The sequence below is a fragment of the Acartia tonsa genome, chromosome 4, assembly GCF_053477335.1.
Source record: "Acartia tonsa isolate MP-2025a chromosome 4, ASM5347733v1, whole genome shotgun sequence".
In the NCBI taxonomy this organism is placed as follows: domain Eukaryota; kingdom Metazoa; phylum Arthropoda; class Copepoda; order Calanoida; family Acartiidae; genus Acartia; species Acartia tonsa.
Genome location: NC_137263.1, coordinates 10,090,558 through 10,225,165, shown reverse-complemented (window position 1 = coordinate 10,225,165; position 134,608 = coordinate 10,090,558). Strand labels below are relative to the sequence as shown.

Here is a 134,608-nt window from a genome sequence, read left to right as displayed (position 1 = left end):
AAACTAAAAATTTAGAGGGGATAATTTTGCCTCACTAAAATTTTAGTGAGGCAAACTGATTTTAGTGGGGCAAAAGTTTTTTTAAGAATCACCTCTGTTCTTTTAATAAAGTTCCTAATATTGATAGTAATTTCTAGGTATTTTAACAAAATGTCATTTAAGCTTTATAATATATAGTATAAACATTTAGTTCTAGAGGCTTCGACCCAAACCTCTAGGGGCGTCACCCCAAGAAGTAGGTTAAGGGTCCTACATATCGGATTGACTTAAAACCAGGAACCAGAGATAAGACAATGACAATTAAATTAATGTATATCCCTCATGATGATACACAAAATTAATTTGGCAAATAGTACTTTGGATGTAATTATCAGCCTTATGTCCCCACCCTCCATGCTTAAAATATAAAAAATGGAGAGTTAGGTAAATTTTCATTTCTCTAGAAAAGAGATTGACCTACCCTTCTCCACAAATAGAAAAAAATCATCCAACGCCATTTCAGAAGCTTCCCTGTTCAGTTAAAACTAATTTAATTCTGTGAGATCTTTCAATACAGTCAGACAAACAAAAAGACAGACAGACATCCTACAGCTTTTACATAATAAAGAAAGGTAATATGTAAGTTAATAAGATTGTTTACCAATATGCTACGTATAAAACAAATATATTCGAGGTTTACTATTGCATGTATGTTGTATGTATATTAAACCAATTTTTATTAAGGTTATTTGTAAATACATGAATGAGCATAACAAGTGTATTTATAAAAGGTTCTAATTCTTCATTAAATGTTAAAGTTGAAGATGTAGCCTATCTCGCATTTATGTAGCTATATTAGTAAAAATGATTATATTATTTCATAAATAGCAAAATTATAAAGAAAACATATTTTTTGAGAGGCCACTCCCTAACCTAATTTAACAAAGATACCAATACAAAAAATTAAAGTAATAATTTTTGATATTATATATTATGTTTCATAAAAACCAGCTTTTTGCTTCCCAATTATTATTAAATCTGTCTGTTCTGGATCAAAATATTAAGAATGATTCATTTTGGTTTGAAGAGTTTATAAAAATAACACCAGAATCTTACAATTTTGTAAAAATAAAAGAGGTACAGCCGCTTGTTTGAAAAACAGTAAAAAAAAGTTTTGATGGTTGCACTTTTTGGTTATTCGAAAATCGTATAAATTTTTACTGCGTTATCATAAAATGTTTATTATTCTTGTTGTTGCTAGTAAATCCCCTAAAGAACAATAAAATGCAGGAAAAGAGTGTACTTTCATTTTATAAATTGTTACATAACCGAACACATATATACGATATGCAAAGACAAAGTTATGAGAGTATAAATTTTGTACCAAATTGAGGTTGGCAAGGGGACAGCAGCCGCCGCCGATTGTTTAGTAGCTGATTTTTTTTCCAAATTTCAAATTTTATTCAAGAGGCATTGCCCTTAGTTTCTAAGAACTCCGTTAACGATGGTGGAAAAAAAGACAGAAAAATAGCAATATATTCCATCCAAAGTCTTAAATTTAAAAGTAGAGTAGCCAAAAACTAACAATATTAGCCCAAAACTATGCAGTTAAAATTCATGTATAGTTTTTATTTATGAATTAATTGAATAAAAAACAATGCAATTAAAAGGGAGGGGATGTGGCAGCCAAAACTAAACTAAACTTTCAAGATTTCAAATGACAAATCTACAGCAGACAACCCTCGAGTTTTGTAAAGGATAAAATTGATGTCTGACCCTTCGTGGATAAATTCATATCTGCACAGAATAATAATCAGATTACAAAATTATGCAAAGGAGGCACTGGTGTGCACAGCGATTCACCCTAGGGGGGGAGGGATTGGGTAAAACCTAAGTAAATGAAAAAAACAAAAAGACAGTTATATCTAATATCGTGTATCAAAAGTGTTTGGACACCCCCACAGCTCCATCCGCAAGCATCTGATAGGGGCTACATAAGTCTATAAGGTCTAGCTATTTATCTTTCACTTTTAAAAGATCAGATTAAAATATTTTAATTAGCAATTTATAGTCACTTAATATGATTTTTCAAGACAGAATAAATATTGTATCTACTTGATGCCTGTAATATAGATTTCCTAGACCATTAGGTATAATATCAAATTAAGCGAAGCATCTCTATAATAAAGTCTAAAAATATAAGAATGATATTGAAATAATTATACATAGAAACAAAGGATAGATATAAGGAAAAGAGTGATAGAAAACAAAAAGATAAAGAGGCTGTTGCACTTTATTTCATGTAGTTTGGCTACTCTATAATTCAATTTATATAAACTTAGGAGAAATTTGACATTTTGATACAGTTTCAGCTCTTATTGAGGAAATTTTAATATTAATTCGTTCTAATATAGAAGCAAATTTTCATTAATTTTAAATTTCTTTAAAATAAAATCAAAATCCTATTGCTTCATGAGATGAAGGGATTAATATGTAAATTTTGAAACATCTTGTTACTACATATTTCTGCGATCTGTGAATTTGAAATATTTCCAATTAATCCGTCGCTACGCCATTTTGTCATCCTAATATGTGAATGTGCACTACGCGTAATACAAATATTATTATCATTTGCACTCACTATTACGAAAAGCGAAGCATTTATAATTCTAATGGTTTGTCCGTCCGTCTAGGTTAGTCTCTATTTAAACCTTTTGTAAGTATTAATTGGAAGGTCAATGCCAACATTTGAAAGCTGTTGGCTTTTTCATACCCCCCCCCCCCCTTCCAAACAATAAAACATATTCTCAAGATTAAAAGCGTTGTTACGCTGCACTTGTTATTGTTCGTTTGTTAATATATCTAATTTAAGTTAATATCGCCAGCATTGTTATTACACATGCATTTAATGAGTCAGCAAAATAACCAAATAAGCACATTACTTACTTTAATAAATTGTACATAATTAAGAGGAAAATAAAAAATTTCTTTACTTCTACCTATAAGCATGGAGGTTGTAGAGAAAAAAGAAAAGAATAAAAAATGTTTTTTTTAACCCTATAAAATTATTACGAGTTTTGAGTATTAAATGCTTTACTTAAGTCATAAATACGTTTAGATACATCAATACGTGCAACTAAACTTTTCTTTAAGACTTAATGTAGAAATAACATAGAACAGCCAACAGATTTTTTTTTGTTTTTCTAGTTTTAGAGTTAATTTTGTCTATACATAATAATATTTTTGTAATCAGTTAATAAGATTCTCTTTATACTTATACTAGACAATTTTGCAAAATGTTTACTTTTAATAAAAAACAATTAAAGAATGCTGATAATTTTTAATTAAGTAAATAGACATATAATACAATGTATTAGATACATTATAACCTAATTAATGGCTAATTAAACATCTTGTAGCACAATAACTGAGATGGATTATGATAAAATCCGGGTAAATTGGAGAATAACTCTTTATTGCCATTTTATTAGTGGAGCTACTTGATTACTTAAATATGCTAATCGACGATCAGTTAATACGCAATAAACTAAATAAATTGAAACACACTAATTGTCTAAGAATTAATTAGGCTAAAACTATCAACATTTCTGAGTATTATCTGATTTTTAGAAACAAAATAAGAGTTACGCATTTGTTCTGTCCAAGTTCAGTTTGTGATTCCATGATTTTGTGTTACAATTAATAATTATTATATTCATATGTATTGCTAAAGTTGAATAAAGGTTATATTATAATGTTATTTGACGCAAGTATTCAAATTAAAAAAAAAAAAACATATGGGAAGAATTTTAAAATTTCACTGAAAATTTTAGTTTCTTACGTCTACGGTGATTAAATTCTACAGTAAATATATCATTACTGCGCAGCTTGCGGTCAATGTTGTCCTTGGTGCAGTAACAGAAATACTTATTTTGAGTAAAAATTCCATTTAAATATATATGTGTTCACTTTCAATCTTGTTATTGTGTATAATTCTCAAATATCTTATTTTTCCTGTTTTGTTCAGTTTAGTCTTCTGTTTGAAAATATGCTGCGTTGAGACAAAATTGATATGATGATACGAGGAAAAACATGTTGTCCTGTGTATTTCTGCATGCATGTATATGCCTAGGTACAAAGAAATTGGTAAATTAATACACCAAAAAAAATACAAAAAAATTTGAAAAAAGAAGATTTTACTTTTTTTTGTTATTAGGAGTCAATGATTTTATGAAGATTTACCAGTCACAAGCTTATTCCTTATTGCAGATCCTAGCTTGGGACCACTCAGGGCCAATAAAAAAGGAACAAACAAAAATTATGAATTGTATATAGATTTAATACATTTTAGTATATTAGAGCAATCTAAATTTGTGGGTTAATTACCAATTTCTTTGGTCCTGACACACCTTCTTACATCCTGAGCTTTCTGTGGGCAGCATGTAACAATAAGAAAGCAACCTTTTTTTCACCTTTTCACTCGCATTCTCAAATTCTTGTTCACATCACATTTTATAACTGTTCACTGTTGTGTTCACCCATTCATTTGTGAACAATGCAATTATAAATATTTGAAAGATTTGTGAGGCGTGTAGCTCAATATTCACATTATATATGCTTCTGAAAAAAAAGAAATGATCAAAAAACAATAGATAACTGTTTCATCCAGAAGCGGCGCATCTCTTGCACGTACGTCCGTTGATTGTGTCTATATCAGCACAGTCATGGGTGACTTGTAGAGAAGCTTTACTACTGAATATTACGGGTATAGTAATATTTCATGGCAACGCCCCTTAAGGAGCGATTCTTCGTATTTCTAGCCCCTACGGGAGGCTCTAACCCAACCCAATACAACCTTACCTAAAATAAACTATCAAAAGCCATTTTGAAAATACGACGAATCGCCCATTTAGGGGTGTTGCCACGAAAGGGACAATACCCAAAATTACTAACAAACGAGAATGTAAATGTCCAAGAATTATTATTTTAATTCACAAATATATAATTACGTAGAAAAATCAATATTCCTCATAATTTTAAAAATGTATGTTATCATATGATACAAATTTCATATACAAAGTATCATGAAATTAATGGAAATCCATAGTCTACTTTTTGAACATTAAATCTAGGAAAAAAACAGCAAAATATCACAAATCAACCTAATTACCGCAAAAGATATTTGAATTATTGCTTTGCTGTAAGAAAGAAAAGTTGAACTGTCAGACCTTAAAATAATAATCTAGACAGCAACACTAAGTCCACTGCAGTGCCCAGCCAGACAAATAAAACATAACAAGCTCAAATTTAACATGGAAAAAATATTTTAAATAGAAATGTAAATTTTTTTTTTCCTGTCTAAAGGAAAATTTTAATGAGGTATTTAGAATTTTTCTATAATCTTAGGTTTTCTCATTTCGAATGTCTTATTAGCAAGTATAACACAGATTTTTTCATAATTATGGTTTGCCAATACGTCTGCAAATTTGTACATTCGTAATGGATAACTCTTACTATTTTTTCATACATGTTAGAATTGGTATGATGATTTCTGCAATAGTTAGGTACATTTTATCAAATCCATATGATTTTTGGTAAACTGGTTTTATCTATTTTTTGTGAACTTTAATTGAAAAATAACCCAAATTTTTGGAAGGTTTATAACTAAATACTGACAGTCGGGGGGTAGGCAATACATATTCTGTAGTATTTCTATTAGGTAGCTTCTATAGTTAAGTTTTTTATGTTTAGAAAAATCAAAATCAAATTGTGTATATTCTACGTAAAATAATAATTCTTTTGATATGATAAAACAGTAATGACAACAGCAATGAGAAGCGAAGCTAACCTATATAAAAGTTTTCAACATATAATCCTAAACATCTAATTAAACAGACAGACAGAACAGGCAGTCGGACAGACGGATTATAAAAAATAAGGTAAAGATAAGATGTTTTTGTACATTTATATCAATATATTGAAATGAACAGATAAGAAACTCCAACTAGAAATCCAGTTTTCACGATAACATATTTAATGGATGGACCAATTAAAACAATGAGTATAAACTTACGCTTCACTGGTCATTGGAATTATCACAAATTTATAAATGCCCATACGGAAAGAAGAATATCTAGAATTATATAGTAGCTCCGCTAATGACAAGACATAAAATAAATCATGTAAAGACAGGATGCAATGATATATAAATGATATATCTCAATAAAAACGGACAAATAGATATTTATCATTTATTCTAAAAATAACCAGAATTTGCTCTTTTTTCAACTACCTTTAACAGTTTCAAGTATATTTTTAAAATTATATTTAGCTACATTTGTTCTAAACAACTAATTACCACGTATCTTTGGTGTTTGTTGTACGATTTTAAAAAATATGGATAAAAGTATTAAAATTTGAATTTTTAATGATTTTTGTGTTTAAAGAGGAAAGGACAAGTAGCTTTAATCTTTCAAATATCTTTGGTGTTTTGGACTGCTTTTCACAATTTTTGTTGGAAATAGTATAAAATTAAATTTTAATGCCTTCTATGAGATTTTAGTCTCATTAATATATTCAAGAGCGTCACTACTTATGTATGTTGTCCTCTTTATTTATTGAAGAATTTTTAAAAACATGATTAACAAATTAATAAACTATCTAAAACATTTAAAAATCCAAACGCTAAGTAACTTATATTGTTTAAAATTGTAATAAACTTTGTATGTATATGCTTTCTCAAAAAGTACCTATCGAGCACTCTAATCCCCCCCCTCCCAATGAAATAAATTAAAATATTAGAGGAAGTTTGTATTTTTAATGTTTCCCCTTTGCCACCCATTAAAGTAATAAATAAACTAACAAATTGTAAAACTACCTCTTCCCCAACACAATTTTCAATTAATTAAAAAAATATGGAGGGGGGATTCAGTGCCTAACAAGGCACTTTGAGGGAAATTACCACTACATGCTGCTGCGCTATTTATATAATTATTATTTGGTAAAAAAGTGACAATCTTGATTCTTTATTCAGATATCTCTAAATATTATGTAATTATCATTCAAACTTATATTTATTTAAGCAGTAATAATTTTCAAATTTTAATTACAGTTAAGTGAAGGACAATTATCGAAGGACAAGAAAGAAGATAAATTGACTTTTACAAATATTTCTTTCAAATATTTGTCTTTAGTTTCAGGCTCGACAGTTGCAGTCGTACAGCTGCTAATGACTTAAAAATCAGCAGTTGGGCCTCATTATTTATAAATTTAAACAATCCTTAGCTGATTTTTAAATATCTCTAAAATTCGCTGTCGCAGAAAACCGTAAAAAAAATCCTCAGCTAACACAAAACATCACTTTCAATGGGCGGCTGCCGATCCCTGTTCAGTTTCTTTCCTTCAATATATCAATGCTAAATTCTTTTCAGCTTTATGCAATTTTGCTTTAATTGGCTTACAAAGCTAAGCGAAGTTGCTCTTAAACCTGCCAATCAAACACTACCTATATAACACAAAAAATATATATTTTTTATAAAGTTTTCTCAGTTTCTTTTTATCTGTCACAACTTGAATAGAAATCAAATATTTCACATGTGTATTGATAGAAAGTATACATTTTATTGTGTGTATACTCTACGAGATTATTTCCACAAATGTTTTTTGGGAATATAGGTGTATATTGTATAATATGTGTATATGAATATAATAATCATGTTTTAGAATATCTTATAGTATTAAAATTGTGTATAAAATGACAAAAATGTAGATGTTTAACTTTTATTATGAATTTAGCCAAAATTTTAAAATAAAATGCTTATTTTGGCTTGTTATTACTGCACTAATTCAAATTATAAAGTTGTTTGGTGTTTTTTTTTAAAAAGATCTGATCTCAGAAATTCTTAGTCCAATTGGTTTATGCTTTTTACGTAACTCTAATATACCTTCTAAGATGGTTTTAGTTAATTTCTGGCCCCAATAAAAAGCCATAGATGTTCTTACTAGTTATCTATAATACAAAGTAGAATGATGTCTGTCCGTCTGTCCCTTAAGATCTCGATAATCACTGAACCGATTGGATTCTACTGGGAATATATCTACTGATCCTGTGGTGGTTTTAGGCTATTTTCTTTGGGGGTGGGACACCCATAACCCCCCCCCCAAAAAAAAAAAAATTCAACCACCATTTTTTTAGGCAGTTATTTTAAAATAAATGGCAGCACCAGAAATACTTAATTTTTTAAAATTACCTCTTGGGTTAAAGCCCCTAGAGGCTAGGGGCGAAGCCGCTAGTATTGTATAGAGCAGTACGGTTTTTTATGTTTGAAGATTAAGATTTCAATAACTGCTGAACTGTTTGAGTTTCCCCTTTTTTGGGAAAGTTTTACATTTGTCCTGAGGTGGTTTTAGTCAATTTTAATTCAGAGCCCCTAGATGCTAGAAGCGCAACCGCTAATTTGTTTAAATTGACTAAATGCACCGAATTTTGCATCTTATTCTTATCTTTCTAAGACTTTCTAAGAAATAATTTGACAATGCAAATGACAAATAGTTATGCTGCAAAATATGTAATCACTCAAACATGTCAAAAGGTTTTTTTTTCTAAGCAAAGTTTTCTGAAATTAAGATATATATGTTCGTTCATAAAGGATAGCTTTTATCGTAAATTTGGTCTTGTGATATTCATCCTGAAATTCACATTGAAACATTACTGAAACGGTAAGGCTTAAATATTAAAACAAAGCACTAATTAATACAAACAAAATTAGGTGTTTTTCACAAAACATCAAGAGAAAAAAATTATTTTGATTATTAAAATGGATATTCCTATAACAATTTAGCAAATGCTACTGATGCTACATCTTATTTCTATGTCTTCTTATGTCTTTTTTAAGTTAGGCATCCCCAACGAAAATCAGAATTTTTGTAAATATCAAATTGATATTAATTTTCTTCAATATTCTCTTTCAATAAGCTATGTTACTCTTGCGTTGTTAATATACTTTAAGCTTCTCTATTTTTGGAAGTTTTGGATGATGAATACTTAATAATTGCAATTTAAACATGTGTAATATTTTATTTTATTTTCGTTATTAAAATGTATAATTGTAGGATTTTAAAAATATGGTTTTTTTAGCAAGTATTTGAACATAAATCATAAAAATTTGAAATAGAATTTTAAAGATAATTTATGAGCTTTTTCCAGTAAATATACCTAAACTAAACACGACTATTTTTAACCCCCTTCAAAAATGTATTTAGCTGTAAACTTTTATGATTCCTTATACTATTAAGCCTTTTTAATTAAACTATAGAAATCATAAATAGAACTGAATACATGGAAATTTATTTAATTTATAGACCTATATTTCCCAAATATAAATGTACATAAAAATATAAATGAGATAGTGCACTCATCTATGTGTTCCCAGCTTTACACAGAACCACTTGGCACCAAAACTCATTCCACCAATCAAAATATCTCCCCTCTACCAATAACTACCTTAAAACGTCCTTTTAATAAAGACATAAAACTGTAATCACCACTTGCAATCAATTTTTTTGGCACTAGAATTAACATAATAATAACGTTTTCCTTAGGGAAAGCAGCACAGTTTATTTTTTTCTTGTGAAGCTAGAATCTAAGATACTGGCATGACGTTACTTCAGCATATTTATTTGGGTTCACAACAAAATTTGAGCAAATACTATTCTTAGGTCCGGTTAATGTTTTAACCCAGGAAATAGAATGAGAGGGGAAGTGGGTTTTAGTTGCCTTCCACTGTCCGTCACAAACGCATATCTGCTCTCCTTTTTTAGCAAGAATAGAGAGAATGGGTGAATCATGGGAGGAGGCATAATTGGCCTAAAGGGGGACGGGGAGAAATAAGTAGGCATTGTGACACACAAACCCACCCAAACTTTCACATACACACACTCACAAGGGGGCGCAACCTCTCTGAGTCTCATATCCCGTCCTCAATGAAAGGGGTGGCCGGGCCCTGTAGAGGCATTACAGAACCAAGAATTGTAGAATTAATACATATAATATATATCATATATGTATGGATATATATATTTTATATTATGCCTTTATAACATTGTGAGCTCACTCACTCACTAACCGCTCCGTTTGGGTGTGTTCTCATACGGAATAGTCAAGGGCGAGTTATGGAAATGGGGCATTTTAGGAGGGGCGGGACTAGGGCAGCAAAATGAAGAGTATCTCAGGAAAGAAAGTGAGAGATAAAATAAGATAACATAATACAGCCTTCAAGGCATTGGGGTGCCAGAGATAGGGAAGAATATAATAAAACCTTGAGAGGGTGCATATTTGGGTGTGGGTGCTTGGTACGGGTGCACACATCCAGAGTCATTCAACTAGGATTACAAAGCCATACTGAGAACATGGTAAAGGTCAGGAGGGCATCATTACTCTTTTAAATATTAAACTTTAAAATGTTTATTTTTTGCATTTGACCGCCGGACAAAAATATGTTGCATTAAAGATTATTGTAAATTATTCAGTTAGACATTATCAAAACAATTAACGGATTTTGAAGAACACAGTAATAGTGTCTGACTGATTATGACGTAACAAAAAAAAATAGCCAATGAAGGGCCACCATAAATTTTACCATTAGTCAATAACGACCTCTCATTGGCTAATTTTTTTTGTTACGTCATAATCAGTCAGACACTAATACTGTGTTCGATTTTGAAAATTTTGAACGACATATATCTCATTTTTAAGGGTCAACTATAAAAATTAACAATGAGAAAAATTTAATTCTTATTTTATGTTAAGAATAAATAGGATATAAAAAGTAAAAACCCACCCCCCAAGAAAATAGTTATAAACCTTCCCGGGACCTATGAGGAGCCACCCTGTAAAGGAGAACCCGATCGGTTCAGCGGTTAGCGATATCCTTCGCTACAAACAAACAGACAAACAAACACACAAACAGACAGACATCGTTCTACTTTGTATTATGGATAGAAAAGCTACGATTTGGATAAATCAAGCTACGCAATTCATAAGCTTAATTTTTTATACGCAGGAATCATAATGGATAAGACAAAGAACATAGAGATGAATAAGGAAATACCTCTTTTGTAGATTAAACTAATTGGCTGAAAAGTTAAGACACCACTAATTTTAACCAACCAACCAATATTTCATAAAAGTACACAAAAAAGAAAACCATTATGCATGGCTTTCTGTTTACTTAGATATTAATTGCAATGATGATGGCCAAAGCTATAAGGTCAACAATTGGGAGAGCGTTTTTATAAAACATTTGTTGCAAGTGGTAGTTTGTCAATAGGATTTTTTTCTTCATAATTTTAGAATGGTTTGCAATAAGCCGCAGTGAAGCAGATTCTAAGCCATGATGAAAAAATTATCAAAAATAAAGAAAACTTTTGGCAAGATATACTTCCGGTTAAGGATAGAATTTCCTTTTTACAATTATGGTCAGTGTGTCCGTAACGAGTAGATCTTATCGTTAAATTAGGCCTATTTGAATTGCTATATTTGTTTCTTACTTGGCATGGTGATTTTTGTGACAGTTTAGAAAGCAACTGCATAAAGCATTACCAGAAAGTCTGTACAGCCGTTTTAAACAAAATGCTATTTTATTCTTTTTAACTATATCAACTATTAATTTTTAACTCCATTTGAGAGGCCATCTTCACCCTCCCGAGAGAAATCGTAATAAATATTCTAATCACTTAGAACGATTAGTTACAATGTTTTAAACATTCTGAATTTTTTATCTTCGAACCCGGTATTAGTGTCGGACTGATTATGACGTAACATAAAAAAATAGCCAATGAGAGGCTACTATGAATTTTACCATTGGTCAATAATGTCCTCTCATTGGCTAATTTTTTTTGTTACGTCATAATCAGTCCGACACTAATACCGGGTTCTTTATCTTCGCTTTTACAGTTTGATGTCATCCTTGTTTTACTTGATACAGAATGTTAGAAAAGATTGGCAAGATAAGATAACAATATCATATCTGATACCAAAGATTTGTTTCGGTAGTCATACAATATTAATATCTCTACACAAATATGAAGATATATCTGGTCCTTTCTCTCAATTATATTTCTTATTTTTAACTTTGGAAAAAAATGATACCCCATGCGGGTTCGGTCATAAAGACTCTTCTAACCTTTACATAACCTAACTTGGCATAAAGAAATACGTATTTTTATATAGGTTTGTTTTTGTTCCAAATACGATAGGGGGAAACAACCACACATCTTAATTAAACCATACATAACCTTTGAAAATTTGAAAATTATACTGCTAAATTTACTACTGCTAGCTAAGTGCATGTTCATTAAGATCTTCTAAATAACAATACAGCTGTAAGTCTTTTTTTTCCAAAAAGGATTCAGAAGATGGGGGAAGTGGGGGCATGTCAACACCCACTTTTTTTGTTGCTGTTTTACTTAAACACTTTATTGTTTCCGCTTCTTACACATTCTCACAAATGTTTCTATTTTTATATGCATAAAAAATAATTTACACAAAAAATAATATCAATTTTTTTCAATATTACAAAGTAGAATAATGTCTGTTTGTTTGTTTGTCATTTAATACTAATGTTAATTAGTTTTTTGGTTACCTCGTTAAAAAAGCAACAATCTGACGATTTGCAATTTCAATGGTTTATATCGAATATCAGAGCCATAGCTGATATATCATCGACAGTCTCACTCTCTTATTCAAATTATATCGTATACATTATCTATGTAAGGCATTTTATTACTACATTATTATGTAAGGCAGGATACTCCAAACATATTTTTTTCGTTAAAACATTTTGGGGGGGGGGGTATATTACCAGAGGCAACGGATAAAAGTGTGTATTCAGCTGATCAATATTATGATGCGCTAAACCTTGAATTATTGTGCTAACTTGTAATAACACCAATTTGTATCCGCCAACCTACTCTATAACAAGGGTATGTCATCCACTTCTTAACACCGTAAAAATTATTCTAACAAGTTGGTCATATTCCAGGGATCTATAGAGATAAGACAATGGCCGATAAATTCATGAATATCCCCAATAATGATACAAAAAGTTACCCCTTCTGTAGATTGAAATTAGTGGTTGAAACGTTGAAACACTCAACTTAATGGATCAACCAATCAAAATTCACTAAAATCCCAAAAATTTGTTAAGCTAGCGAATAAGAAAACGTTTTTATAAAACTTTGAAGACTAGTGTAATAAACGGCTCATTGTTCCCTTTCAAATTGGCTCAACAGGGAATGTTATTTTAGAATATTACGCTTCTTATAGAAAACTTATCCTTGTTATTTTTTTTATGAATAATAAACAAATATGCATGTAAATAATACAATATCGATTTATAAATACTGATTCACAACCAACCAAGCTACTGAAGCTACTTATCATTGTATATACTTATATTCTTCATTAAAGTCTGGAAACAACTTTTAAATACAAAATAATAATAATGATGAGTTTTTTTAGGTTTTGTGATTTTTCGGTGTAATTAGTTTAATATGTATTACCAAGAAAATAACAACATATTTGTACTTTAGCGCAAAAAAAATTATTTTAACAATATAGAAAATATGAACAAGGATGACAACATCCATAAATAACAGCACAAAAAATCATGGAGAGAAAAGATGCAAAATTTCTGCAAAATCCAATAAAGTCCCAAAATGACTCTAAGAAATAAGTACTTATGTCCTTTAAAGCTGATCATCCTAAATATAACTAAGGAAATCTCATTTCCACATAGCGCTACGGACTGACTGATGGACAGACAAAATAAATTGAAGAGTAACTTCGCTACTAATATACATAAATTATGATAAATTCACAAATGTATAGTTATTAATTATAAAGAAGTAGAAATAAACTCACAAACTAATGATTTTAATAATGAATAGAAAAACTAAAGAAAACACTTGTTTATTAATATTTGTTCGGCAGTTTCCATAAAATACGATTTACACCTTTATGTTTAACGAGATTTTTAATATTTTTAAAAGCGAAGCTTTTCTATAATTAGGGTCGGTCCGTCCGTCCGTACGTCCGTCCGTCCGTACGTCCGTCCGAGATAGATAGCTTTTATTCGTTAATTTAGGCATGTTAGAATTGTCCTATCGATTTCAAAATTTGCATGATGATTCCTGTAGTAGTTGGGTACGATTTAGAAAGCGTAGCAACACTTTAATCATTACCAGAATGTCCGTACGTCCATTTTAAACATGTTGATTTTTCTACTTTTTTAACAACAAATTTTCAAGTGTTTTAATTATCCGTTTGATCTGATTTTTGGTATATTGATTCTTGGGACAACAAAGAACAATATTATAAGCGAAGCAACTCTATAATCAAGTCCAAAAATGTAAGTATGTCCATAAACATTATCCTGTTTTTAAGCAGTTTTTCAACAAATTTACCTACAATTCTCATTCGACATTTATACATTTATGTTCCGATTTTTCAGTTCAGATACTATACAAGTGTTAATGTCCGTTTGTCCTACCGTTTCAGTGCTTCGCTTTTATGGATGTTGTCATCCTTGTTTCAGTTGTGATTCTTGTTGGAGAAAATTATTTTCTAAGAATATTCGGGTATTGTCAATTACGTGACAACGCGTCTTAAGGGGTTGCGTTTTGTCGTATTTTCACGGTAGAATTTTCCTATTTCTAGCTTCTGCGGGGAGCTCTAACCCTACGGGGCAATCACCTCACCTAACATAACCTTAAATAACCTATCAAAGCTACTTGAAAATACGACGAAACTTCCCTTAAGAGGCGTTGCCACGAAAGGGACTATACCAGAATATTCTTTCTAATTATTACAGATTGTTGGGGAAAGGAGGTAGGGTTGAACAATCCTATTCAATAAAATAGTTAGTTTTAAGTGTGTATGTAGTAAGGCTCTAAGTTTCTAACAAATTACATGCTAGGTATGACTAAGTTGGTTCAGTTAACAACGATTTAGTCTTTGTAAAAAGGTTATTCGATGATTACACTGAAACCTACATTTGGACAACTGAATCAACCCTCTGCTACACCGCAGAATACATACTGTACAAAATCGAACCTCAAATTTGCTCTCCATTAAGAAAAAAATACTAACGACGTTCAAAGTATTATGGAATTGGCGCGCCACAAATAAATATCTATATTACAAAGTAGAACGATGTCCGGCTGTCTATTTGTTTGTTTGTACCGAAGGATCTCGCTAACTGCTGAACTGATTGGATTCTCGTTAACAGGGTAGATTCTCTCACAGGTCCCAGGAAGGTTTATAATTAAATATTTGGGGGAGGGTACCACCACCGTCACAAGAGAAATCGCCCCTAGAAAAAAATTACCCTTCCCCCCCACAAAAAATATAATTTTTTAAAAACTAAAATAAAAGATTGGGTACGGGGAGGGAGGCGACCCCCACCCTTCCCCCCCCCCAATTTTTTTTTTTTTTTAAATCTATATTTTAAAAAATGCGTTTTGGGATTTAACTCCCCTCTCCTCAAGTGCCCTAGAGGGCGATGCCGCTATCATTTATATAAACTGTACACGGAAAATTATCGATACACATAAATATTATTTTAGACACATAAACATTAAATATTAATATTGATTAAAAGTAAAAGTTTTTACAAATGGATAGTATCAAAAATGTTTGACTTTCTACATACATTTTCTGGATTGTTTTTAATCAGCCTTCACCATTCCAGCTCTTTAAATTCAGAAACATAAACAGGAAAATTTCAGAGTAGCCCTGCTCCAAAAAATAAAAGAACAGCAAGGTTTAGTTTTACATGTGTAAAAGTTTTATAGGAATACTGTGACATGATTCATAGCCTTGCTCAATATTTTAAGTATTTACTTTTCTTTAAAAAGGTGGCCAGGACTTGTGCTTAGAATGAAAAATAATAGGATTTTAAAAAATATGGAACCCCACTGGTAAACGTAGACAGGGACGACCAAAAATGACCTGGAGGCATAGCACTGAAAAGGACCTATTTAAACTGGGATGATTGGACAGGACACGGGGAGAAGCTGAAGCACATGCCACGGACAGGGCTTCATGGAGGAACAGGGTGGCCTGATACTCTGAATTACATAAACTACATAGTCAAATAGAAAGACGCACCTAAACTGAACTAACGTAGTTGACAAAAGATTTATTTAAATTTTTAGACAGGAAATAGTCTAAGAATGCTGGAGACCTGGAGGATCATACCTGTAACCTGAAATTGACTTCGATGCCTATATTTCATATCATGATTTGCTACAATAGGATATTTGAGTATTGTCCCTTTAGTGGCAACGCCTCTTAAGGGGCGTTTCAGGTTATTTTAGGTTAGCTTGCCACGAAAGGGACTATACCCGGATAATTTAGTATTTTAGTAAAATGCTTTGTTTAAGTCAAAATATATCTTTTACCGTTTACCTGGATGATCTCCTAGGTTTGCCGGCATCCGCCAGATTGGAATTATTACAAAAAAAATAATTCTCAGTTATGTGTCATACCCACATACCATTAAGAGTTAAGAGTCAAGAAAATGTTTCCTAAGTCATAAGGTATTTTTTGTCATTCATAAATCATAAAATTACTGTAAACCTATCTTGTTCCAAATAATTGATAACATTTTTTTTTAATTATGTCATGTAATAGTTACATTTGTATAAAATTCAAACTTGTATAACATATTTAAGAGGCTAACATAATAAAGATGGTCAGGTAACACCGAAAAATACAATTTAATGAGTATGGCTAATGTATACTTTGTTTTAAATTGCTTTGTGCAATAGTATTCAACTATTTAAAGAAAAATAAGTCTATTCTGACAAAATGTTCTTGTTTTTGTAGAAATTAAAAGCCCTCATAATTTCGGTCAATCTAACGCTGAAGCTTCTAATAATTAAAATGAAATAGTCAAACGCCTTAATTTTGTTTGCCTGCAATATACAGCACTCTTGTCCTTTTAAATCCTTTTCAAACATATACAAGCAGTGCTCAAGCCCATCATGCAATTCAACCTCTAATTGTTCCAACTTCCTCAAGAATTAGCTTTCAACAGGCGATACTGCAACATTAAGCTTAATATACTGACTAATGGCTTCGCTTTAGCTTCTAAGGCCGGCGTTTTCAATTTTTACCTCCCAAATAGTTTCACCCGTACCCAGAATTACTGTGCACGCTACTGCTTAAAAGTTTTATAAATACTGTACTTTTCTTGAATTATTTTAGTGTTTATAATTTTTGGACCTATCTCAACAAAACAAATTATGATCTGTCAGCAAATTTCCATTATTTTTGGTAAACAAGTATAAAAACATAAAGACCTTAAAGATTACAGAATAATGGTTAATACTCAATTATCAGAATTAAATTTGAAAAGCTGTGCATATTTTTAAAAAGAATACATGTAACCTAGCGTAAAAGAAATTTAACGCCGTACAAGAAAATACAGAAGATAGAGAAAAGATAGAGAAAAATTATAGAGAAAAGTATAAAAATACTGTTTGGTGGACTATGTGCCTGTGTGTGTGTGTGTGTGTGCTTGAAAGTTTGTAGTGCACAAAACTGCATCTCAGGCAGGAATAATGGCACCCTAATGTTCATACAATATTGCTTAGTTATTCAATGCACAATCAGCAAAATAAAATTTAGCTATGGACTTGAGTTCATCCTAGTTTTACAAGTTTTATGACTGGATAGTTTTCTTTAGGACAAACTTCACCCCTCTCTCGTAAAAGCCAATACACAATTTAACCTTATCGATATCAAAATTTGTAAAAAGCTAAGGTTTCGTAGATACTAGAATCTGGAGGCTGAAGCGGCTTCCGATCCCTGTTTAACTCATTAGCTATTATATACAAATTAGCAGCTTTAAAAGTTAACCTCTGGCCAGTGCAGGATGAAAGAATAGATAGATATAAAATTATAGTTGGATAGAAAGATAGCCAGAGGTTAGAACATAGTGCTTCCATTCTGCATGAAAATGAGGCCAATAACTCTTCTTAGGAAGAGAAGAAAATTAGCTTGCTTTTTCAAAATTGACCTTTCTAATTTATTTTCAACTTTTTCATTCATAATATGCCACTAGTACAAAACTAAACTGTAAATATTCGTAAATTACATTTTACTGCCAATAATTTTGCGCTTAGCATGTTGAAGTATTATTTGAAAAAACTACATCAAAATACAAAGTGATTTTCTAGGCTACTATTAAAGATAGACACCTGAAATTTTCAGTGAAGATTACTATGACATATGCGCACTTAGTCTATAAGTATACATGCTATGTAAACGTTATTTTTTTAAGGTTGCGTGTTCTACTTCAAGAGATTTAGCATATTTTCTCTCTTTCTTTCTTTGTTATGAGAACTAAACATCTGCTCTATAATTCACTGTTTTTCTATTGTCTATTCCATATTTTTTGTGCTTTGCTGCTTATGGATGTTGTCATCCTTGTGTTAATTTAAAAATGTAGGAATGGAGGTTTAGGGTCCAGGGCGGCAAATGCCCTATATTAGGATATGGTCTAAGCAATAATGATCTAAATAAAACATATTTAAAATGAAAATCGAAAACGATTACATACAGATGGCATATAAACTAAATAAAAATCCTGAATAAGAAGAATTGAATTTGAATAGAAATATGTTTTGACAAAAGAATCCATAAAATATGGATAGATGACAAAATAAACTACAAAATCTCAAAGAAACAAATAACACCTAGGCTAAAAATCAAGTAACAAATATAACCTCTAAATACAAATGAACATTTTTTTTTCATTTTAAAATTTACTTCCGATTTAAAATCGAGAAAACTATTTTATTGTTATTGGTTACAGAACAGCGACATTTAGTTTTTAGAATAAGGAGATTTCAGAATCACATAAAGGCATTTCCTGCCGTTAAATCATATCTGTACCATGGCAATGCCTTACATGTGTAAGCCATGCCATGGCTTGTTGGCAGTTTTAGACCCCCCTTTGGGGACCTAGGGTCATCTCGTACAGCTAGCCACAGCAAGTTAACACCCAAATATAAGGTAATCTAATACAGAGGTGAATTCTTAAAAAACTTTTGCCCCACTAAAATCAGTGAGGCAAACTAAAAATTTAGAGGGGATAATTTTGCCTCACTAAAATTTTAGTGGGGCAAAATTTTTTTTGAAAGAATTTACCTCAGGTGTTATAAAAACCACGACTATTACATGTCCTGTTATCCACGGTAGTAAGCTACACCCGTGTACGAATCATGGCAGTTCATGATGTATTCAAGTTGCGCATACCTAGCATTAGCAACAAGCACAGAAAAAATTACGCTAAGGCTGCAAGTTTTGATATCTTTTATGTTTAAATCAACGTCAACAATTACGCAGCTACCATCAAAAAAATTTTATACAGGAGTTTTAAAAAAAGAATAGCATAAAAAACTTCATAAAGTACAGGAAATAAGACGCCGTATCATCATAAAGATTTGCTCCATATTTTCTTCATCCATTTTAAAAATTTGATATACACAAAACAGATGTACTGAATTTTAGTTTCCGAAAGTGTACCTAGCTTCCGCGTCCTATCTCAATATTTGCTACTAGCTAAAAAAGCTTTAAAAAAATCAAAATTTAAAAAATTAAAATTTTGAATGTATAATGTATAAATCGTTTATACATTATATCGCTTTTCCCTTTGACCGGAGTAGCTGAAACTAACGTTTGCAATAATTGGGTTATCTGCTGTACAACTTTGGAAATTATGGAAGAAATAGGCAATCCATTTTCAGCACATCACAAAACATACATTCAGTCTCTGTCTGTCTAGTCTTTCAAAGATATTTTATGCAAAATTGATACACAGAAATAATAGAAATGTTTTAGAATTGACAGGTGCTGAATCTTTTTGCAACAACAATCTTATTTTTCACACATGTCTTGAAGTAAATTTTCAACAAACGTTAAAAAGGCAGATTATAAAGTGATCTATTGCAGGTTCTAATCTAGATTTTACAGCGACTAGAGACGTTGAAAATGGTACATAATGCATAATATAAATAGTTGTAATATGTTTTGTGTCTTGGCCCATAAACATGCACAGACCATTTTCTTGATGAAGTGTTTGGGTGTCTGTAAAATGTTAGTTTACAAAACACTTCAGTTGCTAAGACAGAAAATAACAAAATGGTGGAGGCCCTAGAGGCTTGTGTGTAGCCGCTAGTCAAGTACTTACATAAACCACCAACAATATAGTACAACATTAATACTCTTTTTAAAACTCTTATATCTATTTAGCCGGGTGTGGTAAAAATGATGCAGGGAATTTTGAAATACAATATGTATAACAAGATTTTATTTCTTTTTAAAGAATCATTTTATGTTCTGATTCTATTGATTTATTCTTTTGATTTAGTGTAAAACCTCATGATTTAACAATTTAGAGTCTTTATCTAGACTGCATCTAACAAAAGACATTAAATTGTTTGTAAGAATAATAGAAAGGGAAGTTAATATCATGACCTAGAAACAGGTAAAACTCAAGAGCTAGCACTGAATAAAATAGGCCAAAAAAGGTTTGTGAACGTTACTGTGCAAATCCACTTATCCCCCCCCCTTTATTTTTGGAGGAAAAAAACTACTTTTAGCCTCTGAAATGAGCTCTAGCACTGCACTGCAGAGTGATATCCCCATGGAGTACTAACCCTGCATAGCTCTCATAATCTTTACTTGGCCTACCCTAACCCAAAATTAACATTTTAATATTTTTTTTTTCATTTGTATGTGTACTTTCGATCTATTCTTCTAGTTTAAAAGATATCAAATGAATAACATTTGAGAAGCCAATGGTGTATGCCCTTTTTACTAACTTTTTAATTGTTACGAAATACTTCTTTAACTGTATGACTGAATCGTCCTTGTTAAATCATCCACAACCTTGTAAAAACATTTTTGCTTAAATGTATGTATTTGACATGAAAGGACATCAACCATCTAAATTTCAGATTCACAATATGGGCCATTTTTACAGGTCTCATTCAAAACAAGGATGACAACATACATTATTTTAATTTTTTCAGTTATTTTTATTTGGAATAAAGTGGTCTGCTGCTGTTAGGGGGGGGGGGGCAGGTACGATTCCTGGAAACTATACAGACTAAAGATAAAGATATCATAATATTAATAGTATTTTAAAGTTGAAGGATAAACTTCCAGTATGGCTTCGAAACCGACTAATATTAGTTGGATTTGAACCGGTTTTCAGCCAAACTGGAAAATCATGTATCGTATTGTATTATAAACAATTTTCGATAAATATTAAAATAAGGTAAGAGAAAAATACCATTTTTGTATTTCATATCTATATTACGATGCGATAAACAAATAAGATTTTTTCATGATAAAATAATAAATGCAATCATAAAAGGTTTAAATGTACCTTCCTTCTAACAAAAAGGTTAAACTAAGTTTTAATGAAGTATTGAGATAAAAGTAAATTTATATGTTTATTATGTTGACCTGAAAACCAGTGTTTTGTACATGACTACAAAATTTTATTCGATTTATCAAATTTAAATTTATATTTCATATCAAAATAAAGAATAATGGAGGAAAATTCTATATGTAACCTTGTCCACAAAGAACAGAAAGCAATTGGCTATCAGACGAAAAGGGTCTCCACCACTTGGGACAGGAATTTGTCTGGATTATACATATATACTGATACATTTATTGAAATTTTAACCCAAAGTAGTAAAATATTATATGCGATGCACTTAAATTTCAGCACTAAAAATCAAGTTTAAAGGTTTCGTGATTTTTTAATCTGAATAACCAAGTAAAATTTAATTATAAGTTACACTACACATAACAAAATAAGGATGACAACATCCATAAAAGTGAAGCTTTGGAACGGTGGGACGAACGTACATTAACACTTGTAAATGTAGTGCGTCAGTATTGAATTAACAGAATATAAATGCATGAGTTTTAACAAAATTCTAAGTATTTTTTTGCAAAACTGCCTAAATACAGGATATTGTGTAAGGACATGCTTACATTTTTAGGACTTGATTATACAGATGCTTATAAACGTTGAAGAGCCTAATAAAAAATGATTTTTTGCTTTTAAACTAACTTGAGAAATGCATCAGAAACGGAGCCAAATATGAGCTGCTATAATATTTTGGGAATAGTCCCTTTCATGGCAACGCCCCTTAAGAAGCGATTCGTCGTATTTTTTTTAAATTGGTTTAGGTGATTGCCCCACCGGGTTAGGCAATTGGCCCTGCAGGGTTAGAGCCCCCCGCAGGGGCTAGAAAAAGCTACTGTGAAAAAAACTAAGAAACGCCCCTTAAGGAGCGTTGTCTCGAAAGGGACTATACACAATATTTGTTACTTAAAAATCTGTAGTTTTATCCCCTGCTATGAGCATAACAGAATTTTGGGGCGTAGAAAAGGGTGTACCACCCCACCAAGAAAATATCTTGTAGGTATATTCCCGGCTCTGGAGAGCGCTGTGTAATCGGTCCAGTGGTTAGTAAACTCTTACGAGACTTCTCACTTGGCGAAATAGTTAACACAACTTTTTATCCGTGTTTTGGGGATGCCAGTTTTCTTTCTATGTTAAAATTTTTCCTTTAAACCCCAACGTTTAAAATTATGTAACAACACCCGTTCTAAAACAAACTCTTTGACATTGCATTGACCTAAGTTGTACCTGACCCGCGACCGTGGCTCAACACGTAGCGCATCCGCTCGTCGTCGGGAAGGTGACAGGTTCGAATCTCGGTCCGACACCTCGTCATAACTAAAGACGTTAAAAACGGTTCCTACTGCTGCTATGTCAGATGCGCGACATGAATAGTAAGAGGAGGGGGAATGCCTTGGCCCAGAACAGGCGTAACTCATTACCATGCACAGTTAGGACTTCTCAGACAAAGTTCGTGCAATCAAAGGGTTGGTTGTCTGATGGGTGTTGATATTCTAGGCGATTGAGCGCGTTACATTGCAATTTAAAATGCAGAGTATGTTCAAAGGTTGACGTGGAGAGGACTTGTACTCGAAGCGTCACCACGTCCCTAGAGTCAATAAGTTGTACCTGTTATCAAAGACATTTTTTCTTATCTTACTATTACTGTCAAAAATAATATGACAAATTAGATGCCCATTGTCCTAACCTTGAAGCTCCCTGAAACCTGTAAGGGAGCAGATATTGCATTGTGAATTACACTAGTACCCAAAGTTTTATAACCAATTTATTTAATTCGTGTGCTCAAAAACACAATTATGAATTTTGATTGGTTGGTTCCAATCTAGTTGTGTCCAAACTTTTAAACAATTATTTTAATCTACAGAAGTGGTAATTATCAATTTATCTCCCATTGTCTTATCACTTAGATCCCTGGTGTACATAAAGAAATAGAAATATCTTCTTTCTTACTTGATAATCAAGGTATATAGAGTAATTGTATTATGTTATCATTGATGTATAAAATTATTATTATTATTTGTGGTATATATGTGCATAATGAATAGATATAATATATCTAGATAATCCACCTTACCACATTTTTCGTCAAACTGAAAAAGTTTTTTTTTTGCAGACAAAAACCGTTGCTTAAATTTTGTTATATACGAGATATGGGACAATTTTTTTCGATGATATAATTTTTTAGAAAGCTAATTCTATTCAAAGAATTTTTCAAACAAATTAATTTACTCAAGAAAAGTTTTATCCTAAGATATGCGTCAATTTAAAGTTAAATCATAATGCGAACGAAAGGAAAAAATTATGCCCTTACCTACCAAGATCTTAAAATGTTTCAACCAATGAGATATCTTGAATGTACCGTCAGTATTCTCCTATTGGCTGATTTCGACAATATGTCTCTAGAGTATCTCTATTGCATAATGTTATTATCATTATTGTTTGCCAGATATATTTACATTACATTATAGGAAATTGCTAATTTTGTATTGTACACTGTTAATATTAGAATATATGTATATTTGAAAACTAAAAACTGATTGTAATTTGCCTAGGTTCCGAATAACTATAAATTTAAACAGCTGAAACAAGGATCTTAATTTTTCTTAATTAAAAAAAACCTAGCTTTCTTAAAATGGAGAACCCAATCGATTATGTGGTTAACAAAATATCATAGGACTAAAAAATTCCATACTATATCTTTAAAAAATTTTTTGGTAAGTTGTCAATCATTTAGAATTTTTTGTTAGATGCACAATAAATTAAAAACTAATTACCTATGTATTTCTAGATAATTAGAGGATATAGTCATTTCAAAATTCTCTATATACTCTCAAGAAATACGACATTTCACTACATCAATTCTGCATTTATTGTTCTTGTTAATATTCTTGAACATAAAACTAGAGCCCTATTTTGATTTAGCTTTTAAAAAGAAAATATCTTTATTTAGGGTTGGCGTTAATTATTTTGTCTAAATGTCATTTCTCTTAGGAAGTAAAAGATAGGCTCACCCCAAAATAGAATATAAAAACTTCCTAGGATAAAAGCTCACTAAACAGAAGAGCCTTGTCGTTCCAGTTATCGGTATCTTTCGTTACAAACTCTCGGGACTGACAGAGAGACATCCTGTTACTCGTATATAATATAGCATAGGTTGGTTGCTTACTCTTTAAGTGCCTATAAAGCAATGAACCAACTCTCCTCCAATTTACAAAAAAATATAAGTAAGGGAAGGTCATTTTTTTCCTATGAATGATCCTTTATGAGGCTGGCCATAGCCCTGATAGGATTATACCTGGATTCCCTAACCCTGTTTTGCTACACAGTACCCAATATTACTTAACCTAGCCTGACCTAAAGTTATAAACAAACAAACTAAAACTACCTTCTAATTTTTTTTTCTTTTAAATATTAGGGGAGGGGTTCTGTGCTAGAAATTGTTGAATCAAAGTATACCAGCAAGTGATTAGGGCACTGTTTATATAGTGGATAAAGGCCCAGGAAATTCATTGTAGTTAATAAGTTATTACAAAAAAATTCCAAATCATTCTTGAGATGAATTATTCCAGAGAAAAATCACGAAACCTTTTTTTATATTTTAATATTCTTTTCTATAGATTATCCAGAAGAACAGAGTTTTAACACTTTCAAAGTAAAAACTGTGATGTTAGGCTGCTCATGACTAAAGGAAGCTCTCCTAAAAGACAATACCATATAAAAAATCATCAAAAATAAGCAATTTGAAGCCAATTTTAATGTTTATCCTAAATCTGTAAAATTTGAAGGATTCAAAGAAACTTAATTTTAAAAATTTGTAACATATTCTTATTTAATAAGATATACAAATATAAAATAAAATTAAGTAAATCGACTTAGAATCATATCGAAATATAAAGAGAAGACGTTTTTTTGGAGGGGTAAAAACTCCACTCAAAAATACCCCTACCAATTTTTATTTTGTTTTTTGGGGGAGGGGGGTAATTATTAACTAACCTTAAATATCCCTCTCAATCAATTTCAGGGGGGTGGGATTCGGTCCCTCTACCCCCCTCAAAATAAAAACCCTGGACGTCACCAGATTTTTGTTTTGCCTTTTGATAATGACAATAGAAGAAAAGAAAAAAATTTAATTGTAAAAATTATACTGGTCCCAACTGTTACAGGAATTATCTTGCAAAGTTTCACGTCGATAGGACAATTGTAACATGCTTAAATTAACGATAAGAGCTAATCGTTACGTACGTGCAGACGAACGGACAGATCCTAATTAAAGCAAAGCCTCGCTTTTAAAAAGCACATAAATAAAAATAACTATTATATGTAGAATAGTCAAATAGTAAATGTTTATTATAGCTGACTTATTTACAAAACAAATGGTTGGACAGAAAATCAAACGGACAAAAAGAGTTATAGAGTAGGAGCCCATTGACAAAGAAATCTTAGAAAGAAATTTCATCTCATTATCTCTGAAAAAAACTATGTAAATTACATTTTCTACAAGAAATTCCATGTACCCGGTAAATTACGGACGAAAGCAGCTTATACCAACAACGAAATTAATTCGGAGGGAAATCACGAAACCGGGGCAACACATAGTAAAATTGACGAACTTTCCATCTGCCCCCCAAATAATATTTTAGATTTATTTCTCTTGTTGGTTTTACCTGGAACGAACGGATAAAAAGGACAAAAAATGTGATTCATAGACTTGCTCCTTTACTAATATATATATGTAACGACATGAATTAAAAAAGGATTAAATGTTGTATACATTGAATGATAATAAACTTTATACTGTTTTTAAAAGCGAAGCTTTTCTATAATTAGGGTCGGTCCGTCCGTCCGTCCGTCCGTCCGTCCGTCCGTCCGTACGTCCGTCCGAGTTAGATAGCTTTTATTCGTTAATTTAGGCATGTTAGAATTGTCCTATCGATTTCAAACTTTGCATGATGATTCCTGTAGTAGTTGGGTACGATTTAGAAAGCGTAGCAACTCTATAACCATTACCAGAATGTCCGTACGTCCATTTTAAACATGTTGATTTTTCTACTTTTTTAACAACAAATTTTCAAGTGTTTTAATTATCCGTTTGATCTGATTTTTGGTATATTGATTCCTGGGACAACAAAGAACAATATTATAAGCGAAGCAACTCTATAACAAAGTTCAAAAATGTAAGTATGTCCATAAACATTATCTTGTTTTTAAGCAGTTTTTCAACAAAGTTACCTACAATTTTGATTCGACATTTATACATTTATGGTCCGATTTTTCAGTTCAGATACTATACAAGTGTTAATGTCCGTTTGTCCTACCGTTTCAGTGCTTCGCTTTTATGGATGTTGTCATCCTTGTTTTTTTAATAAATTAGGAATTCTATGGGCTTGATAAGTATAACATTAAAAAATTATCAAATTATGATCTTATTAAACAAAGAATTAACTGGAATAAAATTATTTAGAAAAATATTATTTGTGTTTTTTATAATTTTTTAGTCAAGTTGTATGGACATATTTTTTACTCTTATTCAGGAAGGAGAGGACAATGGCATTTTTATAGACAAGCCTTTCTTCCCCTAATAATCTTACATAAAGGATACCAAAAGCCTAATATTGTAAACCCGCAAAAGATTGTAAGATTAATTTAACTTCCATTGTAATATCCCTTTTTCCCTGAATTATACAACACTAGAACAAGAGAAAGAGGGAGAGAGAGGAGAGAGACAGAGAGAGATCCGAGATGAGCCATCCATTTCATGCAGCCAATCATTAGAGAAAGCAGACCCAGCCCTTTCCATGTAGTTCTAATATTTGCCGCTAGAGCATCAAACTGGCGCTAGTGGAGCCGGTGTTTTAGTACTTAGTTACTAGTAGTTTTACTTGAGACTCCCTTACAGCAGGGATACGTTTGTCTCCCTCTGTGATATCAATTTTGCTTAAAATTGTATTAATACAACGTTTAATATCTAAAAAAAGTATTTTATTTAAATAAATCTACTTTTAAGTGTTATAAAAAAATGTAAATGAAAATATAAAAGTGAATTTAAAGAAATAAGCTAGTGAAATATAAAGTTAGAGTGTAATAAAATATTAGACCGCACATATATATTTTGTATAGAATTATCCAATACTTGTATTACAAAGTTGTATAGTAAACTAGTGTAAGTATAAAGTGTGGGGGTCACCTCAAACACAATCAGATAAGCAAATAAAAAGGACAAATGCAAAAGAATCAAAATTTCAATTAAATTTTCGCTCTCGGGCAAATTTTAAAAACAACAGGTAGAAATTTTGTTCTGCTTCGTATTTACTAGCCTGTATTTTACCCCCCCCCCCCCCCTCCCATATCCTTCCGTACCAGTATATAAACACTTGCCTGCCTGTGCCCCTTACCCTTTTCGCGTAACCCTCCCCCCCCCTCCGAACTTCCTGGTTTATATGGCTTGAATTGATACATGGTAGAGTGGTGGGCACTAAGTTCTTTTACAATAATGTGAAAAAATAGTTTAGGTACTAAAAAATTAAAACACAATCCAAAATTATTGTAGAGCTTTGAATTTTTCATAATATATTGTAGTTTGATAAACATAAACACAATTAAATAAAGAAATGATCATAAATAAACTTTTTGTGAACTATTTAATCTACCGATAATTTGGAATATATTTAGTGTTTTTTCCGAATTTTATAATGAAAACATAAAAAAAGAATTTAACTGACAGATACTGACCTCAAGTATTAATTTTAATAAAAAATCTAAGAAAATGTCGCTATAAAATTTAAATTTTTCAGTAGGAAAGTATAAACCCCAGGACTAAGGCAGGTATTATGCCTGAAATGTTGAACCAGTTTTGTTGCACCTAGTACTATGTACCATAATATAAAATTTAACGTAACAATTGTTACTGCCAAAAATTATCTTATGTAACCAACACTAACTAGTTACTAATTTTACCTGATATCTATTTTTCAAATCTAAAAAAGAAAGAAACATAAAAACTGATTTTAATTTAAAGTTATTAAAGTGAATTTCTAGAAATTAAGTTATAATGAGTGATAAAAGTTATAATTCGTTATATTAAAATAAATGAAATAGATAAATTATCTATATTTAAGGTTCTACTTAATGGACCATTAAAAAGTAATCCTATTATAAATTAATGTAAAATAATACTGAAAATTAATCGTTTCCAGTAAAAAATAATCAAATGTTCATTTTCGTTGGTACAGGAAAATTTCTTTTTGTATTATTTTTTTAAAATCACCGTTATTAGGAATTTATGTAATAATTTTAACTTTATATCTAACTAATACATATAGCAAACAAGATCAACCATGTCCAATAATAACTCAAGAGTTACAAGCTAAAAGAACTTACGACATCATATTAATGATTGAAAATTTTTTATTTCATTCGTATACAATTTTACAAATCCTCTATACACTTTGATAAAGTGACTTTCGTACAAACATATCCTATAGTTATAGAGTAGCTCTGCTATTTATAGAATAAATTATTAGTTAAGGATCCAATAAAAATTTGACTTGTTTGGATTAGATTATCAAAAACCTTTAGTTTTTTTTTGTATAGAAGCTACTTCAAAATTAAGTAATTTCCGCCTGCTTGTTCTGTTATAGTACATGACGTAAAATCCTGTATCTAACATAATAAAATTGGAGATTTAAATCCCATGAATTTAAATTTACAATTTACACCAATTATTTATTTTTAGAATTTTCCTTTATATTCGACTTCTTTTTGTTATTGCTATGCTACTTACAGACCATACAAAAGTGTATTTAATTAAGTTTACAGACAAATAATTTGAAAATTACTTATATATGTATAATTCTATATGATAATATGAAAATAATGGATGTAGAATAAATGTGGATATAATGGCAGGGGGAAAAGCATCGTCAATTTAGGTTGCTAACAGTGCCACAATTTATTGATCAGTTCGTTAATCCAGTAGGAGGGTAGGGATGGTGTAAATGGGGTTGATCCATCGCTACTTTAGCCAGCTACGAGTTTCACTTTATCTGTTGTAAGATCCAAGTAATAATAAATCCATTATGTAAATATGTTATTTGTATGTAAATACTAAAGTTTCTATGAATGTTTAATGTATAAACATAATCCTTAATGTAAAACAGTTAGGATATCGAAAGATTTATTAGTTTCTTAAACATAAAATTGAAGTAATCATTCAAATAGCAAGAACTAAATTTAATTACGTTAAAAAAGTAGTTCAAATATCTATGAAACCAAGCTTATTAAGATGCCTAAAATAGTTTTCGAATTTTAGTTATTTTCATTGAACACAGTAATAGTGTCTGACTGATTATGACGTAACAAAAAAAATTAGCCAATGAGAGGCCACTATAAATTTTACCATTGGTCAATAACGGCCTCTCATTGGCTAATTTTTTTTGTTACGTCATAATCAGTCAGACACTATTACTGTGTTCATTTTCATTTCCAATCGATTTTCTCATTTAAAATTTGATTTTAAAGATAAAATATTTGTTATGATTCATTAGAAAGCAAAATATTATTTCTAGACAGATAGATATACTAAACAGATTTGATAAAATATGTTTTCTTAAATTAAGAATGATTTTGATAACATTTCTCGGCTTATTAACTTTTATAAAAGGCCTCATATAAGTACTAAGGTAAAAATAAAATGATCACATTTTATATAAAACTATTTTCTTTACTTACAACTACCTACAACTTTCATCTAAAGTAATCTATGATTTAGATAAGTAATAAAAGAATACGCATTCCAGTATAGCTTTTAAACCGAACAATATCCGTTTGATTAGAACCAGTTTTGAGCCAAACTAAATAATAATCATAAAATTAACTCCAGTTTTGTTAGACCGCGCTTTCGGTCCCTAAGGGTCAATAAAACTGAAATATTTTTTTTTATTTTACTATTCGCGGAAAACTTTCTTATTATACGACGCTATAAATAACTATTCTTTATTTTATTTACAGATGGATAATAATAAATAATAACAAGGAGTGAATACCCATATGGGAGGGAGGGGTGGCTGATCAAACTTCTGGATATAATTTTCGCCTGACTGATTATAAAATCTTTGTATGACAGTTTGTATGATTGATCAGTGACCCAAGTTTTCTCTGAATTTGCCCCCTGCTTACATATTCCCTAATGGGATCTTGCTAAATGTTCAACCCCCCACCCCTTCCCCCTCCATTTAAAAAGGAAGTTCCTGACCTCCTCTAACCTTACCCCCCCCCCACCTCCCTACACACACACGTCAATGTTATTTTGACCATATGCTGATTTTATCCATCCATCCTTAGTTTGGCAGATAGATTACATAAATGGAATATTTGGAAATTTTCTAGTAGCACGATTAACTGAATACCTTCAATCCTTTTACGATAAAAATAATTCAAATAAACTCATATTGCCCAAATTTCTAAAAATGATTTTAAAGTTAGGTTTTCTTATCTTCCAAGATGTGTAAACCCTTCTTATCTACCATGTTAGGTTAGGTTATGTGATGGATATGCAAATCTATTTGAATAAAATCTAATATGTGGGAATGACTGTTATTTTCTTCGTATATTCTATTTGGAGGGAAAAAATTCGAAATTAGTGTACAAAAAAGGCTTTTTTTCTATAACAACAAAGTTGATTTGAAAATATTGCTATTATTCTTTTTTTTTGGGGTTTCACTACATACACACTTTTTAATACAATTACAATATTCCGTAGAACACCAAAAGTTTGAATTCGAGTCAAAAGGATTTGTACCTAATCCATCATTTTTCAAGACAACTGGTATGTTTGAGGGTGGCGGCGGTATCCCCTTCCTAATCCCTTTACAGAGTGTCAAATATGAATGGATCACGGGCAAATTGCTGATAATTGAAGCCCCTTTGTCGCTGATTATATTTCAAATGTTTAGCTTTCTAAAAAAAATGTTTATTACCAAAAAAGGGCACATTTCCGTACCGATAAACTTGTTTTAAGATATATAAGATATTTTGTTTTGAAAAGAAATAATAATTATACAAAAATTAATCAAATTGTAAATCCCAAAAAATTGCAGATTATTTTTACATACAATAAAAAATTGTCTATAAAAAGGAAAATGTATCAGATAATTTTGATATTACATAAGATTTTTATTTAAATACTTTCAAAAGATTTTCTGTGCCTTATTTGAAGGAATATACGGTTAGGACTATAGAAGATGATTATATCTCCTTCTCGAGTACCTCTCATAAATAAAAAAATCTACTATTGTTAAAGGGCAGCCGGGCAGCCGGGCAGCCTTTAGGGTAAAGATAGGGTTGTAAATTAAATTAAATGCCATTGTCCTCTACTCCCTACTTATTTAAGATTAGAAATGAAAAGTGAGAGAGAGAGGAAATGGTGTTCTTATGAATTAACCAGAACATTAAGTCAAGGAGTAGCGAAGCAGCATAAAGTCAACAATATTTGTTTTATAAAAAAAAACAATAAAGTGTTATATGGTAGAAATGAAATCCTATTATAAATTGCAATTCCCCTTTTGAGTTAAAAGATTTTTCTGGTAACCAATAACAGATATTTTACACCAAGATGCCAAAAACAATAATTTTTGACATGGGAAAATGATTATTCTTTAGATATATTATCCCCTGTTTCTCTTCTTATTTATGTTAAAGCTGACATGCAGTTTAGAATAACAATAATGTCTTGTCCAGGGAGTAAGGGAGGGGACGATAGATCGAATATTCAATTTTTAGGAGTCTCAGACTTTGGGGACTGGCTTAAAGGGAATGTGCAAGAATTTAGCAGTTTCTGACTGAGTTTGGGGACTTGCGCATAGAATGCCGCTACTCGTTATGTATGTTTTGAATATTGCAGACGGGGAGAAGGGATAAGGGAAGTGGGGGGAAGGGAAATAAACACTCGTTGTGTTAGTTTGGAATGTAGCAGACGGGGAGAAAGGAGAAGGGAGGTGGGGGCAAGGGGCAAGGGAAATAAACAGAATAAAAAGGGGCAGTCATATTCTTGCTAGCAGCAGGCCGGGTCCAATAATCTTTTAATATAAAAATCACACCAAAAAACCTCAATATATTTCATTAAAAACAAGTTGTGATTTCACTTTACATGACGCTATGGAAATCTATTATTCAATTAACAATCCCTTTATAATTTCCTACAAATTTATTGGATTAAACTGGATTTCATGCCCTTTCTTTGATAACTTTTATATTGAATTAATTGCCCATTGTCCCCTCCCTTACTCCCTGTGTCTTGTCAGTACTCTGTAATCTAATATTTATATAGATAATACATCTGTGTCTTAAAGGGGATATGTCACTATGACAATAGATTAGAAATTAATTTTATATAGGTATACCTAATTTAATTCAACCTTGCATTAAAAATTTATATAGTAGAATGGTTTTACCTAATTATATTTTATTTTATTATGAATAGACCCGAAAATATTTTCTAGATGAATAATTTTATTTTAATGAGCATTTTATTATTATGCTATTGTTAATTTTATGAAAATTTTTCGTTCTTATTCTTATTGTTATAAGGATCTCACACCTCCCCCCGCCCCCTCCCACTTTTTGTGTAAATTTCTTTACAAGCCACCAGTTCTTTATACAAACCTGCTAATGAATTTGCCCCGCAGTTTCAATTGTTCCTCTTTTGTTACATTTATTTTGGAAAGTCTTATGCAAGCAATATTAATATTTTATAAAAAAAATTATTGAACTTCTTTATCAAAGAAACGTAATATTCTGATCTTTATTACAGAAACATTGAAAAAATAGATGATTTTGGCGATTTATTTGGAATTAAAAGTGGGACTAATAAATGACTTAAATTTCAAAATTGTTTATTGAATAAAGATTATTTATTTTTTGATTTTTCTTCTTTTAAAAATTAAATTAAGGATGAGTAATCCTGTTGTCTTGTAGATATGCTTCACCCTGAGAATTACCTCCTACCTACTCATGAATTCATATTAGTGTTCATACTTTGTATATAATTCAAAATATATGATGTTTATTCAATTATTTGCAAGAATTGGTAATTCATACCTGAATAAGTGATTTGATTTAAACAATATGTGTTTTAAAATTTATACATAGATCTATCAACAAATAAGAAATTTTTTTTCTTGGTGTTAGTTTGACGGACAGAAATATTCTATCAATTTTACAAATGGTGTGATAGTATGAGCACCAAATCCCTACCCAGAAAAGTTTCCAACTGAGTAAAAATACTTTACTGTGCATATACTTTCCTTAGTAATGTTCTACATCTGCCAATTTGTATACACCAGAGACACGGGGATACAGAAATAGCTAAAAATACTGGATCATGGAAAGAAAATATAGTAGCGGGTTTCATCCTTTTTTCACAGAAGCTGCGGGGCCATTTTCTTAACCCTGCGGGGCAGTAATTAATAGTTACCTAACCTAACCTAAAATAACCTATAAAACGCTACTATGAAAATACGACGAAACTCGCTACTTCGTTTTCTTACCACAATCCAAAATACTTTACAGCTCACCACATAATTTCTTTGACAATAAGTAATTTCTCCATACCATAATCTCAGGTATGCAGAATCTACTCATAAAGAGATGGAACTTTAAAAAATATAGTTTTTGTTAAATTCACTTATTCCTGTATACATAGAATTCGGTTTTCTCCTATTATTCTAAGCACAACTTTGAAAAGCTGAAACACATTAACGTTTAAAATTTAAATCTTATATTTTGGAAACATTAGGCTAAGTAGATTATTAATCTGAGGAAAAAATCTTCGAACTTCTCTTTACGCTAGTGATTATTCAGTCGAATAAGTTTAGTGTTTACCATTGTTAATTGCAATTTACAAAATTAACAATTGTTAGAATTATCTGTACTTTTTAACACGTGGAAAAGTTATAGGCAAAATATTTTCTCTTGGGGTAAAATATCTTTGAAAGTGTCGTAATCATGGTGGCTATTACAGGTTTTCATGAACAAATTATCTCCTTATCTATTTATGACATTTTGACAATTTAATTTCAGTTTTCTATATTTTAATTTATGTAAATTCTGGACGAGTTGCTTTATCAAATTATCAAGTTGAAGAAGGAGAATAAAATCAAGCAAATTCCTTTTTTTTAAAGCAGGGCCAATGTACCTACCCGTTTAGATTTTAATTTTGATGGTAGCAAAATTCATAACGTCAAACTTATCAGACAAATAGTTAACGTAAAACGTTACAAAATATTTTTACAATTAAAACACAACATTTAATTGTCATATAAATCAATATTTAAAATTAAAATCGATGCTTAGAAATGCCTCGAAGCTTTATAGTTTCCGCTATGTTCCTTTAAGGATAATGAGCTCACCTTTTCCAATAGATAAGGAGGGTGTAATTTCTTTACATATTGGTAAAAATTATCTTACTTTATTATGATAAAATGTAAATTTAAAATCTAGGCTAAAATAGCATTGAATATATCTAGATTATTTAGGATTGGATTATTTGTCTTGAATTATTATAATGCATATGTCATAGGATTATCTAATCTATTTCTGGACCTAACTGTCTTGAAAATGACCTATTCTAATATCACTGGATATATTATTGATTTTGTAATTAACTATTGTTTGGAAGATATTACATTATATAGATAGATCAATATTTGATTATTACAGAATATGTAATTATATATCTTTAAATGTCTCTCTCTCCTGCAATTCCATAATGGGAATACATTGATAATACACGTAAATTTGGTGTTCTATCACTTCAGCATATTGTAAAATCCGCAAAGTGTTTGGTATTCGCAAAAATACTTAATTGCAAATAAGTTAAGCTATAGTATTAGGTAAGCTTGAAAGTAAAAAAAAGGCAAAACGGGACATTTTGATATATTATAAAGTGATTAATTTTGTGGAATTGATTGCACATCTATTTCATCCAATTAACTTTTCATTTAATTGATCGCAATCCGTTTTCACGCCAATTAAATGTATCAAACTTCTGTAAGAAATATTAATATAAGAAGCGCATTAGTTTGCAGCATAACAGAAAGAATTCTAAAGTGCTTGTACGAAAGTTAGGGCATATTTTCTATAGGTATTAATGCCAGTAAATGAGTTTTGCTTGACAAAACATTTTTATCAAATTATGTTCAGGACCATTTAAAACCGCCAATAAACAATAAGAACAGAGTATGTAATGATGACGTTTTTACTGAATTTAATCCTTATATATACATTCGCTGCGCATCTAGAGTAGAAATATATTTTTTTTTGTAAATGTAATAAGTTTGATTGAAATTAATTTAGATTATTAATTTATTTTGTTTCTTTCAGTTTTAAATTATATTTAGAAAATGCATGAATAGAAATCAATTTGAAATTACATTAAGATTAATATTTATCTATTACAGTATTTACACATATATTTTTATCTAATGTATTAATATTATTTATGCTATTACTGCGCTACTTACATAAAAAAATTGTTATTTGTTTGCCTTATTAAGCAAATATATAAATAGACTAAATTATCTAGAAATAAAATGAAAGGAGCCGATTTGTCGGAAGAAATAAGGTTGGCCCATCATGCACCAAAATTTTTTACTCGATAAAATAGCAAAAGTCACAAAAGGTATTTTGAATTAAATCGTCTATACATAGAAAGATTTTTTAACTTTTTAAGTAGTATTCTAATAAGATTAAGTAATAAATATTTTTAAGATGAATTCAAACACGGAGAGTAAAGATTTATTTTTAAACTTTGCTATTCCAAATAATTTTCGTATGCTACTTTGAAGTCACATAGAGGGAAATGTAACTGATAGATAGAAATAAATCAACATACTTGTGTAATCTATTATAGATACTGTACTATCTGTCTATCTGACTAGACTATTTGTCTAACCCCTGCTATGTTAATTGTAATGCATTACTTTTATTCTCTTCTAATTATAACAATGTCGCTGGATTTTACTTTTTAAAACTTTCTAAATTTTCAAGAAAATTTTATTTAAAGTGTGCACAAAAAAAGTGTATGAGGCATGAGTTCGTTGCCCGCTCATTTTTAACCACTTGTAACTAATCTAGACGCTGAAAATGCTTGTATTCTTTGCAGCTGAACAAAAAAATTATTTAAGCTGCGGATTAATTCACGTTTTGGCTGCTATTAAGAAATAAATCGAGCACGGCTACGACTGCGGATTAATTGTTTATTGAACTAGCCGCAGTGACATTTTTAAAGCTTCACTGACCTCTTAAATACTGTTTTAAAAGTAATCATATTTATAATAATATCATTAATATTAATTAATTTTCTAAAAGGTAATGTAACATTTTATTTCTTAATTCTAGAAAGCATCCCTTTTTATTACCAAAAAAATTTAATATATAATTTGTTGAATGATAATTGCTTTATTTTAATAATGAAATGGTCCCCTACTAGGAAGGGTTGCATTCCGTAATATTTTTCATTTTCTCTAGGCAAAGTTCTCCAATTCAAGATAAAAAAGATTATAGCAAAACATTCATTATCTTGTTCTTGGATTTTGGTTGGAAGGCAGTTGTAGAATTTTTTAAAGACTTCTCATGAACTAAGTGGAAGCTTCTTATAAAGTATAACCTAGTAGTTGCAGAGTCGACCTGGAAAACATAGCCAGACTTTAAACACATTATAAATGTTGTTTTGCATGATAACCATTGTCATTACGAATCTTGACAATATTGCCAGTCAACCGTAAGTGGGGGGCCGTAATTCCCAATCTCGCGTTTTTATCCTAGCAAACAATTAAATAGCAAATATTTCATAAAAACATAAAGGCAAATGAAAAAAAAGTTATTATAAAATTGTTCTACCAATACCAATCTTAAAAGCGTGGAGAGTGGGATTTTATATAATGACACCAGGCTATGCTTCTTCACGGGTTAGGCACCCCGGAGGGTCACTCTGTAGTCGATGAGTTTATTCCTAGTTGCTTAAAAATGTGTGTGATTGCTTGAACACTGTTACAAACAGCTTAAAGGATTGACAGCTAAGAAAAGGGGGAGGGGCGGGTGCATGGGGCATGACGGAGAGTAAATAATAATATGTAGTGTGTGGGTTGGGGGAGGGGGAGGGGAAGTGGATTATTGATCATACAATACTTCAATATTTCTATGATTCATAAACAAAACAAAATTTTATATCAATATTTTATGTTTATTCGTAGAAATATTATATTTTTACACAGTACAATAAAATAATAGGAATGCATTTTTATGGGGGTAAATACTATTTATTTTAAGTTTTTAAGTTAGTCAGGGGGTGTACGTGAACCCCCTTAAGAAGAATGATAAGCCTCTTTAAGGAAAAACTTTGCAAATCTCTGTACTTGCCTGTTTTTGAATATTGTCTGATTTAATCAGTCCATTAATTTATTATACGGGTTACACATAAAAATATAGGATAATATTATCAAGGTTTTTTTTATAAGGATTAAAATCTAAAGAAGGTGTATTAACTTTTTTGCTTTTCATTTAAGATAGCTTTATTTTGTTGCGTTTTAGTACCTTAAAACCGACTTGATTATTTTTTTAAAAAACTTAAATTACTTCAAAAATAAGAGGTCTACAAAAAAAAAACGATTGCATATCTGAATTCTATGAAAAATTTTACATCTACTACTTACTTAAAGAACCGGCTAGCTATCTTAAATAAAATGCAAAAAAGTTAATACACCTTCTTTAAGATAAAATCATTAAGTAGTGAATGTTACACCTAATGAAATATATGTTTTATTATGACGGACGGACAGACAGACAGACGGACGGACAGACATCAAGCTACTTTGTATTATAGATTATGAGGTGAAATGTCTTGTCTTTTCTATTTTGTTTATAAACATCGGGTTCAAAAACCTAAAATGTCTCGCAAAACTTTATTATTTGTGCAGCTTTTATACACAAAAAAAGTGTTAAGGACTAAAGTTACTCCGATTGTCTTAAGGTAAAAATTTGCAGAAATAAAAATGTCTCAAATAGAAAAACAGTAAGATATTTTTTAAAGTCTTAAAAGCTACAAAATATCTTTCTAAATAAGGCAATTTTGTTCAATCCCTTCAACTAAAAAAAGTACAGCCGAAATGAAGGACATACCACGGTACATACATACATAGTAGCCTCGCTTTCAAGGCAATCTTAATTGGGGTAAAATCTACCCCTATCAAATATGAGATGATAATTCTTAAAAGTTTTGCAAATGTCAGCCATATTTTAAACGTTTAATTGAAATAAATCATTTTAACACAAAGAAGACTCGAGAGTGCATGATCTACATTTATCACAAGGATCACAACTTACATAAAAACGAATAACACAAAAAATCATCTTAAATATATTAGTTGGATGAAATTTACAAGAAATTTCAATGGCCAATTTATCTCAGTAAATCATATTTGCCCTATTATAGCATTACAGACGTACGAACAGATACAAAGATACCTAAAATCTCTGATCAGTCTCCGATAAATCAAACTTCTATAAAACCTATACAAACGGAAGGACAGACAGACATTGTAGGTTTATGTTAGCTTTGCTACTAACAAGAATAATATAATGTAAACTTAATGTTTTCTGCAATTTTTCTAGGAAATCAAAGCTGTTATAATTTTAGGCATTATTATTTTTATATTTGGGAAAACTTTATGATTCACATATTGAACAAAGATAAATATGTTCAAAATTAGGAATATAATATGTCAAGAAACTATGGAAAGTTAACACGTAAGTTTATGCTATGGACGATCGTACAGACATGCCATAGATATATTGTAGCTGTGCTTCTAAGAGCATCGATAATTTAACATAATATTTAGCTTTTAGAGTGACTGATGTTCATGTACATAGATTTACTTTATTGTTTTGTAACTTGTAAAACTCTTTCTACCCTACTACGAAACCAGTGTTTAACCGTACAAAATACATGCTTCGCATAGTTTTTTTTAAAAATTGCCCGCAAAGTTTAAGAATTGACATCAACTCTGTTTTGCAGGCTTGAACCTTTAGCTCCATGGTGCAAAAAAGATTATAGTCTATAATATGTAATCTTTTTTCATCTACAGGAAAGTTCTTTAGAAACACTCTATCTTTTAAACCAAAGGATAAATCTTTTAGTTATAGTAACCTAATATTTTATTTTTAACATTATTTTTTGTTTTTCAGAAAATGATAAAATTATGACGTGTTGTATAATCTGATAAAAGCAGAGAGACACACAAATACAATGATGGCGAGTAGTGGAGGACGGAGCAAGGCTGGAAGCCGGATCCAGTTAAATCCATTCTCTCCTGGAGTTCTACCTGGAGTTCTACCTGGAGTCCTTTTACTTCTCACAGTTTTTATACATTCTGCCCAAGCTATAGGTAATTTTCATAAATAATTATCCCAAAAAAGTATTAATGTTTTTTTTGTTTGTTTGTCCGTTAAGATCGCACTAACTGCTGAACCTGTTGAGGAAAGCTTCACTTGGGTCGTGGGTTTGTTCTAGGCTATTTAGTTTCCCGAATGCACAGCCTCTTATAGCTAGGGATGCAGCCCCTAGTATTACATAAGAAAGTAAATGTTAGTTTTAACTGACGGAAAGATTTGAGACATAGTTGTGCATATATTTTAAATAACTCCCTCATTTACTTTAAAGGATATTCTCAAAATAATTAATATTAAAGAAAGTAAAATAATTATAGAATATACCTACAAATAAAATCTAAACATATGTACAAAGTAAAATAATAATATAAGCGGAATACCGCAAAAGTATGAAATTATTTGCGCATAATGAATATTTGATAATACTTATTTGTGGTTAACAATTGGTTTTCATATTTGCGTGTGTTTGGTAGAGGACCTCGGGATTTGGCCCTTTTTGGTACAGGAACCAGACCACATAATATAATTTCTTGAAATAATCCTTAAAATTTTAAGAGAAAAATGTATCCAAAAAGAGTAAATTTTAGACAGCATAATAAATTTATCTTAATCTTATATTTTTTATTTAAACTCACAAATTTTTGAGGGTTTCTGAAACATCTCTTTTGATCAGGCCTTCCAATCCAAAGACACTTTCAAACTGAACTGAAACATCTTATTAAATTTCCTGATTATGAAATGTACACAGTTTAAAATCTTTGCTTTTAAAAAATAGTCTATGTATGTTATAAAGTTTCCTAAAATTGGTAAGGTTTCTCTTTTTCACTTCAGCAAAATCCTAAGGCCCTCTTATGTGTATGTTTATACGTACAGGTAATTTTTTTATATGGATATTCATTTGTAGCAAAGATTATTTTTAATAATAAAATTATGTTTATGCATACTCAGTCAGAAACTGTCAGACATTGTATATTTTAGGTTCGATTTCGTGGATATTATCTTCGTTGTCCATGTTGAAAATTACATAGAAATTTAAATAGCAAAATTTATATGAATTATAATTTGCCTTATTTGACAGTAATATTTAAGTTATCTGATAATTCCGAGAAACCTAAATTGATCCATCATAAGAATTTGATTTGAAATAAGGTGGGCGGGTAAAGTTGAGAAAGAAAGGAGGGGATATAATAAAGGGGAAGATATATATAGAGAGAAACATAATAATACAAAGTAGAACGATGTCTGTCTGTTTTTTGTCTGTCTGTCTGTTTGTTTGTAGCGAAGGATCTCGCTAACCGCTGAACTGATCGGGTTCTCCTTTACAGGGTAGCTTCTCATAGGTCCCGGGAAGGTTTATAACTATTTTCTTGGGGGGTGGGACATCCCTAACCCCCCCAAAAAGTGAAAAATACCCCCCCCCCTTAAAAAAATTTTCTTTAAAATCTAAAACACGAAAAATTAGTTTGATAAAACCTCTTGGGGCAAAGCCCCTAGAGGCTAGGGGCGAAGCCGTTAGTATAGAGAGAAAGAGAGAGAGAGAGACAGAGATTGTAAGATAGAAAGGTAGAAAGACAAAAAATGAGATGATATTATCTTTTTAAACAGGTTTTAATAGGTCGCGCCAAAAGAAAATGTATTTTATTAATATTGCTTATAATCTTTTGGTTATTTTAAATTTTTTTTTCAAAATTATAAATAAAGAACAGTTACTTCGATACTTACTAGCGGCTACACCCCTAGCCTCTTGGGGCTATGTATTCTATCTAAGACGCAGAGATGGTCCAAATAATGGCTTAAAATCTTATCAGGACTTTAAACCGAAGTAGAATGGAATGAAACCATCACGAGAGCTATGTGAAGCTTACCTAAAAAAAGTTATAGCACTCGGTTCAGTATTTATTGAGATCTTAAGCTTCAGACAAAAACTCTTACCACCTTTGTGTGTTAAGGGATGCACGTGAAAAATAAAAATGAGCTAATTTAAAGCGGACTATAAAACGTCCAAACTAAGTTAAATAAACAGTTGCTACGCTTCTATAGGTGATATATGTTTGTATTATATTCGTAGGAAATGAGGAAATGAAATTCCTACTTTTTGGCAATGTAATGATAATAATGTACAACAAGTACATTTTTGCAAAAAAAAACTTCAAGTTCTAAGCAATTTCAAATAGAACAGTAAACTGTTATACTGTTAAAATTAGAAAAGAGTTAATCAAATATTTTTTAAATCATATCTTAAGCATTAATAATAATTGAATGGTGCATTTAATTATAAGAAAATGAAGTTTTTTTTCTTTATTTTGATAATTCGTGATTAAATGATACTACCACGTAAAGTATGTTTATAAACTCGTTCTGCAATTTGTAATTTTAAAAACTCCATAGAATTTTTAAAGTCTTTCACTGCAGGTTACAGAGCAGCATCGGCACAAATAAAATGTATATATACATAAATTATTTATGCAATAAGAATAAGAAAGATATAAACATATATTGCGAATAAAGTAATTTGTATATCTGTTATGTGCTGTATTCTGTACTTGATATATCATTATTTACATTTACAGTACACTGTCAAAAATTCCATATATGAAACTTTTATTATTACATTTTTTTAGAGATTTTCCGTCAGCCTTATAAATTTCACAAAAAAAACAAGTTTTGGGTGACTATATCTCTTAGGGGGGAGGGAAAGAAGAGCTAACCCTAGTCAAATAGTCTTTGACCAAAACCTACTGGTCCAAAGGGACTTAATATCTGGGCCAACAAAAAAGGAACTAATCCCAATATATTAGTTCAAGGACTAGAACTGGGTTTATACATTGGAAATGAATCGGTTTTGAGCTACGAAGGAAATATTTTTACAGTATATAATAGTATGGACATATATAATATATATGTATAGTTAATGAAATCTTGGCTAACCCATGGGACCTGATATTGGTATTGCCTTTTTCATGGAAATAATATTATTGTACCTACAATAGCCTGACACTTAAGTCTCGAGTCTTACCATATTACAATGTCCTTTATTCTAGAATAAAACGCTCTTGAAATATAAAAACAAGCATATAATTTTTTTAGAGAAACACCTTTTAACCTAATAAAATGCAGGTGCGTGTGTGTATTAGATTGCTGTAAAATGTTCATTTGGTATTCATAAATGGGCAATGAATAGTAGTACATATATAAAGATGCTTTGCCATAAGAGCAGTTAATTCGTCATAATGCACTTGATTGAGGAGAAGCATTGCTTACAACTCTTTAATATAATAATGTTTAGCCATACATTAGTGAAATATTTACCCAGTATGAAATATAATATCATATGGTCAACACAAAATAAATTGCTATCGATTTTTTTCCTTACTTGCTTTTCTATATGTTCAACAATGTGACTAAAACAATAATAAGGTTTCATTTAATTGATGAATTTAAAAGACTGATAAATAACTTAAGGGATGGGCAGACTGGAAAAAATCATATTTTTTAAGTTTACCCTTTGGCGTTTGGTTTGGAAACAGACAGAAAAAGTGGATTAAATTATTGGCATAATCTTTCACCCTTAAAAAAAACATTGTATGGTGTACGGAAACAAGGACAGCAAAAGTAACTAAAGAGTAGTTTCTCTACTAAAAATAAAATAAAACATAATGTATAATGTATGGTTTATTGTAATGTTATGTTTGCGTATACAGACTTAATCTGTTTGTTATCAAGATAAACTAAAATATACACAAACAATCAAAATATTCACCAAAGTCCAAAAAATATAAATAAAATTTTTTTTCTCAGCTTTCTGTATAGAATAAAAAAAATAGGGATATAAATTTTAGTAAATTATATTCATGGATATTATTGTTCTAGTTTAGTAAAGTTTTTTGTAGTTTTAAGCAGAAATTCAGCTCACCACTTCTTGTTTGTGGTAAACTTTTGCTATGCAGGGGTAAAGGAACTGGCTAATCATTGATATTCAAAATTTTCCGCATTTTTTCGTTTTATATCTTGACAAAGGGAGGAGTGGGTTGCGTAAAAATCCGTAAAGGTTGTGAGTTTTAAGTTAAAAACAGTAGTAAAACGATAAAAATCTAAGTTAACTTTTTAAAAAAATTGTCTATAGTTCTTTTCAATAAGAAATACACATATTTAGTGAATATTACCGTTCTACAAGCATTTTTAGGCCTTAAAACTCACACCTTTACGGATTTTAAGCGCATCCCTTTCCTCTCTTTATCCAATTTTTGTCCATTATTAGAAATAACCTTGCCCATGTGGTTTTTGTAGATATATTAAATTGGAAAAAAGACTAGTTTATTTTGCGTAGCCCTATCCCTAATACCCTGCTAGTTAAGGAAAGTTTGTAAACATTTATAGCAGAGAAGTGGAATCACTGTCTACTCGAGTTTAGAATAGTTAATTTATACTTACAGGGTGTCCCAATATCATTCTTAAAAGGTGTCTCAATATTAGTTTTCTTCTTTGTACATTGGCTATTCTTACAGGCTGGCTCAATGTTAGATTTCTTCTTTGTATTACATTTATATAATAAAAAGTGGTGTCTCAATTCAGAAAAGTTTGTTTTTGTATAGATTCCATATTTGTACAGGGTGTCGTCTGTTTATTATGTGTATCGTTTTGTGTATTGTAATAATTACTTTATCAGTTAGGGAGTTGAATCCATTTTTATAGAAGCAGAAATATAATCTATGATTATGGTTTGGACCCTCTAAAACTGTAATCTACCTTTCCACTTTCCCCTCTCTTGGTGAAGATATCTTCAACGCCGATACGATTTTTGAAATGTAAGATTCCACTTTCCCCTTTCTTGGTAAAGATATCTTCAACGCCGATATGATTTTTGAAATTTAAGATTCCACTTTTGCCTCTCTTGGTGAAGATATCTTCAACAAGAGAGACAAAAGTGGAATCTTATATTTCAAAAATCGTATCGGCGTTGAAGATATCTTCACCAAGAGAGCGGAAAGTGGAAGGGTAGATTACAGTTTTAGATGGTCCAAACCATAATCATAGATTATATTTCTGCTTCTATAAAAATGGATTCAACTCCCTAACTGTTTATTGTCAGTTTAGAAATTTATTAGATTTTTCCACTAGGAAAATAAATAATATACATATGATATGTATGCTAAAGTCAGTAAAATCTTCAACAAACTTTTACACATACCAAGTGTATTTCAAAACTTCAAACATGCTTTTTTCATACCTTTAAGATAAATATTTGCAATGTAAATTTTTGTTTAGAAGTTTGGGTACAATATAAATACTGCACCATGACAATTTTAGGTTTTATACAAAACACCAAATATTTATGTAGTCTCGAAAAGGGAAATAATTTCTTTTCTTTCCTCTAGCACAAATTTGCATTATAGATAAAAAAAAATAATTAAAAAACATTTTTTAGTACAAAAATTTGAATAAAATAATAATGTTTGCAGTTCAATATGAACATCATCATATATAACATACAAGAAAATTTTCCTCGTTTTTCATCTAAAAACACAAGAAATCTTTTCCTATTTCTATTATATACTTATTTTTACATGTTCAGAGCTAGAAATTGAGAAAAATGATTTTCAGTTTCTTTTTCTATTTATTTGATATTTCTTTTCTATTTCAGTTCAAAGTCCGCCGTACATGGTAAAACAGCCTCCAAACACAGAGTTATTGTTTAAGGTGAGTTTAAATATTCTATTCCCCCAGCCGTTTCCGAGATGCTAACCGACATTTGAATAGTTTTTATAAGTTTGTTATAGAAAAACATGGAGAAATATAAATTATTAATGGTTTAAATTGATTATTTGAGGTTTGGTAAATGTTGTTAAATTTGAAAAATTATTGACATTGATGCCACTAAGGCTAGATTCTTATTGCGATATAAAACACCACTCTAACAGAAAATAGCATGATTTTAAAACTAAGCCTTTTTATTGCGTTTCTGTAGAATAAAATGTAGCTTGATGTTTATTGTAATCTTTATGCATAGCAATGTTATCTCTTTTATACATACTGGATTTCTTGGGGCTTACTTTTCAATATGAATAAATGCATTTACTTTTTGTAGGCAAAGCTTTTCTATAGTCTCAATAGCTTAAAATGTACGTCTGTCGGTCAGTCAGTAAACTTTCAACCATTGTGGTTTAGCAAGAAAGATATGGGGCTGTATAGCATACTGACCTCAAAAGCTTATCCAATTTTTTACCAAAAGTATCTTCATATGAGTTAATTTTTGTATATCTTAATTTAGGATTGGGGGCTCATTATTTATTCCAATTCTATTTAGATCCCTATGCTAAGGAACCTAATTGTAAGAATATTATACTACCAGCTATTTTTTTACATTTACAAAATTGTTGAACATTTCCCCTAAATATATTAAACTATTTAACAAATGCAAACTTGTTTTAAAATGAATGTATGATGTAAATTGCAATATAAACCTTTGCAAATCAAGAATACATTTGTGCATACCAGCGCAGCAATAATTAACAGAAAAAGAAAAAATACATGTACAAAATTTAAAGACAGTTGCATTAGATACAATAATGATACACAAAATTACCTCTTATGTAATTAGATTAGATTACAATTAGTACTCTTTCAACAATGAAAGTCTCCAAAGTTGTTAAGTTAACAATTAAGAAAACGTTATTATGAAACTTTGGGAACTAGTGTAATGAACAGCCCCATTTCCTCTCCCTCCCTGATTACATCCAACATTGAGATATCATCGCAGACCTACATGTTAACCCAACACAATAAGCTATAGAGTCGCAGCGCAATTTTTACCAACTTTAAACTGTATGCTGCTCTGCTCTCTGTATAGAATAACATAAACTTTAACACGGCTCTACATACACATATACCACATATACCTAATAAACAAAGTTTATATTTCAAATATTAAGCACACAGATATGCAAGATCATATTTTCATATTTTGAGTTCTTTATGTGTGTATATACAATAGAGTATTGTTAGAGTGATAAAACAAAGATTATTTCTTTTCTTCATATAGAAATCTAAGATGATGCTAAAAAATTGCAATTGCTTCTATGTTAATATTCATGCTCAGTCTGAAATTAAAAATTTGTAGGAAAAGGAAAAATTACATATGATTTTTTAATTGGAAGGATTTACCCCATTTATCCCTTTCAAAACTTCCTTTATATAATTTGCATCAATTTTTCTATTTTAACTCAATTGTCCACCCACTCACACAATAAGCTCGCATGCAACCAAAATTTAAGGGTTGTGCACATCCGGCCTTCCGCATATTATCACATACGCAAAGTAGTTTAAATTTGCTAACATACCTAGAGCAATTAATATTTAGAGGGCGTGTTTATTGATTAAATTGAAGCAGTGTGAAGTGGGTATTTTGTGTTTTTGTAATGATACGCTGACATGGTTCAAATTTTATAATTGAAATGAGATGCTAATACGGAAGTGAATGGACACTAATTTAAGGATATTTTAAAATTGAGTAAAGTTTTCTATATTTCTGTCACGATTTCGTGTACCTTCTCTATTCTATGAAGGAATACATATTTTCTTACAATTTGAGCCTTTTTACTGTGAGATGATATTTTGGGGGAAATGTTTAACATGTATTATATGCAACTTAAAAATCACCTCAAATCTTTTAATACCAACATTATTACTTCAAACTACAAAATTTGAGTGGTCAAAAGTTGACTCTAAAAAGTTAAGATATAATTTGAAAACTACATACCTATACAAAGAAAAAAATGTATAGTTTAACTTAATCCATGGAACATACTTTAAGTATAGAAGCTACGCAACTTGATTTAGAACATAGGAGACAAATGATGAACTAAATTAAATGTTTAATTAAACCTGAAGAAAAGATAGAAGATTCTTCTTTTTCTTGGATTAGATCACATTTATTATTTATTAAAAAAGGCAAAAGTAGCTATGCCAATAATTCCAACATAACTCTCTTTTAAAACCTGTACTGCTGAATCTGCCTGGCCATTGAAACATTTAGATACTGTACTGTATAATAAATTTGCAGCTCAAGAAACATTCAAAAAGACATATTACCCCAACATCAATCACATGATCTTTATATAAAAGTAACAGGATGTCTGCAGTCTTTAGCTTGAGATCTTGTCAACTGGTGAACCGATGGTTCTACTATACAGTGGAGCTTCTTATAGGTCCAGGGAACATTTATTACTATTTGGGGAAGGGGGTACCTACACCCTTCCAAGAGAAATTGCCCCTGGAAAAAAATCCCCTCTAAATTTTCTTTTAGAACTAAAGTGGAGGGTCGAATTACCCCCCTAGAGGCCTTAAAGGCATAGTCGATAGTAGCATAATACATAAATCTGTATTAATTTTATTATTTTAGGTAAAAACCCGCGAGGATGAGAATGACAAACCCTTTATTATTGAATGTGAAGCTGAGGGTCAACCTGAACCAAAGTAAGTTTTTTTTCCATTGATTTTTTGTGCAATTTAAAAAAATGCAATCCAATAATATATTTAATTTTTTTCTAGTATTTATTTTTGCATTTTATTCAATTGTTAAATTCAATTTGTCAATAAAGGGTAATAAATATATAGAAAAAAACTAGGATGGGTGATTTTATGCATTTTTTGGATTTTAAGGACAAGTGTCATATTAATCCCTGTCGAAAAATCATATATTTTTTTATATGAAATATTTTATAGGACCCTTCATTTTCACGGATAAAAAAGACGCAATTTGGTTTACTATATTCTTTGGTTGATTCTTAAATTTTAACAAGAAGCAAAATTGTAAAATCTTAACTTTTCAGATACCGTTGGGAGAAGAACGGAAAGCCTTTTAGCTGGCAAGTTTATGATACAAGAATATCTCAACAGCCTGGCAGAGGATCATTGGTCATCACAAACCCACAAGCAGAGGATACAGGTATGGTCTTTCAATGATTTGCGACGTGTGAATTTGAAATTAAATTGTAAATGTTTCAAATAGGAAATAGCTTCTAGCAATACTTCCATTAAAAAAATTATAATATAATATATATTGACCATATATGCAATTAAAGCTTGTTAGAAATCATTGACATATTTATTTCTAAGCTCCTTTAGACTATATAATATTAAGGGTAATTATGTAATTTAGTCTCCAAGTTAAATAATTTAACAAAAAACCCTAAGAATTCTTAGTGTTGGTAGTTTATTATGAGAAAATTTATTTGAGTATTTTTTCGATGCTAGGGTCTTCAATTATTTGAGTTTTTTTTATGGCATAAATAAATAATAATATCGAATTAGCTATTTTAATTAAATTTATTCCTCAATGTGACTTTAGAAAACTAGCAATACCTTTCATGAACTTATTCACCGAAGGCAATGGCATATTTTTTCACCTGATTTAATACTTATTTCTCTCATTAGAATGTTAATGCTTGAAAATAATCTCGGATTTTTCGATTCATGATATATATATATAATAATTATAATTTTATTTCATAAATAAGTACATACTGTGCCAAAAAATCGTTTAATATAAAGTGATACATAAAAAACGACGAAACATTGGGAACTTTTTATTAAGAATCTGATAATGCACTATTCTATCTCAGCATTTGGCCTTGCTGAAAATTAAGATAAGTTATATGATGTGAAGAATGAGAAAAGTTTTTAGTTTTATTACCATTAATGCATTTAAAGCAACTGTAGAAGCATTCATCATCATTTTACATCAACATTTATAACCTTTGTTATGGGGCTGGGTGTCCAGAAAATTTAGCTTTGAACTAAACAAATGGTTCTCAAAAATGAGAGAAGTCATGTAAATAAAACAAGAACAACTCTACAATTATAAAGCTTTTGTGGAAAGTACAATCCTTTAGGTCCGGCCATTTTAGAGATATTTAGCAGCAAAAAATGGTATCAACTTTTTAGAAATATTTGTTGTTTTTCTAATTTTAGAGAAAGTTTTGATCCTTTGCTACAATATTAAAATTCTGTAAGAGTTTGTAAATACCATAACATAAAGAATCTAATATCATCAGGGAATGAAAACCTGCAGGGATATACCAATTAAAGAAAAACTGCATAGCTGGTATAAAGTCAAGTGCTTACTTTTTCAGTACACTTTTACAAGATTTATTTGTTAAACATAAAAATTTGCATACTTTACTAAATGCAATGTTTTGCATGGCTGAAAAATGTAGGTAGTTGGTTTTTATTTGAATACCAAATCCCTCTGTTCCATGATAAGTAGAACACTATTTTAAAATTTCACATAAATTCTCCAACAATATTTTAAAATAACTTCTGAATACTCTTAAAATTAAGTTGATGAAGCTTAATAGAATATTAATATATAACATTAAAGGACGACAACGTTTATGTAAGCGATCACTATTGCTTAAAGGTAAGGCGAAATAGTAAAAAGTTAACGAACGTCAGTCCAACTTAGTTTAATTTATAATAGCTTCGCTACTAAGAATATCACAATCTTTTAAAAATGCATAGATTGTGGCAAAACAATAGTCAACTAATATAAAGAAAATTCTTTAATGCTCAAAAGTGCAAACCTCCCAACTGTACGTACAGACAATTAAAAGAAAAGCTTCGTTTACATATAACACAATTTCTTTTTTTATGGTTAGTGTTTGTATGACAACAAATATGTATGTTAATATTGGTGTATTTATGTAGCTAATTTGATTTGGTTATAATCAATTTAGCCACGCTCTTATTAAATTACATTATTCGTTGAGACATTGACCAATATATCATTTGTAACAGTGCTGCTACTCTACAGCTTGGGTGTATATGTCCAACCGACTGTTCAATACGGGGATAGTTTTTCTAGTCTATTAACATATGATTTTGAAAACTCACAAACAAACCTTTTTTACACAAGTGATTTACTTTTATTACAAAATAATACTCCATTTTAACTGTAAAATACTTTACTTTTCTTTTTTAAAAACAATTTTGTTAGCCTGTAATTGCTAAGCTTCTAAGATGTACTGTATAGTTATACTTGTTAGAAATACCAAATGTATGATGTTCAATATTTTCATTTTCAGAAACAAAGCTTTTTGGTAAAATATGGCCAATAAAATGTCTGCAATCGACACTTTTAATACTTTTACGTTGTTTTTTTGCACAGCATAATAATGTGTGTATGTGTGTGAGTGTGTGTGTGTGTGTGTGTGTGTGTGTGTGTGTGTGGGTTACATTAGGGTTTGTTACACATTGAAAACATTTTTGTTTCGTACCCATTATTCTTAAGCTTTACAAAATAAGAGTTTTTCCAAAAAAGCAAATTATGTCTTATTTAAATTTTTGACCCTTTTTTCGATTTTTACTACGTAGTAATGCGTCTTTTAAAAGTTAGTAATTAAAGTGATTATATTAATTTAGCTGTTTTAAAGAAACACAAAAAAATATATTGTGATAAAATTTGTTGTTAAAGTGGGGATTAACGTCCAAATTAGGATTTTTTTGAATGGGGAATTTTTGCAGATTATGTTGCTCTCTTTACATACCACCAGATGTATGGGTATTTTATATTTTAGGATGATAGGTACCCAGTAGTCTGAGAAAGTTTAAAAAGTGCATCAATAACCACTAGAAAACTGCCTCTAAAAGCTGAAACAGTAATTAGCTTTAAATATCTCATGTTTTTGTACATATAGGAAATATACCATTATGTAAAACTCGAGAAAAATCTTTCTATAAAAAAGATGTTTTGTACAAAGTCGGACCCTTAATTTGTCTGTCATTGCATTTAGTTTTGATTATGGGAGACTAATACAAAGCATAGACTATAAAAAGATGATTTTTAGTTAATAATCTAATAATATTTTCTGTATACAGTTGGTGGAAAATATTACAACTGGAGGCATTTAGAAGGTAAACCAGTGTATGTGTGACCCCTTCCCATACAGTTCCATACTTAACAATATGCTTGCAGTTTTATTTTATGTGTTTTAAACATTTTTAGAATTATAGGAATATATAAAATAGTTCCCTTTTAGAACAGACAGGAACATCATACAGAAGTACATTTTATCTTAATCCGAAAATAACATATAGCTTTTTTTATGCTTTTGACTATGTATAAATTCAAATCTTAAAAAGACTTAAAATCTGTGTTTTTAATGTGTTTATTAACAATTATGTTTTTTTTTTATGTGCTTTAGTGTCTAAATGAAATTTAAAAAACTAACAATTTGTGTAATTTTAAATTTTACCTATTATCCCAAAGTCCAAAGATAATGTTAATATGAAAAATATTTTAGATTAGATTAGATAACATTTATACTCAGAGTGATTGAAAAAAAACTGCGTTTTTAAGGTATTTCAGGTTTTAACTGAAATGGTAATTTGAAAAATCATGTCATTGTAAAAAAAAAACACAAAAATGTGTCATTATTATAGGTATAAGTTCACCATGGAGTTTAAAATTCAATGTCAAATAAATTTAAATAAACTGATTTTTTTTCTTTGTTACCACGGTATGTCTCCGAAAAATTTGAAAACGCAGTATTCTGCTAAGAAAATGCAAATTTGCCTTTTTATATTTAAAGTAAAATTAAATCATAAGAATTGTAGAGTTCTAGGTTTTATTTTATCCCCTGTAAGCCTTGTGAAATAAGAATTAAGATATTTCTTTTCTGTATTTCCCCTTTTCTCGCTGAAATTTGATACTCATGAATTTTATGTTTTCATAAAATATTCAAAATTATTTCTAAATCATTTGTTTCTCTCAGAGTAATAAATGTATAATTTAGACAACTACCTGCACCAAGTGGTAGAGACCCTTTTCAGCTGCTAGCAATTTAGTTTTTGGTCTATTGTAGGGACTTGGCTGTGTTTATATGTGCGACGTTATTAGCTGATTTCAAAGACCCAATACAAAACCTTGAGGGGAGAGTTACAATAGTACTAATATCAATAGTAAAATATCAATGAAGTTGTAACATACAAATCCTATTAGAATAAAGGTTTGGTCAAAATAATTTTGCTTATTTATGACCTGACGGTTTTAAATGAACATACAAATTTTAGTAGAAATAGTAGCACAAAAACATACAAACCCTATGTCCAGTATTAAGTAACTACTATTATTGTACATTCAAAATAACAACGAATACATTATCATCACCTTCCCTCTTTTGTTAGTGCTCTGTCATTTCAGATAGGTAAATATAATCTAAAATTTAAATATTAACAATAGCCATCATTGGAGGCCTATTAACTTTAAAAATATGAAATGTATTTAATTTAAAATGTTATATTCTTTCCCTAGTGACGTTTTAAAATCTTCAAAGATCACTACACTCTTATTTTGTCAAAAAATAATGTTATTATAAAAACGTTTATGCTCAGAATAAAAAAAAATGTTTCATACCTTTATCTTTGCCTTTTTGACAGGCAGAAATGGTTCTTTTCATCTCCTACAATACATATGTAATGTGTATTATTTATATACATTATTCTAATATGAGAAAAAAACATTTGGTTAGATGAATATTTTTTATACAAATCCCACACTTTTTATGATAATATTCATATGAATGATTAGTCTGTAAGTGTTTTAATAGGATGATAGAATATGTATTTCTGAGTGCTAGCTCCATGGATAAGGGATAATGAAAATTTTATTATTTTGGGTAAACTTGTAATGTTCAAATGCATTATTCTTTTTTTCTAGGCTAGAGGTAGAGGATATCAGACTGTAAGTAATACAGACCCTCAAGAATTTTAAACTATTTCTATTAGTTGTTAGCCTTAAAAACAAGATTGGGTAGGATGTCAAAACCTTTCATAAAATCCTGATTGGGTAGGAATGTCAAAACTTTCACACCAAATATTTTATTCTTCAGTTTTTGTAGTCAGTTGCCCCATCTCTTATTATCCCTGCGGCTACCTAATACAGAATAAAAAAACCTTCATATAACACTATTTAATACTTATATTTGCGGGAACTTTTGTTTAATGAAATCTTCCAATTTTTAACATTTACAAAACAGCCTGCTTTATTGCACCAAGATCCATGACAGATCTATGTAGGAAATAAATGTCTATATACGAGCTCAAGTTTTCTAAAGAATTGATGTTTAAAACTCATAGTGCTCCAATAACCCGTAATAAACTCTCATTGACCAGAACGATAAGACCTATTATTTTACTGTATGAAGAATAAATTCATTTTTTTATTTCATGTTGCTATTTGAATTATATTCAAGTATTAAATTTCTATCCATAAAATAGAAAATTTGAATTTATAATATAGTAAATAAAAGAAAACTTAGTTTTAAAATAATTTTATACTAGCGATATGTGCGTAATGTGTTCAGATATTGAACTAAAATATAACAGTTAACTAAACATTTTAACCCTTTCAGGACGATAATTTGAAATAAAAAAATATTAAGATCCTAAAAAATTTTAAAGAAAGAAATCGTCAGGGAGAAGATAATGGAAGAATATGGTTAATATTCAAAGTTCAGACAACCAACAGAAAGTAAACAAGGATGACAACATCCATACGTAGCGAAGCACAAAATTTTGTAGATGGGACTGACCGTCATGGTTGTTTCTTCAAACGACGTGAAACTTAATTTTGATATCTTTAGCTGAAAAAATTTTGAAAATCGGACTAAAAACACCAAAGATATGTGGGAAAATGTAAAAAATATAAAAATAGCCAGAAACCTGCAAAAAGGCAGTCTGACCGTCATTATTGTTTTCTCCAAACGACGGAAAATTTCATTTTGATATTTTCAACTGAAAAAATTTTGAAAATCGGACTAAAAACACCAAAGATATGGGGGAAAATGTAAAAAATATAAAATAGCCAAAAACCTGCAAAAAGGCAGTCTGACTGTCATAGTTGTTTTCTTCAAACAATGTGAAATTTGATTTTGATATGTATAACTGAAAAAAATTTTGAAAATCGGATCATAAACACAAAAGATATGGGAGAAAATGTAAAAAATATAAAAATAGCCAAAAACCTGCAAAAAGGCAGTCTGACCGTCATTATTGTTTTCTCCAAACGACGGAAAATTTAATTTTGATATCTTTAACTGAAAAAAGTTTGAAAATCGGACCATAAACACCAAAGATATGGGGGAAAATGTGCAAAATTAAAAAATAGCCTAAAACCTGCTAAAAAGACGTCCGACCGCCATTGATGTTTTATAGTTAATTGTGCTCCTTAATGATGGGAATGTTGTCAAAAAATTTCAGAATCCTATCTTTTATAGGAGCTGAGTAAATCCCATTTCCCCCATAGCGTTACGGACTGACTGACGGACTGACGGACTGACGGACTGACGGACGGACATAGTGAATTATAGAGTAGCTTCGCTACTAATAAAACATTGAATAAACCTAGCCAAAAGTGAGATAATTATATTGAGCCCAACTCTAGTAACTTCAAATAACTAAGTAGTGGGAGGTTTGTTTAAGGTATATTGAAGAAATTATACATATTTTAGGAGTCCTTTTCAAATTATTTTATATTAAAATCCTCTATATTAGCTCTAAAGAAGTTTTCAATTTCCTAAACTTACTACCTATATAATTTAGCTTTAAATTATACGATTTTAAAGAACAAAAATCTTTCTTTGTAATGTAAACTTGAATTTTGTTATATTATAACTCTTATGGGAAAGAAAATATTGTGCAGTAATTTAAGCGCCATTGCCCTCTCCCTCCCTGATTTACCTGCGAGCATTCACACTTATGACTTCTCTATTGATATGTCATCAATCATGAAAGTCAAGTTTCTCTCAGATATTCAAATTCTAATCAAATAACCTTTCATACATTAGATATGTTGTCATTAGACAATAAAGTTGCAGACCTATCAGAAAAAACAAAGTCAGGTTTTGTAGGAAATAAGACAAAATGGTTGAATCATATCGAAAATATTTAGGTAAACCTATCTAAGGGCAGGTGTTTTTATGCCCTAATAACTTATTACATAGATCAACCTTTCATATTTCTAGTATTGCTTCGAAAACGATTAATATCTGGTGGATTAGAACCGATTCTCAGCTATGCTGAAAAATTTTGTATAGCATCGTATTACACCCAGTTTTCTAAGAAAATGAAAATGTACATCTCGGTGCTAAAAAACCTGGTTTTAATCTTGTAATTGTACATTTTTGTATCCGCATGAAAGCTGTTTATAATACGATACGATAAATAACTACTACTGATTTTTAAATTAAAATATATGAGTGTTAACTCTAAGTTAAATCTAATTTTGAAGATTTATCTGTTTGAATTCCACAAGTAAAAGTAATATTGATTCATTGCTCATCTCCAAAAACATATTTGATTTATATGTGTTTATAAATCAAGTGATTGAAACTAAATTTAAAAATAAAACATGGGGCCATACTCACAAAACATACAAATAATAGGGCAGCTACTCTTTTATAAGGATAATTTTAAATGTATCTGTAATTTCTTTAGTCTCAATGAGAGATTCCAGTTAAAATTGGAACCATTATATCAATTTGAGATGTTATGGTTTATATCTAATTTATGGCATTATTAAAAATTGGTCTCGGTCTTAGTATCAAAATACCTATTCCAAATTACCTCTTTGACTTATATTTAAAATTTATGTCAACTGCATAGCATTAAATAAAGAGTGGTCATGGGTTACATAATATCTACATGATTATATTCTAATGACATCGTTCTTGTTCTCTAGTAGACTTGAGTTTAAATATTAAAAGGCTTATGAAAAAAACTTCCAATTTAAAATGTTAAATGGATAACTTCCCCCTTTTTTTCCGACTGTAAAATGAATGAGAGAAAATGAAATTGAATAAAACACATGACATATATTCTAAAATATTTTCAACATGACAAAAAAAAGTTCACGATAACAGATTTATATGTTGCCAGAATGTTCAATATGTTGAATTTGCTTTACTCCATTAAATATTTAGTCCATTTTATTCAAAAGCTTAATTTTGGATATATTTTGCGCGTTTTCCTGTAATTGTATAGATCAAGGCAGTTTAAATACTTTAAATACCTAGGTAAAGAAACTTTCAAGACAAATTCGCTTTTGTATAAGACAAAGACTTAAACTACATTTTTACTGAAAAACTTTCTATGATCTAAAATAGTATTTTTTTTGTTTTTTCCGTTAATACCTCGCTTATCAATTGCCAGATTTAGGAAAGCTTTATATAAGTTCCTTTCAGAATAAAGTGCTAGGGACAATGATAGTCTTATCATTCAATTTTATAATTAAAGGGAAACCTTTAAGAATATGGTGCATTATTTGCCAAATGTACCACTTTTCTGCACTACCTCTCCGATTTTGTTAATACTCTATATTTTGGTCCGTTGGGTCATTCAAGGATGCTGGATGGCCAAAAAAAAGTTTCAGAGTCCCTGGATGTCTAGATATCTAGCTATCTATGAAGGTAGGTAACAAAAATGTAAAAAACACCCATTTTTTCACAATTTTAAAAATTAATTTTTTCATCAATCTTACATCCAATCTATACATTTTATACACCAAAATGATCGTTTATTCATGTAAAAAGCGCACATAATGCTATTTTGGCCAAAACTCTAATTTTACAGGGTGTCCAACAAAAAGTGTATTTTGGATATCTAGCGTAATACCCAAAATACCTGTCCGAAAAAAATCATTTTTTTTGGCTTAAATCCTGTGTTTTATCTGTGTGCATATGTGGTATATAACGGTTCGGACCACCCGGGACTATAAGGTTGTCAAATTTCACTTTGGGACACCCTGTAAATGTGATTTTTGCGTCTGTAGAGCTAAAACTTGGTCCAAATTGGCTATTTTTTTCAAATTACTCTAATATGAGTCTTAGTATGTTTGGCCATAGTGTTTTCTGACCAGATCAATATTTTCATATTTTTTGGACACCCTGTATTTTCAAAAAAAGAGAAAAAAATTCTTTGTTTTTTTTTAAATTTTTTTTCTATTTTTAAGTTACTTAAAACTGTCATATAGATACAGATTTTGACTAATAACAATAATATTTGCCTATTTTACAATTTTTTACACTTTTGGGACACCCTGTGCATGTTTTTGAAAAATGATGGGTTTTGCCCATTTTTGGGGGGAAGGAGTCGTTTTAGGGCCATAGACTATTTCTTCATTTTTGTAGAACTTTTCAAGACACATCATTTGTTATTTATGCAAAAACCGCAAAAAACGAACCGTTTTGCCGTTATTCACCGCTAAAGGCGGAATTTTTTTACGTTTTTGCCATTCCGGAGGTTGTAATGGGCATTTGTGGTAAGAAAACGTTGATTTATCAAAATCCCTTTTAAATACTTTTATTTAGGTAATTTAATTTACTAAATTTCATATTAAGTAAAATTTTTTGTGCAGCTAACCGTTTTTCGTCAAGATGGATTTCAATTGTTAAAACAAGAAAATTAAGTGAATATAACATAAATAATTGCTATAACATAAGTGATTAAAGAAACATAAATCATGTGCATTTGAAATTCCTTTTGACAAAAATCGGTTGGATATACAAAAAAATTTACTTCACATGAAATTTAGTAAATTAAAATGCCTCAATAAAAGTATTTCACAGTTATCTTGATAAATCAACGTCTTCTTACCACAAATGCCCATTACAACCTCGGGAACGGCAAAAAACGTAAAAAATTCTGCCTTTGGCGGTGAATAACGGCAAAACGGTTCGGTTTTTGTGGTTTTTGCATAAATAACAAATGATGTGTCTTGAAAAGTTCTACAAAAATGAAGAAATAGTCTATGGCCCTAAAACGACTCCTTCCCCCCAAAAATGGGCAAAAACCATCATTTTTCAAAAACATGCACAGGGTGTCCCAAAAGTGTAAAAAATTGTAAAATAGGCAAATATTATTGTTATTAGTCAAAATCTGTATCTATATGACAGTTTTAAGTAACTTAAAAATAGAAAAAAAATTTAAAAAAAAACAAAAAAAATTTTTCTCTTTTTTTGAAAATACAGGGTGTCCAAAAAATATGAAAATATTGATCTGGTCAGAAAACACTATGGCCAAACATACTAAGACTCATATTAGAGTAATTTGAAAAAAATAGCCAATTTGGACCAAGTTTTAGCTCTACAGACGCAAAAATCACATTTACAGGGTGTCCCAAAGTGAAATTTGACAACCTTATAGTCCCGGGTGGTCCGAACCGTTATATACCACATATGCACACAGATAAAACACAGGATTTAAGCCAAAAAAAATGATTTTTTTCGGACAGGTATTTTGGGTATTACGCTAGATATCCAAAATACACTTTTTGTTGGACACCCTGTAAAATTAGAGTTTTGGCCAAAATAGCATTATGTGCGCTTTTTACATGAATAAACGATCATTTTGGTGTATAAAATGTATAGATTGGATGTAAGATTGATGAAAAAATTAATTTTTAAAATTGTGAAAAAATGGGTGTTTTTTACATTTTTGTTACCTACCTTCATAGATAGCTAGATATCTAGACATCCAGGGACTCTGAAACTTTTTTTTGGCCATCCAGCATCCTTGAATGACCCAACGGACCAAAATATAGAGTATTAACAAAATCGGAGAGGTAGTGCAGAAAAGTGGTACATTTGGCAAATAATGCACCATATATAAAATGGAATAATATCAGCTAAGCAATTATAACAAATTTAACATTATATTTCATGTTTGAATACAAACACTAAAATTTGCGAAAAACTAATGAAAAAAATCCAAGACTTTTAAAACCTTTTTGAATTTTTTGAGTGTTGAAAATTTATATGTTACTAACTTTTGTGTAAAATGTGAATTCGTGTTAAAATGAAACTGTGCTTTTCTAAAAAAATGCTTTAATCAAATCAAAACTTAAAAGAAATAAAAACCTTTTTTTTCAAATTTTCTCAGCTTAAGTTGTCTATCGCTAATTATAATTTTTATCCTTGCTCTTTAATCATTATTTGATTTATTTTATAATTTTAAATTATTGTTATTCAGGATTGTATATTTGCTACGCCGACAATGAGTGGGGCACAGCCGCCTCCAACACAGTCTATGTCAGGCAGTCCACCCTCAACAGCTTCAAAGAGGAGCCGCCCAAGACCATCAGCGTGGAGGAGGGAAGTCCTATCCAGCTGCCTTGTGAAGCTCCCGCCGGATGGCCCAAGCCCAGTGTGTATTGGATGATCCAGGTACAACTTTGATAATAGGAATATTGAAAAATTTCAAGTCCTTCCATTGACTGAAAAATTATGAGGGAAGTGGACATTGCTCACCTTCTAACATTTAAAAGGAAATCACTTTTGGAGTCTAGCTTTGAATTTAGCATTTCTATTTGATATGGTTTATTTCATAGGAACTCTCCCCTACACTTCCCTGCTGCTTATCCTATTATCCATGCAAAACATAAAAAGCTCATGTGAGTGTCAGTGACCTTTTTGAGAAGTAATGAATGAAGTCTCAAAGAAAACATTCATACTTTGACAATTCTTTTATTCAAATAAAAAACAAACAGAATGTTAGGCAAAATCTTTGAAACTGAAAGTAAATCATCCATATTCTAAACCTTTGTGAAAAAATATTTTTGTTTCATAATCTATATTTTGTTAGGTAAAGTAGAATTCAGAACAGCCCTATACATAATACATTTTTTTAAAATATAAAGGGGTCTTTTTTTACTTTTATGAATACGAAATTTAATCATAACTGAAGACAATTCATAATATTCATAAAGCAATGACAATCAAATAATTTACAAGTTATATTATTTGCTTATCTACTTGAAAATTTTTTTTCTTCAAGCAAATATACATTATAAAAGTTAGATATATCTAAAAGAATAGAGGGTGCAGAAAGTTTTGTTTAATTATGTTAGTTCTAATCCTTGTAAGATAAACTACAGAAGGCATTATCACTTCACAATAGCAGTGGAGTGCACAAACATAGAGCAAAAAAGGCATAAATCGTTTTTTATTACACTCGTAATGATAGGAAAGCTTTTTGAAGAAGAGCAAAAAAAGTCTGAAGCCCATTTGGCCGTTGTTATGATATGATTTTTGGTTTAATATCTGAACTTTTTCTTTTTGGTTAACATCTGATTTTTTTTTATTCTAAAAATTAAATGTTCTGTTTATAAAAATAAGAGATTATTAAAATGTAAAAGAATAAAATTTATCTGATCCCCACCCCCTCTAAGAAATAAAAATGTCAGTATATGCCCCGACGCTTAACTGCACTTAAATGAGAAGAGAAGGAATGCATTTCTATCAACATAAATCCACAAAATTCTTAGAACCCCGATTGGTGTTCTTTAAGATACCTAATTTTGTTTAAATATTATGTATTAAGTAAGTAAATAAAAGTTATTTATGCATCGTATTATAGACAACTTTCCGCGGATATTAAAATGAAAAATTATAAGATTAAAACCCTCTTTATTAACGCCGAGTGGCCGAAGGTCCGGTCTAACGAAACTGATTTTAATTATGATTTTTATTTTAAAATTCGTGGAAAATTTTCTGTAATACGATGCTATAGACAATTTTTCAATATGACTGAGAACCGGTTCTAATCCAGCGGATATTAATCGTTTTCATAGCCATTCTGGAAAAATTTTACCTTTTCTTCATCTTTCAGCCATAGATGTCCTACAATTTAGCTACTATTGAAACCAAAATATTTCTAGTTTATGGGGACACTGTCACTAGTGAAATGTAGGTTTTTTAGCCAAAAAGAGGAATACTCTGGAAATTCGACCTGTTATCATTTATTTATACCTAAATAGAGAGCCCCACGTCTTTATTTAAATCATAAGTGCATAGCCTAATTTTTTTCATATTTTTATATTTTATACCTAATAAAACCCTCTATTTTCCAAAAATCTAACATCATTTCAACAAGTTTTATTCATTATTTTTTATGAAGTTCTTTTAAATCCACAATAATATTTGTTTTTTGTATAGAAATACATTTAATTAACTAAGATGGCATTCGAATTTAAAATAAATTTCAAAGTATATAAAGATTTCAAACAAATATTATAGCAATTCAGATTCTCATACTGGAATAGGTCACTAGGACGAACGAACATTAACACTTAGAGAATATTTATAATATATGTAAATATTTTAAATGTCAAAACAAAATTTGTTGAAAAACTGAGTACAGACATTCTGGTAACGATTATACAGTTGCTACGTTTTCTAAATAAATACTTAACTACTAAAGGAATTACCATGCAAAGTTTGAAATCAATTTATCCATGACAATTGTAACATGCCTAGGTTAACAGGGAAAAAACTATATGGATGGGCGAACGGACCATCACTATTTTTAGAACAGTTTTGCTTTTAATAGACACATAACTTTGAATTTATATATCATAATTACAAATATGTTTTATAAACATGTTTTACAAGTATTACAAAGACCTGTTAGTTCCTTCATTTGCACAAGATTTTCAAGAACAAACACTGTTTCATTTTTCTCTTAATCTTGGCAATTCTTGACTTTTCTTTCACAAGCAAAACAGATTGTTTTTTAAATGCTCTATTGCAAAATATGGTATGTTTGTTATATATAAAATAATCACACTGAGCATGAATTTTAATACTAAAAAGCTTCCCGGATTTTTTATATTTTAACTTGCGGATTTTTTTTTTATAAATTTGTTAGGTTAAAAACACATTTTTACAGCTTTTTTTCAAGAAAAAATACACTCAAGTTCAAATGCAATTTATTCTTTAGGCTATGCACTTATGATTTAAATAAAGACGTTGAGCTCTCTATATAGGTATAAATAAATGATATCAGTTCGAATTTCCAGAGTATTCGACTTTTTGGCTAAAAAACCTATATTTTAGTAGTGCTGTACGATTATCTTTGCATCCGTGACAGGCAGCCTCAAAATGTTTCAGGTTTCTGCACTACACATTTTTATTCGAGTTTTAATCAAATTCTGATGCTCATGAGAATTTAAAAATTATTTTTGAAATGCAAAGTTTTATTAGTTCTAAGACATAGGACGTTCAACGGGGGGTTATTTTTTTAAATAGATAATATCCCCTCACCCCCCTCAAAAAAGATTAAAATTACTTTATATACAAATATTAAAATTTATTATAGGAAATAAAAAATCTGGTTAGATATACCTAGCTTTGTTTTTATACCTAACTTCTATTTACCTATTTTTCACCTCGTTTTATTGTATTGCGTATTGTCCTTCTATTTGAGAAGAGCCTAGTATCGCAGATGTTACAAAGCTGGTGATAAAAGTGTTTATTTGATGGAAAAATTGGATATTTTTTGCAGAATTCTCTTTGATTGCGTTGATATATGGGAATATTACAGATGTTAGATTCTTTTATTTTATCAATTTAAGATTATTTGTATTACAATTTTATTTATACTTCAGTGATAAGAATCATTCTTTATAAGTAACTATTGAGTAGATTTTTTACTTGGAGAATCTTATCAAAAATGTCAGAAGCTTATCCAATAGCTGTGGAGTAAATCCCATTTCCAATACCTTTTGCACCATATCTATACTGACCGTCAAAGTTGTAGAGCATAAACTTATTTGTCAGTTAATCATTGCCCGAAATTTCAGACTTAGTAATGTACCTTAAATAGCAGCCGAGAAAATTACGTTTTCTTCACACGTCATATAACTAAAACGTAATGACATTGCTATTGAGTTGGTACGCTACTAATAAATACTATTGAAAGACTTGCAGTAATGTTTGTATCAATTTACGAAGCCATATTACTAAAGTTTTTGTTCTTCATTCAATTATTTCGATAAAATGATTAATATTTTTAAGATTCTATATAAAATTTATATTACATTGTATATTTATATAAGCATTTATCTATTTATTCTTTATTTCTATGGTAAATTCTATCTTAAAATACTCTATTTCATTTTCTAAAGGATTTAATATAAAAATCTAAATACTGTTGTCTGAAGATTGAATAAGAAAAATAGATTCAAGTGTCTCTGAAGAAAAATTGAATTGGAAAATTGAAATTTGGTCGGATTGCATATTGGATGGGGATAATTTACAAAACAGCTAGAAATATAAATTATTTTTTTCGCACACAAAAATCATTCTACTGGTAAATAAACAAACAGCCCCTCCCTAAAGAAGGATGACTTTAAAATAAAGATATTAGCAATGCACTGTATAGACTTCCACACAAAGGTCGTACAATAAAAGGGTTCATTGTAGTACACCCTTTCTCTAATGGTTATTTAGGTTTTTCATGTTAGCTTAGATCAGGTTAGGATATTCCTAGAATGATTTGGTTCAGTGCATAGCTTTTCGGCTTTAAGATAAGGAATTTGAATTAGATTTCTAGGATATCTCTTTTTTTGTCGGGTCGCTGTTGTTTTCTGGGGGGATATTTACATAGATATTTGATACCTTTTCTATAAAGTTTTGAAAGAGTGCAAGTTTAAATCTATAATTACAAGTTTAAATTTATGTCTGTTTACATGGACGTCGCATATTGAGTCAAAACTTCAGGTCATATTTGAGCAAAATTTATACAATGTTGTATTTTAGTTTTTTTGGTTTTTCTTTTTTTAAGGGTTTTTATAAAAAAAAAGAATAATGAATAGAACGATGCAAAATTATAGCAAATCATTTTGAAAATAATATTTAAATAGAAGTCAAAAACAATACTTTTCTTGTTAGTTATGGTTGGTTTATCCTTGATTAATAAAATTACTCAGATTTTGTTTTGTTACTTTGTAGGTAAAATCCATATTTTGAGAAAAACATCCTGTCTTCATAAAATTGATTTTGCATTATTGAAAAAAATATACCTTTTTTACAGACAGAAAGTGCAATATAATAAAATCCTCCAAAAAATAGAACATTGATAAAATTCTACTTTATTTTAGAGCACCAATGGAGCCCTGAAGACAATCAATTCGTCTCGGTTGACTGTTGACCCCGAGGGTAACTTGTTCTTCTCCAACGTAACCAGCCAGGACGCCTCCAATGACTTCTTCTATGCTTGCAGCGCAGCCTCGTACTTCAGAAATGAGTATAAATTGGGAAACAGAGTTGTTCTAAAGGTAAGAATTTAACATTCGGTTAAAATTTGATCATCAGTATAGCATTCGGAATTGTTGACATTTATTTTAAAGAGGAGATTAAAAAGACGATTTTGCTTTTAATTTATCCGTAAGTCCTAAATGGCATATCTTTTGAAATATTTTTTACTTTTTTTTATTATTAACCAATATAAAATGCAATTTTGGAGCAAAAAAAATAACAATTTTGTGAGTGGAAATATTTTTAACTTCCTCATCATATAAAAAAATAATAGCAGTCTAAATTATACTTTTAAACTATTACATCTAAAAATATACGAGGTTAATCTTCTCCTAAAAAGTTTTTATATGTATTGAAAGTTTGTAACCCTCTGCTTTACTTTCTTTATCTTAACTTAATCTCTTCCACTTACGGTAAAGCTTATGAAATCCGTATTAATACAATGAGGCATATCCTTATTCATCGTATAGATACGATTTTGGAAAATTTTAAGTTACATATTCTGAATTATTGTTTATATATTTTATGAATCATATTTTTATTTTAGGCGTAGCTACTTAAATCAAGAGGGGGGGGGGATAATAGGTCTTTTATCTTCTTGGATGATTTTGAATATTAAACTAAATATTTGGGTCCATTTTCCCCTGCTTAAATTGTATGCCCGCCCTTGATCTAAAAAGAATATTACAGTTGGTTTATCTCTCTATTATCTTAGCAGAATTTCCTAAGCTTTACTATCTTACCTCTCTCGCTTACTAAATTAAGATATTTAAATTTCCTGTCTAAGTTTGAATTTATGATCGTAAGATTTAAGAAAAGATTTAAACAAAGTTTTGGAGTAATCTTCTTATTTGCAAAACATCCGATGAAATCCCACAGAATTAGGTGAGAAAGCGTTGATTTTTAAAGGTGTCTAAAGTGATTTTAATGTCGTTAAAATCATTATTTATTGTTATTAGTAATCTTAGTTGATGTCTTAGTTCAAAGTTGGAAGAAACAAACACTAGTTATTAATAAACTCAGATGATTTTTCTATGATCGACAGACAGATCGACATACAAACTTACAAATATTATCTTTTTGTATTGGTTGCAACTGATTTGTCAATTTGAGACTTTCTTTGTTTTGTATCTTATATTTTTACACTTATTATCTGAAAAATAAGTTTAATAAAACAGTAATATCTTCTTAAGATAAAATAAATTAAATATAGAAAAACACTTCATGTGTTTTATTAAATTTTGAAGATGATGGTACTTAACTGTTTTTCTTTTTGTTTTCCTTTCTTTAAGTAGAATTTCTGAAATCCTATTATAGTAAGCTTATTTTTGTCTGTAGCAAAGGATCTCGTTGACAACTCAACTGACATGGTTATCATTTACAGTGAAGCTTCTTCTGATATAGTTTAAGGCTATTTTATTTTTTTAATGATAAGTCTGGGTATTATGGTTTTAGGCTATTTTCTCCTCTTTCATATTTCTTCGAATATAGATCCCCTAGATACTAGGGAAGCAGCCGCTAAAAAGCATATAAAGCAACAGTATATTAAATTATAACTACTTTTTGACTAAAAGGCTGCAGTTTAAACATCCACAAACGGCTTTTTAATATTTTTACAATGAACAAAAAAATATCCATGTAAAACCTCTCCAAAATATCCCATAACCTGCTTTACTGATTCTTAACAGCTGTTTACGAGATTTTAACAAACACACACATACAAATATACAAATTACTTACCTCTTTATAGTTAGGATTAAATCAGCCAGCACAATTTGTTGTTTAAATGAGAAACAAAGAGGGTTAACAAGTAACTCTTAATAAATAATTTTCCAGTTTTTGCAGATCTTACAGTTAGGGAGTTGAGTCCATTTTTATAGAAGCAGAAATATAATCTATGATTATGGTTTGGACCCTGTAAAACTGTAATCTACCTTTCCACTTTCCCCTCTCTTGGTGAAGATATCTTCAACGCCGATACGATTTTTGAAATTTAAGATTCCACTTTTGCCTCTCTTGGTAAAGATATCTTCAACAAGAGAGACAAAAGTGGAATCTTATATTTCAAAAATCGTATCGGCGTTGAAGATATCTTCACCAAGAGAGGGGAAAGTGGAAGGGTAGATTACAGTTTTAGAGGGTCCAAACCATAATCATAGATTATATTTCTGCTTCTATAAAAATGGATTCAACTCCCTAACTGTCTTACATGAAACATGAGCCTCATATTTTCATTTTATCAAGGGCTGCAAACATAACTGATATTTTCCTGTTATATTTTCTTGGCCTTCTTTTCGACCCTCCCCCCCCCCCCCCCTATTTTTTTTGCTTAAATTAATAAGAATATAACAGAATATAAGTGTTAGGGAGGAATAGGAAACGAATTAATAATTAATCTACAACCCTTCATTCTCCCTTAATATTTACCAGCAGTCAAATGTAGAATTTCACATGTAAGAATTAAGGGAAAGAATAACTTAATGTCCATTATCCTTTCACTGTATCCTTAGAAAATTAAAAACAAATTTGAGATTGGGAACTTTAATGTTCATGTTAAATGTAAAGGATAATGGCAAAAATAGATGGGTGTAAGAGTGTGAAACTGACTTTATCACATCATAAGCTTGTCACTCTTCATATTATTTCACCTGCCCCAGGCAAATATTCTTTCTTACATTTTAAGAGGGAGTTTTTCATCATAAACCTATTTTGCCTTTAAAATCTGCTTAAAAAAAATTCTAAAATAATGCTGCAATCCGACGGTTGCATCTAAGCTGATGATTTTTCAAAATAGGCATCAGATTAAACTGCAAAACCCCCCTAATCTTAAAAAGATTGAAAATACTGGATGGGGGGTGTTTTTTCTTCTATGCCTTACCCTTGCAGGAAGTCATATTTCAAAATAAGAGGAGCAAACACAGGTATTAACATTTTAATCTTTTTAACATGCCTTCATCTGCCCAGCTGTAAAATAAAAAGTTATAATATCCCTAAGATAGAAGACATACAAAGAAACTGTTGTATTTTCTACAAATTTCTCCACAAACCCTTTTTATTTTCTAGGAAACTTTTCTGTTTTTATCAAGTCTGTTTTTGTGATGGCTTTGCTTTCAATTTAGCCTGTGTTTTATACAAAAATAAATTTACTCATTTCTCTACTTATAAAATAACTATAAGAAATTGTTGATTTATTTTGTTTCTATTAATTTCAACTTAAAAAGATACACTTTCTACAAAACATTGTCTTTTGTCCATCTAAAACATAGATAATAGTTTATTCTTAACTAGCGGCTACGCCCCTAGAGGCTTTCATGGGGCACTTGAGGAGGGGGATATTGAATTTTTGATAACCCAATTTTCTTTTTTAGAAATGAAAAGAAAAAGTAATAACAACCAATTTAAAAACAAATTAGATTGTAAGATATTTAATTTCGATTTTATACCCTTTTTCAAAAAATAATAATCAAAGAAAAGACAAACGATATAAAAGTTATTTGTGTATCTTAATAAAAAAAATATGCATAATAAAAAACTATATTCTTTACACCTGGTTGACATGATCATAAAAATACCAATAAACACATGTTTTATTTATTGTACAAACAAATAATCCAGGGCTCGGCAGCCGGGCCTAGGCTGCGCATAAGCCTAAGATTAGAACCCGTTTGTGTTCATAATAAAAATTCCGAAAAGAAGAATTTAGGAATAGGTTTAGACATCCAGCTAAAATTAAAGTTTAATATGATGATTTCACTGAGGCCTACTCGCGGCTGTCGAGCCCTGGAATAATCACAATATATTTTCAAACACAGACAATCTATAAAGTAAATATTAGTCTTAACAATAAAATTTGATTAAAAACAAACATTTCAGTTCATCAAGACCTTTTTGTAATAAAATTTTTTATATTTTCATTTGTTTAATTTTTTTCATAATAAAAACCCTTAGGTATAATAATCTAACAGTAAAGAAATTAGCTAAAAACTTGTATATCAAAAACTTGGACAATTATATTCATAAGTAGCGTTACAATAATTTGACAATAGAACAATAGGGTGCAATACTAAAGTATTTTTTTGTGTGTAAAGCACTTTAGTTATAGAATAGCTTAGCTATTGAAAAAATACCCATATGCATTTTATTACATGATGAAATGCAAAACTTTGAAAAACTTTTTTTCATTCTTTTTCAAACGAATTTAAAAAGTTTTCTTGATTTTGTGCCAAAACACGAAAAAGATAATTGAAATTGTTTTTTTTTGCAGAGAGAACAAAAGACAAATGTTTTTTTTCTACGAATATTTATTCATTAACATTTGTATTAATCATGACTAATACTTAAGTTTTCTTACCGAATCAAAAAAAATGAAAGAGAATATTTAAAAACAAATTAGTTTAATAAAATTAATTAAATGTAGATACTTTGTATACAAAACATTTCAGAAAATGAAATTAATATTTTTGTGATTTTTCAGGTAAGCCAGTCTGGATCCTCAGCAGGTCTGCAGAACAAGGAGCCTCCAACCAAGCAGTATGTATCCAGAAAGAATATGATCGCAATCCGCGGCCAGAAAGCCAGGATGTGGTGTATCTACGGTGGTACGCCGTTGCCCGAAATACGGTGGACCAAACGTGGCGGGGCATTGCCGCAAGGCCGGACTAATTATGATAATTATGGAAAGACGTTGGAAATATTACATGTAGATTTTGACGATGAAGGTGATTATACTTGTGAAGCATCTAACGGCGTTGGTATAGCCAAATCATATTCTATAAGTTTAACCGTGCACGCACATCCGTATTTTAAAAAGGAGCCGCAAAGTCAAACAAAGGCCGAAGGCGAGGATGTCTTGTTTGAATGCGAGGCGGAGGGTTTCCCATCGCCGCGTATCTACTGGGTGCACAATGGCAAGCCCCTTGACCAGGCAGAGCCAAATCCCCGCAGAATTGTGACCACTAACTCGATTATGATCAAGAACCTGACCAAGCAGGACACGGGTAACTACGGCTGTAACGCTACAGCCGAAGAGTCCGGCAGGTACGTGTACAAAGACGTGTTTGTTAACGTGCTAGCTCTACCGCCAGAAATCACTGAACCGCCCCAGGACAGATTACAAACTGTGACTGGATCAACAGTGAAATTAAACTGTGAAACATTCGGAGCACCCAAGCCTATCGTAAAATGGTTCCGCGGTTTGGATGAGTTGACTGGAAATAGATATAACATCACTGGTGACGGTAGCTTGATCATTACAGATGTCAAATATGTTGATGATGGTGACTACATGTGCAATGCAACAAATAAATTCGGCTTTGAGATAGCACACGGGTCCTTGATAGTAAAAGATCATACTCGAATTACTGGTGGGCCGCAGCCATATGAAGTGGAGGCCGGTGACACGGCCACATTTAGATGTAACGCCGTCACAGATCCTGATCTGGCCCTTACAATAAACTGGCTGAAAGACGGCCGCCGTATTGACTTTGAAACAGAGCCCAGGTTTATCAAAACAAATGATAACTCCTTGACAATCACAAAAACAACAGAATTAGATTCTGGCAGTTATACCTGTGAGGCCAAGACCATACTGGACAAGGATCTGGCATCAGCCAGCCTTATTGTGCAGGATGTTCCCAACCCGCCGGAGCTGCTGTGGGTGGATTGTAACAGTAAGGATGCTGACGTGGTCTGGAAGCCCCGGGGGGATAACAGAGCCCCCATTCTCTCCTACAAGATTCAGTATAATACCTCCTTCACCCCGGATACTTGGGAAACAGCCATAGGTTAGTCTTATTGTTACTTAATATCTTGATAATGGAAAATGTTTAATTGAAACATTCTGTTAGTTTTTTTAATTATGTTAAATTTCAAATTTAAAAGAAATTTTAGGGGGAAAATAAATTCATAATTATTTGTGAAAAAAATTTCCAATAGTTTTGCAAAGAATAAATATGATATATAAATATTCTTTATTAGAAGTTTTTTTGTTTATCCACCCAACCAAAAACATGCATAAAAAAGGAAATTATCCTACATTGTTTATACTTTATTATATTGTGAGTTGAAAATCTTATTATTAAATTCATTGAATTCTGTTATTCACATCACGAAATAGGGAAATCAGACTTGTAAAGGAATATTTAATAAACTTAACTTTTGTTCTTACCTGGCCGGGGGAGAGGGGTTTCAGTTGGGGGATTTAAAGAACAATTGTGTCTTAAAGTTGAGCAGAAATGACATTACAAACTTTCCCGATTTTGTATTACTTTTAAGGAACATGATTCCAGTTACGTCATATTTTTCTTTCCCGAAAAAGGGAAGGGGGGAAGAAAATCTCTTCAAAAGAGATGGGTAAAACCCCCTTTTCTCCCATCTCTTTTTTCTTCCCCCCTTCCCTTTTTTTTCTTTCCCCCTTCCCTTTTTTTTCTTTCCCCCTTCCCTTTTTCGGGAAAGAAAAATATGGAATCATGTTCCTATAATATATGTTTAGATATAAATCAATAATCTAAATTGATTACCTAAGTATGTTTTTATTGATAATTATCAAGATTTTATCGATGTACACCATATAGTTATTAACTTTAAAGCAGCATTATGCTTTTATTTTGTAAGGTTTTTGTGTTTGCGCATAATGATCGATGGCCAGACAAACTTTTTATAACCTCAAATGTTTCCCCTTATTATTATTTAGAAACTAACATACTAGGGGAGCCACAAACTTTGTCATGCTAGATTACAATAACCTGACCACTTATAATACATATTTTAGAAATTTAATTGTTCTAAAATGAATTAGAATAACTTGCTGAAAAGTTGAATAATGTGAAATGAGACTACATCAAGGGCTTTGAAAATTAAACTCAATACTTGGCTTTAGTGGTGTCTCTAATTTTACAAATGGACAACAAGAAAAAACTTTTGAAAACGTTTTAATAACGCATATTTTTTGGCTAGACTATGCTAAGGAAGGGCTAGAAGAGCCACGCGGGGAAAATAGCCCGTAGCTATAGGGCCAATAAGTACAATAAGAGCCCCTCGAGGGGCTTTAGACCAGTTTCTTTCTTAAAAATTAAATATTAAATTTACATTTCCAAGGGTATTTTTCATTTAATTTGATTAAGTGACCATAATATTCAACTTTCAAACTTCAAGGTCTATTTCCTCTACACCACAATAACAAAATCCGTGGGTCCTCTATTACATACATAAAATAAATTATTCCCCTGTGTATTTAAAGTGAGCTGTAATCAATTATGATTGTCCAGTGCTACAATACCTTGATGCTGGAACAAAGTTGTCCTTGTTCTCTTGGCTCTATTCCTTTCTTGTCCATATCAATAATTTTTCATTGTTAAAATTGTCAATTTTTCTATTCTTCTATGAAATACTGTGCACATGTATTTATGTATTTAATTCAACTTTAGTAAATAAACAAAAATAACAATGCTTAATCAGTAAATATTGGTGAAAAAATTCCTTATATTTTAGTACTGTTCGTTTATAATCTACCTACCATACAGGAGCGTGCAATTCCATTAAAAACTTAAGCCCCACAAATTTTAGCCCCCCCCTCCCCCCCCCCCCCGGGTAAAAAAAACTTGGAGGTGAAAACATATTTTCGGCGCGCCTGATTTAAAATTATTATATGAGACATTAAAATAATTAGATTTTTGAATTAAGAAAACCAGACTTTAGCAAATATGAATTAATATTTTGCAAAAATTATGCAGTATTTTGTTGCAAAATTTTGTTGTGGCAGATTAAAAAGTTTTTGTTTGCGTGGTCAGATTATGTCTATGGTTTAGTGCTCATGTAAACCAACCAGTGGTTTCGCCCCCTCATCTCATATTAGTCTCCAATTAAAAGGGAAAAGAAATTGATGCTAAATGGTAGGGTGGGGGGGGGGAGTTATTTTTCCTCGACAACTTATCATTTTTTTAACCCTCCCTAAAATATCTAAAGTAACCTAAAATAACTGCTTTTTTAAGTAGATTTTCTTGTTGATTTTTAAATTTTTCATACCTACCGGTTATAAAAGTTTAGATGCCTATTTTATACAAGTTTTGAATATAACTTTTAGATTTTCCCTCCACCAATAAAAGTAAAAGTGAACCAAAATTGTATCTGACACTACGGCGAATCCCCTAGGGACCAGATTCGATTTAGCGGCGTGCACAAAAATTTTTTTTTGAGGCGAGCATTACAGAGATGAAAAAAGAGGGAAGGTTAATCTTCCTAAATAAATTTTGTGGTGGAATTTCGTCAATCTCCTCTTACACGCCCTTGGGTCGTTGCTACCAGTAATGTAGAAAATATTTGCTTAGGTATAAAAAGTATTTTTCCTGCTTTTAGAAAACATTTCTACATGTTTCTCGTTGACAAATATATTTTCTTCAATTTTACTTTAACATAATATTAAAATATTTTCCTTTTACATTTTTTCTGACCTATATTAAAATAGAAAAAATATAATGTTGTAACCAAAGGTAATTAAAATGACAATAACTTCCTTGTTTTCTAAATGATTTTAAAATTTTAAGAGGACAATTGCCTAAAATAAAAAAATGTACATAATTAAAATGTCATATTTAGTATCTTATTGGCAATTTGTTGTTGTTTTAGTGTACCTATAAATATTAAAATTTGCTTTGGTTTAAAATAGATTTATATTCAGATCTAGCGTCAAGCACAGCAACCTCAATCAAAGCGTCCATGTCTCCCTGGACCAATTACACATTCCGTGTGATTGCCAGGAACAAGGTCGGTGACTCGCTGCCCTCCGGCCACTCTAAGGTGTGCCTCACCCCCGAGGATGTCCCGTACAAGAACCCGGACAATGTAATTGGTCGGGGTACAGCCCCCACAAATCTGGTTATCTACTGGACGGTAAGATTTTTTCTTTTACTTTTGTCAAAAGCAAAAGATCTCTCAAATAGCAGGACGAATTTAATAAAAATACTCATTAAATGTAGTAAAATTAAAGTTTTATTTCGTCCTTAAAAATACGTTTGCCGTACACTCTCCTAAGACTGAAGTTGGAGCAAAATAAAATTTTCTTACTATGTAATATCAATCCCTATACGCACGTTGTGAAATAAAAATATTTTTGTTTGTATATATACTCTTATTTGCTGAGGAAACACAGAATATAAGCAAAAGTAATGCTTAGCCAACATAAGAATAAATTTTACCATTAATTCCCCCACCCCCCGGCCCCCCTCTACATTTCGTCCCTTTCCATTTTTACATTAGTTATAAAAGACAATTTAGAGTAAGAAGATTAAAATGAACATTTTAAGAAGTTCTTTGAAATGTTGTTTAAAAGCTATAAAATTTCTTTAATGATTAAGCTGTACTTGTTTGAAATGGTTTATATTGGTTTCAATACCAATGAAACGTAGTATTCTTTATCTTCTAAAAAATGCCTAATATTAAGAATTCTATATTTTTAAACCATTAAAGTAGCGAAGTACAATTATGATTAAAGCTGCTAAAGTGATTGTTACTCTATAATTTCTCTCTTGTGATAATATAGTTTAGTAACAAGTAAGACCATTGTGTAAGAGTATGGACAAGTCCTTCCGGGTTCAATATCGATCCATATTAAGGAAGGAAGAATCCCCCCCCCCCCTCCCCTCCCTCTCAAGCCCTTGGGAGGAGGAAAGTTGGACTGATATCTCTTCTTTTACTAAAAATTGGTTTCCCTACAAACAATCAAATATTTCAATACTCATTAGCCAAACTTTTTGTGATTTAAAATGCAAAAATTAACTTTTTTTACTTAAATCTGTATCTTCATTTTTAGATTAAATATGAAAAACTTATCCTTATCATATGAAAAGAACTTTGGTTTTAGGAAAGCATTTTAAATAACACTTTTTTCATTACAGACAAAATTTCCCTTTTATTTCTTCCCTACGTCATTCTTTCCCTTCTGCTTAATATTTCCCCCCATTTTACACAACTTTATATATATATACAATGTACATTATATATTCCCTTATTGCCCCACCCTCCTGACCTCGTAGAAGGGAAGCATTACTATTACTATTACTCTACAACTTCTGAATTTACTATCAATAAAAGTACTACACGTTGTACTATAGCTGGCTATGTTAATGTGTGTGTGTTTCTAATATCCTTCAGCAAAAAAAGTAATTACCTACAGATCTCGGCAGCCGCCAAGCCTAAAATATAACCTTTAAAAATAATAATTAAAGCAGACAAACGGCAGCAGGCCGCGGCTGATAAGCCTTTCTTTTCGCTCGTTTTGAGATGTCTGTGTCTACACCTAGTTAAAAACTCCAATTGAAACTTTTCAGAAGTTTGATGAAATTTTACTTCTCGCCATGTATGACCATGTCTAAGTTTGTGTGTGTGTTTTGTGTGTGTGTGTGTGTGTGTTTGTGTGTAATATAGAACTTGAATACTAGATTCTAAATGGATCTGAAGAAAACTTTTTTCTGAGTCATAGCATTTGAATTTTCCATTAATAATGCTCTTCCTCTGCAGGCCTTTTAGAACTCAAGGAAGGATGATTTTACTAAATTCAACCTATGTTAAGTTTAAGAATTCTGGATTAATTTTTTGGTATCAACTAAATCCAGATACTTTAATGACAATTAACAATAAATTGATGGTTATCCCGTAATAATGATAATAAAAATTACCTTTTCTGCAGTTTGAAATTTGTACTTGAAAATATTTGACGTTGCTAGTTTGAACCCAAGAATTAAAATGTATTAACAGATTTATGTTCGACGAATATGAGAGCGTGTATATAAAACTTTGGGTACCAGTATAATTTACAGTCCAATGTCTTCCCTTCCTATTTAAATCCCAATAACAGTTCTTATGGCAATAGTTTTATACCTGAACATAATCAATACGAAGCTTCCTGAAAATTACAGACATCATTCCGGCTGTTTGACACATATTCAGCAACAAACACACACACACACACACATTTAAATATTTAACCTAACCAATACATTTTTTCTAAAAAGAGCAACATCTGGAAAATTGCAACTTCTTTCATTTTTTATTTTTGCATAAACTTTTTACATATTTGCATTTTATACAAAACAATATCAGCAAAAGATATAAACTCCTTTACATAGATTTTTTCTGGTATATTTTTGTAAATCTAATAATTAGTTGCAATATTTATAAATTTTGTGGTTGAGGGTTGCAAGGACGTCCAAGTTTTTGAAGGGGGGTAAAATAATGGGTTCCAAAGGTTTGAGGTGGGTAATCTAATGTATTTTATAATGATGAGGAGGGTAAAATAGTTGTTTCAAGTTTAAGGGGTGTAAACACCCATTTGGAAGTCTTTGGTTAATTTTCAAAATTTGATCCTTTTTAATTTCCTTGCTTCTCAGAAAATAAAAGATAGACATGCATAATATGACCATTCTAAGATCCCAATCTTCCCTAGATGAATATAAGGATACTAAAAAGGAACATAGAATATAATGATGTGTATGTATTTAGTAAGGTCAATATTATCTTATTCCCCCCCTCCTAACACCGGAAGAAAAGAATTATATTTGCTGGCAAGAGAAGAAAGTTATCTGAAGATTCCCAAATACACAGAACATAGGGAACTTCTCAATACTTTGCTTTGCTTTGATCTCAAGTAATTGGCTTTCTCTATCTTTCTATCTCTCTATCTATCTTTCTATCTTTATGATTATCTATCTATCTGTATACCGTTTCCCTCTATCCTGATTTGTTTTATCATGTCGTGTCCATATCTTTATTTTTTTTCTCGATTCTTTACCTAAAGAGTTTGAAGTATTTTAGAGAGACTAAAATGTCTGAAAGTAACTATTTTAAAGCATAATTAAATTTGATAAAAAAAATCTCTATTGCAGGCAAAACTCCAAGACTAGCCTTAGACATTTTTGTAGGATTTTGCCTATATACTTATAAGTACGATAAATAATTTAAAAGTCTAAAAAAAAATTATACATTTTTTCCAGAATTTTGCCCTGTTTTGTGTTTTTAGACAATTCAGTCCAATATTAGATTTCTAATTTTGACATTTGTAATTTATATGCACAAAATAAGCCTGAAAACCTGAATATTTAACTTTAATTACAATCATTTCAATGCTTTGGATTAACACACACACACAAAATACACAGAGTTACACAGAAATGCGAACAAGCTCAAGGTTCATTTATTAACCCGATATTTCTACCAACCAACTTTTATTAAAAGTTGAGTTATAGTGTTTAGACACACCTACAAAATATAATAAAAACACACACACACAGTTTTAGGTGTTTTAATAAAAGCAAAATCCTAAATGTATTTTATACCATGATTTATATAACAATACGGACCCAGCAATATAAATGTAGTAAGGTATAGGACAATATAAGAAAAATTATTCCTCCCCTATGATTGCATTTCTGCCTTAGTTTTTTAAAGAAATATTTTAGCCCCTGAAATATTTGCGAATAAGTCCTCAATGTACTTTTTGCAGTAAAACAAAAACTTAATTTTTGACAAAACATAATTTCATCCCAAATTAAGTTTACATCTAGTAGAAGTGGTGAAGAGAGAGAGAGAGAGAGAGAGAGGGAGGGAGAGAATGGTTGTTTCAAATTTAACTTTGACATACTTAGTTGAAAATAGTTACAAAAGTTAAACATTAATTTTTCATAGTTTTCAGTTTTATATATTTTGTTTCGTGAAGGAAAACAATGTTTTGCTGCCAAAGTTTTAAATGAACTTTGTCGTGCTGAGTTTACAAAGGTAAACAAAAAGTACACCCAATTTTCTTTATCCTTTACATATAAGATTAAAAATATCATAGTTTTAAAGCCAAAGAAACTATTTCAAACACTTTTTTATCTGTTTATATTGCAATTGTAGAGAAGCTTATCTTGTAAAAATGAGTTGATCAAAATTCGCAGCAGGTTCTCTCCTCTCCTTATGTTATACAATTCCATGAATTAGAAAAAACAGACATTCATTTGATAGAAATGGGGGCAGTAATGTAAACAAACAAAAACTCCGCTTGTCTGGGATAAGAATTTATTTTTATAGCCTTTTTATTCTTTTTAAAACTACCTCATTTATATACAAATATATTTTTATTAGGGTTATTTTTAAAATGTTTTTTTAAAAAGTAAAAAAAACGTTGTGGACTATCATTGGTTTTCAAGAGTTCTTTTAGATAATGATCTTATTCTTACCCAAACTTATCCAATCTCATTTTAAAAGCATTAAAAAGCACAATCCTGCTTTATTTGCCTAAGATACTTAAAACAGTTCTGCCAACTTTCAAAAAGAATAAAGCGAATAAATTTATCTTAAAATAGAATTTAAAAAGTGCTTTAATCAAAGAGTACAAACATACAAAACTAAATGAAGCCTCCGATTTCTAGAAACTTTGTCTATTTTGATTGAAGTGATTACATGGGTAGAATTATGTTAAGTGTCCAGGGTTTATGTATTTGTACTAAAATCAAAGACACATTCATTTTAAAACCATAGAAAGTTTTTTAGGAAAGAAAACATTTGTTCATATGCTAAACCTAAACTCAGCCTTAAGGAAACTTTTTTGTCAGGCCTTTAGACCATTTTTAAAAGTAAGATGTAGGAACAAAAAATAACTTGGATTTGATTCTGTAGGTTAGGTACAAACGAACATTTTTTAAAGTATAAAAAGTATTTTTTATAAAAAAGCACAAAATCTAAATCACATTATCTAAATCTTTAGTTTATTTTCAATTTATTCCCCAAATAGAGAATATATAATACTACAGTATTTACATAGTCTGCAAATAAATTCCCAGATTTTGTATTAAGACTCCGAGGGAAAGTGTAATCAGACCCTCATCCCATAATCTGAGATAACACCAGGTTTAAATTTATACCTGAAAACCAAAATGTATCATTTGTATGGCATTCAAACTTTTTATTCAAAAACATTTAGCTTTATAGTTTTCCACCAATCATTTGTATTGCTTCTTAAGAGCTCTTTAGCATTTGCTTCAGATGTCTTAGATATTTTTCAACAAATCTTCTAATTTTTATTAAGGTTTCTGAATAAAAGAAACCTTTAGCCATTTTCAGCTTTTAAAAAAAAAATTGCCAATACATTGAATTTTGCTTTAAACTTTTTAATTACTCAAAAACTTTTAATAAATTTTGTTGAACATATTCTTTTTCCAATGAAATATAAACCCAACATTGACCTAAATTAAACATTTAATCCCCTGCTGTATTCTAATTTTAATTAAGTTTATTTAGACTAAGTGCATATATGTATGTACATTAACATTTTGATTAAATTTCAATTATTTTTAGTTTAAACTTATTCATTTTTAAATTTATCACACCTTGCATTAGAATCGAATAGGTTTACACAAAAGACCCCCCCCCCCCCACCCACCCCTACAAAAAAATGATATTGTCCACTAATAGATGAAAAAATGTGAATAAGTCCAAAAAAACTTTTGCGCAATTTTCAGTTGAGTATTTTGAAGATAATCTGATTTGGTGGAGTGTGTAAATGTTTCCCCCTCCCACCTAATCTAATTCTTTACTCAACATAGTTAAATATTTACGGCGGCCGGGTCCAACAACTAATACATTTACATTAGCCCAGCTTCAAAAACTCCATTCAATCTTACAATGGTTAGGTTTTTCTTTAAAAGTTATATACAATGTGAATTTATTTCTTCAAAAAAGTTCTTGAAAATGTTTTTAATGCCTTTTGGATTTTAAGCCCTTATTGTAAAGCTGAATTAAAGTTTAAATGCCAAAAATTAACAACAAATATGCATATAAAAAAACCTGAGAATTCTGGAAGGTTTTAAAAGATAAGGTTTGGTTTGTAAATGAATTTGTAATTGAGAATCTTTTATTCTTCCTATCTATTTTATCTTATTTTATTGATATTAGAGAATAGTTAGGTAGATTGATATTCAATATATTTTGTCCCCCCAGTCCCCAATATTTTTGTATAAATCATGGAAAATTATCTAATCCTATTTGTATACCTGCTTGCTATATAGGTATACTTTCCTATGATATATAGGTGTACCTGACTATGCATAAGAAGTACACATAAAATAAATCATATTTCACTGTAGACATAGAAATGATATTTTAAAAACAGCTTAGTCTAAATTAATTTGTCTAATGTATTTGTAATGAGTAACAATGTAAGTGTAGGTCAGCTAGATTCTCAAGAGGGGATTTGGTATATCAGGAAGAAGGGAGATATAATTCATTTTTATGTTTAATTTTAGACCTTCATTCCTACATGTATACCTGTTTTTCTTGTACTTAAGATATCCTCATCACATTCTAAAGTTCAATTAACATTACACAATTCAAATCAATATTTTTTTTTATGTTCTTGGTTTCACTTATAGTCCAATTTAAAAACAAAATCTAAATAAAATTTTTTCAGAGGATGCCCCAGATTGAGCACAACGCGCCCAAATTTAAATACCGCGTGTACTGGAGACGAGAGGACGACCCACAGTGGAAAATTGAGGACATAGCTGACTGGAGGCAGAAAGAATTGTACATAGAGAACCAGCCAAGGTTTACAAAGTATAGGATAAAGGTTATAGCTCAGAACCAGAAGGGTGAGGCGAACATGGCGGCACAGGAGGTCATAGGCTACAGTGGGGAAGCACAACCCTCGCAAGCGCCGACTAATTTCACTCTCCGAGAGGTTATTGGTCCGCGTAGCGCCCTGGTTTCCTGGGATCCAATCAATCCAGAAAGTATAAATGGACACTTTAAAGGATATAAAATTATAACCTGGACGGATGAAACAGGAGAAGAGAATCAGAGAGAAATTATTATGCGTAGTGATTCTACACAAGCTCTTGTTAGAAGTTTCAAACCGTATGCTAAAAATTATGCCAGAGTTTTGGCGTTTAATGGCGCCTATAATGGTCCTGCTTCTAATACTATCGAATTCCGTACTCCGGAAGGTAAACCCGGTCCAACAGCCATGCTGGAGTGCTATCCCATGGGTTCCTCAGCATTATTGCTGGAATGGCAGAGGCCCCAGGAGATAAATGGTATCCTAACAGGATACAGAATATACTACAACAAGGTTGAGAAATCTGAGCTTGGACCATTGCTGGAGCGCGAACCAGCTATCCGCAGCAACCTGACAACAAAAGCTAAGCTGGCCGGCCTTCAGTCACACTCCAAGTACCGCGTGACAATCCGCGCAACAACGGCGGCTGGCGAGGGCATGCCCTTCTACACGGATTGTGATACAAATCCACAGGCTGATGAGCCCCCCTCAATGCCGAGGTTTAAGTACACCTATGTCCAGCAACGGATTGACAACGGATACTCCAGAATTAGGGTCACCTGGATACCAGATGTTGATGGCAATCCTGGCTCTCATTTCTATGTTCAATACAGGTTGGTTTATTCTTACATAGAAAAGTTAAGGCATTTATGTATTATTGGATTTGATTAGTATAGATAACATTAGTTTTCTTTTTTTCTGCTTATTTATTTATGTATTCACATATTTTGTGGTGTAGGGCCAAAAAGTGTAAATGGTATATTGAAAATAATGCGGTAAAACCAGGGTAAAACTGTCTTGTCTTAATTACATTTACACACACAAATCTTGCTTTGTTTTCCTAATTACAACAGCTATACTCAGGTATACAGGGATATGACAATTGGGATTTATTTATTTTGCAATTCTACCTTTTTATTCCTTATATTTACCAGTTACCATAGACAGAGTTTCACGGTTGATAATACGATGCTAGACATAGTTTTTTCGTATGGATGAGAATCGGTTCTTATCCACCGGATTCGAATGAATACGAGAATAATTTATCTTAAATTACATTATCCCTATATTTCTGCTTATACTAGACAGCTAAAATAGAAACCATTAAGTTATTTATCTTTATTTTGAACACTTACACCCTCCCCTCTTAAATATGAATGCTTATTTTTAAAATATGATTTTTAAAATCTCTTCGTTGTGCACATTTTATTAAAAAACATATTTTAAAACATGATAAAAATGTACACAATTGGAACCCTTAATTTGTCACAATTTTATACTTTTTTTTGTAAAAAAGGCATCAAGTGTTCCCTTCTTCCACCAACTCAAAACATATTTTCAATGCTTTCTCGTCAATCCTATGGCCTTGTTTAGTTTTAAATCTTTGGTTTCTGTGGTTAAAACAGTTGTTTTTTGTTTTTTTTTTTTGGGGGGGGGGGGGGATGGTTGTAAGGTTTTATGTTATTTTTCCATGAAAAAAACACATATATATTCCCCAACCAGAGTATATTTTTTTAATTAGACGCCTAAGTTTATTTGTTTAGCACTGGTAATTGTGTTATTAACAATTAATTCTCCTGGACCTTATACAAATAAATATTTTACATTAGGATTTATTATATATTTACATTAATTATTTTTTAGAAATGCAGCTTATTCATAATTAGGTTATATCCTTATGTATTGTTATATAAAAGTTTGTTAATTATGTCTACTTTAATGGGTAAACTTATGTATTTGATAGTCATACCTATCATACCTAGTTTTAAATTTACATCTTAAGAGGTAAACAATTTGTAATAGATATTCATATTTTGTTTGTGAGTTAACCTCTTATGTTATGTATCTAAATATATTATAACAGATTCTATAGATAATTTTATGTCTGATAGAATCGGCTATGAAAATTCTCAACGACCTTTTTATTCCTAAGCCTCATAATTTAAGATTTTTTTCTGCTTGTTAAAAACACATCTTTTCTGAATGGCAGAGGTCAAATATTTAATCTCGGTGTTAATTGATTTTTAAGTGTTTATCTGTCTAAAAGTGTCAATGAAAAGAAAATGTTCTTGCAATCATTTCAATTATTTGTAGAACAGATCTATAGTATAGATGTGTATACAGACAACTACCTCCCTTCCTTTTTCAAAGACCTCTTTCATCTGCTTCTAAATAATTTTCTGCAACTTAGCTGCGTTAATATAAGCGATATCATTGGTTGATTTTCATTGACCCAATAGGAAGGTTGCACAAGACGATTGCGATGGGGAGATACAGTTATTTAACTCTTCGTCCCTCTAATGTTTTACTCTAATATTTGTAGAAAAAAAATATCTCGAAGATCTATAATGTTTTATTTTGAAGATTTTGGTTATAATAAATCATAATGTTTAATAGATTCAACTTCTATGGCACGACGGTGAAATAATTTTTTATATTATAAATTATAGGTTTTACATATACACTTCTTAAAGAGAGTAAAAATAATGTGAATATATGCAAATGTATAATTGTCATTTACTGCCTCTACAATTGCCTTTTTCAAGACTATTTAAAATTTAAGAATTTGTTATGTCTTTCTTTCCCCTTTATTTCCTTAATTCACTTTAAAATAAGATGTATTCCAAGTTAAACTTTCGTGTTGTTATTATATCAAGTTCATTAGAGTAACGTCATGTCTATAATATGTTAGCTACCGATCTCTACCACTATAAATTGATTTGATTGGAATTGGAATAGCAGCATGTCAGCTCGGACTATTGTAAAAATATGTCGATACAAATCTAACATGGTTATTACAAAGGTTTGGTTAATAAACTTCTACTGTAAAATATACATTAAAATATGTATACTGTATATTTACAATTTGTATTTGATAATTAATTATTAATCCTCTCTTAATTCATCTCAAGTGTAAAAGCTGAGAAACAAATTAAATATCTAAAACAGAGACGTGCCTAAGTGTGTGTAGGAGGGTGCTAATACCCCTTTGATAAAATAAAAAGGGTAATTATACACCAAGTTAACTTTCAATTCTTCTAAAAATACCCCCTCAAAGTTATGTAGGATGGCAATTTATATGGGGTGAATAAAATTGTATGCACGTCACGCTCCCCTTGGTGAAGTGCTGTGCACGCGCTTCAATCTAAATAGGAAAATTACTTCTGTTTGTGAAATGTTTGAAACTTGTGTTAATGACATACAAGTTAATATTTAATTTTTAAAAGTTTTGAAAAGCAATCTTGTGGGGATCCTTAGCCGCCTCTCGAATGTGTAACTAACTTTATCAATTAACAGCGGCTAAATAGCAGTTTAAGCGACTTTTAACTGCTTACTTTTTATTTAAAGACAAACCTTTTTTTTCCTGCCTAAAATTAATAATTATATATGTTTGTGTTTAAGAAAAGTTATTTGTTTTTTTGTAATTTATAAAACTCAAATCCAAGACAAAATTTAACACGAAAAGTTCTTTGCAGTATCTAAAAGTATTTGATGCAATGATACTTATTTTTGTTACTGAATGTCCCCTGAAAAAAAACTACATACTTAGCATACCAAGAGTTTAGCCTTAATGTGAAATGTCACTTTAGATAAACACCTGAATGACGTTAAATCACTTTGTATTTTACCTCCTCGCAAAACTAAGTCATTTAAATGAAATCCTTTAAACTTCAACCAAAAATGAAATACAAAATACTCAGTTTCATGCAAGTGCCGTATATTGTAAGTAATGCCTTGGTCCTTAAAAAGGCGAAACTTAATTATGGGAAAATGGTAGGTACAAGATTAAATGTATTAAAAAATTATAAATCAAATTAAAGACAATCTTTAAACTTAAACATAAAAATATTTTAATAGATGAAAAGTTATAAAAGTATTTGCTAATTTAAAGTTTAATACTAGGTATGATCAATTTATTCCTTTGTTAGAAACGCCCTCCCCCCTATTTTCTTCTCAGGGATAAGACAATAGACTACAATAAATGTTCCAACTAATTTTTATGTATAAATTTGTCTTTTGTAGCTGTTTAAATCTGGGTGAAAGAAAGAGTTGTAGATTTATTTATCCTGCATTGTTCCCACTTTCCCTGAAAATATAAAAGTATGTGTTAAGAATTCATATGATATGCAGATTAGAGGGTATCCACCAAAACCAACAAAAAAAAACTTTTTTGTTGCAAGAAAAAAATCAATCTAAATCATTTGTATTATTTATTCTACTGCGGCTTCGCCCCTAGCCTCTAGGGGCTTCGCCCTATATAGTTATGGGAAGTCAACCCTTCTTAATAGAAATATTCAAAAAAAATTATTCTTTGTTTAATTACTCTGTGGTAAAATTAAACCCAGGTTGTGCGCTTTATGCACAAAAATTTTGATTTGTACAAATTTAACCCAATTAGTTTTCCGTATACAAAAAAATTTCAATTCGTAAAAATTAAACCTAGGTTGTTCGCATACACAAAAATTTAAATTAAAAAAAAAATATTTTCATTTTTTTTCGGGGGGGGGGGGATTCGCCCCATGTTGCAGTGGGGTTCCCCCACCCCAATTACTGGTTTTTGTTTACAAAAAGTTTAAAAAATTAAAAATTTTGGAAGTGGGGATTTTTTTATTTTTGGGGGGGTTGTGGGGTCTCCCACCCTCCAAGAAAATAGCCTAAAACCACCAGAGGACCAGTAGGTATATTCCCACAAGGGTAGAGCCCAATTTGATCAGCAGTTACTGAGATTTTACAAAAAATGTAAAAAAAAAATTTTGGGGGGTTGCTTTTTTTTATTTTTGGGGGGGTTGGGGGTGTCCCACCCCCCAAGAAAATAGCCTAAAACCACCACAGGACCAGTAGGTATATTCCCTGAAGAGTAGAATCCGATCAATTCAGTGGTTACCGAGATCTTAAGGGACAGACAGACAGACGGTCATACGGTCAGACGGACAGACATCAAGCTACTTTGTATTATAGATTAACACAAGCGTAATAATTATGCCGTATACTTTATGTAATTAATGTTAAATTTGGTCATATAAGACAAATTGGATTTAAGAAATACAAAGTGTCATATAATGTCATATAATATATGTATGTCGAAAAAATACTAATAGATTTGACAATGATAGTAATTTGAAATGTCTCTCCTTCATTGCATAAAAGAATTGACTTGTTTTCAGTAGATTTGTAGTAATATTTGACAACTAAAGGGTTGTGAATATTATCTACCAAACTTTTCAAATCACAACAGTCTAATTTCTTACATGGATTAAACATTAAAATGTGATAATTAATTATACCCAATATGTAATTTAATTTGTTAGTTTATCGGTCATTTGTTCAAGGCGTCATGTCACATGAAAAAAAAGAAATGTTTACAAACAGATTTAAGGATAATAAATTAAAGTAATTCTAGATATTTTTTACTTCATTTTAAATCATTGTGATAAGTTTGGTTGTAGAAGTTAGAACAATATTACCAAGTTTACAACCAGATCAGAGGGTATTTATATTCAAGGGATAAGGGATAGAGCAATAGACATTAAAATAATCTCTCCCCCAATAGTATAATAAATTGTATCATCATATGAGGAAGGATTGATCCTGTGTGTACTGTAAGATCTCACTACCCGTGGAATTAATTCGGTTCTTATATTGTAAATGTTAGGCAGGATTGTCTTATTTTTGGGGAGAAAAGACAATGATTTAAACAGAAATGATCTCTAAAGATTTTACTCCTCAAAACTTAAATACAAAATAATAACACATTTGATCTGAAAATTGAAAATTCAATTTGTACTTAATACAGCCTAATCTAATAATAAGTGGAGGATTTTATACTTATATTGAATATATATATTATTTGAAATGTAGCACAATTGAATCAAGTCAAATTAGGACAGATTTCAAGCTCAGTCAATTTTAATTTCCGCTCCCTTTTGTACATAATATTCATGTACAATAGGGTTACTCAAACACATGTTCACACAATATAACATAAAAAATTATTCACTGAAAAATGTAACATTTTTAGTGAAGTAAAAACGTTGTTTATGATGAGAGAATTGCGTGTTGAAGTTTATACTGCGTCGATACTGCAGAGATTGATGGTAAATTTAAATTGAATTTTTTTTGGTTATTGAAATGATTTAAATTTTAATAAAATAGAAACAGTTAAACTCAAAGATTCAGGGCTAGGACAAAGGAAGATTAATGAAATTCCCTCAAAGTGTTATTTGAGGAATTCTGCCTTTTAAGCTGCTAAACTTTAAAGATTGATGAAATTTTCATAAAAAGAATACATTAACTCTTACAGTCGGGCCCCTTGCCGCACCTTAATCAGTCGGGGGGGGGGGGGGGCGTTCAACGCCCCCCCATATTATCTCAGTTCCTATTAGAGCTAGAGGGCTAAAAATTTTTGTGTAAGTCCCCTGCGTTATGATGAATTTCCGACCTTAAGTAAGTCAAGGTCAATTTTCGCTTCCTTCACCCTTTTATTTAACAACTTTTGTTTTTAGGTCCTTTTTTACTTAAAAATTTCAAACGGCTGTAATTTTTTTATTTTTGAAGCTAGAATAAAAATTTTTTTGCAGAAATTGTTTATCTTTATGTAAATTTTATATTTGAAATATCACAATATAAATTTCAGCAACCGCAGCTGTACTTGGCAGCTGCCAGCCGCCGCAGTCGGCGGTCGGCGGGAAAACGGCGGCCGATCTTTATGAAATTTTAATACGTTATGTAGACATGTAAGAAAAGCTTAAATTTAAATTTGAAGTCTCTAAGTCAAAAATTGCGGCCACAGGAGCCATTTAAAGATTTCTGGAGACCTGGAGGATCAGGACCTGCAGGATCATACCTGGAACCTGAAATTGACTTGAACACCTGTATTTCATATAAGGATGTACTACTAGAGGATATTTTAGTATTTTGGTAAGATATAATGCTTTGTTTAAGTCAAAAAAAAACTTTTGCTTTTTACCTGGATGACCCTGCCAGGTTTGCTGGCATCCTGTGCCCGCCAGGATGGAGATATTAAAAAAATTTCAACTCTCAGTTATGTCTCATACCCACACTTAAAAAGTCAAGCAGTTTGGGCTCTTTATCTTTCACACACAGAAAATGAGATAGACAAAACCGGATGGGGGGGCGTTCAACGCCCCCCCCCCCCCCGACCGTTAAGGGTTAATAAATAATTACCTACTTAAGGGCACTTGATATATTTTTACTTTTTATTTGCTTAAGAGTTAAGATCTTAATTTTTGACTATTAGTGCAATCAAAGTGAAATATGAGGGCCAACAAAATCTAACCACATCAAAATATCATTTTTTTTAAAGAAAAACTAAAATAAGTCTTTCCTTTTAAAGGTTTAACCTTGCTAATAAAGATTCAATTTCTATTAAATCTTCAATCTTCATTGATCTTTTGATGTTTCACTTTCAAATCTGAAAGGCTTTTAAAAATTTGAGCTCTAATTCTAAATTAACAGAGTCAATTAGAATTAGGAAAAGGGTGAGGGAAGCTATTTAGATAATTTAGATTGGGAAACTTTTTTGTGTAAAGAGTAGAAAAGGTTATTAATGATAGCGTGGTCAAAGCAGGGCAAACAGAGATATGTAAATCAAATATGAATTAATCAAATTCCAAAAATAAACAAAAGGACAGAAATTTGAACTGTATTAATTTTAATAATGTTTCATTTACATCTTAATTTTTTTCCCAAATTACCCCAAAATAAGCTACAGTATTAAGTGCTTTAGAGAAAACTTATATCACTATATTCCTAGGTCAAAGCCCAGTTAGTAAATATAAAAAGTATCCCCTGAAATCTAATTTAAAAAGTACATAATAACGTTCAGAATTTTTAAAGCAATTCTAAATTTGTTCAACAAACAAAGTGTTCTATACTTTAGAAAATATAGTACTTATTTTTAATTCCTAAACTAAAGTTGGTGAATTCATTTCAAGGGGTTGAATTAAATGTGTTAGCTACTTAAAGTCTTGTAAGTCTTTTATCAATTACCCAAGTATGTATTTATTTAAATTTTGGTTCCACCCTTCTTATCATTTCTGTTCGCACGATACGGAAAAATCTCTACAAAATAGCAAACAGCACATATTAACATTTGTAGTTAATAATCAACTGAAGCTAATTTATACCTTTCTAACAATATTTATTTAATTTATTTAGTAAAATAGTCAACATATATTCTGATGGGAAGAAAGGAAAACTTCACTCTTTTTTACCACCTTAAACCAAACATTTTAAGACATTTATTCAATTCACCCTTAGCATTTTTTGCATTGTTTGGGATTTGTTTTGCAACAGTTTCGCAAGAACATCCCTCTTATCATCTTTCCACACATTGAGCACAATTCTTCCCCGGGTCAAATTTAGATGAATCAACTTCGAGACCAATAACCACGGACAAAGCACCCGCAGGACAGCCGCCAACCAGCCGTTTTTGAGTTAGAAAATCTGCACTTTTATATGTTACAAACCAGCTCCTTTGAAATGGTTTGAAAAGCCATCGATAGAAATGAGAAGGGCTCGTTAGCGTTCAGATTTCGGCTGTCTAACCCTGGTGTAACTGATCAACTAAGGGATTATATAGAATTAATGTTTTCAACAAGAAAAGTTTTTTTATAAACATCCTTTTTAATAGCGAATTATTGCTATAATAAGAATCTAACTTTTTTTCAAAATTACAAAATTCTTTAAGGACTTTTATAGGAGTTTAAACCCTTATACCTTATTGCCTATATTTTTTTAAAGGATTCTTTATATTAGAATGCGTCCTATCAGATAAAGAAAGACTAAACTTATATTAAAAACTAGGAATCTTGGAAATAACACCAAGTAGCGGGTCTCGTCGTATTTTCATAGTTGCTTTTCGCCTATTTCTAGACCCTACGGGGCAATCATTAACATTTACCTACACTAACATATAATAACCTATCAAAAGCTACTGTGAAAATACGATGAAAACCGCTACTTCGTTTTCTTTCCGTGATCCAAAGATAAATTATATTTTTCTTTTAAGTTTTATTTACTAAGTATATTTGCGATTACTTTTATTTAATAGATTTTTCCAATTTTTAACATTTACAAAAGGGCCTGCTTTATTGCTTCAAGATCCATGTCAGATCTATATAGGAAATAAATGTCTATAAACGAGCTCAAGTTTTCCAAGGAATAAATGTTTAAAACTCATAGTGCTCCAATAATCCATAATAAACTCTCATTGCCCAGAACAATAAAACCCAATATTTTACTTTATTAAGAATAAATTATTTTTTTTATTTCATCTTGCTATTTACATAATATTAAAGTATTTTATTACTATTCTTAAAACAGAAAATTTAAATTCATAATATAGTAAATTTAAGAAAACTTAGTTTTAAAATGAGTTGATTCTAGCGCCCCTCCCTAATGTGTCCAAATTTTGAAACAAAAATTAAAAACATTTTAACCCTTTCCTGACGGTTATAAAAAAATATATATTGGAAAATAAATTCCGTAATTTAAATTGCATTTTTGAAAGAATGAAAATGGCTTTATTATAAATACGTATTTAAAGATTAAATTAAGAAATCAAAAGAAAATGGAAGAAAAAGCAAGTTAGAGAGAGGTTTTTTTTTAAAACAAGAAAACGCTAAGGCAGAATGTTAATACGTTCATAGTATCAAAGGCTTTTATTATAAAATAAATAACTAAAATCAGCCGGACAGAAATTCTAACGTAAGTAGTTGAACTTGAAGTAATCTTTATGTGTAAGTTAATATATTTATCTCTTTCTATTCTAAATGCATAAGAATATTTTAAACTAGCGGATGTGTACCTAGCATCCAGGGGCTCTCAATTAAAAGGGGCAGAAACAGGCTAGAAAAAATAGCTCAAAACCATCTGAGGCCGCTTCGTCATATCTTAATAATTGCATTAGCCTTCTACATTTCCAGTACGGATATTTAATATTCTCAAGAGCATTACAGACCAGCGAACAACGTGAGCTGTAGGCTAGTTTTACAATAGGCGAAGCATATCTCTCAAGAATAAAATAGTAAAAATTCTTTGTTGTGAAAAATTATAAGAAGAAAAAGACAGCCAAGCTGAAATATTGTTTTCTATAGAATAGAAATGAGAATTGTAAGTAAAAAGAATATTTTCTTGCAGAGTGTTTTGACTGTTTTATACAAGTTATAATGATTTAATTTAGTTTAAATTATACCTATTTGTCTTTCATATTAAAGGAGCAATGAATTAAAACAAAAAGTATGAAAATTAAGTCCATAGTAGCACGGCTAACACCAGTAAAAGAGTAAGGTTTTTAAATTTTGAAAAGCATGAATGAAACATTGGATGTTTTACATGAATAACTAAGAACAGTGACAGACGTACGGAGTTTTAGAGTAGCTGTGTAACTACTTATAATTTCTTTATCTTCATATTAAATTTTTTTTCATTTTTTTTTGAATTGATAAAAATTGAACCAAGAATTTCTGTGAAAATTATTTTATTCTCGTGTAAAGAAAAAAAAGTTGGCTCGTCAGTTGAACCAAGTTTGAAGAAAAACAAAGTTTTTAGCCAAGTTCTAATCTGAACTAGTTTATATTTTACATTACATTAGGTTGGGGTTTTTTTACCAGGTCAAACAACTCTCAAGTTTAATTTAATATTTCATATATTTGTTTTAATCATTGTAACTGAATTCAAAATCAAATAAATCAGGACCTGACAGCCGCCGGAGTTTTATGGTTACGGCTGCGGCTCGAATAGCAGTTTATTTTTTAAAAAATACAAAGCAGTTGAATAATGTAAAGGGAAGATTTGGGCCATGTAATACATGTTTAGCTGTCAAATATGCAGAATTGAAAATAGTAAAATTGCTTTTAAAATTTTTCGCAAATCGGACAATCGGCTGCAGTTGTTGCTATATATAAAAGGAGACTGATTACGGATTTTTTGAGCAATGAATGAGATAAAAACAACATACATAGGTTTATCATAGTGTTACTAGCAACAGATACAAAAGTAAAACAAACATATTTTTTGGATTCATTCTATTTCTACCAAATAAATGAAAAAGAATTTTTGTCAATTTCTCTATCAAAAAAATGTGTAAAATCCAGCAAAATATCGATGCTGAGGTGTGATAAATTATCCTGCGTCATTTTACAAGGGAAATTTAGAGAGTGTAATAATAGAAAATATTACCACAAAATATTAAGAATATCATTATTTTTTTACAATTATAGAAAAAATTACCTTGATATAAAGTAATTGCATGTCTGCTTTTCTGTCAGACATAACATCTTCTATGATTTAATGTCATATAGACGACATAAATCATTGAAATTTGATTACGATGCTTCCAAATTTGATAAAGAAAGGTACAAATATTTTTTTCTGTTAAAGAAATATTGATGCACTAAGCCTTTATTGAAATATTTTCTAATAAGCAACTAATACCCTCATAATCAAACTGCTGAAGTATGCATTGCAAAAACAAGGATGAAAACACCCAATAAACACGGGCCTTAACACACCAAATATACTAAAATTATCACAAAGTAGTAAAACCTTGCTATCATAGAAACTGACTAATACGGACGTTCCTACTTTTATAGAGTTGTTTGTTCTGCGCTGATCAATATTTTAAAACTAAATCTGTTAAAAATTTTATGTAAAATATTTAATAAACTAAAATGTTTTAAATAGACAAACCGACCATCCTTGTGGATAATTTGCCATCACAGGAATCAGCATTCAAAATAATAATTGATAGAAAGATTCCAACTGGAATTCTTATAATCCACGTTACAGACGTACGTACGGACAGAAACGCCATATCTGAAGAGACACTGTTTCTAAAAACATATATGTAGTATGAAATGGCATCTAAAGTGCATCTTTTTCTATTTCCCATTTCTATTTTGTTAAAATGGTTTTATATTATTTTTTTCATGCAGGAATAGGACAATGGCAGATTAAGTTTGCCTTATTTCTCTGATTTATATCAATTTGAAAAACACATTGATTTTAAAATATCCACACAAAAAAATACAACAAAAAGAAAAGAAAAAATACTCAGGGAGAGAGGGTACATTGGGCTGTTTATTACACTAGTCCCCAAAGTTTTATGATAACGTTTTCTTATTCGTTTACTCAACAAATTTGAGGACTAATATTGATTTTTGATTGACTGGTTCATTCAGTTGTGATACCAAGCGTTTCAACAACTAATTGTAATCTACAGAAGGGGGAATTTTGTGTATTATCATTTGGGATGTGCATATATTTATCGACCATTATCTTATCCCTTTTGATCCCTTTTTATATTTGAGTATTAGAAATAAGACAATATAAATTTTAATGTTTTTACCGTTTCAAAAGATACAAAACTGATATTCACTATTTGTATTTTAGGAGGATAAATTAATTTATCTTGCAATTACCTTTCACTGTATCCCATGATTGTATCAAATTTATAATTCAATCTTACAGGTGTACTGGTTAAATATTAATCCGATTTTATATTTAGTAGATCAACTACTCTATACTCTATAATGTCCACATCACTAATGACGATAAACAAACTTACCAACTCTTTAGATTAAACCAATTGGTTAAAAAACGTTTGTACAAACCGACAAGATTTATAAAGTATCAAAAGTTTCTAAGCTAATGGATACGACGAAGTCAATGTAAAACTTTGGGCACCTCCGTCCTTTTAAAGGAACTCTTTCGAGTAACACACAATTTTTGATAAATGTTTTATATTATCTCTTTTTCTTTTCTTTTTTTTACTGATGGACATGGCTTTCCTTGTTTGTTGCAAATTACATAATTTAAATAAAAAAAATAATAATAAACTTTATATTCTAGGAAAAGTGCTGACACTCAATGGTTGATGTCCGACCAGCAGTTGAACGACAACTCCGTTGTTGTGCAGGGCCTGGAGCCGGGGTATGTATACCAGTTCCGTGTGGTTGCTGTGGATGGCGAGTACGAGACCGCCTCGTTGTCCCAGGACGTGCACACTTACGGTACCCTGCCCGACGCTGCTGATAGGGGTGGCATTGTTCTGGCCTCATCAGGATGGTTCATAGGTCAGTCTTCTTCTCAATATTTAAATTTGTGGCTTAGTTTTATTGATAGTAGTCTTCGGAAACATAAAGACTTCAATGTTTTAGCCCTAGCATAGTGTCCAAAGATTAAGTACGTATATATGTTTCATCTTACGTTTCTGTGGACAATCAATACAGAATATTGAAATGGATTTAGAATACGTTGATATTGTGACAGGAAACATTGGCGGCAATTTAGGTTTCTTATATGGTCCTCAGATATTGGTCAAAACGTTCCACTATGGGCAGGGGATGGTGTAAAGTCATATGGGGAAAAAATTTTATGCGAGAATGTATCACAATATCCACGTATTCTATATCTGTTAAAAGGAATACATTTTTTTCGCGGTTAGAACTGTTTTGGCTCTAATCGAAATGGATTTGATTATCAAAAAAGATTCATTTGATCATATAAATTCTAAATAGATTTGAAGTTTGAATACTTAAAAAATTTTATATATTTAATTTCTACAGGTATGATACTAGCCCTGCTGGTCTTATTCGGAGTGTGTGTGGTGGTGTGCCTCATCAAGAGGAACAGGGGTGGCAAGTATGCTGTTCAAGAACAAGAACATGCACATGGTCGTAATGATTATGATGATGCTGGTGGTTTCATGGAATATACTCATCAGTAAGTTATTTTGATACTTTCCCTTAAAGTTCTCATTAAGCACTGTAACCTCCCTTTTTGAATTGAAGTTATTTTTTTTCTGGGTCAACCCCTAAGTGACTACAGTCATAATAAATATATTTTTAAAAGAAATTATAGAAGTATGTTTCTAATGATACCTAACTTTTAATAACTTTTAATGCCAAAGTTTTACCTTAATTGAGAAAGTACTTAACTAAGCGAATAGATATGTTACTATTTTTAATCATATTTGTTTAAATTTTAAAACTTAAATGATTCGTGATTTTTATGTTAATAATTAACTTCTTCCAGAGAGCGATTAGGTGGCGGTGAAAAGCGGAAGCCTAGTATATCCAGTGAGATGCGGATGCCCGCAGAATCAGATACTGAGAGTATAGCAGATTACGCGGATGGCAATGACGCAGGTAATTATAATTAGACTTTTAGTCATTGTATAGCTTTATTTATACGATGTATGTCTATGCTTATTTGAATTGTACAGTTTTTGATATTTAACATATATAGTCCTTTTCAAATGATAGTAGCTTATGTATAATTTATAGAAAAGTTAAGTATACAGTCAACGATTTTAATCAGTTAGAACTTAAATTTTGATGAAAATATTTTTGGGTTAATTTACCCCGAAAAAAGGTTTAAAAATAAGTGAAGGTGGGCTTAATAATAACTTCAAACTTGATTAAAATTTCTGGATAACATTTATTTTTATTTTTTTCTGCACGTATGATTTATCATTTTCTAGAGCTAGATTTATGTATTTACAAAAAAAAATTCAAATAATTTTAAATAATATCGTTGAATTAATTATTGTTTCTGTGAATAATTTATTTTCTCCCAAATTTGAAGTTTATACTTCAGACATTTAATGTTTTATTGCATGACTTAAACTTTGGTGTTCATACTAAAAAGTAAATATTTTAATATCACTATTTTTAAAAGCGAAGCTTTTCTATAATTAGGTTTTGTTCTTTTGTACGTCCGTCCGTAAAGGTTAGCTCTTTTCGTTAATTTAAACAGGTCAGAATTGTGCTATCGATTTCAAACTTTGCATGCAGGTTCCTATTGTTAAGTCCTAAAAATGTAAGTATGTCCTTAAACAGTATCATGGATTTAAGCAGATTTACAACAAATTTAACTACAATTTTGTGTAGACTTATTCATTAATATTCTGATTATTCAGTTCTGACATATCGACGACATGTCAACAGTCGATTGCATTTAAACTGGAATACTTACGCAGCTGACACTACACAATCAATACAATTAAAATGAACCGTTTTAAGGCTAAATTATTTTCCAATATTTTATCTGTTCTGAATAAACATATTTTACAAAGTTTAAACGTCTAACTTTACCCCTTTCTCTTTATTTTTCTTTTTAACTATCTTTCTCTTTTTGTTTAATAACTTTCTTTCTCCCTCCCTTTCTCTCTTTCTTTCTCTCTTTCTTTCTCTCTCTTTCTCTCTCTCTCCTTCTCTCTTTCTCGTTCTATTACTGAAACATCCAAAACTTCCAATTTTTCTGCTTAAAGTAATTCATTACAAACATTTGAAAAAGAACAGAATCAAGTAGAAAATGGAGTTAACTTTAGAGCATACTACTCCATTTTTTTTAATGAAAAGAAACAACTAAGTCTCCAACTTTTCTGCCAATTGAATTTTTTTACCTTATGCCATAAGTGAAAAAAAATCACAAAAAGGTAAAAAAATTAAAAAAAAAAAAACTTTTTTAATCGACGGAAAAATTAGGGATAGTTTTTCTTTCAATGAAATATTCAACCTTGGTTAAATCTCTCCAGCAAAATGCACTTAATCTAATTTACATATGTTTTAATTTAATAAATACAAGAAGTTGTCATAAACACAGATGCAAGGTAATTTGATAATATCAAATTCTAAATATAAAAATGCATGTTTCTTTCAATTTTGTCTTTTTTTAAATATTTTTTTAAATGATTTTATATACACTATAGTTGGAACCTTGACGTTAGAAGTTCGAAATAGAGCAAAATATTTATTTAACTCAATTTTATTTAGTATGAACACCATAAATTAGATTTAGAATGTGATGGATGTATCATTTTTGTACAGCTCCTAAATTTTGTTTGAAAAATTTTTCAATATAATATCAAACCTATAACATCACTATTTGACTACTTAACTTATTTTATAAACATTTCGGTTAAAGGAATTTTATAAAAAGAAACATTAAATGTACAAAATTGATGCAACCTCCACATTCTATCATAACTACCCCTCTGTCTTGTGAACCCTGTAGATTTACCCGATTTTTTTTATTTTCTTAATTAGCTGGCATGGATGAGGATGGCTCTTTTATTGGAAAGTACGCCAAGAACAGGAACCCGGAACAATCTTCAGCATTTGCCACTCTAGTTTAGAACACAGGTAAACAACTTAAAGAGCGTGCGAAAGGAGGGTGTAGGAGAGTGGCTACACCCCACATTAAATATGAAATTGGAAATGACTGCTACCCCTCTTTTTTATTCCCTCAAGGTTTACAAACCCCCTGGCTAAATCCTTTGCACGCCACTGTAAGGCAACAGAATAATATTTAAATTTCTTATGGAAATGGTTCATTGGTGGGGTTTTGTAATTTATTAACCCACCCTCCCAACAATTTACGATTAGACCTACATCTCTGCTTTTATCTTTAGCAATATTTATTCCCCTCTAAAAATGATTTATTTATTTAAATCCTGATTTGCCAAAAAGTATAAGATAAATAAACTTTTAGGCGGTCTTATATATTGATTTTTATTCAAGCAAATCAAACTATACACTTTACTTATTTATTCAATTTAAATTTGTAATTGAATACTTTACTTCTAATTGTTTTAGTATATTTTCTTTATATATTTGAAAAGCCTTGATAGTTATTAGATATTTTAACTAAATTATAACTTTTCATGATGTCCATTCTTATGTTTTGTTCGCATGACTTTATATAGTCCATATCCCTTTGATTGTATGTAAATAGTCCTCCTTATGTTTTGAATATTTATCCATTTCAGTATAATCTTTGGTTTTAGCTTTAATGTTATGTTATAATCCTTATGATAAAGTAAAAGGATCTCTGTGTGTTTATCTGTCTGTCTGTACCGAAGGATCTCGCTAAACGCTGAATCGATATGGTTTACCTTTACAGTGTATATTCTCACATGTCCTAAGAAAGTTTATTGCTATTTGGGGGGAGAGTACCACCCCACTTCCAAGATAAATCTTAAAATCAAAATATATATATCTATAATACAAAGTAGAACGATGTCTGTCTGTCCGTCTGTCCGTCTGTCCGTCTGTCCGTCTGTCCGTCTGTCCGTCTGTCTGTCTGTCTGTCTGTCTGTCTGTCTGTCTGTCTGTCCCTTAAGATCTCGGTAACCACTGAACCGATCGTATTCTACTCTTCAGGGTATATACCTATTGGTCCTGTGGTGGTTTTTTTTTCTTTTTTTTTCTTAAGATTTCCTTGGTCTTTTAACAAATTTCGCCTTAATTTTTTTATCACCTCTTGGGGCAAAGCCCCTAGAGGCTAGGGGCGAAGCCGCTAGTATATATATATATAAAGCACCGCCTTGCGCATATTTATTGGAAAACGTCTGATCTTAACATAGATTGAAAAGAAAATATTTTACGTGCCGCTATCATTTTAGTAAAGCAGTAATTAAGTATCTAATTCCATTTTCTGATAAATTTTGTTTTTTTTCCAAAAAGTTATACTACACATTTGCTCTAAGCTGTAAAAGAAATAATTGAAATCTATTGGAAAGAAATACATATTCGACTTTGGGGGGAAACTGAATTTATATTCTTCAATCTCCAGGAGATACAGGGAGTTGTAAATGGGACATGAATTAAGAAATCATCCAGATTCTTGAGTAACAAAAATTTACTGTACGATTAGCATTGCAGAGAAAAAAAATTATTTTTCATTTTCTATCCCTGTCATGTTTTATGCTAAGATTGTTGTGGTATCTTTTTTGTCTTTATCAGGGATCATGGGGGAAAAGATAATGGGCAAGCAATAAATAGACATTTATGATAAATAACATCATTCTATACAAACTAGACAAATACGTATATTGTTGGTAAATTGGTCCTATGTTCTTAAGCCAACGAATGGTAGAATGTTTTTATAAACATGTGCTAGTTAAAGTTCCAATGATTATCAGTTTGCAGCTAGCTAGTTTGCATAAATTTGTATAGAAATACCACCCTTCGTGTTCCTGACTTAATTCTAATATCTCTAAACATACATAGACAAGATATTTAATGTGTTCCAATTTTATTTTATGCCCCATTTCGCTAAACCCGACTCGACTATTCAAATTTTCTCTTCTTGTTGTAGAGGATAGTGAAAAAAGGAGGGATATTTTACCAGAAATTATGAATAAAGGATATTAAATCATAAAATTAATTTTCTTAATATTTTTAGAACGTTTCGAAGAGGACGGGTCCTTCATTGGCCAGTACGCTGGCCTCTCCAGAAATGTGGCAAGCCTAGCTGGAGGTGGTCCTGCTCCAAGTTCTAGCGGCCATCAGGACAGGACAGCCCCAGCGGCCAAGCTTGCAACCTCAGTTTCTGGACAATCCAGTTCATCTGCTGCAACTTTTGTGTAAAATTAATTGTAAAGTAGCTGTGCTATTAAAATACTTTCCAGTGAAGAAAATAATAGTGAATAATATTTAAAACCAATAAAGAACTTGTGTGGCTCAAGTCTGAAGAAATTGTGTTCAAAAGCCTGCTTGTGCTTATATGTCTAATATATATAATGTATAAAACTGTCAGGAGTGAAAGAATCACGGCGGCAAACTTTATTCTTATCTTCCAAACAAAACAACAATTTAGACAATTTTTCTATCCAAAGCTCCTTCCAGAAAGTTAATCTTAATTTCACCCAAGTTTCGCCAAGTTTTGTAAGATTTTTTTTAAGAAATATGCTATATAAGAATTTCAGTTCATGATCAATATGTTTTTAAGTATGACTTACCATCACAAACATTATACATTTGTAAAACGAAAATCTAATTTAATTTTTAAGGTTACTGTAAAGTCCATTAAAAATGTACCTTCCTTGTATCTTTAGTTTTAGGAAAAAAATATTTGTTAATGATTAAGACTATAAGAATACACCATTTATAATTTAAATCTGATTATAAAGATGTATGGTATTAGTACGCACACTCTTGGTCATTTATTTTTAGTTTTCTATTGATAGGGTTAAAATTATTTTTTTTTTATATTAGCCCAAGTAACAAATCAAGTATTACATCCAGATAATTTTTAGACCTAAAATTAATCTTAGAAATTAAATTTAATATCATGAAAACCTAATGATGTCAAAGAAAGAATACAAATATTTATGATTTGTTAACTGGGCTTTAATGAAAAATAACACATACTCATAAATTCTCAATTTTTTCTATCAAATTTAAATAAGCTCAATTCTTTTCATTTTCCATCTTTTATTTGTGTAATAATTTTATCTTTGTTTCCTGCGAAGGGAGAGCAAAACTAATGTTTGTAATTAGTGTCCAATTACTGTGATATAATATCTCCTGAATGACCAGACAAAGATGAAAAAATAGCTTAGTAGACACAACTAGGATAAATATAAAAGAATACTTTTTTTAAAGATTAAATGACACAATAATTTTTGCTTTTATATGTTTGTTTTGTTTCTTATGTCTTATTTTATACTTTAAAATATCATTAACTTTCCCAAAAAAAATTAAATTTGAGTCCTAAATAACCAGTGCAAAAAGTCATAAAAATCTCTTGAAATGGTATTAATTTTTTTATAATGAAAAATGATTCCTATAAATATTTTTTTTTCTGTTTCATTAACAACGTTTCCTATTATAGATTTAAAATGTGTATAAAACAAAAATCTACGTAAGATCTTAATGGAAAAAATCTCTATTGTTATGTTTTCATATTATATATATAATTTGACCTGTTAAAATAAGAAAACACCTTTAAAAATTAATTTGACAGTTAGTTCTTTTGGTCATCAAGGTTCCTCATTATAGTAAAGATTAAGTTTGTTTTATTTACAGTGAAAAAAATACTAAATAAGGCCTTTAATCGTATTAATTGTTAAAAGTAAAAATATGTTGTGAATTATATTGCCTTTTTTATATCAGCTTAATTTTATTAAGATGCTTCAAAAATTAATAAATAATCCTTTGCATTATCTAAAAATAAGTTTTTCTGTGTAATGTAGAAATTTATTTGAGCCAAGACATTTAATAAAAATATATTTTTCAATCCTTAACATTTTTAAGTTAAAAAATGGAGCGCAAATAAATCTGAAAGTACAAAAACTTTGTACGATTTTTATAATGATCTCTGTCGTAGTGTAATGCTTATTCTTTTTTTTATTAATTAACTATGTAATTAATTTAAAGTATATACAATATTCATCCATGTTTTATTTGTTTTTTTTATTAATTAATACAAAAAAAATCCCAAAACTTACATTTGAAGTTTTTTGCTTTTTTAAACTAAATTTTTTATCTTTTACAATTTATAATGACGTGAAAAAAAAATATTAGAATTGAAATACTAAATGAAGTGGGTATTAAAACATCACTCTAAAGAAATGTAATTCATTATTGTCATGTAAAATATTGGGAAATATATAATTATGTAAAATCTTAAATCTTTTTATTTTTGCTTGCTTATTTGCTTATTTGGGTATAGTCCTTTCCATGACATCGCTCCATATGGGGCGATGATTTTAATTGATCGCCTCTTATGACAAGGGGCGATGTATTGGCTCCTTGAAAGGAGCGATTTAATAGCCCCTTATAACAAGAGGCGATGTTATGACTCCTTGAAAGGAGCGATTTGATAGCCCCTTGCCCTAAGAGGCGATTAAATGATCCTTTATCGCTCCATAATCGCTCCTTCTAAAGAGGTAATGATATGTCCTCTTATCCCAAGGGGCTATTTAATAAAATATCGCCTCTTCATGGCCCCTTCACGATTTTATATATATATCTGAGTTCCTTGATGGCCCCTACATCGCTCCTTCATCTCTCCTTCTTGAAATTTATATTACATTGTACTTACTTTGATGGCCCCTACATCGCTCCTCCATCGCCCCTTCATCGCTCCTACATCGCTCCTTCATCTCTCCATCTTGAAATTTATACTACATTGTACTTTGATGGCCCCTACATCGCTCCTCCATCGCCCCTTCATCGCTCCTACATCGCTCCTTCATCTCTCCTTCTTGAAATTTTTATTACATGGTACTTTGATGGCCCCTACATCGCTCCTCCATCGCTCCTCCATCGCCCCTTCATCGCTCCTACATCGCTCCTTCATCTCTCCTTCTTGAAATTTACATTACATTGTACTTTGATGGCCCCTACATCGCTCCTCCATCGCCCCTTCATCGCTCCTCCATCGCCCCTACATCGCTCCTTCATCTCTCCTTCTTGAAATTTACATTACATTGTACTTTGATGGCCCCTACATCGCTCCTCCATCGCCCCTTCATCGCTCCTCCATCGCCCCTACATCGCTCCTCCATCGCCCCGTACATCGCTCCTTCATCGCCCCTTCATCGCTCCTACATCGCTCCTTCATCTCTCCTTCTTGAAATTTATATTACATTGTACTTTGATGGCCCCTACATCGCTCCTCCATCGCCCCTTCATCGCTCCTACATCGCCCCTACATCGCTCCTTCATCTCTCCTTCTTGAAATTTATATTACATTGTACTTTGATGACCCCTACATCGCTCCTCCATCGCCCCTACATCGCTCCTACATCGCCCCTACATCGCTCCTTCATCTCTCCTTCTTGAAATTTATATTACATTGTACTTACTTTGATGGCCCCTACATCGCTCCTCCATCGCCCCTTCATCGCTCCTACATCGCCCCTACATCGCTCCTCCATCGCCCCTTCATCGCTCCTACATCGCCCCTACATCGCTCCTCCATCGCCCCTTCATCGCTCCTACATCGCCCCTACATCGCTCCTTCATCTCTCCTTCTTGAAATTTATATTACATTGTACTTTGATGACCCCTACATCGCTCCTCCATCGCCCCTACATCGCTCCTACATCGCCCCTACATCGCTCCTTCTTCTCTCCTTCTTGAAATTTATATTACATTGTACTTTGATGGCCCCTACATCGCTCCTCCATCGCCCCTTCATCGCTCCTACATCGCCCCTACATCGCTCCTTCATCTCTCCTTCTTGAAATTTATATTACATTGTACTTTGATGGCCCCTACATCGCTCCTCCATCGCCCCTTCATCGCTCCTCCATCGCCCCTACATCGCTCCTTCATCTCTCCTTCTTGAAATTTATATTACATTGTACTTTGATGACCCCTACATCGCTCCTCCATCGCCCCTACATCGCTCCTACATCGCTCCTCCATCGCCCCTTCATCGCTCCTTCTCCAAATTTATATTACATTGTACTTTTATGGCCCCTACATCCCCTACATCGCTCCTCCATCACCCCTTCATTGCTCCTCCATCGCCCCTTCATCGCTCCTACATCGCCCCTTCATCGCTCCTACATCGCCCCTACATCGCTCCTTCATCTCTCCTTCTTATAATTTATATTACATTGTACTTACTTTGATGGCCCCTACATCGCTCCTCCATCGCCCCTACATTGCTCCTACATCGCCCCTACATCGCCCCTACATCGCTCCTTCATCTCTCCTTCTTGAAATTTATATTACATTGTACTTTGATGGCCCCTACATCGCTCCTCCATCGCCCCTTCATCGCTCCTCCATCGCCCCTACATCGCTCCTTCATCTCTCCTTCTTGAAATTTATATTACATTGTACTTTGATGACCCCTACATCGCTCCTCCATCGCCCCTACATCGCTCCTACATCGCTCCTCCATCGCCCCTTCATCGCTCCTTCTCCAAATTTATATTACATTGTACTTTTATGGCCCCTACATCCCCTACATCGCTCCTCCATCACCCCTTCATTGCTCCTCCATCGCCCCTTCATCGCTCCTACATCGCCCCTTCATCGCTCCTACATCGCCCCTACATCGCTCCTTCATCTCTCCTTCTTGAAATTTATATTACATTGTACTTTGATGGCCCCTACATCGCTCCTCCATCGCCCCTACATCGCTCCTACATCGCTCCTCCATCGCCCCTTCATAGCTCCTTCTCCAAATTTATATTACATTGTACTTTTATGGCCCCTACATCCCCTACATCGCTCCTCCATCGCCCCTTCATAGATAGATAGATAGATAGATAGATAGATAGATAGATAGATAGATAGATAGATAGATAGATAGATAGATAGATAGATAGATAGATAGATAGATAGATAGATAGATAGATAGATAGATAGATAGATAGATAGATATATAGATAGATAGATATATAGATAGATATATAGATAGATAGATAGATAAATAGATAAATAGATAGATAGATAGATTGATAGATTGATAGATTGATAGATTGATAGATTGATAGATGGATAGACAGACAGATGGATAGATGGATAGATGGATAGACGGATAGATGGATAGATGAATAGATGGATAGATGGATAGACAGACAGACAGATAGACAGACAGACAGACAGACAGACAGATAGATAGATGGATAGACAGACAGATGGATAGAAGGATAGATGGATAGATGGATAGATGGATAGACAGACAGACAGATAGACAGACAGACAGACAGACAGACAGATAGATAGATGGATAGACAGACAAATGGATAGAAGGATAGATGGATAGATGGATAGATGGATAGATGGATAGATGGATAGATGGATAGATGAATAGATGAATAGATGAATAGATGAATAGATGAATAGATGGATAGATGGATAGACAGACTGACATTCTACCTTGTATTATAGCAGCTTCTCCTTGTATCTATGACCTCTATTTTAAATTGCAATGTTAGATTACTCATTTGAATAGATTACTTAATAAATATATTAAAAAAATATATTGAGATTTTATTTTGTTTTTTTTATGTTTTTTTTCAGATAAGGTAAAATGATGTTTTATTTGTAGAAGGGGCGTTGTAGGGGCCATATAAATATATTAAAAATATATTAAGTTTTTATTTTGTTTTCTTCTTAGTTACCATCTATGTATTGCAATGTATTGCAAATTTAAGGAAGGAGGGATGTAGGGGCGATGGAGGAGTGATGTAGGGGATATCAAGTTGCAATGTAATATAAATTTGGAGAAGGAGCAATGGAGTGGCGATGAAGGGGCGAAGTAGGGGCCATCAAAGTGCAATGTAATACTAATTTGGAGAAGGAGCTATGTAGGGGCCATCAAAGTACAAAGTAATATAAATTTGGAAAAGGATCGATGTAGGAGCCATCAAAGTAGAATGTAATATAAATTTGGAAAAGGAGCGATGTATGGGCCAGCAAAGTAAGTACAATGTAATATAAATTTCAAGAAGGAGAGATTTAGGGGCGATGAAGGAGCGATGTAGGGGCCATCAAAGTACAATGTAATATAAATTTCAAGAAGGAGAGATGAAGGAAAAATGTAGGGGCGATGAAGGAGCGATGAAGGGGCGATGGAGGAGCGATGTAGGGGCCATCAAAGTACAATGTAATATAAATTTCAAGAAGGAGAGATGAAGGAGCGATGTAGGGGCGATGGAGGAGCGATGTAGGGGCCATCAAAGTATGTACAATGTAATATAAATTTCAAGAAGGAGAGATGAAGGAGCGATGGAGGAGCGATGTAGGGGCCATCAAAGTACAATGTAATATAAATTTCAAGAAGGAGAGATGAAGGAGCGATGTAGGAGCGATGTAGGGGCGATGGAGGAGCGATGTAGGGGCCATCAAAGTAAGTACAATGTAATATAAATTTCAAGAAGGAGAGATGAAGGAGCGATGGAGGAGCGATGTAGGGGCCATCAAAGTAAGTACAATGTAATATAAATTTCAAGAAGGAGAGATGAAGGAGCGATGTAGGGGCGATGTAGGAGCGATATAGGGGCGATGGAGGAGCGATGTAGGGGCGATGGAGGAGCGATGTAGGGGCGATGGAGGAGCGATGTAGGGGCGATGGAGGAGCGATGTAGGGGCGATGGAGGAGCGATGTAGGGGCCATCAAAGTAAGTACAATGTAATATAAATTTCAAGAAGGAGAGATGAAGGAGCGATGTAGGGGCGATGTAGGAGCGATATAGGGGCGATGGAGGAGCGATGTAGGGGCAATGGAGGAGCGATGTAGGGGCGATGGAGGAGCGATGTAGGGGCGATGGAGGAGCGATGTAGGGGCCATCAAAGTAAGTACAATGTAATATAAATTTCAAGAAGGAGAGATGAAGGAGCGATGTAGGGGCGATATAGGAGCGATATAGGGGCGATGTAGGGGCGTTGTAGGAGCGATGAAGGGGCGATGGAGGAGCGATGTAGGGGCCATCAAAGTACAATGTAATATAAATTTCAAGAAGGAGAGATGAAGGAGCGATGTAGGGGCGATGTAGGAGCGATGGAGGAGCGATGTAGGGGCGATGGAGGAGCAATGAAGAGGCGATGGAGGAGCGATGTAGGGGCCATCAAAGTAAGTACAATGTAATATAAATTTCAAGAAGGAAAGATGAAGGAGCGATGTAGGGGCGATGTAGGAGCAATATAGGGGCAATGGAGGAGCGATGTAGGGGCCATCAAAGTAAGTACAATGTAATATAAATTTCAAGAAGGAGAGATGAAGGAGCGATGTAGGGGCGATGTAGGAGCGATATAGGAGCGATGTAGGGGCGATGGAGGAGCGATGTAAGGGGATGGAGGAGCGATGTAGGGGCCATGGAGGAGCGATGTAGGGGCGATGGAGGAGCGATGTAGGGGCGATGGAGGAGCGATGAAGGGGCGATGGAGGAGCGATGTAAGGGCCATCAAAGTAAGTACAATGTAATATAAATTTCAAGAAGGAGAGATGAAGGAGCGATGTAGGGGCCATGGAGGAGCGATGTAGGGGCGATGGAGGAGCGATGTAGGGGCCATCAAAGTACAATGTAATATAAATATCAAGAAGGAGAGATGAAGGAGCGATGTAAGGGGATGGAGGAGCGATGTAGGGGCCATGGAGGAGCGATGTAGGGGCGATGGAGGAGCGATGTAGGGGCGATGGAGGAGCGATGCAGGGGCGATGGAGGAGCGATGTAAGGGCCATCAAAGTAAGTACAATGTAATATAAATTTCAAGAAGGAGAGATGAAGGAGCGATGTAGGGGCCATGGAGGAGCGATGTAGGGGCGATGGAGGAGCGATGTAGGGGCCATCAAAGTACAATGTAATATAAATATCAAGAAGGAGAGATGAAGGAGCGATGTAGGGGCGATGTAGGAGCGATGAAGGGGCGATGGAGGAGCGATGTAGGGGCCATCAAAGTACAATGTAATATAAATTTCAAGAAGGAGAGATGAAGGAGCGATTTAGGGGCGATGTAGGAGCGATGAAGGGGCCATGGAGGAGCGATGTAGGGGCCATCAAAGTACAATGTAATATAAATTTCAAGAAGGAGAGATGAAGGAGCGATGTAGGGGCGATGGAGGAGCGATGAAGGGGCGATGGAGGAGCGATGTAGGGGCCATCAAAGTACAATGTAATATAAATTTCAAGAAGGAGAGATGAAGGAGCGATGTAGGGGCGATGTATGAGCGATGTAGGGGCGATGGAGGAGCGATGTAGGGGCCATCAAAGTACAATGTAATATAAAATTTAAGAATTAGAGATGAAGGAGCGATGTAGGGGCGATGTAGGGGCGATGTAGGGGCCATCAAAGTACAATTTAATATAAATTTCAAGAAGGAGAGATGAAGGAGCGATGTAGGGGCGATGAAGGAGCGATGAAGGGGCACTGGAGGTAAAGGACTATGGAGGGGCGATGGAGAGGCTATGAAGGAGCCATCATGGGGCTATAGTATAGCCTCTTATCATAAGAGGCGATATTAACGCCCCTTCAAAGGAGCTATTAAGAGGCCATGAAGGAGCTATAGCATAGCCTCTTATCATAAGAGGCGATATGAACGCTCCTTAAAAGGGGCTATCACATCGCTCCATATGATAAGAGGCTATGCTATAGCTCCTTGAAGGAGCTATAGAAAATCATCGCCCCATATGGAGCGATGTCATGGAAAGGACTATACCCGCTTATTTTATTATTTATGCTAGTAAGAGGCCCATCAACAAAACCCGCGACCTTGGCTCAACACGTAGAGCATTCACTCGTCCTCATGGAAGCGATAGGTTCGAATTTCGGCTTAACACGTTGACCGCAACATAACTTAAGACGTTTGAAAATGGTAATATTGCTACCATGTCAGGTGCGCGACATGAATGGTTGGAGTAGGCAGAATGCCCAAAACAGGCGCAACTTATGTCATGCAAAGTTAGAACTTTCCGTAATAGGTCGTTCAATAAATAGTTGTTTGATGGGTGTTACTTAACCCAATGCTCCTGGGATATTGCATATGACGTTAAAGTGTTTGTGTGTTTGTCTGTCCGTTCGTTTGTTTGTTCGTTACGCTTAAACGTTGTATAGGAGAGGTTTTCCTTATTTTTAGTATGGCTAAGGTTTCGTGATTTTAAATTTTTAAAAATAAAAGATATTATGAATCAATAAATCTCCGGTTTTATGCTAATTTCCACCTCTTCCATCTATTCAAATTGGCTATTTTAGAGCTAGAAGTTTTGTTATTTTTTGATTATTTTTTTGTTAGTAATGAAATGATTTTAGATGCCAATATGTTTAAAGTTTTTAGTCTTTACAAGAAAGGACAGTAATCTTTTTGTTCATCTTAAAAAAGCATCAGTTTTCATGAAACTATTCTTCTTATGCCTGAAATTTCATAGTGAGTTATGAAACAAAATTCGTCCAGGGCACATATTAAAAAAAAATTAAGTCGATTTTAAGGTACTAAAATGCAACAAAAAAAAAAGAAAGAAAATGGCCATTATGAACAAAAATAGTAAGATCTTTAATTTGACACCTTACTTTTTCAATTCTGTCAGGTAATTATTGAAAAAATCGATTTTTTTAAACCCACGAGAATAAAAACTTTGAACTTAATTTTATTATTTCACAGATAAAAAAATATGGGTTCATATATACCTTTAGAATCAGAAAAATATTACGAATTCATTGTAAGCAAAATTGAAAAAAAAAGTTTACAATCTATAATACAAAGTAGAACGATGTCTGTCTGTCCGTCTGTCCGTCTGTCTGTCTGTCTGTCTGTCCCTTAAGATCTCGGTAACCACTGAACCGATCGGATTCTACTCTTCAGGGTATATACCTATTGGTCCTGTGGTGGTTTTAAGCTATTTTCTTGGGGGGTGGGACACCCCCAACCCCCCCAAAAACAAAAAAAATCCCCCCCCCATTTTTTTTTTTTTTTTTTGCTTAAGATTTCCTTGGTCCTTTAACGAATTTCGCCTTAATTTTTTTATCACTCCTTGGGGCAAAGCCCCTAGAGGCTAGGGGCGAAGCCGCTAGTATAGTATATAAACTACAATAAAAGGAATTATATGAAAATATCATATTATATTGTACAGGCAACGTCTTAATTCTTGAATTGAGTATAAAAATGGGAAGGGGGTAAAGAGGGGGTAAAGAGGGGATAAAAAAGGGAAGACGATAGTGTTGCCTGCACAAAAAATACAGTTGGCCATTTGTTTATTTTTTTCTTTTTTTTCTTTTTTCAATTTTGCTTACAATGGATTCGTAATATTTTTTCTGATTCTAAAGGTATATATGAACCCATGTTTTTTATGTCTGTTTGAGAAAATATTTAGGTCTAAAGTTTTTATTAAACCGAGGTTGAAAAATAGATTTTTTCAATAATTACTCAACAGAATTTTAAAAGTAAGGTGTCAAATTAAAGATCTTACTATTTTTGTTCTTACTGGCCATTTTCTTCTTTTATTTTGTTGCGTTTTAGTACCTTAAAACCGACTTAATTATTTTTTTTTAAAAACTTAAATTACTTAAATAATAAGAGGTCTACAAAAAAACCGATTGCATATCTGAATTCTATGAAAAATTTTACATCTACTACTTACTAAAAGAACCGGCTAGCTAAAAAAAAAAGTTGATACACCTTCTTTAATAACAATGTTAATTTAACACTCTGATGATAATTAGTTAAATTTTAATTGTCTAAATTAAAAAATGTCTTTAGGTCTTAATAACATGAAGAATTAAGCATAAAAAAATTAAATAATTGTAAATTGTTACTTTAAGATATTAAAAAAAAATTATTGTTAGTTTTTCCTTCTGTGAGTAAATTTAGAGTTTTCTTTTAGTCAAGTCCTTATTTTTATTATTCATTATAGATTATGTTTTATTGTAACTAAATTAATAATAAGCAGGTAAAAATGTAAAGAGTATTTTTGGTATTTGTATAGTAAGAATATCACTTACTAGTCTGTTAGCTCGGGGAGGAAAACAAAGTATAAAAGCAAATCAGATAAATCCAGCATTAAGATATAGCCAACTAGCGAAATAAATCAAAAATAATATTTGGGGGGCAGATAAAAAGGTTTTCAATTCTACTTTGTGTTGCCCCCCCCCCCCCTCCACGACAGCTGAAACCACGTATAGGTTTCGTGATTTTTTTCGAAATAAATTCGTTGTTGGTACAAGCTGAGATAAATTTAACTACCCGAAAAATGTGAAAATATGTACAAAAGTATGCAATCAGTCAAAAATTTGTATTTTTGTATTATTTTTTATTTTGATTTTCTTAAATTCCTTAGCTATTACACTCTCCCTTCCCCCCTGACTGAATTATACAACAGTAGCAAGTTGAATAGAACTATTATTATTGAATTGACTACTGGAGCCACTGCTGGAGCCACTGCAGGGTTTATAGAATAGTTTCCAGTCTCCACTTTGTATTGGAGATTCTGTTTCTCCGCACAGTCGCTGTCGCCGAGATTTTATATTGTTTTCTCTGGAAATAAATATTATTGTAGGTTAAAGAAATATTTTCAGTGGGGTGCTTACTGAAGAGGAATTTGGGACAATTGCCACTCACCCCTCCCCCCCCCCATAGTGAACAAAATCAACCCCGCCCCCTCCCCCTCCAAACAGCAAAATTGTCCAAATGTTTCCGCAAGATCGACAATTCATAAAGGCAGGGAAAAACATTTTCCAAAAAGTTGAATGGATTTTATAGCAGTGTATCAGTTTTTCGCGGATAGTAAATTGAAATTTTAAGGTTTAATTTCACATTTGTTAGCCCCCTTGGGAGCCAAAGGCCCGGGTCAACTAACCAGGGATTGAAATTATATATTTTGAGGGATATCGTAGAACTGTCCTTCATAATTATTAAACATACTTGTCAGGTATAAATGATGTGATTGTCAGGCTATCCAGGTACAGCGAGTCAGAACAAAATACTAAGCACATCTTTCCAAGGTCAAAGGGATCTATCTCATGGTCATATTTCCAAAATATTTCTGCTATAGACACCTAAATGTTAAAGATCTTATTAGACTTTATTTCGGTGATATCTTATTTGATGGTTCGCAAAAGTTCTTAATAAGGCCTAAGTATAGTCAATAATTCGATTAACGGATTTCTTACAGATAAAACAAATAAAAAAGTTGCCTTTGATATTTTACTGCAAAAGGTGTTTGTTTTGATTTTTCTAAAAAGGGCATTTTTGTACAATGTACTGGAGAAAGCTAAGAAATGCAAATCTTACCAGGCCAATATTCTTACTCAGAGATACTTTGAAAATATTTTTTGTTCCCTTCTGAAACCTCCTAGACACATCTCTGAAAATATTTTTAAATTAAGATGAATTCAAGTCATCCAATTTACCAGATTTATAAATCTAGCCAGATCTCAAAAACCACCCGACAGGGCAGGTTTTAGACAATTTTGTAGTGATCGGGTCAACAAATGTTTTTTTAAGTTTCCATGCAATAAAATTATCCTTATTCTAATTAATAATTCTTGGTTACATAAATCTTCACATAAAATATCAACAGTCTATTTTTGATAACAACTCAGAAATACATATAATTCTCATAAAATTATTTATGCCAGTAACAGAGTAAATGTACAGTAGTCAGCAAAATATTTATTATTTGGTACAGTACTAAAACAGCTGTAATTATACTCCAACATCCTCTAGGCCTACAGGGACTAAACTACTATGTAGATCTTTCAAAATGATTGAATAAAATGACTTACTTTTCAGTAATTTTGTGTTTGATTATTTCTCCTTTGTCTCCATAAAGATTAAGATTAACATGTCCCTAAAAAAAATACACTTTGTCGAGTCTCAAAATAAAATCTAAAAACATTAAAAACCTAATCTTAATGGGAATTCCTAAAATTTTCTGGTGCTTGTAAAAATGTTAATGTTTATAAAAATACTAAAACCGTACAATAATTTCAAACGAATTCTCATTTAAGTATGAACGGTAATTAAACCAAGGCGCATAGGCATAAAATTTAAATCCACTTGTGCCAAAAAAAATTTTTTGAAAAGATGGATTGTCTGTTTAGGAACAGGTTTAGACATACATAAAGCTGAATTTTAAAGTTATAATTTGACGATTTCAATGAGGCTTACAGGCGGCTGACACGTGGCTGCCGAGCCCTGATTTAATCTTTTCCAAATATTGGTGAATGTTACCTGAACCCAATCTTCAGACTCTTCATTTTCTCCAACGTTCATTTCAACTACATAGCTAGAAAATTTACAAAATTGATTGGAAAATAGAATATAAAAAATAAAATAAAAAAAACTTTGACCCCCCCCCCCCTTTCCTCTAAAAAAAAAATCTGATGAAATACAATATTACCCTTAAATTATAGGAATGCGGCGCTTTATTAATAACTTATAGAGGCATTATTTTATTCTAAGTATCCAAAATGATAAACGAAGCTGTTCATAATGTCTATACAAATGACGTCATACAATACAAATGAGCAATGATAGGCCAATACACAGACTAAATTACCAATTGCAGGTCAGTATACATTTTAATTGACCATTGGTAGGCCAGTATGACGTCATTTTTTATAGGCACTATAAAAAGCTTTATGATGAACATACTTATGTTGGCAAAATGGGGATAAAGGTCCAGTCTCAAGAAACATCTTTCTTGTCTCTCCTAGCAACCAGTCTCTAAATATTTAGCAAATTAATTGAAATTGATTGTAAATTTTTCCATTACCAACAAAAAGAATTATCAATGTTTTTTGTTCGCAGTGGAAAATTAACAGTTTTAGCGATTCCCATGAAGATTAGGTTTACAATGTTTTTCCTTTAATGTTTTCAAAAACATTGAGAGAAAAAACTTTAGAATTTAAAAGAAAAATCCTCCAATGAAAACTTACAATAATGTTAATGCTAATATTTTCAGTGCCTCGTGTAAAAATTTAATTTTTGTTTTGCTTAAATAAAACCTGGCAAGACAGGGATAGGCCATGGCTACGTTATTTTTCCTTTAAAAAATATAAGGATAAACTTACTTTGGTTTACTTGAATAATATCCTAGCAATGAACATCTTTCTCCAGCCTTACCACAGTCAAGGCATCCTCCATTCTAGTATAATTATTTATTTTAATACAGCTTGACTTTAGAATGGCGTTTGATTAAAATTCAACCAAATTGGTATGTAAAGTAATCAGGAAATTGGCCGCAGGGGAATAAACAATAACGATTAACTAACTATAACACTTTGTAAACCACATATTTTCCAACTAACAAAGGCAGAATTTAACATTTAAAAATTAGGGTCAACGTTTATTGTCCAATCTTTAGGATGAATATGTCCAGTGTCCCCCTTATTTTCAATATTTGAAGAAAAAAAAGCTATAGGTCTCTTCTTGACCTTACCTAAACTAATAAAAAATGAGCATTATAATTAAGGTTTTCACAAAGATACAATTTGATTGAAACCGCCAACGTTGTATTAAATCCAAAAAGAATAAAATATTTCCTTGTATTCTTCAAATGATGAGCAGAGGTATCCAATCATGGGGCAGGTTGACCGACGTTTTATAGAATCTATAAATAACTCATTGGCTCTGTAAACATTCTATGTCTTTTTAACAATTTTCATCTTATCATATATCAAATTAATGTTATCAACAAGAACAACAAGGTTTATTTAGCAGAATTTGGAAAACAAACAAAAAAAGCTAATAAACTGTAGAAATGAAGAATAATGGACTGCACACAGTAAAAATGTTGTACTTTTTATATAAAGCTTAACAAAAAATGTCAACAGCCTATGTTTTCTTTTTTTCTGGGCATGTGTTAGAAAGTAAAAAGGCAGAAAAAAATGCTCACAATTAAGGATCTTCGAGTGACAGTTAGAAAGCTTTATAATTGCTACTAAACTAAAACACTTTATCTTTATATTTCAGTAGAAAATATCTAGGACTATTATAACTACGACGACATTTGACATAGTATTCCTATTGTGAGCACAAGCAACCAAGTGTCGGCTAACAGAATCTGGGGACGGCAGGCTGACCTCTTCAACAGTTAGTGCGGAGAATATTAATGGTGCAAGTAGGGAACAGCCGGGCTGGTCCTGGCCCCCGTTGGGATAGAAATCCAGGTGCCCAACCGCCTGCTTCATACCATAACCTTCAAATTAAACAAATACATTTTTTTACATTAATTTACTAGTCTAATTTTTATAGAACCTTAGATACAACGTGAAAACTTGTACTTAACCTTAAGCTCATCTGAAATAAGCATCGTTCAAAGATAACTTTTTATTGCAATTATTATAAATATTTGTTACCTCCTAGCATGATGCTTTTAGCATCAGTATGAATAACATCAACAAAGTGGGCATCAGACGGATCAAGCCTGACAAACTCTGGCATGTCTTGGAACAAAGGTTCTGCAGGATCTAGACCTGTGATCCTGGCAAGACCCGGCACCCTCTCTCCAGCATATCCTGCTATGTGAGCTCCCAGAGAATGACCGATGATATGAACATCTTTGGCGCGTACTCCATAATTTATCTAAAATTTACTTAAAATTAATAGATTTTTGTAAATTTTGAAAAAATAGCTCCCATTATTTTCACCATTTTTTCACAGTAAAGACAAAACCTACATCTAAAAACTTAGAAAATAGATAAATCTGTTTGCTCTAATAAGGAAGGAGCGCCTATACAAAAAAAAACGTCATGAAATACAAATGATCAATGATAGGCAGTATACATTTTACCATTAGTCAATAAGCTATAAGCTGCTTCTCTATTGCGTGCTTTTGAAATTCATCAAAATTAATTTTTTTCCCTAAATTTTTTCTGTTATGACCGTTTATTATACTTTTCTTGTTTACTTACAATTAAGGTATTAATGAAATGAGCAACTTCTAGCCCGACAACTCTGGTGTTAGCCGCCGCCTGGCTGTACAGAGGGAGGCTTCCACCTCCCCAGTCAACTGATATCACGTTACAGTCTTCTGCCTCTGAAAGTAAAAAAAAAATTTTAAATATCTTTAATGATATGCCATTTTTTCGTAGTTATTTTGCTGCATTTGTTGCACTTTGACGACAATGTTGGAGAAAAAAATCCTGTTTTGGTGGCCAGCAATTGATAGTTATTTACTCATGACGAATTTAATTATACAACTTTTTATAAGATACATTCATCTTTTTGCAATAGAGACGATACTAAGTTGATTTGAGGTAAACTACTCATAAAGCTAAAGTACCGTGAGGGAATGTTGAAAAGAACTTTGGAGAGAGATTAAAAAAGTGCGTGAAATTGTCGATTGACAAACGAGGTCGGTCAGAATGCAAAGTAGAAATTTTTTCCCCTCAAATTATTCAAAAATATCATAAAATGCCAATGTTTTTTTTTTGAATGCAGGAGAATATGAAAAGAAAATCAGAATCATTAATACTGACAATACCAGAGTAATATAAAATGTACTTATTAGCGATTGATACGCGGCTGCCGAGCCCTGGTTTAGATAAATGAAAATAACTTAGTATCTTACCAAGGATCGCTTCTGACATATCCTAAAACAAAGAAAATAATTTAAAGTACAGACTAATTAAAATCATTTTTTAAAATTTAACAATTATAAACAGCTGGTAGTTTGATAATATTATTCTTTTTAAAAGCTAAGCTTTTCTATAATTATGGTCGGTTTGTTCGGATAGCTTTTATAGTTGATTTAGGCATGTTAGCATTGGTCTATTTTAAAAATTGGCATTATGATTTCTGTTACCGTTAGGTACAATTAAGAATGCATTAAGATTCTAAAATAATTATCAGAAAGTCTCTATACTTACACTCTACAAGTGTTAATGTTCGTTTGTCCTACTGTCTATATTGGAGGTTCAATGGTATGAATACCTTACCTTAACCCATTGCTCTCTACCAGTGTCGATAAATCCATGAATAATAAACTTAACAGGTTTATTTTCAACAAATCCGGACGATGCAAAGTTTTCAGGGTCAGATATCTTCACAAATCTTTCCTAAACAAAAAAAAATTGATGACGACATCAAGAAGTAATAGACACAAAAAGTTATGGATAAAAAAGGACAATTTTAGTTATAGAGCAGATGTTCAGTGATAAACAATCAAATAAAGACCACGAAAGTATTCATGTGTATTTGTCTTTTGTGGCAGGACTGACAAACGGACGGACAAAGTAAGTTATATTCTGTATATTTGTTGTTAAAAAGGGAATATACACAAGAATATTCTTCGCCGTTTATCTTGCACAACGGCAAAGAAATTCTTTGATAATAATAATATAGTTAAAAATGTAGTACATCCGACAGATATAAAAGGCATTTGATAATGAATTTCCAGTAATATCTCGTAAACAGTTATTTTTTTATAATGTATAGAAGGCAATCAATGATTCAATAGAGATCAAAGATTCATATCATTACTCATAAGTTTTTGTCTTTAGGAAATTTTGAACTAAAGATTAACATCATAAATGTGTGTGTTAATAAGATGATAATTGTGATATATAAAACAAGGAAAATATGAAATGCATAGAAAATATCAATAAAAATTACAAATTTGCAAAATACCCAAATTTCATGAGAAAATATGCAATTTAAAGAATTCTCGGCAGTGCAATCTTAAGACAAGTGTTCGCTATTAACATTTTTTCCTTCATTATTTCTATTTGGCGTAATTCGTTGAAATGGGCGTATTATTGCTTTTTTTTAATTCAGAAAATTTTTATCTTTGCCCTGTAGGGTGTATGATAATATTTCACCTCTTGGTTGGATGACCCAAACTATCTTTATTGAGAAACAAACCAGTCGTTCCCGACGTTTTAAAGATCATAAGGAACGCTTGGATGTTTCTCATATAAAATAATTTAGTTTATAAAGTGTAAATAATTTTATTTGAATAAGTCAAATAGACTTATAGAAGTGCCTTAAGTCATCTATTTCTTTGAGATATAGCAAACATGTATTATTATACTAAACTAAATATCTGTTTTGTGTTTACAATGAAGTTTTTAATTTATTTACACAAAACATGATTTCATTTTTTTAATTGTTGCTTGCGAATCTTCTTTTTATGATATTGAACTAAAAAGCAATTGTAACTGTATTTAACTTTAAAATAATTTTGGGTTTTGAATAAAATCCAAAGAAAAAAATCTCATGTTTTTAAAACAATAATCAAACACCATTTAAAATTGTATGAAGCAGCTTATAGACCCTTAAAAATTATGTTATACAATACAAATGACCAATGATATGCCTGCCAGTATACATATAAGGGCCTATCATTGGTAAATTGTATTGTCTGCCGTAATTTTTATCAAGCACTATAAGCTGCTTCAACATATATTCAAAGCATGAAGTAGGTGTAATCAACAGGCGAAAAAATTCAACAAAAGTTAAAAGAAATATATAATACTAAAGGCTGTAATAAAACCCCTGTAAATTGATTATTTTTTGTATTCTTGTGGGGAAAATATTATATTATTGACCTTTGGGGTACTATTTTAATTTAACTATTTATCATTTATAATATAGAACCTTCCAAAAACTGCTGATTTCAATGGTCAACCTCTTGTGCAAATTATATTTCCCCCTTACTATTTTGCGAATCAATTTTAATGTAATAAATACTTTGACATTTAATTTCATATTGCATATTATATACACATTTTCGATCTTGTTTATTTATCACGTGGATTCAAATATATACATACATTTATGATATATTTACATGTGTAATAATAATATAAATAATTATTATGAAAGATTCTTAAACGTATTTTTCAACTTTTCAAATTTGTTTCTTTAGCTAATGACTAACACATATTTTTAACGATTGATTTTGGATTTAAGAAAATGAGCGAAATCTTATTCTAAAATATTAAAAAAGAAAAAATAATATCCAAACATCTCGGATACGCATATTCCTAATTTTAGGGAAGCCTACTTAGTATCCAATCGGATTGTTTTGTTTTATTTATTTAAGAATGTTTGCAATTACTTTATCAATTAATTAATTATAAATATAAAAATTAGCTTAATGATATCCATAAAAGACTGCCTTACAAAAGAATATCAAGTAATGAGTCACGAGTAGCAGCCTTTTTATTTTAAAAAAAGTAAAAAAAAAATAAAAATGTTTTAAAATGGACTTACAGACTTAATGGTTATGAGATTAGATTTACTACGCTTTTTAATTTAAAAAACGAATCATAAAGCATACTCTGAATTCAATAGGACGTTTCTAACATGTTCAAATTAACTATCTGGGATTTCTGTTTCAAAAGGACAAACTTAGGCATCGACCCTTTATGTAAAAAAGCCTCGCTTTTTATAAATACTTATTCTCTCGTAAATTTTGTACCTGGAGGTTATTTCTGGTTCTAAGGATAAATTGTGTGTTAATAACAGCTCTGTCTAGGGGTAGAAGATTTACTGGTCTAGTCATACTATACCTATAATAAAATAAAAACAAGGACTATAGCACCCAATAATGACAAAGCTTTCAAAAGACAAAAAAGGTAAAAGTAAAGTAATTTCCGAGGAGAGTCAATTATAAAAAAAACATTAGAGATTATTTAAATAAAGATCAATATTCTATGAAAGAAGTAGAAACCATATGCCTATTATTTCAATAAAACGTTAAAAGTTACCATTTATCTGAAATCTCAATACATCCTATCTCATGGTAACACACTGAATTGTTTTCCGCTCCTAAAATAAGTTTATAAAGTTAGGTTGTTGAATCCATTTTTAAGAAAGCAGAATATAATCTATGGTTATGGTTTAGACCCTATAAAAACGTAATCTACCCTTCCACTTTCCCCTCTCTTGGTGAAGATATCTTCAACGCCGATACGATTTTTGAAATGTAAGATTCCAAATTTGCCTCTCTTGGTGAAGATATCTTAAACGCCGATACGATTTTAGAAATGTAAGATTCCACTTTCAATAGAGGCGAAACTGGAATCATGGTTTACATTTTTAATATCTATTGAAAGTGGAATCTTACATTTCAAAAATCGTATCGGCGTTGAAGATATCTTCAACAAGAGAGGGGAAAGTGGAAGGGTAGATTACATTTTTAAAGGGTCCAAACCATAATCATAGATTATATTTCTGCTCCTATAAAAATGGATTTAACAACTGTCATAGATATGGTTTATTTTCATTTTTTATATCTCAACGCCATATTACTTTTAGTATTATCAAAAGGTTTACAATTACATATCCAAATAGTTTACCTAAATTTCAAATACTTGCAGGTATTTGAGGATTAAGTAACCAATTTTTTAACAATTGTCCGCATATCATGTATGATTTATATTTACGTTTTTGTATGAAACCAATCTTTGTTTCGTGGTTTTTGTCCGGCAAAAAAATATCGAATTCAACACCTTTCCTAGAGAGGGATTTAAGTTTATAGATGGGATCTAAAGGGATAAGACAATGGACCTATAGATTGATGTACATTCTAAAAGATGTTACACAAAATTACCCCTTGGAATTTGTGGTTGAAAGTTTGAACAATCAAACTAATTAACTAACCAATCAAATTCAACAAAAGTCCTCAAAGTTGTTAAGCCAATGAATAATAAGCCCATAAGAATAAGAATAAACATCACATTGTCCCCTCTCTCTCTCTCTGAGTTGAATGTGTGTTTCCTTAAATAAGTTATCCTTTTTAACACATTTTTTAATAGATATATTACATCTTTTTAAATCCTAAATAATATTGTAAAGATATTCCCTTATTGTATAAATAATTGGCAGTAAACAATGCAGGATAAAAAGTGCTGATGTTGCTTTTTCAACATAAATAAACTCACACTTTATGCCAAAATATTTAAGAATGGAAAAAGGAAACGAAAGATAAAAAAAATATATTAAGCAAAATATGGAAATCAACGAAATATCTATTTTTAAATCTTTAGTTATTACCTAATAAGAAGTAATTTGTGTTATGTATTTATTTTGGAGTTAATTTAATTTAAGAATATTATTTTCTTTAAGTTACCAGCTTTAGAAAAAATATTAAGATAGATATATAAACTTGTTAAGTAAGAGGGATAAAAATGTATGAGACTTGACTTGGACACGATAATCTATTTATAATGTGATGTATAACACTGTAGAACATGGTAAGTAGCCAAAATTCTTTGGTTTATTTGGGTCCAGCCAATTTCATCTACCCCCCCCCCCTCTACACCAATCCTTACTGTATTAGTTTAGCTCCCTGGTAATAATCACTCCTTTATTCTTACCCCAGTACAGATCAGGGATGAAAGGGCATGTCAATAGAAAATTATTTTCATTTTAACTTTAGACGTCAAACTTTGAATATATTTATCTAAAACAAGGAAGACAGCATCCATAAAAGCAGAGCTCTAAAACCAGGCTGTAGAACAAACGAAATTTAACAATTGTAGAGTGTCAGAACTTAATATCCAGAAAATGAATTTAAGTCTAAACAAAATTATGTTTTTTTGCAAAATTAATTTCGCCCCTAGCCTCTAGCACCTGATTACCTTAGTACAGAAAGGGGTCAAAATAGTCTGAAACCCTTTAAGGTTAAATAAGAATCTACCCAATCGGCCCAGCTATTTCCAATTTTTTTTTTCGAACAAACAAAAAAAACAACTACTTTATGTTGTTGATAAACAAGTCTTTTTTATCCCTGAGTCGAAATACTTTTCAATCAGGATAGATGTTGATTCTACACCCAGAAATATTTTGAGTCTTGTCCAAGAAACATCAAATAATATGTTACATGTTCATTCTAACCTATTATTTTTTAAGCGAAAGTACTCTACAATTTCAATTGTCCGACTGTCTGAAACATTTAGGGAGGAACACTATTAACTTGGCTGCTATGTAAGATTTTTGAATGAAGATTTCTCTGAAAATTGAGAATCTTTTCGACATTTATATCTGTCTGTTCATTAATAATGCAACATTGAAGCTTGATTTATGTGAGGATGATCGCACTTTTTTGCTCCGCTACTTATGGACATTGTCATCCTTATTTTATTTCAGTACAGAAAAATTAAATATTTGAAAATGGACAAATTAAAAGAAGAATTATTAGCTGATCTTCCAGCTGATATTCAAAACTACATGAGAAAATTAGCTGAAATGGATTTGTTCATGACAGGTAAAAAATAAAATTTTAATTCTCTAATAAGTTGAAAATACTTCATTGTATTGAAACTTTATCAATTTGCTAGAGGATGAAATAGAGAACTATAAAGAAGCCTTCCTTGAATATGACAAGGACGGTAGTGGAAACATCTCCATCGCTGAACTTGGAACTGTTATGAGAACTCTTGGTGAGAACCCAACCGAAGATGAATTACAAGACCTGATTAACAAGTTTGATGAAGATGGAAATAATTGTATTGAGTTTACAGAATTTTTATGCATGATGGCAGCAAAGGTAATGTAATTGCTGTTAAAATAAAATATTCTATCCCTATAAAAGGAAGCCTGCAGGTTTCCTTAAGCTTGGTGTAGCTTTTAAGCACTAATTTGTATCCTTGTATATAAGACTGTTGAACCAGGTCTGTTGAATTTTCTATGTAAATTAAAACTTGTAATTAGGAATTGTACTCTGTAATTCTTAAATTCAAAATACATAATAGTCAATATGAATTGTATAGTACATACATAACGATATTATAAAACTTTCTTTAACAAAATGTATAGAGATCTTTGTTTGCAATGAAGGTTTTAGGTAAAAAGGGCAATGATTATTTCATTTAAAATTTGTTTTTACTAAGAGAGTGTCATTTTTTTCGCGTATTATCAGTAAAGTTGTTTGTTAGTGTTTAGTCAAATGCGCTTATTAAATCAAACCTATCTTAATTTTGACCATTAAATAACATACAACTTTATAGATAATATGCATAAATCACCTTCTTTGTTAATTTAGAGAAAGGAAGATGAAGAGAATGAATTCAACAGCTTCATACCAACATGCTTCAGAGTTTTCAGAGATGGAGATGAAACTAATATTGATGTAGGTTAACTATTCATTGTTAAAATAGCGTTGGTACATATATTGGTTGTGAAGGTGCTCTCCCCAACCTCCAACCCCTTAATTTCTTTAATGAATAATTAAAAGGAGGGTAGTTTTTTTTCCTATGGCTAACACCTGAAAGTACTACTAAGTAGGACTAATGTTGCAGGGCCTATGCCTGCAGTGCCCTAACCCTGTGGTGATACTCAATATAACCTGACCTATAGTAATAAACAACAAAGAAAAACTGTTATTATTTGTGTTTAACAGTTTGAGGGAAACCGGCAATATATTGATATAATAACATCTGCTTTCTATAATTCAAATTTTTTTAATTTCCCATTTATTTTTTGTAGGAGTCCAAGATTTCAATTGAACACTTCAGATATATTATGCAAAGTTTACCAAGGGGAGATATGACCAAACAAGGTAATTATGTTTTTCATCGCGACTTTGAAAAATTGCAAGAAGTTTAAAAGAAGGCTATTCATACTATAGGAACGAGATATTTCCTGTTAACGAGACAGACAAACATTAGATGTAGCATTCTAGTCCAATAGATTCAAATCATTTTGATGCATTGACTTTAGGATGAAGGACTAAAAATATATATATTAAGATATTAAAATAAAATTTGCTTTTAAAATTAAACGTATCTGCGGCTTCGCCCCTATGGTCTATGCCTCTTGAGTCATCATTCAACTGGGTCTAAATATAATAGCCTAAAATAATCCCAGCCTAAAATAAAGCTTTCCAAAAGTGTAAAACATAATTGTTCCAGTACTTTATAAGATATTTCATTTCCAATATTCAAAACATTCTTTCTTTATATTTATAATTGAAGATGCATTTAGAGGCTCTGTATACTAAAATTCAAAATAGCCTAAAACCATCCCAAAACTTAAATTTAAAAACTAAAAAAAAGACTAAAACCATCCCGTAAATTATGGGATGCTCCCCTAATATGAAGAACTCAATCGGTTTAGTAGATATTGAAATCTTAAGCTTCAGAAAGAAAAACCGTACTATATTATATAAAAGGATAGTAATCTATTATAATGTTTAGAAATGAGTGATATGGTAAGAGACATGGTAGATGCTGTCGATGATGGAGATGGTTTCATTGATTATGAAGAATTCAAGAAAATGATCATGAAATATTAGTGCAAGCACTTTAAGTGTAAAAGTCTGAAAATTAATATTGATATTGTTATGCCTAGTCCCTTTATGCAATTTTAGATAAATATTGAAAATATTTTGAATAAAAAGATATATATTATTCTTTATTTACATTTTTACGATAAAACTAACAACGACAATTGCAGATAAAAGTAGCAGACAAAAGGTACATTCTAGAATAAGACAGCTAACTCTACTTCAACATAATATAGGAGAAATAATTTTAAAAGAAATTCTCCAGTAAGTAATTATTAATAACTAAGAGACGAATTGTCAAACAATATTCTAAATATTCTAAAAATATACGCGACAAACACGTAGGAATGAAAAGAAATTGTTCTGTAATATATCTTATGCCAATAGAGAGAATATATTAATTTGAATTAGAATATCATATTTGTATATGCCAAGAAATTATTTATGGAATATACTTTCCGACACGAATTGGAATCAGAATCATTTACACTGGATTACGATTAGTCCTGAAACATGTTGAAAATACATGTATACTTTTTAAGATATATAAGTTTTCCGGAATTTTAAAGTTAGGGGGAGATTTGAAATCTGCATCAAATTTTGAGGATTTTTTATAAAATTCGTTTTTTCTATAATTCTTTATCTAAAAGCGGAAATGCAATTTAATTTTGGCATCTGTGATTAGTGGATTTAAAAAATTCTGATTGGATGGCTTACATCATTCAACCAATTAGAGCGCAGGTAGTTTAAAATCCTCCTATCCTATTGGTCAAAATTAATTAACTTAAAATGCATTTCCGCTCTTAGATAAAGAATTATACAAAAAAAAACGAATTTTATAAAAAATCCTTAAAATTTGATGCAAATTTCAAATCTCCCACTAACATTAAAATTCCGGAAAAATTATATATCTTAATACTTATAGTGTATTGTAAGAAAAAATAGTCCTAACAATAATGTGTCAGCGATGACCATATATAATATATATGTTGCCATAAAACATTGAAATTGTATTTAAACAGAAAGTTTTTACAGGTAAACAAAAGTCCTACTTTCCCAAAAGATGTTAATTTCGAAAAGGGCTGTTCTGAATTGGTTGTACTTTTCAGAGCTGTTTTATCTTGGGGTGGTTTTAAGCTATTATCCCGAACTTTCCATCCCTCCCTAGGAGACTAGAGGCGAAACAACTAGTAAGTTATAAAGAGCTTAACTTCCCTCACTATGTATGAAGGTTTTGTTTGTATGTAAAGGTTTACTTACCCATTAATATAGACAGTAGGGAAAAATAAGGAAAAAGAAAAGCTTTACTCAGCTCTTCCCCAAAATCTTCATGTTTCACTTTTTAACAATCACAATATTATTTCAGAAAATAACCACATTAAGTACTAAATTAAATCTATGTTATTATCTAAATTAATTTTAAAATTTTGCTGAAAATTAATATTGTGACACCTAATCTCATGTTTGTATGCTACATTTTGACTGAAGTTGTTTTTTATATGATACAATAATAATATGGGCGCGTAGTAAAAACATTATAATCATATGTCAATATAGTTAGATCTTGTGTACTTTTTAGCAAAAATGACACGTTGTGTTTCAACGCAAGTAAAACATTTCAACATTTTCCAAAAAAGCTAAAAAAAAAAGAAGTACTACAGAATCTTTTTAAATAAAATATTTTAGTGTTGTTTTAGCAAATATTTTATATCTTAGCCATTAACAAATATTATATACCTAAGCACTGGCGCGCACAGGGTTTTGCCTTATAACACTTATGCTTTGGATGATATTAAGAAAGTTTTTGCAAAGTCAATTACTTGAAAGCAAATATTTTTCTCATTATCATTAACAAACATTATTTAGCTAAGTATATATATAGTTAAAATGTCCATATTATTCAAACTCACTTCAATAAATTTCTGATTTAAAATTCTAATTCAAAGAGTAATTATATAACATTTTTGTAAAAGTAAAATTTTGTGCACCTTAAAATTGGACAAAACATATTTTGATTCCTTTTTTTTGGTGGCAAGTTAAAATGTTTTGATTAAATTGAAGGAGGGCATCATCTTTTTACACTCATTCACATTATAATGCGTAGTTTAACATAAACTGCATAAATATCTAGAGATTTAATTTATACTTTTAGGTTTAATTTTGTCCTTTGTTACTTCTACATAGGTTTAATATGTTTCACTTCAAGAATCACTACCTATACTTTTAGATCTTTTGGTTATTTTCTAATATAGTTTTATGCAGGCGCTAAAATTACTTCTTATAACTGTTTTCTTTTAAGTAAACGATAATTTTGATTAAATAATGAAATATTTAAAATAAACTCAAAATGTATTATAAATCACTAACATATCATATTGTTTGATATCCTAAGAATGCTGAAATTTTTTTATAAAAATATCTTTGTCTCTAGCATTGGGTGGATATTTAGCGGTCATATTTTCGGTGATTTATGATAACAGATAATAAAATAGGCGGAGATTTACTTTGAATTTGTGATACATAATTATTATCAAACTATGTAGTCGATCACAGCCTCCCCCCCCCCTCCCGGCCCCCCCTCCCCATACTCTAATTTTGTAAGAAATGAAAAATAAAGAGATAAGGTAGTTTTTATCTGGTGTGATTTTACTTTAAGCTTGGTTAAGTTAGGTTATATTGGATATTGGATAGCCGTTCAGAGTTAGGGCAACGCCGCTGGGTTAGATCAGGGTTAGACACCCCCCCCCCCCTTGTTTAGAATTTATTTCAATTTAATAAAGTGGGGGGGAGTTGGGGTAATGTACTAGCTGAGCATTTTGAGTGAAAGAGAAAAGATATCTCTAAAGATCTGCATGGGACGAACTAAAATCAAAGTATATTTTGTACAATCTTAACCACAAAATATTAAAAGAAAAACTGCTTTAGTTTTCAAAAAAAGAACAGACCTAAATAAAAACAAACTTTTTGAGGCCACATATGAAAAGCAAACTAATAATGAAAAAAAAATATATAATTATTTATCTTGTAATCATCAATGTAAAATGTAATTTACATGAACCTCGTAATAGTGTCGAACTTTGACGTCAGAAAAAAATAACAATTAACCAATGAGAAGCCAGTAATCACTGTAATTGACCAATGGTAAAATATATAGCGGTCTCTCATTGGTTAATTGTTAATTTTTTCTGACGTCATAGTCAGACACTTTTACTGGGTTCAATTTACATCTTTCTAAAGTAAAACGATTTTAAAGAACTCGGCTCCTTAAACTTGATAAAGCTTTTTTGCAAGTTAAAAATTTAAGCGCATAAATTAAGCCTCAAATTTGTACGCATAAATGATTGACTAGGTCATGACGCAAAAACAGATAGATATGTTAGATAATCTATGATAAAAAAAACAGTCGAAGGGTAGAACTGTGAGTATTTTACGGGACCAACCGTTAAACCAGTTAAAAATGAGTTTTTAACATTGTTAAACTAGCAACGGAGAACCGCATCAAAATTCAGGAAAAAATTCTGTGTATTTTAGGCGTAAAGTTAGTTGTAATAGTTATTTCTCGCATCGTATTATAAACGGCTTTCCGCGGATATAGAAAGAACAATTATGAGATTAAAACTAGTTTTTTTAGCCCCGAGGTGCCGGAGACATAGTTTTTTCGTATGGATGAGAACCGGTTCCTATCCACCGGATTCGAATGAATACGAGAATAATCTTTAAATAAAGCTTCGCTCCTAACCTCTGTGAGTTTTGTCCTAATAGGGTGGTATAATCGATTCCCCCCCCCTCCTCAAAAACAAACTTGTAACTTCCTTTCCTTTAACATTTAATGTGAAACATAAACGATCCAGCTATTATCGAGATCATTTAGCACAAAAAAGACTGACAGATAACATCTTTTATTTTTATAAGGATAACTGGAATAACCTTTTGTTATCAGGTTCTATAACATATTAATAATATCTGTTATGACATAACAAAATATTTTTTACAGTCTGAAGTTATTGTTGCGTCTTTGTTTAGATATTCTTGTCCTTTCATAATTTATATTTTTTACAAAAATATAAAACAAGAATAATTATTTCCAATAATAGCAAATTGTAATTATAATATTATAATGTTTAAGTAAGTTTATCTATAATACAAAGTAGAACGATGTCTGTCTGTCTGCCTGTTCGTCTGTCCGTCTGTCTGTCTGTCTGTCCGTCTGAAGCTTAAGATCTCAGTAACCACTGAACCGATTAGGCTCTACTCTTCAGGGAATATACCTACTGGTCCCGTGATGGTTTTAAGCTATTTTCTTGGGGGGTGGGACACCTTCAACCCCCCCAAAAAATGAAAAATACCCCCCCCACTGAAAATTTTTTTTTTCTTTTCAAAACTAAAATTAAAAAAGGGGGTCGACTATCTATCCCCCCCCCCAAAAAAAAAAAAATTTCATCCTCCCCCCCCCCCCAAAAAAAATGAATTTTTTTTTACTTTTTCTTTTTAAATCTAAAATACGAAAAATTAGGTTGATCAAACCTCTTGGGGCAAAGCCCCTAGAGTCTTGGGCGAAGCCGCTATTATAGTATACAGGAGATGGTTTTCTTTATAGTATAATTTCGAAATCATGCCTTTTCTGAAATTATTCAGGAATCCACAAAAAGTCAACTGGATACAGATCCAGGGACTTTAACAAAGCATTTAATGTGTATGAAAAACTAGTGAAAATTATATAAATTATTCTCAAGAGATAGTCAAGAGAGGGGAGGTAGGGGAGTAAGTCGCACACGACCCTGTGTAAAAAAAAATAACAATTTTCAACTCCCAACTGCTCGCTTATATTAGTTTAGCTACATAACATATCCATGGAAAAGGTATCTATCAATGTATATCTAGATATATTTTAATCTCAATTTCTTTATAAATATATTTACATTTTTTTAAAATATAAATATTTTCATGTAACGTATTTTGTATATTTATTTTATGTTGTTTAATTTATACTTTTCTAATAAATTGCGTAAGACCTTGATATAGATAAATATAAAAAAAATGTACATATTTTGATGGTAATTTACGCATTTTGAAAAGTATTTTAACTTTGGATCTTACACCAGATTTTCATGTCCTATAATAAAGTGAAACCTGTAGCAGGCTAAAAATAAAGGTCTCCCCCATTCTACCCCCTCCTTCTTCTACTGACCCGAACAACCAATGACAGGGGAAATAGCAAACTTAATTGAGGAAACTTTTTCTCCTGTCCATAATATCCACGTATATTGTACATCCATTTGTCTTACATATTATCAACATGATGATGTTATTAGGACTTATGACTACACACTTATGATGGTACATCCACAGCGACGTTAATGCAAAGTGATGACGACTTGAATGGTGGCAGCTTAAAATAAAAAAGTTAAGATTCAACAAAATTCTTACTTGATTGTGGATTTATAAGTCCAACTTTTCTCAATTGGAAATTGATATTCATCCTGTAATTATTCAACACTGAGCCGTAGTCTAGTTGGCTTCTAAAATAAAAATGAATTATAGATTAGCTTCGCTACTACAGAATATGAGTTTAATTATTTAATAGAAAGGACTTGGAAACCGATTAATATCCACTGGTAAGAACCGGTTCACAGTCATACTGAAAAATCATGTATAGAATCGTATAATAGACAGCTTTCATAATGAAAAATAATAAGATTAAAACAAGTTTTAAGGCCCGGGCTAACAAAACTGGTATTAATCGGTTTCGATGCCATAATGGTAAATTATATTATTTTCTATACATTTTGAAACAATAGTTAAGCCTCTTTTAGTTTAGAAATTCATAATTATCGCCGCATATTAGTGCAGGCAATTTTTCGCAGACAGTAAAATAGAACATTAAAGATTTTTTGTTGGCAACGTATGGGTTAAGGCCCAGTCCAACAAAAAGGCATTAAGAAAACAGTAAAAGTGTCGAACTATGACGTCAGAAAAAATTTACAATTAACCAATAAGAAGCCAGTATTCTCTGTGGTAAAATATATAACGGCCTCTCATTGGTTAATTGTTAATTTTTTCTGACGTCATAGTTCGACACTTTTACTGTTTTCGGCATTAATCATGTGATCATTTTTTATTTTGTTTAAAAATTGTTCATAATTCGGTATGATACACGACTTTTGCCAGTTTTGCTTATAACTGATTTTAATCCAGCAAAAATTAATCGGATTCGGAGCCTGGAAAGCGTGGAAACTTTGCCCATAATTATTTCTTAAATGATTATCCCCCATCCCAGACGACAACTTAAAACTACCAAGTAACTTAAGAATACTTCCACGAATATCATAGAAAATAGTTTAGTTATACAATATAACATTCTCTATACCGCGTAGGCACAATTTTTCTACACTAAAGACAGAGTAGCTGTTCTACAAAAACCTGTAACATTACCTTATTTGATTAAGTTGAAATTTTCCCAGCTTTTTAAACTCAATAAGCTGTTCCAGAGATATTTCTGATAAGTCATTCTCACTTGTCTGTACAAAGAATTAGAATATTTAAAATAATCACAAAACCTTTTTATATTTTTCATAATGGGGAATTATTGTCTTAACTATAGTATTAGCACCAAAAGAATATAGTCTTAATATAAAGGGTGAGCAAAAAAATGCGTACCTTTTTAAAATTAAAATTGCGCGGCTTGTGTTAATAGTAGAAAAATGTTATGCATATCATTAGAACCGCTATGAAGTCTACTTTTAGGAAATATAAAAACGATTCCTGTGCTACGCATAGTTTAGGAGCTACGTGTTAAAATGTCCTAACTGACTTAAAACTTGACTTGTGAGTAAATTTTGGGACATTTTTCAATCTGGCTCCTAAACTATGCGCAGCACAGGAACCGTTCTTATATTTTCAAAAAATACAGTTCATCGCGGTTCTAACGGTATGCGTAACATTTTTCTACTATTAATACAAGCTGCGCAATTTGAATTTTAAGAATGTAGGCATCTCTATTCGCAAAATACCTTCTCTAATTTTTAGTTATATTTTAAAATTTACTCGCAAGTCAAGTTTTACATCAGTTGGGACATTTTAACACGTAGCTCCCTAACTATACATAGCAGAGGTATCGTTTTTATATTTCCAAAAAATACAGTTCATAGCGGTTCTAACAATATGCATAACATTTTTCTACTATTAACAAAAGCCGCGCAATTTCAATTTTAAAAAGGTACGCATTTTTTTTTGCTCACCCTTTATATGGTTTTATAGATAAAATGTGTGTGAGCTATGAAGAATTTTTGGATCATGGAAAGAAAACGAAGTAAGGAGTTTTGTCGTACTTTCACAGTAGCTTTTGATAGGTTATTTTAGGTTAAGTTAGGTAAATATAAATGATTGCCCTGCAGGGTTAAGTAATAGGTCCTGCAAGGTTAGAGCCCTCCGCAGGTGCTAGAAATAAGAGAAAGGCCACTTTGAAAATACGATAAAACCCTCTACTTCGTTTTCTTTTCATGAAGTTTTAAACTGTTTTTAACCTATTTTTTTATCATATATCAAAAATATACTATGACACCAGTAGAATCAGACTGCAGAGCCCAAATTTGAATTAAGTCCCCAATAAACTTTTTTTGGGGGATTTAAAAATCAATTTTATATGTTGCTGTGATCATTTTGATAGAAGCAAAAGCATTTTTTTGTTTGGGGTTAAATTGTTTCTTACAGAACAATTTGATGTGATTCAGATTATATCAATACAATAATAAAAACTCTACTCTGTTCGATGCAAATAATTTTTTTCTAAAACAATAATTTATATAGAAGAAATTTAACATTAAAATAAAACATATTATTCTGAAGTCTGAACCAATTAAAAGTCTTGTTTCATTTCAGTTTTTTACAATTCAAAAAAGAGTGTTTTCACAAAGTGACTTATTTCCAATGTAGTTAAATAATTTTTATTAAATTAAAATGAAAATAATGAAAACTATACACATAAAAGATACATGCTTTTTAAAAATATTTAAAAAAATAAGTTTAAATAATCCTATATTTTATCATATTTGTATATGTGACAAAAAAAAATTTGCTGTATTGCGTAAACGTTTGTTGTCATCTTTCACTATTTAACCCTTTAGAGCCAATTTTTTTGTGTTTTAAATAAGTGATGGAAAACAAGCACGATAAAGTTAATTCATTGATATATTGTAAAGAATTAAGTTTTTAATGAATTAATTTAGATGAAATCAAAAGGCCTAATTTTACTCTATACCAGAATACTATATATATGAAGCAAAACACTCTAAAAGCTACGAATTTTACCCAAATAAAAAAAGACCTTTTGCTCTGATCAAAAAAGACCACAGCAACAGTAAAATTAATTTTAAAATCCCCTCAAAAAAGTTTATTGGGGACTTAATGCAAATTTAGGCTTTGCAGTTTAATTCTACTGGTGTCATAGTATATTTTTGATATATGTTTTAAAAATAGGTTAAAAACAGTTTAATAAGATGCATTGTAAGATTCGTTCCCTTCTCCTAGTTTTTTTTAGTTGGTTTGGGGTGTCTTAACTCCAAGAAAATATCCTAAAAACCTTGGTAAAACCTTATCAATCTAGAGATGTATAGTGAGATCTTAAACTTGACTTAGAAAGACGGACCTACATAAATCGTCTTACATACTAACTATTATAGATACTTTAAGATGAACATTTGAAAACATTTGGTAAATTTTCTGAATATATTCTCATCAGCTGCAGCTGTAAGAGAGTCGTCAATAAAGTCAAGTGGATCGGAAACCACATTTAAAGCAATTTTGTGATATAAGTTTAATCATTATCATTATAAGAATATCACCTACTAAAAATTACAACAGTTGTACGCTCAACAAATGTAGATTAGTTTTGCTAAAACTTCTTTATAAATAGATCTTAAGGAATAAGACAATGGACGTATAAATTAATGTCTATTTCAATTAAAAGAAACAAATAACTTCCTATGTAGATTAATTTTATCTGTTGAAAAGTTTGGATATTATTAGTTTGAACCAACTAATCAAGATGTAATCAAAGTACTCAAAGTTTTAAAAACTGTGGGTACTGCATCCTTACAGTCTTTACCTGTTGTTCTGTGATAGGTTTACTTGAACTTGGATCTATATTACTTGAACTCTTACTGGAAGACTAAAAATTTAATTTAAATTACATTTTAATACAATAAAGATGTCACAAAATAATCAGGCCTTGTAAAAATACAGGAATAAGGTATAATCAACAAACGAAATTAATCTAAAATAATATTTAGAGGGCAAATGGAGAGGTCGTCAATTTTACGATGTGTTGCCCCCCAACGACAGCTGAAAAACACTTATAGGTTTCGTGATTTTTCCAGAATTAATTTCGTTATTGGTATAAGCTGAGCTGGATCTTTAAATCATTTTAATGGTGATAATGCGCCGCTGTGATTGGCTGAAATTTCGCGCGGGGTGGTTTAGATCACCATTAAAATGATTTAAAGATCCAGCTCTGGTAAAAATATGTCATTGTCACCTAGTACAAGGTTTCGTGAGTTTCTGATTAATTTTCTGAAGTGAATAATGTATAATTATTGTATCTCAAAGAACCCTAAAAAACTTTATTTTTTTTTACTCTAGAAATAGTGTTATAAAAAAGAATAAGTAATGGATAGATTAAAGAAATATAAATCATTCTGGAAATTGCAAGATAAATAAAGACAAAACATTTAGACAGAAGATTCATTTATCTATTCTTAAGCAGCAATTGATTTGACGTAGCGGGACAAAGTGTCTCAAAAATCAGCCATGTGACGTCATAAAAAGATGTGGGAAAGAAAACCACGAAAATGAGAAGTGTAATCCCTCATTTTTATGGCTGATTTTTGAGACACTTTGTCCCGCTACGATTTTACAATTATACCTGGACCCATCTGCCGGACCTGACAAGGTTACTGAGCTGGGAGAAGGATATAAATGTTTGTCCAGAGGTAAAGAGCTGGAATATCACCAGCAGTACAGGTAGGTTGTTCATTGTCCTGGATTCCAGCACAGATTTTCTGATTGATTATAATTCAAATGTTTTTAGAAGTTTGTCATTAGATACAACACAGATGAACAATGATAGGCAAAATGATAGACCGCCTAAATTACCAATGGAAGGTCAGTATGAACTTTAATTGACAAATGGTAGGCCAGTATGACATCATTTTTATGGGTACTATAAAAAGCTTCGAGTTCGTAATACATATTTAAAAAGTCCATATACAAATCATTTTTTCTGTTTTCCTTCCTGAAGACCTCAAAATAAATTGAAAAATTACTATTTTAGAAATTCAACTATAATCCGTTTGTCCTTGTTTTATTTGACACTAAGATGGATTAATACTTTATAAAAACACTAGCGGCTTTGCCCCTAGCCTCTAGGGGCTTTGCCTCAAGAGGTGATAAAAAAAATTAGGGCAAAATTAGTACAAGAACCAGGGAAATCTTTAGCAAAAAAAAAGGACCAAGGAAATGTTCTGCAAAAAAAAGGACCAAGGAAATGTTCTGCAAAAAAAAGGACCAAGGAAATGTTCTGCAAAAAAAAGGACCAAGGAAATGTTCTGCAAAAAAGGACCAAGGAAATGTTCTGCAAAAAAAAGGACCAAGGAAATGTTCTGCAAAAAAATAAATGGGGTGGGGGGAATTTTTTGTTTTTTGGAAGGTTTGGGGTGTCCCACCCACCCCCCAAGAAAATAGCCTAAAACCACCACAGGACCAGTAGGTATATTCCCTGAAGAGTAGAATCCGATCGGTTCAGTGGTTACCGAGATCTTAAGCTTCAGACGGACGGACGGACGGACAGACGGAAAGACATCAAGCTACTCTGTATTATAGATAGAAACTTTTAAAGAAAAATAGAACAAAATTGACAATCATTCCTAGAGTATTTGGTTTTTGGTTTGACCTTTCCTTTTATCAATCACTGTTCATATTAGAGTTCACTTAATGAATTGAATGTTTATTTCACTGTTGCATGGTAATTCAGTGTCCTTCTAGTTTTTTACACTATACAAATTTCCATGCAAAAATAATACGCCTTGGAAAAACCTTTTTATGCAGAGTTTTTTGTTGTGTCACTTCAGATTTGCATGATTTCCTCACTTTGCAGTCTGCAAATTTACACTATTTGTTGTGAAAATTTAAAATATTTTTGCAAATATCATTTGCTTTGAAATTGAGATTTTGTAATGAATTTATTCTTTTCATTTTTATTTTATAAACCTCTGAAATAGTTTGAAGTTATCAGAAAATTATTCTTTTGTGAAAAAGCAACATCAAAGTTATATATAGCTGTCAT

General features: G+C 31.2%; 3 protein-coding genes across 7 annotated transcripts; 2 read left to right on the top strand and 1 right to left on the bottom strand.

Moving 5' to 3' along the window:
- Positions 1 to 39,735: 39,735 nt before the first annotated feature.
- Positions 39,736 to 100,850, top strand: Nrg (Neuroglian). Of its 4 annotated transcripts, XM_080156252.1 has the most exons (15): positions 39,736 to 39,931; positions 45,577 to 45,632; positions 48,334 to 48,407; positions 48,764 to 48,879; positions 51,810 to 51,845; positions 59,958 to 60,151; positions 64,867 to 65,043; positions 69,498 to 70,806; positions 73,698 to 73,909; positions 80,460 to 81,439; positions 93,699 to 93,922; positions 94,415 to 94,571; positions 94,884 to 94,996; positions 96,899 to 96,994; positions 99,039 to 100,850. In XM_080156252.1, exons 1-14 carry the CDS (start codon positions 39,793 to 39,795, stop codon positions 96,985 to 96,987), a joined length of 3,876 nt encoding a protein of 1,291 aa, XP_080012378.1. In that variant the 5' UTR covers positions 39,736 to 39,792; the 3' UTR covers positions 96,988 to 96,994; positions 99,039 to 100,850. The 4 variants fall into 4 exon arrangements, with proteins under 4 accessions (XP_080012378.1, XP_080012380.1, XP_080012376.1 ...); XM_080156254.1 differs by lacking the exon at positions 51,810 to 51,845; XM_080156250.1 differs by lacking the exon at positions 96,899 to 96,994.
- Positions 100,851 to 109,879: 9,029 nt separating this feature from the next.
- LOC145315999 (pancreatic triacylglycerol lipase-like) lies at positions 109,880 to 133,360 on the bottom strand. Of its 2 annotated transcripts, XM_080156257.1 has the most exons (19): positions 133,190 to 133,360; positions 132,374 to 132,436; positions 129,703 to 129,788; positions 128,698 to 128,789; positions 118,751 to 118,811; positions 118,462 to 118,552; positions 115,976 to 116,095; positions 115,609 to 115,630; positions 114,950 to 115,074; positions 114,395 to 114,620; positions 114,059 to 114,234; positions 113,581 to 113,665; positions 113,108 to 113,183; positions 112,689 to 112,760; positions 112,266 to 112,320; positions 111,818 to 111,882; positions 111,324 to 111,396; positions 110,955 to 111,088; positions 109,880 to 110,567 (listed from the first exon to the last, which is right to left on the bottom strand). In XM_080156257.1, the coding sequence occupies exons 1-19, from the start codon at positions 133,298 to 133,300 to the stop codon at positions 110,402 to 110,404; spliced, it is 1,899 nt and encodes a 632-aa protein (XP_080012383.1). In that variant the 5' UTR covers positions 133,301 to 133,360; the 3' UTR covers positions 109,880 to 110,401. The 2 variants fall into 2 exon arrangements, with proteins under 2 accessions (XP_080012383.1, XP_080012384.1); XM_080156258.1 differs by lacking the exons at positions 128,698 to 128,789; positions 129,703 to 129,788; positions 132,374 to 132,436; positions 133,190 to 133,360 and adding exons at positions 124,531 to 124,608; positions 124,723 to 124,793.
- LOC145318218 (neo-calmodulin-like) lies at positions 120,963 to 123,394 on the top strand. Its single transcript, XM_080159555.1, has 5 exons — positions 120,963 to 121,251; positions 121,325 to 121,533; positions 122,029 to 122,115; positions 122,472 to 122,544; positions 123,182 to 123,394. The coding sequence occupies exons 1-5, from the start codon at positions 121,104 to 121,106 to the stop codon at positions 123,277 to 123,279; spliced, it is 615 nt and encodes a 204-aa protein (XP_080015681.1). The 5' UTR covers positions 120,963 to 121,103; the 3' UTR covers positions 123,280 to 123,394.
- Positions 133,361 to 134,608: the final 1,248 nt, after the last annotated feature.

Excerpts from the sequence above, each read along its gene's own strand:
- LOC145315999 (XM_080156257.1), bottom strand. The coding sequence starts at position 133,300 with ATGAACAACCTACCTGTACTGCTGGTGATATTCCAGCTCTTTACCTCT. Across the intron at positions 128,790-129,702 it reads TTTCAACTTAATCAAATAAG|AAGCCAACTAGACTACGGCT; the intron begins GTAATGTTACAG and ends TTTTTATTTTAG. Across the intron at positions 110,568-110,954 it reads ACATCATTTATACCTGACAA|AGAAAACAATATAAAATCTC; the intron begins GTATGTTTAATA and ends ATTTATTTCCAG.
- LOC145318218 (XM_080159555.1), top strand. The coding sequence starts at position 121,104 with ATGGACATTGTCATCCTTATTTTATTTCAGTACAGAAAAATTAAATAT. Across the intron at positions 121,252-121,324 it reads AATGGATTTGTTCATGACAG|AGGATGAAATAGAGAACTAT; the intron begins GTAAAAAATAAA and ends TCAATTTGCTAG. Across the intron at positions 121,534-122,028 it reads TATGCATGATGGCAGCAAAG|AGAAAGGAAGATGAAGAGAA; the intron begins GTAATGTAATTG and ends TTGTTAATTTAG.
- Nrg (XM_080156250.1), top strand. The coding sequence starts at position 39,793 with ATGATGGCGAGTAGTGGAGGACGGAGCAAGGCTGGAAGCCGGATCCAG. Across the intron at positions 48,880-51,809 it reads CCCACAAGCAGAGGATACAG|TTGGTGGAAAATATTACAAC; the intron begins GTATGGTCTTTC and ends TTCTGTATACAG. Across the intron at positions 70,807-73,697 it reads TACTTGGGAAACAGCCATAG|ATCTAGCGTCAAGCACAGCA; the intron begins GTTAGTCTTATT and ends ATTTATATTCAG.